The 121,896-nt window shown below is 41.5% G+C and overlaps 2 protein-coding genes and 1 non-coding gene across 9 annotated transcripts; 1 reads left to right on the top strand and 2 right to left on the bottom strand.

The window, feature by feature from the left end:
• Window positions 1-13,803: 13,803 nt before the first annotated feature.
• esm1 (endothelial cell-specific molecule 1) lies at window positions 13,804-16,238 on the bottom strand. The gene is made up of 3 exons (XM_029253049.1): window positions 15,542-16,238; window positions 14,256-14,411; window positions 13,804-13,974 (listed from the first exon to the last, which is right to left on the bottom strand). Exons 1-3 carry the CDS (start codon window positions 15,861-15,863, stop codon window positions 13,880-13,882), a joined length of 573 nt encoding a protein of 190 aa, XP_029108882.1. The 5' UTR covers window positions 15,864-16,238; the 3' UTR covers window positions 13,804-13,879.
• Window positions 16,239-21,170: 4,932 nt separating this feature from the next.
• On the bottom strand, window positions 21,171-21,242 carry trnae-uuc (transfer RNA glutamic acid (anticodon UUC)). Its single transcript has one exon. It is a non-coding gene; the product is annotated as a tRNA-Glu (tRNA).
• Window positions 21,243-21,735: 493 nt separating this feature from the next.
• On the top strand, window positions 21,736-94,176 carry LOC108934813 (probable E3 ubiquitin-protein ligase HERC1). 7 transcript variants are annotated; one of them, XM_029252599.1, is made up of 79 exons: window positions 21,736-21,813; window positions 32,529-33,474; window positions 33,825-33,920; window positions 35,007-35,189; window positions 36,102-36,413; window positions 36,638-36,734; window positions 36,953-37,096; window positions 37,206-37,333; window positions 37,986-38,130; window positions 38,473-38,644; window positions 39,801-39,935; window positions 41,002-41,167; window positions 43,018-43,143; window positions 43,742-43,951; window positions 44,277-44,429; window positions 48,391-48,523; window positions 49,291-49,482; window positions 50,637-50,843; window positions 51,243-51,416; window positions 51,552-51,666; window positions 51,899-52,025; window positions 52,318-52,474; window positions 53,416-53,713; window positions 54,013-54,097; window positions 55,672-55,720; window positions 55,966-56,201; window positions 56,908-57,105; window positions 57,471-57,591; window positions 58,487-58,727; window positions 59,389-59,555; window positions 59,680-59,841; window positions 59,941-60,038; window positions 60,317-60,415; window positions 60,755-60,922; window positions 61,654-61,893; window positions 61,994-62,077; window positions 63,385-63,604; window positions 64,122-64,425; window positions 64,920-65,680; window positions 65,999-66,212; window positions 66,818-66,972; window positions 67,592-67,675; window positions 68,433-68,637; window positions 69,151-69,278; window positions 70,137-70,345; window positions 71,242-71,510; window positions 72,181-72,233; window positions 72,371-72,568; window positions 72,657-72,831; window positions 73,118-73,367; window positions 74,021-74,234; window positions 75,350-75,600; window positions 76,025-76,152; window positions 76,317-76,441; window positions 76,870-77,085; window positions 77,253-77,380; window positions 77,475-77,674; window positions 78,396-78,510; window positions 78,715-78,846; window positions 81,220-81,321; window positions 82,403-82,576; window positions 82,812-83,096; window positions 83,637-83,702; window positions 84,175-84,300; window positions 84,926-85,064; window positions 85,426-85,607; window positions 86,251-86,406; window positions 86,671-86,793; window positions 86,878-86,980; window positions 87,348-87,517; window positions 87,982-88,120; window positions 89,346-89,515; window positions 89,620-89,789; window positions 90,098-90,263; window positions 90,433-90,509; window positions 90,676-90,928; window positions 91,075-91,227; window positions 91,496-91,801; window positions 92,675-94,176. In XM_029252599.1, the coding sequence occupies exons 2-79, from the start codon at window positions 32,563-32,565 to the stop codon at window positions 92,858-92,860; spliced, it is 14,310 nt and encodes a 4,769-aa protein (XP_029108432.1). In that variant the 5' UTR covers window positions 21,736-21,813; window positions 32,529-32,562; the 3' UTR covers window positions 92,861-94,176. The 7 variants fall into 7 exon arrangements, with proteins under 7 accessions (XP_029108432.1, XP_029108431.1, XP_029108433.1 ...); XM_029252598.1 differs by having other exon boundaries at window positions 52,300-52,459; XM_029252600.1 differs by having other exon boundaries at window positions 52,300-52,474; window positions 64,944-65,680.
• The last annotated feature ends 27,720 nt before the right edge of the window (window positions 94,177-121,896 follow it).

Below are 121,896 nucleotides of genomic sequence, written 5' to 3'. Positions count from 1 at the left end.
TAGAAAAAAAATCCTTCATTTTACGCCATTCCTGGAGTTTATGTAGTATGCACAAATCATGCAACGATGACTGTGCACATTAGCATATCTGACATGAAGAATATGGATATACTCATAGTGCAATATAATTAAAATAGTGCTTATTAGCTTATAGGTGCAGATTTGGAGCAGAGTAGAAATTTTCACCGAGGCAACAGGTTTCTAAAAAGCTCAGTGGAGTGTTTGTGAGCAAATGGTGAGGCAAGAACAAGTCTCTGTATTCCTGCCTTGTGTAAGCCCAAATACAATGTAGTATAATCAGTGTATATATTAGGTGTAGGCAAAGATGTAGTGTTTTTACAGGAAGGGACAAGTGGCAGACTGAACTTATGTTTACTGTGATTTCTACTTTATCAGGTATAGCGCCAGAATTCTTTTTATTCTGTAATGCTTCTTTGCATGATTTTTTTTTTCCTTGAAAGCACCATCATTATCCCAGTGCTCATGTGTGAGTTGCTAGCTACTAACACATTTGCACCCAATGTGTGAGCGCAGCGACAGCCAAGAATTTCATGATGAAATTTTTTTATTCTGGATACATAAGGGGGATTGCTGAGAGAGCTCTGAACAGCCTTCACATTCTGAAGGAACAATGTCCACTACTGCAGGGATTTCACAGCTTTGACTTTTAGGCACTCTTGCATGAAGGACAGAGGTCTGAGCAGATGGACCTCCCCAAACCACAGTTTTCATGATGCAGAAAGAAATACAGCAGTCCTGTGAGAATATGGAGCAGTAAATCACTCAGTTGCATTCTCTGGGGGGGAAGGTCAAGCTTGCGCAGCTACTCCCTTTGTGAAATTCAGGACTATTAGGATTGTAGAGGATTGGTCATGTCCTTCAAAATGCATGAGGAGTTTTAAGGTCTGGGATCACACAGCATAGACTAGCCTCAATTTGAAAAGAGCCATATTATTGCCATATAAAAATGAGGATCATCAGGTGAGCTAGCTGAGAAAAAAATCAATACCTCATTTTACAAGGTGATCTTAAGAAGCTGAATAAGAGTAAGACAGTACAAGCTTTCCTTTCCAGACAATACGGCTTTGAGATGTATCAGCAGTTTTGAACTTGTGGGTCTTAGGGCCGGATTTAAAGATTTCCAGAGTTGTTTTGATATTCTGGACTTTATTTTGAACTAGTCTCCGTGTTTAAATGACAAGGCAGGAATTTCGCATGTTTGGTAAAAAATGGTTGGAACTTCTGGTGCTCCAGAATGGCTAATTACCAATTAAATAAATTTAAAGTCTGTTTTACGATAATTCACACTGCCAGCAAATTTTCAGGAACAAATTACATTTGTTATGTGAGGGAAGACTGTATGTTTTCCTTCTCTATAAAATAGACAATTAAAAATCTTAGACTCTTGTGTAGACCCAATGTCACGCAAAACACAGGGAGCCGGGATGGCTGAACCCAAGTGCAGCATCGTTTGTCTGAAGTTGAGGGAAGAGGCAAGTTCTCAAAACCAGGGACAGGCAAAGGGCGAATAGGACAGGAACGAGGATCCATGGATGTGGTCGGAAAACGAAGCAAGGAGTGAAAAAACCAGAGATCGTGAACAGAGAATAGAGTAAGTGTGTGTGCGAAGTAACGCGAGGAAGGGCGGTTGTCCCAAACGAGATTCTGCAACGGTACGGGAGCTGAAGAGAGTCTTCATAGGGTGAGCAATTACTCAGGAGCTAGTGCAGAGTCAGGTGTTGTTGCTTGTGTTGTGGGCGTGGACGTGACACCCAGCTTGTCTCTTGGTGTGTACCAGCATCCTTCTTACCAGACAGAACTCTGCTTCACATGTGCTCTACGTTACGTTATAGCCGTCAATGACATTATATGGGAAACAAAAAACTTCCTAGTATAGAGCCGTCCAGCAGTGAGACAGACAATTTCTTGGGAAGGTTAAAGAAGACGCTTCACTAGGGATTCATGTGGGGAGGCAAATAGGACTTGTAATCCTGCATTGATGGCATCAAAGTAGGTTGAACACACCTTGGTGATGCTGATGACTCAGTTTTTAAGGCAATGCAGGCCTGGTCGGACGCTCCTCTCATGTCCAGCTCTACATCCAAGTCTGAGGCAATTACCACAGCTGTTCTCAGTCATGATTGCCCCAGGGTTCAAAACCTCTTGTCAAGGGCTGTTATTGAAACTGGCAAGAAGTTGTATAAGGTGGCACAGTATTCATGAGGTTGTTTGAGGACCCTGTCTGTCAAAAATATTTATCATATGCATTGCCCAACAGCAGCTGCAGACCCAAAGGATGTGATTTAAACAATCTTTGCCCTCTCCACAGATAAATGTTTCTGATAATGTATAAAGCATTTGGGCTAGTGGGAAAGTGTCTCATTGGGTTTGTGACATGGCCACTTGCAGGATTAGCTAGCTGTTGTGGGTGTTGATCAGCTAACAAGCTGAATTCTTAGCTTTTGCGTTTGCTCTGTCAACTTCAACTCTGGTTTGGGTTCACTTGCTATCAGTCAGGAGTCTGACAACATTCTGTTTGCCCTGCTCCTGCCCTACCCTTACACTTATCCACGCAAGTTCTCACAAGGGCGAGCATTTCTGCATATTTCACCGTGTTACCAAACAAATTTCTTTGTGTAATATCCAAATATCCAAGCACCTGATAAGCAAAATCTGTCATCGTACCAACTGCAACAACCTAAACAGTTAGTGCACGTTGGAATAACCGAAAAGCTGTCAATGCCGTGTTTCTGTGTAGAGCCTGTAAACGGAGAATGACCATGAGCTGTTAGTCTCTTTAAACCTGCATGAATCCCTAGCTAAGAAAAATCAATCTGCTCATAGCGTAATGATTGTGCATAACTGCATAACTCAGTACAAATCTGCTGCAAGTCCATGGGACTCAAGTGGCGGGTAACCAGAACATAACATTGCATCAGTTGCCCTTAAAGTGAATGAACAAGACACAGCCTGAAGCACTGTGTCTAATGCTAAGTTACATTCCAAGAGTGAACACACTTCTTGGACAAAATATATTATTGTCGTTATCAAATTGCTCATTTTTTACACAATAGTGCCTTCCAGTGGTAATGAGTAAAAGTACTTACATTGGGGTCTGCAACCAGTCCATGTGGGCATGTGACCTGTGGGTCTCAATCCCAGCCATCCATGACTGCACTTAAATTGAAATTATTCCTTAGATCCATTGCTTCAAGCAGTGAATCCATTGCATGAGGCGCTACTGTATATGGTTGGGAACAAATACACACAAGATAGGCAGGTTTAAGAAGTGGCATGGTGGCTCATCAGGTAGCACTGCTGTTTCACAGCACCTTGGTAGTGTGACAGGTCATGGGTTTGATCCCTGTTCAGTCTGTGTGGAGTTTGACTGTTGTCTCTGTGGGGTTCTTCTTGCTGTTTCTGATTTCTCCCACAGTCCCCATAGTGTGTGAGTGACAGAGAGAGTGTGTTCCACTGATGTATGGATGAGTAACCCAGTGTAAGTAGTGTATCCAGCAGTGTAAGTCACCATGGTGAATAAGGTGTGTGGGCTGATAAAGCTATGTAATATCCATTGTAAGTTGCTTCGGGAAAAAGTGTCTGCTAAATAAATAAATGTAAGAACCACAAATCAGGTCCCTTGAATTGAAAACATTTTCATGAACACCATGATTTTGTCTCAAAGGCCTTTGTTTTAGTCATTTGCTATATATTATTCTACATATTTTAAACTGGACATTCATATAAACATATCAGACAATCATATCAAAGATGGATCGGCATTGTGATGCAATATCAAAAAGTGGTAGATGCTTGCAAAACAGTACGGCAAGCATAATTTTTCAATATTGTCTCTACAGATCTCTATACAATTCTAATAAAAAAGAAAATGATACTGAGTCACAAACAAAATTTATATGTATGTAACAAAATAAATAACATATATAAAAATAACTATACATAATATACTATAATCCATGTTTCATTTTTTGTGTTAGAAATAACGTGTTTGTAGGCTCTAAAAAGTCTTTGTCAGAAAATGTATTCCTGCATTTACAGTTTTTCTAATTAGATTTTGTCAGTATCATATCTGGTGTCCTAGAGTTCTTGAGGTTTTTGATAGTCGATAATATTTTGATTTTATATAGTACTTCATTTTTAACAGTGAAGCTAGTTTTCCGAGGTACACATGTTTTGGGAATGTTTTATGAGCACCGGCAGAATAAGTGGAGTCTGTTGGCAGACTCCTCTACAACAGGGCCAATATTTAATATAAGCAGAACAGCAACCCAATACCAGTTCTGCACAGGCATCCAGGGTTTTACCATACTTTTCATAACATTCACCAGCTGTTGTTGGTTAGTGATGACAGCAGTGACTGACAGAACAATTCCCACCCATTACACACACAAGTGTCCTCTCTCACATTTGTGCGATGTGCTGAAACTGACAGGATTGCAAGACATTCACTGTATGTTTCCATTTGGGACTCCCATCTGCCAAGCTCACCTTAAAACATTTATATCTGACTCATATGTCGCAAATTCAGGGAAGGGTATGAGATCCGAACCAGGTGAGACGCGAAAGGTGAACAACGCTGAATATTTCTTGATGGGCTCGCATGTTGCTGTTATCAAAACCGTTATGCTTGCCATACAAAAGATCTGAGATTTACTCAAGAAAGTGGAGCGAAGACATGAGTAACCATCTGCTGCTACAAGCTGCTGTGCTTCCACAAACATATACAGATGAGGCATGGATGTCCGCTGATGAAACAAAGTGTACCGTACCATACTGTGTTTGGTAACCTAAGACCATTCCAAACAGCACCACTGGGAGGCACAAGTTACAACTGATTTTCTCAAGGTTTCCACAAAGAACAGCTTTTCATGACCTTTAAAAAGTCTCTCAAGAAAACGGAAAGAATGGTACTCATCAAGATATACATTTTCACATTTGTGTAATAAAGTGACACATAATATTTACATTTTTGTAATAGTTGTGAGGGGCAATTAATGGGAATATAGAAAAAAATTAGTAATAAGGGGAAATATAGAAAAGGGAAAGATATGCCCTTCATTGTTCACGCAGAAAACAACATAAATGATCAACTTGTAAGTTACCAGCTTTAGTCAGTCTAATGAACATACTTTATTAGTAATACAAGCAGAAGAGAAAAAAAAAAATAAATGGTTGAAATGATTTTCAGGGAAAGCCTTCCTTGATGTTCAGAGAAAACTGTGAAGACAGACAAAACAGAACAATTTCTGCAAATGAAGTTTGTGATATTGAATTAATGAAATTGTTGTACAAGGTGCATCATTAGTTATTACACACCTTTTCATGTGAACCAAAATGAGTGTGATCCTGAAATAAAATTAAAATATGGGAATATACTGAAGTTCAGACTGGGCAGTGAACCCAGTTACTCCAGGAATATTCCAGCCAGTACCTGAAAAATTTGAGCTGCAGTTCTGCCAAATTACTGTTTATTTAATATGATATCCAGCTACCCCTTTCCAATCTTTTCCTGTAATATTGCTAAAAGTTCCAAAAGCCCTTAGAACAGTGTGCTTAACTTAAACACAGCCATCCCCTTTCCCTAATGGCTTTGTTTTTTGGTATTCTTCACTGAAGATGGGTGTAATTTTTAAAACTACTATAATCAATGTATATACTGAAAATATCTCAACAAAATGCTTTCCACAGTCTTTGGGTAGTAAATTTCAATTCTGGCAAAGAAAAATTTTTACTTTAAAAAAAAAAAAAAAACATTTTTTGTGGCTTCTAATCGGTTCCTGCAACAGAGGAGATATCACAGCATTTAGATTTATGGTTAAATTTGCCTCCTGCTCAGCTCAGCACAAAAAAACATTTCCTGTTTCTTGATTATGACACCCCCTTCTGTGGGAATCTGTGTCTCCTGCAACAGTCTATATATCTTAGATGTCAAATGGGCCCTGGGTCAAACTTTCCGATTTAACTTCAAATTCCCAAATAATGCAACATTTTAAAAGAAAATATACTGTTGCACTAATATATCATTACTCTGTTTGTCTAAACTATGGGCATAGTGGAATATACTCATATACTACACTACAGGATATGTTTCCAGTATGTTACCGTGTGCACTAATGTTACTGTACACTATTTCTTAGCCAATTCAATTTTTAAACCAGCTGTCACTTTTGTAACTGTAAGATTTTTGAAAACTTTTTAACTGCAACATCTTTGAAATGTTCATAGGCCATAAAAATATTGGAGCATTGTGAAATTTTCTCCATTAAAAAAAAATAAGCGTGCACATTAAGAGAAAGAGGACCACTTGTAATAGGGACACGTGTGATGAATCCTGAATCTTTTTCTTTAAAAGATAGCTGTCGTGTGTGTGGCATTTTGGATGAGATTCTCATAAAATGGGATGAAGAGCACCTGGAAAATGCCGTCTGTGGCTCTGGAAAGAATGACAGGGGGCAATTTTGAAAAAAAGGGAAAGTTGGTGGGTTATTGTGTATTTTTAAATGATTGTGATGCATTTATTTGGTCTCAATTTCAAATTATCTGTAGTGTAATTTTGGGTTCTTCATTGCTGCTCAAGCCTTAGGCCTTTGGTTTGAGAGAAAAAATTGTATTCATTCCATTACTACAACAATGATCCAACAATGATTTTTTTCCCCTTTACTGTTTTTGTGGAAATTTGCTGTCTGCATGTTGGACTGTGGAGGTATGTGGTGGTACAGCGTATTTGGCTGGTGCCTCCTGTGTGGTGGGCCTGGGGTTTGAGCCCTGCTTGCGGTGCCTTGCGATGGACTGGCGTCCCGTCCTGGGTGTGTCCCCTTCCTCCTTGGCCCTGCACCCTGCATTGCCAGGTAAGGCTCTGGCTTTCCATGACCCCCTCCCAGGACAAGCAGCTCTTGACAATGGATGGATGTTGCACTGTGGTGGAGATGATGTATTGAGTTGTACCAATATCACATGCCTGGTTTTGTACAAAACTTTGTTAACTTTCCTTTTACATGGAAAGAGGATAAAGACTGAATGAGTGTTCTTATTTAACTCTAATGTCATAAGGGAGTTATGAGATACCTATATCTGAAACTGTTAAGGGAATGACTTTGAAATAGGTTAGAAATCCTTTATTTGGTTAATTGTAGGGTGGCTGGTGGCATTGTGGTTGGCGCGGCTTACCCTACAATTGCTCCACTACGTTTGCCCGGCTGTGTGCCTGGGTACCCATCTGTAGCCCTGTGATGGACTGGTGTTTTGTTTTCCTTCAACCCCTGTAGCATATCCAACTTAACATTCTAGTGCTGAACAATAGAAAAAGGTGCATTCTGTGCGGCAGAGAAAGCAAAACAAGAAGCAAATCTTGAATTATGCAGTTTTTCATTTATTTCCATGGAAAAAGACATTAAGCAGTACATTGTATCCTGTTGTTATCACCATCGGATAGCTTTTTTGGTTTTACGCAAGGTCAATACAAAGTAATATTTTTCCAGACGATGTTGTGAATGCATGTTTCCACAGATGTGAGGATGGGAATGCAAATAACACTTTTTGTGTAAAAATATTTTGAAATGCAGGAAACCCTGCTACTTTTAGTCACTCATAACTGTCTGCAAACAAAATACACAGGAAAACACATAGCTAATATATAATACAGGAGAAAATACTAGGAATCACAGACTTACTTAAATATTAATAAGTAAATATTGATTTTTTTTCCTGTATTTGAGTCAATAAAATTACAAAAATACATAATAGTAAAAGCAAACTGAAAAAAAATTATAAAAGTCTCTTTAAATCTTGAGTCTGCATTGTTTTTCCCTTATTTTATGATAGTGTCTGGTTAAATTTCCATTTTCTGTTATTTCTGTATTAAGAGAGATGGAACAAAAAACCCAGATTTTTATGACAGCCATAGATTAAAATACAGTTACACTCCAAGATACATTGAGCCAGGTTAGGTGAATTGGACTTTAATTCCCATGCTTGTGTTACAAGGCATTTCTTTGTGTTTACAATGACTAAATTTGGATTTTGTGTGCATCCTAACAACTTTGCAACACAACACATTTACTCTCATGTGTTTTTCTCCAAAGAAAAATGCAACTGATATCACACCACAAGTGTTTTTTTTGCTTTCAGCTGGCACCTTGATACAGGGTGACTTGTAGTCCTCGATAAATTGCACTGAACTCCCTATCATCATTTACTCATCTACACAACACAGCAATGTAACACACACTCCGGGCTATTTGGTCAGCAATTCTCCTGAAACTCATGTCTCATGGAGTATGGGAGGAAACCAGAGCGCCCAGAGGAAACCCAAGCTAACATGGGGAGAATTTCACACAGACTGCAAAGAGATCAAACCCATGTCAAGTCACACCACCCAGGCAGCGTGAGGCACCACCATGCTTAGTGGGTGTCAATCTCCTTAGTCATTGAAAAGAACTTAAATCAAAACTAAAAGAAAGCTAAACACATTTCTATTAGTTTCTGCACTGCTGATGTAACACATTCACAGATATGAAGTCTATACCACTGTGCATCCCATCAAACTTTCTTTTCATGATTCACTTTATCGTTCCATTTTTGGTTTTTGTTTTCCACTGAAGGTCAATATCATGTGTATTTAGGTTGTGTTTCTAAGTGCAGGTATTATAATAAGTAGGAAAGAGCCAAATGAGTGTAGATAAACTACCATACTGTATGACGTAGCAAATAATGAAGGGAAACTTATTGTGTTGTATTAAATAATGTGTGATGTATAACAGAGTCATGGATACAGACCTGCTGCTTTCGAAGCCCAGCCACTTTGTCCAGCACGATTGCTTTTACTGGCCACAATAACCGAGTCATCACATGTAAAATTGATGAGGAGCCGCCGGCCCATTCTGTGTTACATTCCACTAACTAACTTTTTGAGTCAAGAACCAACTCTCCGTCCTATTGAATTTGTAAGTAGGCAACCAACTCATAATACAACTGTAATTTATGGACGAGCTGTTGTGGTTTTTTTATCATTCCTTTTGCACAAAATGAGCATAACTTTAAAATGAGAAATAGTGAAGTCTTATCATTTGTTTGTTAACGTGTGTTTTTCACATATACATTCTCATTGTGATTTTGATGGAGTCATTTACAAAATGCCTTAAAATCCTTCTAGGCACGACAAAGAACCGGAACTTACATTTCAATGTCGAAATGTGTTAGTCTGATAATAACTAAAGAGGTTTTAGACCTGACGAGTGGACTTCACAAATACATTCATTAGTTTGGAATACCTATTAACCGTTTTCATGCAGCATCTGCTCACCCGGGAGTTCTGAGAGTCCGAAAAGTTTTGAGTGAATATATACCTTGGTCGCAAGTACCTTGATCGTGAAAGATTCCCTGCTGCTGTTTCAACCCAGTAGGCTCATTATAAATATGCATATTTGTAATTGTTGACATAACACATGAATTTTTTCAAGAAATTAAATGAGCCCCTTTGTGAATATGGCAGTAAGCCCAGTGCTTCAGATGTTTTTGCTTGGGATGAAGGCCAGTCAACCTTACACAAGGCTTTGCGTGCAAAAATGTGGCCTGTCAGTTCAAAGCATTTCTGGAATTACGTTTGAGCGAGTGGCGGCTCAGGGTGCCACCGAATTCCAGGCCTAATCAGTTCTCTTGCTTTTTTTTAATCCTTGAATTAGACTTCCGATTCATTGTTGTTTTAGCAACTGACCCAGACATCGCTTCATTTCCTAGAAGGTCAGTGCGTGTCAGTCGTTATTATCCATCTCGCTGTGTCGATAAACAACCTGTTGCAGTGGACCGACTGTAAATATCGCCGAGGGCCTTTTGCCGTAAATCAAGGTTATTTACTACTGTGTTCACGCACCTTTGTTTCTGGAGGGTGGTGCTGACGTGCCTAGGAGCCAGATAAAGAGCATTTCTCACCAATGCCTTCCTGTTATTTTCTAGCCCTTTGTTTAGTTGCAAAGACCCTGCAGCTCAGTTCTCAAGGGAATGATCAGAACAAGTAACTTGAACCTTAATAAGACCCACTGCACCAATCACCCTCACCCCCTCACCCCCCACTATTCCCCAACTGATCTGTCTTATTACACCTGTCTTGCTGGCTTTGAATTGTTGTTGCTCAGTGTCCATGCCTTGACCGGGTCAAGGCTGTCCGTTTTGCGTAGCAGTCAAGTGTTACACTTTGTTCCCTTAGCCTAGACTTTTATCCCAGGGCACTGCGGCGCTGTGCAATTGTTTTCAAGGAGGCTTTAAGAGAACTGTAGAGCCTCTGGTTCAGCAACAGCAGTTCTCTTTTTTTGGAAAATATGAAAATTTTTAAGGAATATTTTAAAGAAAATTGCACCCTATAATGTAAATGATTCTTATTGTATTTATTGTGAAAGCACTAGGCATGAACATGCTACTAAGTGGGAGGCAATGCTTATTTACATTTATTTGTGTTACGCGAAACATAGGGGCCTGGGACGGCTGGACCCAAGTGCAGCGTCGTTCGTCCGGAGACGAGGGATGAGGCGAGTTCTCGGTGTCAGGGACAGATGAAGGGTCGGTCGATCGGCGGTCAGGGTCAGAAAGAAGATCCATGGGCGAGGTCAGGGGACTTAGCCAAGGGTCGATTGAACGGCGAACAGGACAGGAACGAGGATCCATGGACGTGGTCGGGAAACAAACGAAGAGTCAGAAACCGGAGGATGCTGGTGAACGAAAAGTCACGAGAAAGGGCGGTTGTCCCTGACGAGATTCCGCAACAGTCTGGGCGTTGGAGTGTCTTTTAAAGGGTAGGTGCTGAACTGGAGTCAGGTGCTATCGGTTGAGTTGTGGGAGTGGACGTGACAATTTGATGTAAATAAGTGGCTTAAAACTATTTGCTTTTTTTTGTACTGGAGCAACTTAAGGTAAGGAACTTGCTTGAAGGTACTATAGCTAAGATTCAAACTTCTGACCTTTGGGTGCAAAGGGAGCAGCTCCATCCACTACCCAACCAGCTTTTAGAGTGAGGGGTTTGCTGCTTTCTGTGATTTCTTGTGTGTGATTAAAGTATTTTTCCTGCCATTCATGTCAATAGCAATCAAATCACAACTGAGATCAGAGGGCTGGGAATCTGTAGGTAGCCTGAGGTATGGATGTCACACTTGTGACTGATTGCCTACTACATATAGAATGGATTCACTAACTATGGAAAGTTATTGTTTTACAAATACACAGTTTAACAATTTTAAGTACTGTACTATTGTCACCATTGTGTCACTAATTTTAACTTGTTTTGTACTGGGAGAAATACTTTCCATGAATCATGCTATTGATTGCACACACACACATTGTCTGAAACCGCTCGCAGCAAACCGGAGCCTAACCCGGCAACACAGGGCACAAAGCTGGAGGGGGAAGGGACACACCCAGGATGGGACGCCAGCCCGTCGCAAGGCACCCCAAGCAGGACTCAAACCCCAGACCCACCGGCAAGCAGAACCTGGTCAAACCCACTGCACCACTGTTACAGATCAACACAGTGGCACAGTGAGTAACGCTGCTGTCTCACAGTGCCTGGATGGTGCAAGAGCGCATGGGTCTGATCCCAGATCAGTCTGTGTGTAGTTTGCATGTTGTCCCTGTGTCCGTGTGGGTTTCCTCCCACCATCCAAAGACATGCTGCCCAGGTTCCCCCACAGTGTGTGAGTGACAGAGAGAGTGTGTTCCACTGATGTATGTATGGATGAGTGACCCAGTGTAAGGAGTGTATCTAGCAGTGTAAGTCACCGCGGTGAATAAGGTGTGTGGGCTCATAACACAACATAGAGTTCATTGGAAGTCACTTTGGACAAAAGCATCAGACAAATAAATGTAATAATATAAGTTTGCTTGATCAACAATTTCATTGACTGATTTTCTTATTCATTATGAACATTTTCATTTTTGCCGATGTACCAATACTAGGGAATTTCAGTAATTATGACACGAAAGCAGGATATCTGAAAAAGCCCAAATCTTTTCTATACTTAAAGTTGACTGGGCGAAAAAAAAACACTGAATTGTGACATGAATGGGACACAAAGGAGGAAATAGAGGAAAGTCAAAAATAAAAAAAAAAAACTCATGAAGAGATAGCTAAAAATAAAATACTGTGTTTTAACAGGAAGGCGAGGTAGTGACCTTTCATATACCATGTTAAAAGAATCCCAAACAAAAGCAGCAAAAGTAGTACAATTTTGAAAAGTTCTGAAGTTATTTACATATGATTTTTTTAAAATTTATCGCTCTAGCCCTTTGTTTAGTTGCCAACCAACCAATATTAAAACAGAAGACTTGCAAATAAAATGATAAAATGTACATTGAAAAAATGACAAAACAATATTTTCAAAACATTTCCCATCGTATATTCAACAGACTAAAGACATAAAAGAGTCTTATTGAAACACTTTATTTAAAAAACCCTATTTCTCAGCTGACAAATTTTTAATTTGCTCTGACATTCCAGCATGGACAGTCTAAGAATGGAAAGGTTGTCCAAGGAATTAGTCCTCAATGAGGACTCTTTGTCTTGAGTCATTTAACTTTACTTCAGGAAAGAATTCAAATAATCCAAGCGGAAGTGAGCTGTCACTTGTTGCCGGGACCATCCTGTGCCGAAGTATGTCAGCTGACAAATTCCAGCTTTTTACAATCCTGTCCTATGCAGACACAACAACAACAGGAAGCATGGCCATTTTCACAGGTGTCAGGAAGCACGGGAAATAAACAAGTTGGACGCTGGAAAACAACAGTGCCCAGAAAAGTCTCTGAGGTAAAGGTGACAACAGCTATTTTTAACCCCAACGAAGCACTTGTGGAGTGGACACTAAAATGCATGTGATATTTTTACTACTAGATATATATAAAAAAAAAAAAAAAAAGAAACTGAAAAAACGATAATGGGACATAGAACACAAGGTGTAAAAGTTCTTTGGTAACAAACTGTTTATTTTTAAACATATATTACACACACACACATCGCACACACATCGTCTGAACCGCTTGTCCCATATTACATTTATTTCAAATAGTCATTGACCATGATGCCACAATGCCTTTCGAACAAGCAATCAAACACCATGTAATTCAGCATAGTGGGTAGGGACCACCACTTGCTAAACTGAAGGTCCCTGGGTCAAATCCCTTTCTTTCTGTAGTACCCTTGAACATGGTACATATCCTGAAATGGTACAGTAAAAGTACCCAGCTGTATAAATGGAAACATAATCGTAAGCAACATTGTAAGTCACCATGGACAAAAGTGGCAGCTAATAATAATTTTTTTCTGGGAAAAAAATGATGCCTTGAAATAAAATTTGCATACATGGATAATCATTTTTCCCATCCCTTGACATGGACCTTTTGCTCAGATTATACCCTCAAATTTTGATTGTAAGCACTTCTTTTTGGGAATGTTAATCAGGGTCGACAGATGTAGATCCATGGAATCAGTGTGATTAATAGATTGTCTAAGGGTAAAAAAAAATGGGGACACTTATATGGTGATGCAATCGATGATTTAAAAAAAGATAAAATTCAGTCCCAGTAACACGCCACCAAGAAAATAAAATATTTACGTAATACTTAAATATGCCTTTAAGTCCACAAAAAAACTTACATTAGATTTACAGTTTTTTTTGAATTACTGTTTTTCTTTTACAACTGTGTTTAAATAGTATGCAGGAGTGCAGTTTTTGAATACAACCTGAATATAACAGAGATGAACTTTCAAAGTATAAAACTCCATATAATGTATATGACATAACAAAATATATCTTTTGCATTATTTAATTCCCTACTTTGCTACATGTACAGAGTATAAACAACTTCAGATTAATGCATGTCAGCGAGGATTGAGCCGATTTGGAGCAGGAGACCTCTCTTTAAGCAAGTCCTCGCTCACACTGCTGGTGCTGTCCCCAGAACCCATCTCAGAGCCTGCAAGCAAAACAATCAAATTACTAAACGAAACTTGCGAGCAGCTCAGACAGATACTCTTAGATACTCTCAACTTGAAAAAAACTAATTGTTAAAACCACACGAGTGTGAAAGGAGGCAAAAGATACAGCGGTTTCTTTGACTTCTTAAAAGAACCGTTCTCAAAATTCAGAAGTTGGTTCTTTTTCGTTGTTTTACTGAAGATTTTCCCCCTCAGGTCTCTCACTCATTTCACAATAAAGTGTGGCTCATTTAAGGTAAAGGTAAACTTTCTGACTCACCTGGTTGGGGTTGACCTTTTACTTTGCTGGCTTGGTTTGTTAATTTTGCAAAAAAGTTGAACTTCAGGCACCTCCCTGTCACTCTGTCACAGACTCCTCCAGCTTTGCAGTTGCAGGTCTGGCGACATTCCACCCCATACTTTCCGTACGGACACTCTGCAGGGAAAAAGTGGACCAAGACACGGGTATTCTTATGAAATTATTCAAATTAAGAACAAATGACATTCGCTTTCATTTACTGCTGTTAAACAGGCGCATCTTTCACACGGACCAGTTAATGTCCTTTATGAGATTTATTTGATTTACGTTCAGTTTAGCTGAAAAAAAAAAAAAGAAACAGCATGTTAACCATCACTGAAAACAGAAATCAAGGTTTATTCTCTGGATAAGAAATAGACATACAAGAATTACTGTATTAAAGTCAACAGGTAGCACAGTGGTTATAACTGCTGTCTAACAATGTGAAGATTCCCACACTCTTACCACAGTACTCTTAAGAAACACACTTGTCCTGCATCGACAGAGTAAGAACACCTTAATATATAAACAGGTAAATAAGCGTAAGGTGTTTAAAGTAATATTTCCCAAAGAAACTCTTTATTTGCCCCTCAGTGTCAAGGCTTCGAGCAGATTGAACTGAATAACATATCTGATAAATACTAGGGAGAAATAAAGGCTGGATTTGCTCTGATCAGTTTTTCATTCATGGTTCATGTGTATAAGGTCAAGGGGGACCAGCTCATATGATGGCATTTCTAGGCACACCGAGTAAAAGAGGTAAAGTACTGCAACGCACAACGAAATGTTTAAAATGGCTCAGAATAATAATAAATATATATGCTTATGCTCGCCTTAAGAAATAAATGTAATTTCTGGAGCTAGTAGGCAGTGAACCGAGCCGCAGACGAATTCCCACCGCAAGGAAGGAGAGTTCAGTCCCAGTCTGTCCGCAATAACATTTCGCAAATATTAAACATTAATTAAACATTGATCATGAGTTCCAGTAACATTCATTGTTTGTAAAAGGATGATGAAACGTCGCGTGTACCAACACCTGCCTCTACTAGTTTGGACACAAAGTAAAGGGGAAAAAATGCAAAAGAGTATTTAAAGAAGAAAAAAAAAAAATTGGTGAATGATGAAATTTCCCGTAGAAGGAAAGTATTCGCGCATTCTTGAATTAACGGATCGTGTAGATGCGGCGCATGTAAGTGCGAACCCTGGTAATAATAATAATAATAATAATAATAACGATCACTGATGATGATGATGATGACGAAGAACACCTTTGCACACGCCGTACTCGTCCCCGTAGTCGTCCTCCTCCTTGTAGAACTCGCAGAAGAGGCCGGCGCCGCACTTGACGCCGTGCATCCCGGACACGGTGCGGTAGCAGTGCTCGCCCCTGGCCGCCGCGCACACCTGGCAGCAGCCGCAGTCGTCCAGCACGGTGCGCCCGCAGCGCGGAGCTCCGCACAGGGCCACGCTGCAGCTGGCCGGGCACGACGCCGGGTACTTGGCCCCGGGCGCCCAGCCCTGCGCGTTCCGCTGCAGCAGCGCCAGCGCGACGGTCGCGGTGACGAGAAGAAGCGCGGACGCGGTGCTCATGGTGCGCCGACCCGACTCGCGAGGAGGAGTAGTCAAGTCAGTCAGTGCGCGCGCGCTTCAATCAATCTCAGCAGCAGCAGCAGCAGCAGCAGCAGCAGCAGCAGCAGCCCGCTCGCGCTCGCATGCTGCTCCCCCCGCGCTTTTTAAACAAGTTTGTTCTTTGCCCCCCGGCCGGCGTAGGTCAGTTTCCTCAATCCGGTGTTGTTGTCCCGCTTGCCAGCCTGTCCCCGCCGCCGCCTTGTTTTAGAAATCCGGCGTGGAAGTGGGATTAGCGCCCAACTGCCATCCAGGAATTGAAATTTGTGCGAAGTGATGTCATCGCTTATGTTAAGGCTTGTTTGTGCGGTCCATGTGAGGGTGCTCCTGTCGCCCCCACCCCCCACCCCCCAGGGGCGTTCCTGGTTCCTCACTTGACCCCTTGCAGCGGAGGAAAAGTCCGAGCTCCCCCCAAAGCCCAAAGGGATACACTCTTAGCAATAGTTCAGCTTTAATTCATGTCTTTGGACCTGCCTGGTAACATAATTACGATTCACGCATAGACGACACATTAAGAAATACACACACACACATTTTCAGAACCGCTTGTCCCATATGGGGTCACGAGAGAACTGGAGCCTACCCGGCAACACAGGGCGTAAGGCTGGAGGGGGAGGGGACACACCCAGGACGGGACGCCAGTCCGTCGCAAGGCACCCCAAGCGGGACTCGAACCCCAGACCCACTGGAGAGCAGGACCGTGGTCCAACCCACTGCGCCACCACGCCCCCACATTAAGAAATAATTTACATCTATTTAGCAGACGCTTTTCTCCAAAGCCACTTCCAAGCAACTCCATGTAGTGTTACGAGCCCACACACCTTATCCACCAGGGTGACTTACACCGCTAGATACACTACTTACACTGGGTCGCTCATCCATACATCAGTGGAACACAGTCTGTGTCACAGTATGGCTTTGGGAGGAAACCAGAGCACCAGCAGGAAACCAATGCAGAGAACATACAAAACCCAACACAGACTGAGCAGGGGTGAAACCCATGTCCTCTTGCACCACCCAGGCGCTGCGAGATAGCAGCGCTACTCGATGTGCCACCGTGCTACCCAATAGTAACAATAATAACCAACTATTAATGAAATCGTGATAAAGCTGCTATATAGGGAATAAAAGCTCATCATGCTTTCTTTACTTCCTCAACACACGCTCATAACACGACATTAAGAGGATGATAGATATTCAAATTTTGATCTGTTGTTTTTTCAGCACTCTACTACTCCTTGTGGTGGGACAGCTGGTGGAACAGTGGTTAGAGTTACCATGTTTGGACCCAAAAGTTGCAGCTTTGAATCTCACCTCCAGCTCTTGTACCACTGAGCAAGGTACTAACTCTGAATGGCTCCAGTAAAATTACCCAGCTCTAAGTAACTTTGGAGGAAAACAACAGCTAAATGAATTAATGTAAATGTTGTCAGTGCTTATGCAGGTGTGAATAAAAGTAGCAAAGATGTTCATTTAAAGTAGATGCTATAGAAAGGGAAGAACTGTCTTACCAGGATAATGGATAAAAATATTGATTTTACAATGGTAGGTTGCAGTAATAACAGGTAACCAAATAAAGGCACGTTCCTGTGATGATAAAAAAAAATAAATAAATAAAAAAAACTTGTTATAAGTGTTTCATAAACATACTTAAATTTCTAAAATTGTGTAATGAGTTGCATATGCATGGTAAAATGTATCATAGAGGGGGCACATGTGCATAAAGATTAGCTTCTACATGCAAGAAAAGCAGTCACTTAGTTGAGATTTTTCCGTAAAGCAACTGCCAATGTTAAGCTACTTACACTTATTTATACTTTTAGAGAGCTGGAACCACTTAAGGTAAGTAAATTACTTAAACATAGTATAACTGGAGGCTGGATTCAAACCTGAACCCACAGGTTACAGCTTTGGAGAAAAGCATCTAACAGCTATTTACTCATTTACACAGTTGGCCACTTGTACTGGAACACCTTGGGCAAGCACCCAAGAGTGCTACAGACAGAACAGGGATATGAACTTACGACCTTCAGGTCCAAAGGCAGCAGCTCTAATGACTTAGCAGCTGAAAGCAAAGGAAGAAAGAAATCAGTTCAGATTAGAATCATCAGTAAGATTTTGTGGGTAGAAACCGTCTCATGGTGCCACCAGTGTCTATCACTCACCTGCGCGATGAAGAGTCACCACAGATGTGCTTTTTTGACTCATGACGTGAAAATGAAGAAGAGCTCCATGACAGACAGGTTGTAGTGTAGTGGCTAGAGCTGCTGCAACTGACCTCCAAAGGTCACAGAATTGATTTCCACTTGCAGTACTGTTGATCAAGGTGTTTCCCTAAATTGCTCATGTGAAATTACCCAGCTCTATAAATGGGTGAATAACTCTAATTATCTTAACATTTTAAGTCACTTTGGAGATAAACAACAGCCAAATAAATAGATGTACAGCGAGGCTGGTTAGATGTCATTCGTTTCTGATAAAGAACAGAATGGAAATGTGGCCACTGCATATTAGTACAATGGCTCATCATGTTAAAAAGTTCAACTTACAGATTTTGGAAGGAAAGTTATAAAGTATAATTTTTTATTTTTAACTGAATTTTCCTCACAGAACTCATTTTCTTGAAACTCGAGTACACACACACACACACACAGGCTGAAGCCTAGTGTTTTTTAAATATATCTATACACAGCTAATCGTGTGATATACATTGATTCATACCGTAGTAAGAAACTAACTGCACTTAAGAATCATGCGTCTGCATCCATCTCTCCTTCTGCTAATGTAATGAACACATTGTAGTTTCTGTGAGATGTACGTCACTTTGGAGAAAAGCGTCTGCTAAATGAATAAATGTAATTGTAATGAAAAGCACGGAGGTTATCGGTTCTGGCTCTGTTGTGGTGGAATGACCACCCCCTCTCACTCAGAACTGCTGAAACTCTGTCTACATTCAAGAAGGGTTTGAAAACTCACCTTTTCCGGATCCACTTCGCCCAAGATCTCTCCAGTTCCCGTACGGTGTAAATGTTCATGCACCGTAGCTTCATGAGCTTCACCAGATAAAGCCTTTAATCAGCCACTACTCCGGCATTGTATTTGCTTGCTTGTGTATATTAATATTATTATAAAAAAAAAATGGTAGGAGGGTATCAGGATTTGTCTATTCCGTGTTTCATGCACCTACTTGAACGATGACCCTCGGTGTAGCAAGTAGTAGGCAACAAACTAGGTTTACTTGAGTCACATGTCTGCAGCTGTGTCTCTTTCTCTTAATGTAATGCATAAATTGTACTTTTGCTGAGATGTACATCACTTTGGACAAAAGTGTCTGCTATATGAATGAATGTAAATGTAATGTATGTAATGTAGTCAAAGTAACTGCATTTATAAAACTGGCCGTTAGTTGGCAGTAGAGTGCAATAAAATACTGTCTAACGGGCCTCCTCCCAGCTTTGGTTTTCACTGTATTTACTCATTTACAACTATTTCACCATTTATACAGCTGAGTAATTTTTTACTGGAGCAATTTTAGATAAGTATCTTGCTAAAGGGTATCAAAGCTGGGAATTGACCCTATAACTTCTGGGACTAAATGCAGCAGCACTAAGTACTAAGCTACCAGCTACTCCATGGTGCTGGGGATAATGAACAAGATGAGGATCATTGCACAGGTTTCCAGCGTTAATCGTCAACATTCTGCATTGAATGCGGGCAGATGAAGAGAATGATTCTTTATTTTCAGTCATTACTTGAACTTTTTAAACTAGTTTTATTGCTTTTATGAACAGCACTGGATCACATCAACACTAGAGTACATTACTTTTGAGTATTATTTCAGAAGAGAGGTTTGATTTTTTTTTTTTTTAATTTATTCTTATTAACTGTTTATTGGGGGGGGTGCACAGTGGCGTAGTGGGTTGGATCAGGTCCTGCTCTCCAGTGGGTCTGGGGTTCAAGTCCTGCTTGGAGTGCCTTGCAATAGAGTGGCGTCCTGTCCTGGGTGTGTCCCCTCCCCCTCCAGCCTTATGCCCTGCGTTGCTGGGTTAGGCTCCGGTTCCCTATGACCCTGTATGGGACAAGCGGTTCAGAAAACGTGTGTGTGTTTATTATTAACTTTAAACTCCCTGGCACCAGGTAACAGAGTTGTAGCATTTCACTCTTACTCTTTTTTTCCCTTTGTAGAAACTGGACATTAAGAAAAAAAATTAGCAAAAATGTGAATATTCTGCAAAACTAAGTATCTGGGTACTATCGATGAAACACTACACACACACACACACATTGACTGAAACCACTTGTCTTAAGTGGGGTTGGGGCAAACCTGAGCCTAACCTAGCAGCACAGGGTGCAAGGCTGGAGGGGGAGGGGACACTCCCAGGACAGTACGCCAGTCTGTCACAAGGCACCCCAAGCGGGACACGAACCCCAGACTCGCCAGAGAGGAGGACCCAGCCAAGCCTGTGCCGCTGCACCCCCTCCGAAACACTATATATAAACACTATATTTATATTTCAATAGTTCACATAGCATGCCAATAGTGAATGTATTCAGTTACATCCAGTAATTTAATAAAGGTATTTTTTAAAAACAATATAAAGTCTCCTTGTAATGCACAGCCCTCAGCTAATAAACATACTTTGTTACAGAGCATTTCAGTTTTTCTAAGAAAAATATGACTTTCATGATTATAAATGCATTCAACCAGGATCTTTCAGTTATTTTTATTGCAGTCATTTCAGAATGTGAATTATAAAATAAAGAAACAGTCTTAACTCTTCAAAGCTGCAAGAGGCAAACTACTGACCATTTTTCTGCACTGGCTATATATTAGCTTGGATGGACAAAAGCCAGTGCAGAAAAATCAAATAAACTTTGTCTTCACAATAACAACCACATCACCCTACAAACCTTCAATTTTTTCAGTTATTTTCAACAGCCTTTATGATCAGGTCTATACATCAAATGCAAATAGTGATACAAATTTAGAAGTATACTACTCTTTGATCTTAGCCAAAGACCGACAAGGAAACACCCGACATTGGAAATTACGACTAATGCTCCGCTTTCATACACCTGATGCTTTTCACCAAATCAACTTAAATTGTTGAGATCCTTAGAATTACTTACACACTTACAGCTTGGTAATTTCGTGGAACAAGTACCTTTGCTTAGGGCAAGTTATGCACACAACCGCCAACGAGCAGATTCGAACCTGCAACCGTTGGGGGGGCAAAGGAAGCAGCCCCAGGAAAACCATCCTCAAGGTACTTCCCATACCGGGAGTCGAACCCGGGCCGCCTGGGTGAAAACCAGGAATCCTAACCGCTAGACCATATGGGACCTTGAACCCCCCGCCCATTCAAAGCGCAGTTCAACAGCATCACTCGACGGTCTCAGACAAACACAATTCTCCGAGACGGTTGGCCGCTGAACTGTGCGCAACACGTTCAGCAGCAAGGCATCATGGGAAATCCTCAGACCACCCCCCCCCCCTCCCATGGATCGACGCCAAGCTAATCTACTCACAGAAGACATACTCACTTTACGAATTTATTTCCTAAATGATGCATTTTTCCTTATATTAGTTAAAATTTCACATTAATATTGATCTGTACTTAAAATTAAAACTTCTTAAGAAGACTGAACCCACCTAGGATAATAAGTTGCTGGAACGTATACGTGCGCTAGAGAAGTCACTGGATAAGAATTATTAAGTGGCGGGCGAACGCACTCGGGTTTGGCGTTCGGTAATCCTCGCCGGGTCTCGAGGCCGTGTCGTGACGTAATCCTGCGTCACTGACGTGGCTCAGACGTACGGTACGTGAAGGGCTCCGTTGTTTTTCATGGCAACCGACGCACGAACCGCGGTGCGCGGCTTCCAGCGCAGCCAGAGTCCTACAGGCGCGTTTCAGTGAGTAGACAGCGCTACCCCTAGTGCCGGCCAACGCGTAAAATGGCTCCTCGCCGCGCTCACTCCGCGTAACACGGTGCAGGTTATTTACGATGTCGGGAAACCTGTGTTAGCAACTTGCTGTAGAGCTGAAGTAGCTCACTAGGCGGCCACCGAGTCAGTCAGTCAGTCAGTGTATCGTCGCGAGGGGCAGCAGCTCGCGCGGTGACATTACATCAGCGCTGGGTGGGAATAGCAAAGCAGCGGCAGCAGGTATGATCTGTTCCATATAATATGGACCATATTTCATTGATAGTTGTGGGTTTACAGCCGTCGTTCCGGAGCGGTACCAAAATGTGCGTAGCGTTGCTGTTCCTCGGTTGTTTTAGCGTGACGCACGGGAGGGAGAGCTGACACCTCGGCTCGGGTAGCTAAAACTCGTGAACCGCCGGATACTAGGCGCTCAGTTTCGTGCGGCGCGCGCTGAGGTGAAACGGAACTCGCGGCACGAGCTGTCAGATGTTCGGAGACCCGCCGCCGTCCCGCAGCGATCGATGTCGTGCGCGAAGCGAAGGGAGGAGGAGAAACTCGCGAAAGGCTGAAGTCACCGTCACCGTGGTGTGTCACACAGAAATGAAACGGGACACGTTTTGAAATGTATAAAAACAGTGCAAACACGTTGCACAGACACGACATGTGCAAGTTTGATCTAATTATAAATAGTACATTTCCATTTAGCGGCGCTATGTATGTGATGGTGTGCTCCATGCATGTGATCATATGAGTGAATGTATTATTTTTGTCTCATCGTTCTCATATGGAATTTAAGGGAGCCGCCCTAATGGTGAAGCAAGCTTCGTCCACACTGGTTAATAATTCTTCCTATTTCTGATTGTTGGTCCCCCACTGGCACTGGTTAAATGACACACTCGCTCTGTGCAGTAAATAAATGTGTGACAGTAATGTAAACTGACTCTTTAAGTGCCTTTCAGTTTCTGCATTTCGGGCTGAATGTAATTTTTAGTATGTTTATGAATTATTTAACCTTTTGAGCTTTTTTGGCGCGCTGGGGAGCAGCAGGTGGCGGAGTGGTTAACGCAGTCTCCTCCTTCATGGTGGTGCTTCCTGCAAAAAACACTCTCCGCTGTATAAATGGGCAAATCATGGTGCAGTTGATTGTTTAACGCTGTATGATGCCTTGCACAGCTGTATCCAATAAAGACTAAATAATAACAACAATAATAACAACATAATACTACATACTAATAAAACAAAATAATAATAATAATAATAATAATAATAATAATAATAATAGTGGCACGGTGGCACAGCGAGTAGCACTGCTGGCTCACGGGGCCTGGGTGGGGCGAAAGAACGTGGGTTCGATCTCCGCTCAGTCGGCCTGGAGTTTGCATGTTCTCCCTGTGTCTGCATGGGTTTACTTCAGGTGCTCTGGTTTCCTCCCACAGTCCAAAGACATGCTGTTCAGGTTCCCCCATAGTGTGTCAGTGACAGAGAGAGTGTGTTCCGCTGATGTATGGATGAGTGACCCGGTGTAAGTAGTGTATCTAGCAGTGTAAGTCACCGCGGTGAATAAGGTGTGTGGGCTAGTAACACAACATAGAGTTCATTGGAAGTTGCTTTGGAGAAAAGCATCTGCTAAGTAAATAAATGTAAATGTAGTAATAATAATAATGCACCTTTTGAAATACTGGACGGCAGTACTGGGCCGCAGCCGTATGGTGTTGATCTTGTGACGAAGGGACACATCCTGGGACGGGTGGAAGGTCATCAGTGCTGCCAGACTACTGTGCCTTGGGTGCTGAGCTCTTTGGCACACAGCACTCGTGTAGTGCTGTCGAACGGGTCTCGCATTTCGCTGCTGCTTTGGAGATAATTCCACATTTTCATACATTCTAAGCAGTTGTCTTTAGCAAATTCACAGCTCTCTTCATATGCCTTCTCGATCTGTCGGGTTTCTTGCATCTCTTGTAAATTGCCAAGTTATGTAAAGATGAGGGTGGCAGGTAGGAGAACGGTTACGGACAGAGGATCGTCATCAAACTTTAGTCAAAATGTTGCAATGGCTCTACTGTTGTATCTTGGAATAAGACAAATAAGTAAAATTTCTTTGGTACCTATACTGTAAACCACAAGATTTATTTTGGATAAAAGCATCTTATATATATAAAATTAATTTTCTGATGCAGGATGAATATGACTGTTGTTGGAAACTGGATACCACTCTGTAACAGGTTGAAAATAGACTTTAGGCATTGAAAAAATATAAAATTAATCTCTGGCCACAAATTTAAAACGTGTTCCTACCGTGAATTATGTCAAAAATGAATATTGCACAATTGCTCAGTATTACTTAGTTGCTCGACAACTGAGTAACTGTATTTTGTGCTTTCAACAAAAGAAATGCCTAATAACACAAAAGAATGAGTACTTGTCATTACCCATAAGACAAACTTTAAATCTTATTCTGGAGACTTGGATAGCATACGGGTTAAGAAATCGGTAAAGTACAGGAAAGGGATTACATCTATAAATCCTTGGATTTAAATAAATCAATACTTGTAGCCTCCTTGAAGCAAGATTTTTATTTTTTGGCAAATCAGCAATATTTTTGTCAGTCTAGTCACAGTTACACATACTAAATTAGAGTTGTGTTGCTAAAAATACTGCTTATTTATTATTAATGCTGAAGTAGACCATTGTTTGTTATTCAGTGCACAGTTATGACAGTGTCATCTTTTCTTACTTTTAAGCTGGTTAATAAGCACAGTATGAATATTTACACACTTTTCAGTGTTGAGACAGGGTGAACAGGTGAGTTGGGATTGTATTATTTATTTATTTTTTTTTTGTTTGTTATACCTTCAATGTTACCTAGTAAGAGTAGTGTTTTATGCCTTGCTGATTGCAATATGTAGGGAAGTCATTATACAGCAAGAGAAAATTGTGGCGCTCTAAAATCGCTTGATAGTTACTTGATAGTGATAAAGTCTTGATAGTTACTTCTTAGTATTTGCAAGTATTATTAGTAACATGTAACCCAAGTTGCATTTATCTTTGGATCTGCATATTGTAAATAATCTAGCTGAAGTGACAGGGTGCAGTGGGTTGTATTTATTTCATATCTGTACCTACAGGTTGGGTGTATGCGTGCAAACATTTTATATCTGTATATATGAATTTTATCTGCGTATGTATGCGTGTGTGTACATGTACAGATTTTATGTTAAATACGTATGTGTGTAAACACCTTGATATTTTTTTTATACAGATGAAACTGAATGAGCAGTGCAATAATAAATACCTAAGTGTGTGTTTCGTGTATGGGCTAATCCGGGAGGTAGGTACGCTTCTGCCAGGTCGTGTTTTGCAGTAACAGTGTCCGACTTGTGAAATGCAGCTATTGTGTAATCTCTCCCTCGATAAGCTGAGGTGGATCATGGGTGAAATTTTTCTTGCTTCACTTGGAGCCTCTGTTAAGAAATGCCCTTAAACCTTTAAAATGTCTTAATGTGTCAAATGGTTGATTCTGGATAGCAGAATACTGCTTTAATTGTCATTTATAACTTTGCAAGCTATGATCATCCAAAAACTTAATTTCTGAGGAGTGAACCTTTAAACGTTAGAATCCAAATAGCAAGTGTATGAAGCAGCATCTGAAGTTAGATATTTTTAAATAAGTAACATTACTTTTTGCATTCGTTTTCAGCAGGATATTAGATGTGCCTGGAATTAATTGTCTGTATGTGCTGGCCTTGACTGTTTTTCTAGCATGTATTGCGTAAAAGGTAAAATAGTTAAGTAAGGGCAATATAATCATTAAGAGGATAGAATCTCCATGACAACTGGCGTAGATGGCTGTGATAAATGTATTTGTTGTTTCATTGAATATTTTGTGTGTGTTTTGCTTTTAAGAAGGTTAACACAAGCTATCAACACACAATCATTACAAACAACCTGAAAAATTATTATGTTATATTTTTTGATTTAGCAGACACTTTTCTCCAAAGTGGTTTGCAGTGAGTACTATCTGGCTGATATCTTTTCACCCAAGCTGGTTTACACGGGTAGATACACTAGAGTATACTACCTACAGTTAATAAAAATACCTTTTTAACCAAGAAACATTTTACAGTTGGAAAAAATAAGAAAACAATGAGATGGTAATACGGTAGTGGAAATATAGCCGTTGAACATTCGACGTGGTTCCAGGAAGACAAAAATCAGTGAGTCCAAGCAATTTTTCTTTGAGCATTTGAACACAAAGTGAGCTTGGTCAATGGAAAGGCACCGAAGCATGCAAGTAAGGGCATACAATTTATTTTACTGTTCAAGAAGTGTCCCGAATGTGTAAGGTGTTTTGTCCATCAGGAGAAGCTCGCTGACCCCTAGGTCCCTGGCGTTCTGCATGTGCTACCTGGTCCTTTTTTCGTTGAGTTTCTGGGTAGGGTAGATATCAGCATTTAGCTGCAAGCTGAAGGTGAGTAAAGTCTGTTCTCCCACAGTTGAAATGTTCCTGTGACACCTTGAGTTCTGGGAGCAACACAGTGTTATTTGGGAAATGCTCGAGTGTACCTCTGAAGGACACCAAGCGCGGAATCAGGTCGGTAGGGCTGGACTCTGATAGAAGTGCAACAGGCAGGCCGACCCAAGGACCATGATAAGAGGTCAGCAGACAGGTAGGAGGATTGCTGTCTCAATCGATCACAAAGCGAGTTGTCGGTGAAGGACAAAGCAAGGCCGGTAACTAGCGATGACTGAGGATTGTACTGAGGAGGCTTTGAAAGACAACAAGAGGGTTGGTATTTGAGCCAGGCAAAGAGACATCAAGACTCCTTACTGACTGCACTCTATATAGAGCTCCGAATAATCTACACATGATAATTAGATACATCTCCTGTCCCCTTTGCAAGTGAAACTCCATTGCGGTGGCGCCGCTATGTCTGCCGCAGCACTGCTGGCAGGGTGTGCACCTTATAGGCGGTCTTTAATTTTTGCAAATGTCCATACTTTCGTTTGATTGAACAGATCCAGGGTGTTGCTTCCGGAAATGCCGGTGTAAAATATTAACACGAGGCAGTAGCTTGATCTGAAAAAATATCTTTGTCACTTGCTACAGAGAAGAAATATTAGTAGCTATTAAAATACCATATCTGTGTATCATCTCCCTCTCAGTTCCTCTGGCACAGCTGCGAAATAGCTAAAAATTTGAACGCTGCTATCCGTTTTGCTGGACGAAAATAAAAAATATCTTTCAGCTGTTAAAGGGGAACTGAAGCAGATGCAAATAATTAGCGTCTGAAGATGAAATAATTAGTGTGCTGTTTTATTGCTGTAGGCTAAAAAGAGTGTTTTTTTTTAATACATTACTGCTGTATGAAGAAAAAAGACGATTAGTTCGAGTTTACTGGTAACTCAGCTCTAATTTCATGAAAATTTATCCTGCCACTTTTCATAGTCCTCTTTGTTTACAGTGTGCCTGCCTGTTGTTTTTTCGTACAGCTTGGTTATATTTTAGCTGATGTGGAATGTATTAAGTGAATTGTTTCTGCTTACAGAACAACATCACAGGATGCCTTTGGCCGCCAGAAGAAGGGTAGTAAGAGTTAAGCTGAATGTGATGGTATGACGTGATCGCACGGGCAGCTGAGCAGTGCTGGAGCGGCACTATGACTATTTATTTATAAATGAACAGAGGTTGGCCTTCCCTTATGGTCTGTCTCAAGTCCATAGGGTTTCTTTACTGCCACCATCAGTTTCGTGTGTCTGTGAACTACAGTGGCATCTTTACCGGGAATCGCACTAAAAATGATCTGCCGTGTCATTTTAGTATTTTTAAAGCACGGGTTTAATAATTAGACAGCTCACGTTTTAAAAAACAGTTGGCGATTTTGTATTAAACTGCCTTGAAGCTGCATTTAAACAAAACATTGTGTTCCAGCAAATTTCAGTGCTGATAGCAGCTTTTTCCTCAAAGACTGTGCATTTGAGGAACTGCGCTACTCAGTTGGGCGTTTAATCACTTGAACCCAAGATTACGGAGTTATTCCAGCTGATTATCACGTCACAGTAGCTGAATGTACGAAGCCAGATGACCTAATTTGGCACCCGCCGGAGGCGGGGTTGGGTGGGGTAGGGAGGGGATGACTTCAGCAGGGCTTCTGGTATACGGCTCGCCGTGATGCTCATATCCCAGCGGACAGGCCTGGGGAGGTGACCCTTCTGCTTGCCACGAATCTGTCAGTGTCGTTTCAAAACAGAACTCTACACGCAGAGAGCATATGCGTGACAGGTGTGACACAAGTAGTTCATTGATAAAGAAGTACAGATAAATCCTGTGTGGAAATGCAGGTTGTCTCTTAGTGATCATTATTATTATTTGTAATAATAATTACTGCAACTTGTTAATGGATGGCTCCACCCAGAAATGGTACAGTGAAATGCCAGTAGATGTGCAGTTGGTAATGCCAGAGCGGTTTTGGATCTCGGGTGCAATCCCAACTCTTTGTGCGAAATTTGTGTCCTCGTCGCGTTCGCCTGGGTTTCTGCACACAGTCAAATGATATGCAAAGAAGAGGGCAATGCGGAACCACTTCCGTACCCTCCCTTACTTTGGAATCATGGGAAGTTAACTTTGTCTGAATGTCACCCTCTTTCACCTGCTTCATTTGTTTACTACTTCATTTCATGAGCAGCACTGTGGCAGAGTTATTAGCTCTTTTGTTTCACAGTGCCTGGGTGGTGCGAGAGGATGTGGGTTTTGATCCCCGCTCAGTCAGTGTGGAGTTTGCATATTCTCGTGTCTGCATGGGTTTCCTACGGGTGCTCCGGTTTCTTCCCACAGTCCAAAGACATGCTGTTCAGGTTCAGTCATAGCGTGTGAGTGACAGAGAGAGTGTGTTCCACGAAAAGTAAAGCACGGAGGTTCTCGGTTCTGGCTCCGTTGTGGTGGAATGACCCCCCCCAATCAGAACTGCAAAAACTCCTGTCTACATTCAAGAAGAGTCTGAAAACTCACCTTTTCCAGACTCACTTCGCCTAACATCTCTCCAACTCACATATGATGTAAATGTTCATGCACCGTAACTTCATGATCATCCCCAGATATGCCTTTACGCAGCCTTTACTCCGGCGTTTGATTGTGCACCTTATTTAAAAAGAAAAAAATATGTAGGAACTTGATCAGGGTTAGCCAGTCCTGTGTTTTATGCGCCTACTTGAGCAATGAACATCGGTACATCAAGTGGAAAGTAACAAACTAGGTCTACTTAAGAATCGCATGTCTGCAGCTATGTCTCTTTCTTCTGATGTAATGCACAAATTGTATTTTCGCCGAGATGTACGTCGCTTTGGAGGAAAGCATCTGCTAAATGAATAGATGTAAATGTGCTGTATCTAGCAGTGTAAGTCACCTTGTTGAATAAGGTGCGTGGGTTGATAACACTGCATAGAATTCGTTGGAAGTTGCTTTGGAGAAAAGCGTCTGCTAAATAAATAAATGTAATGTAATCTAGCTGTGTGTTTGGCTATCGAATTGAATCCACCTAAATCTATGTGGAATTTGCATGAGGTTTATCCCACAGTCCAAATAAGTGGTTGAGTTGAATTTTGCTAAATCTAAATTCCCCTTAGTACGTGCAACTGTGTGTGTGCTCCATTGCTATGTTTTATACAAAAAGTGAGGGAACGCTATCAGTGTGGATAGTTTACACTGTCATTTCTAAGGCTGTGAACCTCAGTGAAACCAAGGTCAGAGCCATTCACACGGAGAAAGTATGGAACAGTGGGCACGCCACTTAAAAGTTGACGTCCTTCGAATATCTCTGCATAAACAAGGCGAAAAATCATTACTAGCTCTAAAAGAACCCCTTAACAACAACCCCTATACCAGCTTCCAGGGAGCTGGAGGAATCTTCTGCCTCAGCTCATGTCGGTGTTCATGACTCCACATCAAGAGACACGTTGCGCAAAAATACGACGCGAGATTGTGTCATAAATGATAAAAAGCTTCTAATATTCGTCAAAAAGCACCTGGGTGTCTCTCAAGACTGTTGGAAGAATGTTCTGTGGACTGATTAGTTGAAAATAAAATGTTTTGAGTGATAAGGGCTCTGTTACCTTGTCACAGTGCTTTATGTTGATAATGTAGTCTCACAAAGCTCATAAAGTTAAGAAGGTGTCCTGGAGGCAGATGGCTGTTTTCGACACTGTTCTGAATGGGCTGAGTTTTTATAAAGGAAATCAGTTATTTGTGTACTCTTCAAACACAGAAATCAAATAATTTCCCGTCTGGACTACTGCAGCTCTGTCTTGTCTGGCCTTTCTGCTATCCTGTATCAGAATGCTGCTGCACGAGTTGTTTGACTTGCCAAAGCATCCCCATGAATCACCTCTACTCGTTTCTTTGCACTGGTTTCCAATAGCTTCCCGGATCAAATTTAAGACCCTGGTTATGGCCTACAAATGTATCAGTAGACTTGCTCCCAGCTATTTACAGGACTTGATCAACTGCTACAGCCCAACCAGACCGCTTCATCTACTTCTGCCCACTTGGTGGTCCCGTGCATGAAAGGTGGAGGTTCTCAGTTCTGGTTTCGTTGTGATGGAATGACCTCCCCCTCTCACTCAGAACTGCTGAATCTCTGTCCACATTTATGAAGGGTCTGAAAACTTGCCTCTTTCACTCATTTCACCCATGATCTCTCAAACTGATGTAAGGTGTAAATGTTCATGCATTTACATTACATTTACATTTATTCATTTAGCAGGCACTTTTGTCCAAAGCGACGTACATCTCAGCAAAAGTACAATTTATGCATTATGTTAAGAGAAAGAGACATAGCTGCAGACATGAAAGTCTCAAGCAAAACTAATTTGTTCCCTACCACTTGCTGTACCAAGGTTCATCGTTCAAGTAGGTGCATAAGACACAGGATAGACAAATCCTGATACCCTCCCACAATTTTTTTTTTTTTTTTTTTTTTTTTTAATATAAGATATGCAAATGAGCAGTACAATACCAGAGTAATGGCTGAATAAAGGTTGTATCTGGGGATGCTTCTGGAGTTAGGATGGTGAACAGTTACACCACAGATGATCTGAAGACATCTTGGGCAAAGTGGATCTGGAAAAGGTGGGTTTTCAGACCCTTCTTGAAAATAGACAGAGTTTCCGCAGTTCTGAGTGACAGGGGAGGGTCATTCCACCACAACGGACCCAGAACCGAGAACCTCCGAGCTTTGCCTTTCATGCACGGGACCACCAAGCGAACAGAAGTAGATGAGCGAAGGGGCCTGGTTGGGGCGTACCGGTTGATCAAGTCCTGTAAATAGCTGGGAGCAGTTCTATTGATGCATTTGTACACAGTAACCAGGGTTTTGAATTTGATACGGGCAGCCATAGGAAGCCAGTGTGGAGAGATGAGTAGAGGAGATACATGGGAGCGCTTTGGCAAATTAAACACAACTCGTGCAGCAGCACTTTGTAGAAGCTGCAGAGGTTTCATGGCGTTAGCAGGAAGGCCACACAGAAGAGAGTTGCAGTAGTCCAGACGGGAAGTCACCATGGCCTGGACAAGTAATTGGGCGGAGTCAGTAGTGAACTGTAACTTTATGTTCTTGCCCAGATAAGCCTTTACACAGCCGCTACTCTGGTATTGTACGTAAATGTTTGCGTACCTTCAGAAAAATACTTTTTGTAGGAACATGATCAGGATTAGTCTATTCTGAGTTTTATGCACCTACTAGTGCGATGAACATCGTCGCGTAAAGTGGAAAGAAACAAACTACCCGAAGAATCACATGCCTGCAACTATGTCTCTCTTTCTCCTAATGCAATTCAGAAATTGTATTTCTCTGAGATGTAAGTCACTTTGGAGAAAAGCATCTGCTAAATGAATAAATGTAAATATCTGGTATATAAAAGTATTTTTTTTTTTTAAGTTTGGAAGTGAAGTTTGTTACCCTGGGTCCTTGTGTTATCAAGAGTGGTGTTACAAATTTCCCAAGATAAAGGAATTTCCAGTTTTACGCAAATTTTCTCCGCCAGTCTATTTTCCGAAATGTCTGCTTCAGACCAAAAGTTGCCTGCATTTCCGCAACCAGCCACTAGTTGGCAGTAAAATGCACTCAGACAATAGGAGTGAAAGACTATTCATTTCACTTCCACATTGTTTACATTAAATTATTTAAATTTAAATGTTATTTCAATTAATTTGAAGTTAATAAAAGCCTTAGTTTTTTCCTCAAACCTCTGTCAGTGGTTCTTACTGAACTCATGAATAAATCAAGGGATGTTTGTGTTGGATAGCTTTTATTAGTGTTTTATTAGTTGTCACTTGGTGGTAGAATTGGATTTATAAGCAAATCGAATTACAAACTTTTGTGACTGCTGGTCCCTGTTGTATTTTTAAGGTGAGGAGTTAGTGTAGTTTCTTGTTTCTCTGTGAAGCCACTATGCTGTAGTAGTGGGCTCAGGATTCCATTATCAGGATTCGTCTATCCTGCGTTTTATGCACCTACTCGAGCGATGAACTTCGGTGCATCAAGTGGAAAGTAACAAACTAGGTCTACTTAATAATCACATCTGCAGCTATGTCTCTTTCTCCTAATATAATGCACAAATTGTATGTTCGCCGAGATGTATGTCGCTTTGGAGAAAAGCGTCTGCTAAATGAGTAAATGTAACTGTGGTGCTGTTTTTGTGTGTTCCCACAGCTAACCTTGCCCAGGTGCCCGATGATGATTAGAAATGGTGCCTTGCCAAACCCATGTGATGCTGAAGTGGCAGGAGCACCTGAACAGCTCCTGGGCAGCGGAGGACGGCGTCCGGGCAGCCACTCGCCTCGGTGCTGCCACTCTCTATGCTAAGCTCCTCCAGAACAAGGAGGTGGTGGGGCTCGCGCAGCCAGTGCAGGACCTCATTGGCCCAAGGCTTCCAGACTTCCAGTATGAGTCCAGCGCAGCGGAGGAGCGCGAGTGTTACCTCGCAGCTCTCCTGCACAGCCAGCGTTGCCTGGCCCAGCGTGCCCTGGCTCACGCGCCCTATGCCCTCTCCCTGCACCACAGGCTGGCTGTCCTCCGACGCGTGTACTATGCCCTGCACAGCAAATACCACGACCGCTTCCGTACTGCCCCGCCATCCCGTGGGGTGTCCGGCGCCGATGGCGGAGCCACCGAACCTGCCTCGGAGCCCTGGGTCCCAGGGCCGAAGACGAAGTCCGGCACGGACGTGCTCATCGAGATGGGTGTGAGGACAGGCCTTAGCCTGCTATTTGCCCTCCTGCAGCAGAACTGGCAGCGGGCTCGTCTGGAGCCCGGTCTGGAACTGTGCAGTGACGTGCTGGCCACTGCGGCGTCCGTGCTCTCCTCTCTCCCGCCGCTTTCGCTGGCCAACGAGAGCAAGATCCCCCCTGTCGGCCTGGACTGCCTGACACAGGTGTCCGATTTTTTGAAGAGGACGTCTGTGAGTGGCTCGGGGGCGGACCGGGTGGGCCGCAGGCTGGCTCTGGAGCTGCTACTGGGCTTGGCAGTGCAGAGAGGCTCTCTGCGCTTCCTGTTGGAGTGGATGGAAGTGGCACTGGCTGCCGCGGGATCGGACTCTGAGGGGGGGATCGGCCATCAAGTGATCCATCAGACCTTGGTGCAAATGAGGCAGTGTGCGGTACGTGTACGTCTTGCTTCATTCTTTGTTAAAATTTTATATCTGGCTCAGTAGGTCTACAGTTGATGTGAAGAAACTATTAAGAACATGAATTGTTTGTAACATTAATACTGCTATAAAAATAATACTATTGTACTGTCAGTTTTCTGTGCTGCCGGTGTGGATTTGCGCCCTCCCACTCTTTGCTGTTTCCACTGGGGTAATGATCCATGGGATTATTTAATTTAAGATGAAATATTTTATTTCAGACACATTCCTTCATATTTGTGTCACTGCCACACATTAAGATGCTTATAGGACTAATTGGAGCCTCAGCAGAAAGTGAGTGATAACGGAAACCCTTCCCTCAGGGCGTCCGTGGTGACTCCGTCAACACTCAGCAGCTGAAGAAGGATGTAGATGGACACTGCAGCCTTACACACGTGACGCTCTGTCTCTTTGAGGAGGTTTGTGGTTTCATGTGTTCTTTGGCCTTAGTGGGCATTTTCTAAACTCTTTTTTTTTTTTAAAACTTTTGCTTGGCTTGTAATAATCCTTTTCAAATTGTTAGTCTATAATAAGGAGATCATTCTGTTGCTGTCATAAAAATTCCTCACCACTGGAGAAGGTTGCGCTTTCATCTAAACCTTTCACTCTTGTGTGGAAGCTACCAGATTTTTACTGAGGTCGTGGCAGTAGCTTGGCCGTATGACGCTGGATCCAATCGTGTGTTTGTGAAATGCTCTACAGTGTAGGAGGTCTTTAGTGCATGTCACTCTTTGTGTCACTTTACTCCACATGATATGTCATTAGACTCACAGATGGGTGCATCTTAAGGTCATCTCCAAAGTTGTAAAACCAGAAATAAGTGTTTTTCAATCTTTTTATTGAAATTTTTAAATATGTGACCGTAAAGTGCAGTGGTACAGATCTTTTACAGTACGGTATGTGTTTTCGACAGCAATAAGAAGGCTTCTTTACTGTTGCCTACTGCTATTCCTACACTGTATTCATTGTGCTACCTTAGGGTACCTACAGCATCCTAAAAATGTACCCTGAACTAGTAACTTACTTATTTTTAAACCTGAAAAGTAAAGGATAAGTATGGAAAGTTCTTTATAGTGATGATTAGATAAGGAGAGTAAGATGAATATGATATGTAGTGGATGATGTCTCCACGCAGCATCGATGGCCCCTTCATCTATGTTAGATGTGTGTGCTGCTAGTGTCTTGTGCAACTTGTGGATTTGGAGTGTGACGCAAGTTTTGTTTCTCCTCTGCTTATTCATACCAAGTATCTGTAAAACTTGACCAAACTTAACCTAAGGCACTGATGGAAAGTTGAGTTGAATGCTTTCTGAGTTAATTATGTAATATGAGTACATGCTCATGGCATTCTCATTATTTCGTATTAAAAAAATAGTCCCACTGTATGTTGTTTTGCTGTAAGCTGTACTTTTTCAACCATGTTAGCGTTTTCAAGGGGCATGAGAGTATCTGCCAATGCGTTCTTACGTGACATGAATAAGAGGTACGGATGTGTCTCTCCACAGATATGTAACCTGGCATCCAACTGTCTGTGCTACTGTAGCACGGGCTCTTCCTCGTCCGGTGGGGAAACTGACACTGTCCTAGTATACGTGTGGGGCAGCAACAGCAGCCATCAGCTGGCTGAGGGCACGCTGGAGAAGATTTTGCAGCCCAAGCTGGCCCAGGGTTTTAATGATGCCCAAATGGTAAGTGTGACAGTGTGCATTTATACTTTTTCATCACTTGTCCTTACAAGTAAAGTTTGTTTCAACAAGAATATTAATTGACATTTCTTCCATTTTTCAGTGGAGATGCTGCATAACACAACAGAACAGAATTTTTCAGAGTTCTTGGTTATGTCGAGTTTAGAGTTTACTGATCACAAAAATATCACTAGTTCTTCTTGAGTCTCAGTTTGGTACTTTGCAGCCATTGCTGGATTCTAGAAGGCGTGAGAACATTTTAGAAAGGATCAGATGTTAAAAGGTACTGGAATTTTCGGTGCTCGGAATCTGGCGCCGAAATTTGCCGATTTCAAAAATGTGGAATATTTTTGTAAAAACTGACATGTAGTACGAATTAACACCGAAAGTATGCATAATATAACAAAACTAAATGGAAAATGCAAAAAAAATCTACCCAGTAAAATTTTCTTAAGTTGTGCAATTTTTTACATATTTTTGTTGTTGGTGATGTTAGAAGGGGGACGCGGTGGCGCAGTGGGTTTGGCCGGGTCCTGCTCTCTGGTGGGTCTGGGGTTCGAGTCCCGCTTGGAGTGCCTTGCGACGGACTGGCGTCCCGTCCTGTCCCCCCCCAGCCCTATGCCCTGTGCTGCCGGGTTAAGCTCTGGCTCCCCGCGACCCCGTATGGGACAAGCGGTTTCAGTCGATGTGTGAGATGTTAGAAACTCTTAATTTACAAATCCCAATTTCATGTTATTCCTAATTGGGGAAATATGTATGAATATGAATATTGCTCTGAATCTTCTGCAGATACGCTAAATTAGCAACTTGTTACTTAGAATCCATGAGTTTGTGTTGTACCAAAACATTTTAATCCCACTCTTGAGCAGGATTTTGTATTAGTGTGGCTGGCTGAGATTGCTGTCCTCTCCGCAGATCGAAGCAGGGCAGTACTGCACGTTCTCGGTGTCAGCCGACGGCTCGGTGAAGGCCTGTGGGAAGGGAAGCTACGGGCGCCTCGGACTTGGCGACTCCAATAACCAGTCCGTGCCTAAGAAACTGGTACTGGATCCACCCCGGAGCATGCGTAAGGTGTCCTCCTCCAAGGGCTCAGACGGCCACACGCTGGCTGTGACCGGCGAGGGCGAGGTGTTCAGCTGGGGGGATGGAGACTATGGCAAGCTGGGCCATGGAAACAGCGCCACTCAGAAATATCCCAAGATCATCCAAGGACCGCTGCTTGGCAAGGTGAGAATAAACACTGTCCTTTGTCATTTGGAACACCAAAAGTCTGTGTTTTGACTGTCGGGATAATCAGTTTCTTCATTGCACCTCTTCAAGGATGGATTTAAAAAAATACTTTTCAGATTTTGTCAGTTCTGAGGTGGCCCTATTCTTAAGACAAATTAATTAAATTTTTTTTTTATTATTATTTTATGCGGCGCTACAGACTGTTTTTCTTCGCCCGGCAGGTGGTGGTTTGTGTCTCGGCTGGATACAGACACAGTGCGGCCGTGACTAATGATGGCGAGCTGTATACCTGGGGAGAGGGGGACTTTGGCAGGCTTGGTATGTGCCTCTTAGTACACAGTCCATCAGATTTATATTAGATATGGGTCCACGAGCACAAGCAGCGTAATGGATTTATGAGGTGGTTGTGAACAAGTTTTCAACACTGCTAAACAGAGTGAAAGGCTGAAGTTACCACAATAGATAAGCTGCTTTCATAATTGTCTCACTAAAGTAAGTCACAGAGTGTGTTATTGATTTTTGCTGTTTTGCTGCAGGTCACAGTGACAGCCACAGTCGAAATGTCCCCACCTTGGTGAAGGACATCAGCGGTGTGGGCCAAGTGGCTTGTGGCAGCTCTCACACCATTGTTGTGTCTCAGGACGGGCGCACCGTGTGGTCTTTCGGAGGGGGAGACAATGGTACTTGCATGGTACTCGCGGGGAGGGTTATGACGAGGTTGAAATACGTGGCATTCTGACTTTGTGAGCGATATTTTTTTTTTTTTTTTCTTTCCCATTTGTGTGCCAGGTAAACTTGGCCATGGAGACACAAATCGTGTGTACAGGCCCAAGGTGATAGAGGGGCTGCATGGGTACATCGTCAGGAAAGTGTGTGCTGGAAGTCAGTCCTCTCTGGCTCTGACCTCTGCGGGCCAGGTGTGTACAGACCCGCATCCGGGGTGTGCGGTGATGTTGACGACGACGATCATGACGACTATTGTGCCTTTTTCTTTGCTTAGACAACATTTTTATACAATATGGATATTTTATTTGATTAATTACATTGCTTCAGAGTGACTGCTGAGTGCCTCACCATGGACTTGGCTTTACTTTCGTATTGAGATAATGTGTCCTCAGCCCCTCTGCAACCTGCTGCTCATATGATGAAAGTGATGAAAATAGAAATTTGTGAAAATGACTTTTATCGCTTAACTTTGACTAGAGTGTGTATTTTTTCTGGAGTACAGTGAATGCTGGAAACAATGACAGCATGTAGCATACTGGTTAGAGCTGTAGCCTTGCACTCAAAGGACCCGGGTTTGAATCCCACCTCCTACTGTAGTCCTCTTGTGTAAGATACTTACCCTGATTTGCTCCAGAAGAAATTACCTGGCTGTGCAAATGAGTAAATAACAATAAGTATCTAAACTTTTGTACATTGCTTTGGAGAAAAGCGTCAGCTAAAAGAATAAGTAAATATTAATATGCACAGTATAGGTTATAAATCTTAAGTCTTTTTTTCCCATCTTTCTTGATGATTAATGTTAGCTGATAGGTATTGATGTGTCTTACTACTGTTCTTGTCCAGGTGTTTGCATGGGGCTGTGGTTCCTGTCTGGGGTGGGGATCTTCTGAAACGACATTGCTGAGGCCCAGGATCATTGAGGAGCTTAGTGTGACCAAGATTATTGACATCTCCTGTGGGGACAGTCACTGCCTAGCCCTTACTCATGGTAAGGGAGCACTTTCCAGTTGGGTGCTGACTTTGACTCTTTTTGAATTATTTATGCTACAACAATGCAGAATTTAGTCTTAATTTCTTATTATTATTGTTGTTATTTACATTGTAGTTATTAATGTTCAGTACTTTCTAGGATTATAACAAGTATTACGTTATCTCCAGAGATGGCAACTTTTATGACATAGCCTGTGCTTTTAACCACTGTACCACCTGCTTTTTGGGAATTTATTCCAATTAAAACAGAGAAGTGAGTTAGTACTTGTACTATGACCTTGGGAGGCATTTGTATAATTCAATATTTGTATATATGCTCCTTTTTGTTCTTATGCTTTAGAAAATGAAGTGTATGCCTGGGGCAACAATGCCATGGGTCAATGTGGGCAGGGTCATACGTCAACACCAGTGAACAAACCCAAAAAGGTCATCGGTTTGGAGGGGGTGTCTATCCAACAGATCACCGCTGGAACCTCCCACAGTCTGGCCTGGACCGCGGTCCCCACTGATAGGTACCTTTACTACGAAGACATTTTTGTAGAAATTACATTTCTTTTTTTTTCTTCACAGCTTCTGGTTTCACTGATATAATTCATGAAGTACCTTGCTATATACAATACAAGTTATACTGTGCAAAATGCAGAAAATTTATATATGCAGATAAATAGTCTTCAATTTCCAAAGGAATCTGTAGCCTTTTAGTTCACTTTTATTCATTTAACTGATGCTTTTCTCCAAAGTGACTTGGTGTTAATCTACCTACAATTATTTACCCATTTATAAGCTGATTAATTTTACTCCAGCAATTTAGGGCAAGTACTTTGCTCAAGGGTATTTTAGCTGGAGGTGGGATTCAAACCTGCAAACTGTGGGTCCAAAGACAGTAGATCTAACCACTATGCTACCAGAGCCCTCATCTGTCTTTCAGCCAGTGCTGAGTCTCTTTAAATTTTTTACTCCTCCTCTACCCTGAGCTGCTGTACACAGGAGTAACACACCACACAGTGCGCTGTTCAGTCTGTCCAACCACACAGCTTGTGGCCGTATTGGGAGTAGAGAATAGAGACCTATGCAGAGTAATACATTTTGCAAAAGCCTTTGTGAGACAGTTTGTCCTTTTCCCTTGTTGTTGTTGTTGTTGTTGTTATTATTATTATTGTCTTACTTAATTTATGCTTTCATCCAAAGGAACCTGCAACATTTCACTCACTTTTCCAGCTTGTTTTTATCTGCGGCAGTTTAGGATAAGTACTCTGCTTAAGGGTACTACAGCAGGAGTGGGGACTGGGGTGAGATTTGCGGTCTTCGGGTTACGAGTCTATGTCTGTAGCTCTATTGCTACGTCACAGAACCGGTTCTTATTGGTTAGTGCCAGAAAGAACGTTAATTTTGTTCATCTGAAAATGTGTTCTTGTGCCGCATCGCTGCGTGCAAAGCAAAAATCAGCCTGTGTGTTCTACTCCATTCCAAAGCTTTTAAGCCTATGAATTTTCATCAGAACTCTCAGTCAATATCTGAGATGTTTTCTCGGTTCCTTTCCACTGAAAACCTCATTAGTGTATCAGCATTTCATCCACTCCTCGCGATTTATGTGCACTGCCTTTCAGACTGAAATGGAGCACTCAGGGTGCGTAAAATGGCCATTGATTAGCTTTTTGTGTTTTACAGGCAGCTTGTGGCTTGGCACAGGCCTTTCTGTGTGGATCTTGAGGAGAGCACGTTTGCTTATTTGCGGGGCTTCCTGGAGCAGTACTGCGATGGGATCAGCTCTGACACTCCTCCTGCCCCCTTCCCCTCTAAGAGGTAAGGCACCGCGGACATCCAGGTCTGCACGGTATAGTACATTATAGCTAATTGTTAGAGGTTGCTGACCCCTCCCTTGACAGTTGTACCACATTTCTCCAGCCTGACTTCAATGAAGTGAATTGAGTACCATGCTTTACTGGGCATGATGGTAAAATCCCTCACAGGATTTTAGGCTGTGAGCTTATGATCATAAATTGAACTCCTTAAACAGCATATTCAAAGTTCTGCCTAAGGCACATTTGTTAATGTTTCAAGTTAAAAACATCTTTATTGCTCTGAAACTGTCAGATATAAATTTTTTTTTTTTTTTCCCCTTTCCATCAATAGTTCCTACAGTATATTCAGTAATTAATATTCCCGATGTCAACAAAAACATTTGCATCTACTTTTTTGTCTTTACTTTTTGCACGTATTTACATGTAATGAGCATTTTCTCATGGTACTTTCTGTTCCGAAAGATGTCTTTCCCTCCAAGTGTTGACTGTCTTGCAAATAAAGCTGCTTCAGCAGTTGACTGTAAACACATCTGAGAGATTAGTAATGGAAAAACAGAGCAACCTTTTCTGCCCTCATGCAATGAAAAAAAGAGACTCGTTCATAACTGCTGTTATTAGATTATAGTTTCAAAATTTTGTTTAATGCAGGTAGCTGAAAATGAAAATTTTTTGCAACTGTTAAGCTGTCTGTATTTCTGAGCTGTACAGTGCAAGCCCAAAAATGTTAATCGCTAGCTTGAAAATGTGAAAAAAATTCTGAATTAGTGATGCCTCAAATGTAGAAATGTGTAAGTGAATGTAAATAACCTTGCCTTCAAACCAAGCTTTGCCTTTGACCAGCTAAATGATGGCTAATAATAATGGTGGCACTCCTGGGCTGTCCAAGTGGATGTGGGTTCGAGCCTTGTGCAGTCTGTAGAGTTTGAATGTTCCTCCCGTGTTTGTGGTGGTTTCCTTCCACAGTCCAAAGACATATTTGTGGGGAATAGGTGACTCCCCTTAATGTGTGTATATCCTTTCCGTACATTTTGCTGCTGGTTTGAAATCAAATCCCTTTGCCTTTTCAGGGAACACCATCAATTCTTACTCCTGTGCATGAAGCTACTGTCCATACATCTTTCCTTGGCCCACGCGGGGGGAACAGGGGCCACTGTGCTTGGGGCCCAGGGGAGGCCTCTACGAAACCTACTCTTCAGGCTTATTGACTCCAGCATACCTGATTCCATTCAACAGGTAGTGTAAAATGTACCTGTCTCCTCCAGAGGTCTCAAATGAATAGATTAGCAAAGTGGACTTAAATTTGACCATTTGTAAAGCTATATGGTACATTACAATAAAAAAAGAAAAAAATTACGGTTTTGCTGGCAGTGATCACAGTAGCAGTTTTGCATAAAATGTTTTATGCATTTGGAAATTGTAAAAGTCATTTTTTGGGTAAAAATGTTGTTTGTTAAATAAACAAACAAACAATTTTTGTTAAGACAATGAACATTATGGCAATGATTACTGCTGTCACAGCCCCAGACTGTCTTCCTGTGCCACTTATCAAAGATTGCATCGACAATGTTGGCTTGGATAAGTATGTGACCAGGTTAGATCTTTTAAAAGGTTATTGATATCCCTCTGCTTTCAAAGTTGGTCATTCCACGGGGACGGCACTTCTGGCGGTGTCTGATGCTCTCCAGTTGGCTAGAGCCGCCTCCCTCTCCTTGGTCCTTATCCTCCTTGATCTGTCTGCAGCGTTCGACATTGTCAACCACCGGATTCTACTGTCCTCTCTTAGTCTGCTTGGGATCAAAGGAGCGGCACTAAGATGGTTTGAGTCCTACCTATCTAACAGATCCTATCAAGTGGTCTGGCAGAGCTCACGTTCTTCTCCTCTACCTCTCTCAACCGGTGTCCCGCAGGGATCGGTACTGGGTGCTTTTCTCTTCTTGATCTGTACCTCCTGCCTCGGTCCAGTCATAGCCTCCCATGGGTTCTAATACCATTGCTACACTGATGATACTCAGCTCTTCCTCTCCATTCCACCTGGAACATCAGACATTTCTGCACGCATTGATGCCTGCCTGTCAGACATCTCTGCTTGGATGTCTGATCATCACCTCCAACTCAACCTCTCCAAAACAGAGATTCTTCACCTTCCGGCTCGCCTGTCCTCCTGTCACGATCTGTCGATCAAACTGGACAACTCACTCATTTTACCTACCTTCTCGGCTAAAAGTCTGGGAGTGACGATTGACTCAAGTCTATCTTTCTCTCAGCTTGTCGAAGCCACAACCTGGACCTGGAGATACATCCTGCATAATATCCGCAGGATCCATCCTTACCTCACAACTAACTCTGCCCATATACTTGTCCAGGCCATGGTGACATCCCGCCTGGACAACTGCAACTCTCTCTTGTGTGGCCTTCCTGCTACTGCCATCAAACCTCTGTAGCTTATACAGGATGCTGCTACAGGAGTTGTGTTTGACTTGCCAAAGCGTTCCCATGTATCTCCTCTATTCGTTTCTCTGCCCTGGCTTCCCATTGCTGCCCGAATCAAATTTAAGACCCTGGTTATTGCCTACAAATTCATCAGTAGAACTGCTTCTACTATTTACAAGAATCGATCAACCACTACACCCCAACCGGACCGCTTTGCTTGTCTACTTCTGCTCACTAGGTGGTCCCCCGCATGAAAGGTAAAGGGCGGAGGTTCTCAGTTCTGACTCCATTCTGGTGGAGGATAAGAATAATAATAAATGGAAGTGTAAATGTATTGGCCGGTGCCTTCAACAAAAGTCTCCCACATGACAGCCTCAGCTCCCTTTTTGATCCTTGTTGAGTGGTACAACAGAATACGAAAGAACGAATCTATCCAAACAGATCTCCATGTCCAGCCAACATATGGGCCCACTACAAAATCAGCGTGACACAGCATGATACCTTACTAACACCACAAATCGAACAAATAGATGCAAGACGTTTGACGAGATCCCGGACGAGCCCCCAGTAAGTTACAGTCCTATCACAGCCCCACATAGTTCTCTACGTGGCACTTTGTCAGTACTGTTCTTTTTTCTTTTTTACTGTTTCAGGCTGTGATGAGCACGTTGTCCATTGGGGCCTCGCTGCTGCTACCCCCTCTCAGGGAGAGGACTGAGCTCCTCCACTCTCTTCTACCTCAGGGCCCCGAGAGCTGGGAGAGCCTCTCTAAGGGCCAGGTAACCATACTTCAACTGTCCTGTCTGCATTTTGGCTGCACCAGGGATCTCATACCAAAGTAGAACAGCTGTGGTCCTTGAGGGACAGAGGCTTTGGTTTTAGAATGAGACTTTTTTTCAGTAGTCACAACTCCAGCACTGGATTTTCTGTTCAAGTTACAAGTTGCCTTAAAAGTTAACATGTGCCAAGAGCAAAACCCAGAATCTTGAATGAAACTCGAATTCTCCATCTATGCTGTACATGATTACCATACCATCATCCCATGTAGCTGGTCAGAGGCATGAGCCACGTGAGCGTAGTGCTTACGAATGAAGCTTTCTGTCCAACAGTATGGTACCAGTCAGAAGTTTTGCATACATCTACTGGTTCTTTCATATTTTACAGTTACTTAAGAGGTTTCCTTTGCAAATCAGCTGTTCCTCTGTAGCATTTCCCTCAGATGTAGGACACTTGTGGGTTGCTTTTCTTGAACTCTTCTGTCCAGTTTATCCCATACTAGTGAAATCAGACTTTTGACTGGTAATGATCATTTTTGATAGAGATACTTCTCAGTGGGGTCCTTAGACCTGCATACTGATGTGTTGCTGTGCGTTTCAGCGTTTGCAGTTGGACATGGTTTTGAACAGCCTCCAGGAGCAGTCGCATGTAGCATCTCTGCTGGGCTACAGCTCTCCAGGGGAGCTCACCAGCGGGATCCCGGTCGCAACCCCTGCTGATCATTCTTCAGGGAGTCCAGAAACTCACGACCAGCTGCACCTGGCTGAGGTCCTGCTCAAGACTCTGCTCCTGAGCATCGGCTTCTATACGGTTGGTCTTCCACATCACATGCATCTTTTTACAGATTTGCATATAATTATATAACTGTTCTGCTTCATTCTTGCTGGGTCTGGAGACCTGCAGTTCTGGCAAGTATTGAAAGAAAAACGTTTTAGTTAATTTCTTACATAGCAAAAATCAAGAATGCATTGTGGCCGTGTTGGAACTGGTCAGACTGCTTAATATGAGAGATTATCCAACTACCCAGATGACTTGATTTAATCTTCCTATTGATCTAGTTCAGCTTCCTGACCTGTACAGAACCGTTATTTGTAGCAGTGATTTTTAGTAATGTACTCTTCGGCTGTTGTCGCAGGAGCGTGCTTTCGGCGAGCTGGAGAAGAACAGCGATAAACAGCAGGCCAGCCGGGCGGAAGGCCAGACGGAGCCACCCTCACACTTCCACCACCTTCTGTCAGCCTTGCATAAACACCTTCTGGCTCACTGCTATATCCATAACAACACAGAGGTATGAACTTGGTAACTGATAGACTGTTAGTACATTTCATTTTTATAGCTACGCACATTTACTTTAAAATAGGTTACGCAACTCAAAATGGAAAAAACGACAAAAAACTCAGTTGCAGCATAACGGTTTTGCATTCAGTACGGCAGATAGCATAGTGGTTAGAGCAGCTGCCTTCAAATCCACAGGTCACAAGTTTGAATCCCCCCACCGCTGTAGTTTCCTTGAGCAATCTGCTTACATGGGAGAAGCTCTACCAGAGATGTGAGTTAAAGTCATTCCGGACAAGGTCCTCTGACAGTCATTCCCAGCACACGCTCATTAAATTTCTGGGCCTACCGGGTCTGTCCATCAGCTTTCCCCGCCATTTGATCCAACTCACCAGCAGATGGTGATCGGTTGACAACTCAGCACATGAGGATTTTTGGATGGTGTTTGGATCTTCACTCCAGACCTCTTCGCCTTGGGAGGCCCTACCAGAAGCATACTGTTCTAGGCGACATAGCTCTGGAGATCCCTAGATCACACAAGCCCTTCCGCCATGCCAAGGCCCCGATCCAGGAAGGGTGCTTACTCCAAATCGATCCAGTAAAATTAACCAGCTGTGTAAATGGGTAAATAATTGAAAGTTGCTCGGTGAAAAGTGTCAGCTAAATGAATAAACAAATGCACGTATGCTGGCTAGAAACCTTTTTTCCAAGAGACATTCATTGACCGGGAAATGAGATAACATGTCTTTCTAGGCCTTCTGCAGCGGTTTCCAGAGATATGGGGAAGTTAAGGGTTGTTTTGCCTTTTCTTCCGTTTTGTCCCATACAGGTGTAGTCCAGGTGTAGTGCCAGCTGTACTCACACTTTTCACTGGTGCTGTATTTTAGAAACAATTTAAGGGACTGCTTCTAAAAGCAATATAATTGCCTTGGTTGGTGTTAAGTGCATAAAGGGCATTTTTCCCAAAGGATTTAATCAGTCTCCTGTACCAGGTTTTCACAGAGTGTGTAGGGGCTTCAAATCCACAAGTTCTTTTCTCTGAGATTTTATGATGGGAGATGAGATACTTTGTTGTCATTGTATACAATGAAATGTGAGGCAGCCCTCAGAACAGCAGCAGCAGAGAGAACACTTGCAGATAAGTAAGTAAATAAATAATAAATAGGTAAATAAATAAACAAACAAGAATTAGACTGAAACTTATACAATGCTTTTAAAAAGAGTTTTCATGAATGCAGTACTTTTTACTCGTGTGCCGATAACTTTATGCAGACGTTCATTTCCTCCATCTCAGCGTTTTCCAGACACATTGCATTTATAATTTTAATTGCAGTCTTCTGAATGATATTTTCCTCAACATTCTTTTAAGTTGAAATGAGCAAACAAATTTATTGTCGTGTTCTGAAACAGCTTTTCCAGCATATTTCGTTTTTAAATTGGAGATAGATTTCATGTGGTGTTCTACATCTTCATTTGCATCCTATCTGTCACTTGTCTGGACAGCTTGTTTGATGTAATGGAAAAACTTTTCACAGTGATAATAATGGTCATGATTAATGTATGAGCCTTTTGGCTAAAGCAGTGAAATTACAAACCAAGTAAAGCAGTAAATAGTATTATAGTGTTTTAATGGGGTGTACAAAATAAGTAACTTGCCTTTTAATTATATTTGCGACGAGACTTATATCCCGTGGAAATCCAAGCATCGTGTTAGCAAATGTATGCTGCCAAAAAGGCTTTGAACAAAAATAATTCCCTAAGCTGTTAAGTGTTGTCATAAACCTCTAGTAGGAGGTGCTGTTTTTGCAGATATAGCTCTGTATGGGTTCAACTGAATTTCAGTACATCTTGCCTCCATCTCGGTGTAAATCAGAACACGATCTGCTGGAGGTCACGCTGGCAAAGGCAGAGGACAGAAAGAGACGCTCCCTACACTTCCAGACTGTAAGGCTTGTGTACGGTTCCAAGGACTTCCGTGCAGTGCCTTTCTTACAAACTGCTTGGAGAGTTTCTTTATGTCCGAGTGTGCGTATGCTGCATCGTGCCCTGGTAGTTTCATGAAACTGAATTTTGTTATACTTGTATAATGAAAGTGAAGGTAAATTGAATTGAACTGAACTAAATAATATCCAGCCTTACATTTCATTATATCATAGATCTTTATGGACAGTATGCCATCATTTGTCCATGGTTCATCTTGGAACAATTTAAATCCCATTGCTGGCATGAGCAGAACGCTATGGTAGTCCTTCCACAATGCGCTGGGAGAGGGTGTGGGACACATACAAAATCCTCGGTGTTCCATGTAGTCCTCCCATTCTGTACCTTTTGTTTTATAAAATCTGTTGCATTGATTCCCCCCCCCCGACATAAAGGTAGAAGTTATTATTTCAGCTTCAGGTTAATACAGAATTCAGTGCAATGCAAAATGTAGTCTGATGGATGACAATTTTTCTAATTCTGGCCATACCCTTGCTGTGAGATGCCATGGAAACTCAACCACTAATCATTACTGGAAGGGACATAAATTTTTCAGCAGAGATCTGCAGCCAATATAGCTGTGAATTTATGGAGCGTAGTTAATCCATCTACAAGAGATGGATTTATTTTTTACATTCTGCACATTAAGTAGATTGCAAGAAAGAATGAATTTTAATGAGCCCCATTGTGGCTTATTGTGTTTTACCGTGTGGCTTGGCCAACAGAGATGCTCTTTGTGAGTGTAGGTATGATGTTGCAGTGCAGAACGCAGTTGGACTCTGAGCTGTCGATCCTGGAAAGGATTTATGGAACTGGCGTTGACATTCTGGGTGACTTTGAACTGCTGTTCCCCCCCCCCCCCTTCCTCACTCAGGATGACCATTTGCAGTTCTTCACTGAGACGCAGGAAGCGCAGAAGAAGCAGCCATTGCAAAATATGGCAGGGAAATTAACAAAATAAGAAACAGGAGACAGTTAAGAGCTTATGTGAAGGCGTTAAATTTGCTTTAGACATTTGTCATATTTGGTAGTGATAACACAGTATCGTCTGTTTGAATTTAATTATTTAAATTGTATATAAATATGCAGTACTTATTATTTGCATAAATTATCCTAAAAAAAAAAAAAACAGAATAAATACTATCAAAAATCCTGTACTAAGAAAACCATTTGGCTATTTGTGTTTTATTGATAAGGCTGGTTTTGATTTGCATTATAATTTCCCAAACAAGTTGTGTTGTGTACTACTTTATGCTGCTTGTATTAACAGTTAAGAAAGGACATTTTAAATTCAGTATCTTGGGCTTCAACTTCTGCTGTTATTTTGTTTCTTCAGAGCTGCTTGCCCATGCTGACTGCCAAAGTTTTGGCCACTTTTACAAATACCCAACTTTGTATCTCATTAAATCATGGTGGTGTGTGGATGATGACATCCCGTGTGTTATAAATAAGTCTCAGTCAGCTCTGCACTACTTTTATTGCCTTGAACTTTTATTCCGGTTGGATAAACATACTTTAATGCTACTTTTACCGAGGTGGAGAGAGACAGTATCGAATTTCTGTGGTTTAGCTTTAGTCATTTTTCATGCATTCTTTTATTTTTTTATACAACAAGTTGAGTTTTATGTTTCAAATAGCCAAAATAAATTTTTTTCAGTCAGAAGGGTGATTGTGTAAGACACATACTACTTTTTTAATAGTGGTCCTTGTTTCACTTTGCGCTTGTCTTCCGCGCTGTTTCAATTTATAGGCTTTTTAAGTTATTGCAAATGGTTTTTAACAGATGACACATTTCCCCCCACTCCCTGAGAAGTTGCGAAACAGCACCACCACAGTAACACTATTCTTCCATTTTTCATAACTTCATACTTTCTGTGATTTACATAAGGTTTTCTCCTTTTCTGTTAACAGTAGCCACTTTTCCATTCATCTTAGTTTAATACTTGCATTTTTGTATTCCATGGGTAAAGTACTTATTATTATTCCTCTTTCAGGATGACAGGAGTGCGACTCTCCTCCACAAACACCTGTGTCTGCTGTTGCCGTACTCTGCTGAGACCTTCAGAAGGTCCACAATCCTGTTGGAAGAGAGCTCCCTAGATAAGCACGTTATCAAAAAGCTGCACAGTAAGCATAATAACTTTACTATAAAAAAATGAAGGGGTAACTCGGTAGCTTAGTAGCGTAGGAGAAAAAACTGACAATTATTATCTGTACATATTGACAGTAGTTCACACAGTTTCTCTTGTGCTGAATCCCTCCCTTTGTGTCCATTTTAGTTACGGCACCTGGGCCCCACGATGAGCCGTTCCCCTCCCTCATTCCTCCCAACACTCCTTAGCTGTTTTTAAGACTTTGCATTACTCAAGCTTTTTGTGTCCCGTTAAGTGATACCAGATACGGTACTAAAAGAGTCCTAGTGGTCTGAAGAAGTGACCCCTACTGTGTACTTATACTGCTCTCCCAAGAAGGACCCTGGAGGGATTTTCCTCACGCGTGTGCATTGTCTGTGCTCCTCATCACTCTTATTAAATTGCTATTCACCACACCCTTGTCTTCGATGGTTCAATTCCATATTATGAAGAAAAAGTACCACGATAGCATTCAAAACACTTTGGCTTGCTCGTCACGGACTACAAGGTACATCTGGACTTTGTGTGTGTGCGTATATATATATTATATATATATATACAGTATATATATATCTCAATATATGTGTCCGTGATGTGGCAGCTGACTTTGATCCTGAAAGCATCTTTCATATAGGGCATAGCTGAAAATCAGTGTTACACACATATTTTACACAGAAGAAGTTGTATGTCTGCTGTACTGTCTCTGCTAGTGATAACTGCATGTGCTGAGTATAATCTGTGTTTCCCCTTTTCCCCTCACAGTGGTGTTGTACAGCTCGGTGGCGGGGAGCCTGCTGTGCCAGGTGGTCTATTCCCTCCTGCTCTTACCCCTGCAGGTGGTTAAGCCACTGCTGCCCAACCTACTCTCCCTGCTGGAGCACCTCAATGAGCTCAACTGCTTCCTGCCGGACACCGTGATGCTAGAGGAGCTGGAGCTGGAAGGAACCTCCATAGGTGAGGAGTGTGAAAAGCAGCAATGAAGATCTGGCAGTTTGTATATAGTGATGGAGTGTTTTTTTTTTTTTTTTTTTTTAAGTTTTGTTTTATTTTAAAAATACATCTAGCGCCACCGCTTGAATCTATGAATCAATGGTCATATGTAGTGAAGATATCTAAAGTGTAAAAAAAGAAATCAGAGGGGCACTACACTTATCCCTGTTGTTTGGTCTCTTGGTATCTGGTTTTTCACATATCCAGTCAGAGAATATTTATATTAATACCACTTTATCATTAATCTGTTGCATTCTGCTTGGGCCCACAATATCTGGGCCAGTGCAGCTGTGAGACAGATACTCTGTGTCCTTTAATTTAATGATATATTTTTTAAATGTGTCATTTAGCTTTTCACTTCCTCAAGCCAGTCCATGTACACTATCATACTGTAACTTATAAAACTTATTTTATTTACACCAGAATGAGAGTCCTCCAAATAGCTCAGTCTGTAGACCCAGGGAATTCTGATACGATCATCAGCCGCAGCAGTGAGGGGGTGAAGATGAAAAAAATAGAAACTGCAGAATAACAAATCTTGAACCAATTTTTCTAGACAAAAATTAGTTAAATGTAAAATATAATTCTATTAATGTGTTTTTTCTTTATGATATTAGGCATCACTTACGGTAATTTTTGTGTAAACTTTGGATGGGGTTGAAATAAACTGGAACTTTAGAAATAACAAAAAGCTGTTTTATTTGGTTTTTCAATATTGTGTTGGTTTTCAAGAAGAAGGGATAAGTGTAGATATGTCTTTTTTAAACGATTTAGCACATAGAATTGATCATTTATAGAAGTAAAAAACAATGCAGACTGGTATATGTGTCAGTAATATTTAATCCAATGTAACATACAACTAAGAGAGACAACGAGAATATAATGTAGAGCAAAAGGTGTACGGCAACTTCTAATGGCCCATTTATGTATTAATTACCTATTTTAGTAACTGTAAGAATTTCTATCTGAATCAAGATGCTGTAAAATATTAATAATGAAGCCGTAGTATTAATTTTGGAAAAGTTTTTAATTTCAATTTTGTTAGTGTGAAAACCCTGTGTGTAACGACAGTGATGTTTTGCTGCTATGTATGGACTGTGTCTAAAATGTGATTTCAGAAACATCGGAGGGATCAGTGTTTGTGCGGGAGGCCGAGGACTGGGTGTGGCTGCTGGACTTGGAGAGAACAGTTGCGCTAGTGATCGGACGCTGCCTTGGAGGGATGTTACAAGGACCGGCTCCCTCTGTTCAGGAGAACTCTGCAGAGTTCTGGCTTCAGAACCCCCTGCTAAGGAACGGGCTGGAGATGGACTTTGAACAGCTAGGTACAAAAAAGCGGCCGTGTGTCATTTCCAGCACTAGAGAAGCGTTGATTCGGAAGTTTTTCCAGCATAATTTGTGAAAATATGATGAAAGACGTTTCATATGTGTCTTGTTAAAATGGAGATCTTACTTTTGTTTTATTCTGAATTGTCAGAAATGCTGCTTCTTTTACTGTTCAAAGCATGTTTTATTGTAAATAGTATTTTTTTTTTTTCTAATTTGAGGAACCTTCTCATTCCTTTTTAATGTGATGGAAGACCAGTTAGAAGCCTAAAGAAATAAGTAATGGTACATGTGAAGTTCTGTTGTAGCTTTATTGTGATTTTTTCTCAGAACAGATTCTACTTGTGCCTTTTTTTTTTTTTTTTTTTTTCTTCTAAATAAATAAATTATGTCTATAGATTCTACCATGAACTGGCTGACTGAGGCCATCCTGTTGGGTTGCACCGATGCCAGGCTGTGCAACCTGAACCTGAGCGAAGAGACTGGCAGGCTGGTTGAGCTGGCACTGGGCACCTCTAGGCAACCTGCCAGTGGGCTATGGAGGAGGATGAAGGAGTATGCTGTCAGCAGAGGTGAGACTTCAGTGTGTCCTGCCATGGATTTCAGTTGGTCTTTAATGTAGAGGGATGGATGGATGAATCCATCTAGCCATACATTGATCTTTGTCATACTTTCCTGCACATTTCTGTTTCCCCATCCTCTTTCAGACTGGGACACTGACGCTCCGGTTGGGGATTCCCTGCTGGAGACGGCCTGCCGCTGCAGCCTGGCGGCTCTCCTCAAACACACTGGTCTGCAGGATGAAGCCTATTGGCAGGACAAGTGGGTGATGCCTCAGTAATCTTTAAGTAATCAATAAAACATAGTAATGATCAGTTTTGACCACAGTTATTGAAGTCCGTTCTTGCGTTGAAGTTCTTCTTCCAAGCCGTTGTACCATTAAAAAAAGGACAATATGCATTGATATACAAAGGAAATTACATGGAATATTTAGTCTGTGCCTCCAGCCATATATGCAAGAACTGATTTCAGTGTAATATACCTTTTTATGAAGATATGAACCCTGCGAAATGCTGATCGAAATCTACCAGATGGTTTATAAGGTCCGAAGTACCCTGTTGTCATATAAGGACTCTCCAGGCACCTCTGCAAATACACAGACGCCATCTGCCACTAAGCCGGTAAATGTGGACTTTGTAGTCTTTTATATTCTCTGCATATAAATACAGCTATTTTGAAAGGTTTATTTGCGATGCACAATGCTGTTTTTAATAACTTACTGAATCATAAATGGACACTAATAGTGCTATAGTATGCTTTTGTGTAGTTTGGTGAAAATAATCCCTTGTTATTTCAACTGATGGATGTGATCGTAGTGTATTTATACCCAGGGAATGGATTTCTCTGCCCAGGTCAACATAAGCATGAGCATGTGTGATGCTTTTTGTACCTCAGACCTCCCTGCTTTTCCAGAGTCCAAGCGAGGAGAAGAAGGAGACTAGCGTCAGCGTCTCCGGCGAGAGGGCAGCGAAGGACGTGGAACTGAGCAGTGCAAGTACCGCTGCTGAGCATAACCATGATGAGGCCCTAGAGGAGGACACCCCCAGCATCAGCAGTATGTACCTTCCGGGTAAAAAGCACATCTCTTTTCCTAAATATGCCTCAATGACAAATGGTATGCTGTCATTCAGGTTGCATGGCTGCCTCTACCTGGATCTGCATAGCAAATCTCGGTTTCATTGCAGCTGTGTACAGTTGTCTTAAATTTATAAATTGGTTGTGCAGATGAGTGCACATCATAGACAAGCTTATTGAAGGGCAATAGAATTTTGGCTGGAGAACAAAAACAAATGTCACTCATTGTTACTTAATGGATAATGTTTATTCTTATGAGACGAGATTTTGACTCATCCCACTACAACATTTGTTGAATGTGACCTGCTGTCCTGTTGTGGTACAAGGTTGACACTGGTACTGAAAGGCTCATGTTTGGTCTCTTATCCACAGTGGCATTGCATGGGTGCCAAGTTTATGCTCCTTTGTACTGTTTCCTGGAGTAAATATTGTTTGGCTGTGAGAAATATGAATGAATGATGGAAGCCTTATTAATCCCTAGACTCCATAAGATGCTTTGTGATATGCTAATACTGATAGGTTAATAAGACAATTACCGTGTTTTCTATTATAAAGTCAGCACACATGAAATAACAGACATAGTGGATTAATTTCTGACTCTGTTTTACTCTGTTGTACTTATGAAGTACAATCTTTTTCTTAATTAGATAAGTTCATTTTAATGTCATTGATTTCGATCTTTTGAAAAGATGAAATAGATCCTTGTATCTGTAAAAATCTATTGAGTGAATGAGTCTTATTTGTAGGTTTTTACCGCAGTGCAGAATATACCCTTGGTTTCTGTGCTTTCATAAATAGCCTGAATGTCCTGCTTGTATCTCAGCTGGAATCCACACCCCCCCACCCCACCAAGGCCACCTTTGCTGTGCTGTGTAATGGAAGATCTTGTGTCATGGTTTGGGTCTCACCCATCTTCCAACCCTTCCTGTCCTCCAGAGGTGCTGCAGTGCTTCCTAGCCACACGTGAGGCCATGCAGCTTCAGCAGAACGAGACAGTGTACGAGTCCTCAGGAACAAGCACGCTCCCGAGCAGCACCGAGAGCCCTGGCACCCCAGAGAGAGAGCCTCCCCACCAGCACTGGGACCGGAGACGCGGCTCAGAAGAAGGGCTGTCCTTCCCCGCTGCCTGTCACCTGGTGGTGTCTCGCTGTGTCTTCCTGATCCTGGGAGTACGAGCTGCATGGCAGGAGCCAGACAAGCTTGAAGACTTGCAAATGGGAAGCACTGGGCTCAGGTGCGTTTTTGGCACTCCGTGCGGCTGCGAGAGATTGCTCCAGCTTATCCTGTGTTCTGTGTCTTCCTGCATATGACTTTCTGTGCCTCTATGTGTCACTTCTGTGACTGCAGCTCTGTGGGCCTCAGTACTTACACACGCGTGCGAGTGTGTCTGCACACGGACGCACAAGCTTTTGTGCATATACAGTTTTTATAAATGCATGTATAAGAACTGTATTCAGGTACAGCTCTTGTGATCAGTTTACCTAATACATTGCCTTCAGTTAATTCTAAAATGATATTTTTTTTTCTCATTAGGAGAACAGGCTCCATCAGTGAAATGCAGACGTTGCTCAGCCCAAAGGCAGTTCAAGCTGAAAGTACAGGCCAAGGGGAAAAAGAAGTAAGTAATTATTAGAACAAAACTTAGTGACAATTGGAACATACAGCCTTAATTGAAACAACAGCAGGTAATAGTGGTTAAAGCTGCTACGTCTCAATGTTTTGGCCTCCAACTTGTATCCTGGTTCTGCCGTTGTATCCTTAAGTAATGTACTTACTCTGAATTGCTCTCGGAAAAATACCCTAATGGGTAAATCATTACATGTATGTCTATTGTCTAACATCTAAAAAGAAAACAAGATTATCTAACATTGCAAATTTTTTTAGCAAAAGACGGCCAAAAAAATTTTTATTCCTGTTGCGAATATATAAACTAATAATAAATAATAACAAGACAAATTGAGAACACAAATGAAATTTGCAGTGGGAGTTTGATTCCTGATTATCTCGAGTATCATGGAGTAGTAAAGGAGTCTCCAATAGACAGTTTTAGCTTGTGAAATCTTTGTTGTATGCGTTGGAAATTTATGAAATATTGAACACCATGTGACGCCAGTGGTTTTGACGTAGAACTACGTCTTTCACCTCACTAGGTACGGGGGTGACTTAGGAATTGACCGTCACATAAAAATGCAACCCCCTCTCGCCGCTACTGCTCACAAATGAAAAGACACAGAGAGATAGTGCATATCCTGTTGGACAGAGGAAGGAACATTGCATCAAACGAGATATGAACGGCCGCTGCTGGTTCAGCCTGAGCAAGCTGGCAATGTTGTGACAATGTCCCACATTTGGCTTGTTATGGAGTTGCCGCGCGTTGCGCTACATGTCACCACATTTGAACCACATGTCATAGCATTGACGTCAACACCTCAGCTCGTAGCTAGAGAGCTGCGCTATCGGACACGTATTGTGCCGGCAGGAAAACCTTCATTTAGACCGAAATAGGGGGCCCGAAGGCGGATCATCGAATTAAAAATTTCAGCGATGCCCAAGAAACACGACGTAAAGTACTATTGTGGCCAGTGAGCTGCACTTGGGGAGCATACACAGCCTCGTTTCGTTTCTCGCACCACCCACACGTACTCCTATGTAAAGACATGCAGCATAGTAAAGCTATGCACCTGAAATGTTTTTTTTAAATGTTCATAGTGATTCTCATTATTTTCTCACAAATTATATTTTCACACATTATATTTTAGGTAATAGCTGAACAAAGGTCTGTTATTACCCTTATTGTGTACTGTGTACAGGAAACCTGACTTGTTAAGATGTGTTGTGATACCATGTATAGTTGTCTATGATCAAGTAAGAGTTTAGAATGTCATGTTAAAAGAAATGCAGCAAGGACCACATTACAATTTGTTAACATTGAATTTAGTGTTAATATACAGTTCACTCCATAATTATTGGCATCCGGATTAAACGGCAGTTTTCAGGGCAAGATTGTGCTTGTAAACCAGGGTATGGGTGTAATCTGCTTTAGTTCATTTGAGTCCTTATAAGAGATATATTAAAAAAAAACAAATAATGCTCTTTTTGACATAACTTTCTATATGTTATGATTTGGTTTTATTTAATGTATGAGATGTTTAATTTTCTAAATTTTCTAACGGTTTCTTGGTTTTTCTTTAGGTTCTAGACCAATCCAGAAATGTATCTGGATCCTTTAAGAACAAAATGGGTAAGGTTCAAATATTTCTTTAAATTTCTTACAAAATAAATAAGATTTTAAAAAATACATTTTATTTAACATAAAATTAATTTAATTTTTATTTTCAGCATTTATTTTATAAATATGAGGTGGTAATTGATGTTAAAATTATATTGTTCAAAGTCGATTTAACACGATCTTGAGTATGTCATAGTGTGCCGCATGAAGGATGTAAAAGTTTATTTTGGCTGACATTTCAACACGTGCCTTCACAGGCCTGCCGCTCTGCTCCCTCGGTATAATGAAAGATGCCTGGGAGCGGCTGCGCCAGTGCATCAGCCCCACCACCCCGCTCTGCCAGGGGGTCAGCTCCCCAGTGCTCAGCCAGGTCTTCCATTTCCTGTGCGGGAGCCTCCTCAAGACCTCCCCCCTGATGGAGCGTGAGGCGGTTAGCCATGCTGACCCCAAGGCCATCACTCAGGCTATGGCACAGCAGCTCCAAAGGGCAGAGGTATTTGCACTGTGAAAATGAACACTGGGTCATCTGGAAAGGGAGCAGTTGGGTATGAAGGGTTATGATACGCAGCATAGCTTTATCCTGGTGTCCCCCTTAATGAGTTAATTTTCTTCTATAACTGAACATAACATAACACATACTAGCTGGTACCTGGGACAGTGGTAAGAACTGCTGCCTTTGGACCCGAAGGTCACAGGTTTGATTCTCACCTCCCGCTGTACTACCCTTGAGCTAGGTACCTACTTTAAATTGCTCCAGTGAAATTGCCTAATTGTTTAAATGAGTAAATAATTATAAGTAGCTTAAAATCATGAGTCACTTTATGCAAAAGCATCGGCTAAATGAATAAACGTAAAAGTTAACTTTTCAGCTCATCTAATGGACCCTTAGCCAGTTTAGCTCCCTCTGCTGAATTCCTGTATGCTGCTCTGATTTGTTCTTAACTGCAGTACTATTATCTGCTCCTATGCTATCGGCCTCTGTCCTTATCTCATTAATACGTGATCTCGATTTAAGCATCCCACATTGGACTGCATTTCTATCTTATTTCGAATGATGGTTTCATTGGAAGCGGCTTAATAGAATGAATGAATGTCGGCAAGCTTATGTACATGACACGCCTTACAGTGGCAGTATGAGAAGTATAGCGTAGAAGAGCTAGGTGTGACTGAAAAGGCTAATATAGTATTGCTACCTGTAGGTGCGCCTGGAAGCCCTGTGCCAGATCTCCTCTTTCCTCTCTGAGATGGAGCATAAGAGCGGTAGCTCGACCACACCGCCACGTTTTCCCGGCCTCCTTCAGTCGGTTCAACTCCAGTTCCTCTCCGGTTGCTTCGGTCTGAGCACGCCCATGTCTGGCAGCCTGTCAGATGGAACTGAGAAAATGCATCATTATAGCGTAAGAAAGACCTCTGATGATCCTTATTGCAAACTTGATAACTAGGCTCAAGAGTTTATAGGAAAAGGTCTCGTCCTCTGTAGAATGGGGATATTCCTGTAATCCTGGGTGGGGGATGTGTGTAGTACTCTGTCCTTGTCTCTGAAAGAGAAATAACTGATCTCAACAGTAAGCTGAACTGTGCTTCACTCCATAGCTGGAACTGAACCTGTCTGGAGTCGATCTTCAGTACCGTAGTTGAATGGTCCTGCAATACACTGCAGTTTCATTAATAATAGTGGACAAGGGAAGAATAATGACTTTTTTCTATGTGAAAATTTTTATTGGCACACAACTTGCAGCTTGACACCCTCTTTTGTCCTAAGTCAGGTACACACTCCGCGCAGATGTCTGTCCGACAGCAACTTCAAGCTGCGGCACATACCCTCTACCAACAGGTGGTCCGACTGTTGCGTGAAAAGGTTATAATAGAGAAGGAGCAAACAGGTTTGTCACTGTAACTTAACAGTCCAGTACAGTGGAACCTCGGAACTTGAACGCTTCTGAACTCGAAGAATTCGGAACTCAAGCGAGTTGCTTGAGGAAAAAAATGTCTCAGAACTCGAACGAAATTTCGGAACTCGAACCGATGAACCTTCCAGGCTAAAACCTGTCGGACACGTGACGCGTCTTTTTTCCCATAAAACAAAGGGTGCGTACGATGCGTATGACTCGGTATGGGTCAGTCTTGCCTGAAAACTCGCAGAGTGAACATCTCTCTGAATTGTGCTGTGAATTTCCACGTGTTTTTTTTTTTTTTTTTTTTTTTTACATCTTATAATAAATAAGCCATCATGGGTCCTAAGAAGGTTACTAGTGAAAGCAGTCAGCTAAAAAGGAAAATAGAGAGAGCCACGATAGAGGTTAAAAAGGAAATAATTGAGAAACACGATAGAGGTGTTCGTGTGGTTGATCTGGCTGCACAGTATGGAATGCCTAAATCTACGATTTGCACTATGCTGAAAAATAAAGAGACCATCAAAGCAGCTGATCTTGCTAAAGGAGTGAAATCTATTACAAAGCAAAGACCACACTGTATTATGGTTTTAGCATCAGATATGTATGTATATAGGTTTAAACAGGCAATCATTTGGGAGTCTGGAATGGATTAATCCAATTTACATTATTTCTTACGGGAAAAATTGATTCAGAACTCGAACGCCCTTCTGGAACGAATTAATTTCGAGTTCCGAGGTTCCACTGTAGTTATATGGCAGTAGAAATCCCCTTAAATATCGTATTTAATTAGTAAAAAATACAAAAAAAAGAACTGACAGACACATCAGCATGAGCATTTCATCTTCTTACCATTAACACACCTCCTATACCCCTGATTTCCTAGGGTCCTACCAGTATTTACTTCTTGCAATGATATTTGCACTGAACTTCCACTACCAGCCTGAGGATCTGGAAGTTATTTTGAGGTGCGCTGTCCTTGAGATTTTGTCTTCGCTGACGGATAACACCTGCGTCCTGATGAACCAGCGATGGCTGGCTGCCTCTGTGTCCGGGCAAATGTTGCTGAGTGGTGCGGTTAAACTGGCAAGTGCCAGGTTACTACAGATTCTCGCTATTTCTGCCAGGTGAGAAGATTTGCAGCTCAAATGAAATACTGTTATTTTTTGTATTGTGTATAAGAAAAGAGAAAGAACATCTAATGGTTTTAATTAGCAACATCTTAGAATGTGCCAGTAGTTAATTCAACAGTGTTTGCATTGAGTTGTGTGTGTATACAGTGCTGCTTGAAAGTATGTGAACCTCTTATGTCCCTTAGTTTTACCACAAAATCATTATTTAATCAGAAACAGTCTTTCTCATCTGACATAACAGGTGTATAATGATCAGTTCCATATGTTGGTTTAGAGGAAATCGTATTTGTAGCAGAGAAACGGAAGTAATACAGGTACAAAAATAAATGAAGCCCAAGTTAACTTACCATCAGTAGACCCAAGTCTTTAAGTAGAATCAGGTGTGTAAATTTAATCATTAATTCATTTTCTAAGTTTATTTTAAGGCTTAATGTTTAGGTTTTATAAGTTTCATATTTTATACAAAAATAATGACCATCCTTATATGGTTCACATACTTTCAAGCAGCTCTGTATGCACACCTCAGTGTGTATGCACTGTATTTACATATGCAAGACATTGGTGTATATTGTATGTGTGTTTATATACTGTATACAGTGTACAGACTTTTAGTGTCTTGTATACAGCAAAATTAAATGTGTCCCATCCAACGCAGCTCCTGTGAGGACGCCCTGTCAATAGATGTGCTGCAGGCCCTGATGAATGTGATGTGCCAGCAGCTGCAAGGTCTCCTTCGCATGGTCCACCAGCACGAGGCGCTTGAACTCTGCGCTTTGGATGGTGTTGACCATGGTGCGGATGGCAAAAAGCCTAAGCAAGACAGTGAGTTAATAACATCCTAGAGATAATTTCTAAAGAACTGAATAATTATTTGTAAAGAATTGTGTTACAAGTTAAAAATTTTACATGGATTTTTTTTTTTTTTTTTTTTTTTTTTGCGCCTCAGAAATACAGACAGTGCGGAACAGTCGTGTTGTCGAGTCCCAGCTGGCCGACTTCCTGGTGTTCTTACGGCGCATTGTGCCTCTCAGGGGAACCAGGAGCATCTCTGTCTTCGTCAAGTGGATCGATCCACTCATGACCATCGTGTCTCCCAAATGCAACTCAGGTTATATGAGTGATGTCATTGCAAATCGTATAGGAAGATGAAATGCTCATGTGCGTATCGGTTTAACGTTTAATGTTGTATGTACTGTGTTTACATCAGGCTCCCCGCATTTCAGGAACCTAAGAACCAAACTGCTTGCCTTTCACATTTTAGAAGCTTTGCTGCCCAGCTGTTCAGATCCAACACAAGTGAAGCAGGTAACTCCTAGTTATCCTATTTTAATTAACTTTTTCATCAGTTATCAGACCTTGTGTTTTTGTAGCGGATTGATTGCTGCTGTTTTGCTATGTCTCCCCGATCCACCAGTATAATAGAGGTAGTATGGTCACAGCTGGTGTGAAATATTTCCGTTGCTTCCTGCTTACATGGGACTCAACAGTATGTAGGGAAGTTTTTTTTTTTTTTTTTCCCAGTTGCCACTAATGATGAATAGTTATAAATGTATATTTCATGTTTTATTTCTGTCCTCCTTTAGATTGTGGATCAGTTGTTTGGGCTTCTCTCAACATCTATGTGGGAAGAGCCTCCAGAAGTGAACAAAACACGGGAGAAAAGAGACGAGAACTCCATGATAGTATGTAGAGGAGCCTCTATGTGTACATAACTTTTATGTCGATATTGTGGTTGATAAATTGGGTTGGGACAGCTGGTAGTTTAGTGGTTAGAGCTACTGCCTTTGGATCCAAGGGTTGTGGGTTCGATCTCCAGCTGTAGTATCCTTGAGCAAGGTACTGTACTTGCCCTAAAATTGCTCCAGTAAAATTACCCCGCTGTATAAATGGGTAAATAATTGTAACCTTAACATTGTAAGTTGCTTTGGGAAAAAAATGTCAGCTAAGTGAACAAATGTAATGTAAATGAATGAAGTTACAGTCTGTTGATTGAGAGCTGTATTTTTTTGTCTCTTGCCCAGGGAACCAAAAGTGGGGATGAGTGTATTCCCATCGGAGACTTTTCGTTTGACCCATACAAGCTAACCTGCTGTTCTCTTGAGAGTGGCAATGTCCTTTCACATGGGTCTGGTGGGAAGGGCTATGGTTTAGCCACGACCTCGATAACATCGGGCTGTTTTACTTGGAAGGTGGGGATGGGAAATTATTAAATTAATTTATTTAAAAAAACATTCAGATGATCCTCGAGTTGATAAAAATCAACATGAATGAACCATTAAATACCGGACTGAAAAGGGAGCCTTTATTGTGCAAATGTTTAAGTTGGTCCATTGCATAGATCACTTATCCAGTACTACTCAGCATCGACATAGTAAAAATTCCATTAGTGTGTTTTTTCTGGCATGAGATAAAGCCATCCTGTCTTCAGTATTTAATTATACTAATGCAAATGGAAATTGCTTTTTTTTTTTTTTTAAATTTTGGTGAATAGGCCTTCTTTGAATCACAATGCAAGAGCAGCCTGTGCTTTATTACTTTTTTAAATTTTAAACTGGGGAAGCCTCCCATTCTTGCAAATGTGTATTTTATGTTGCTATTAAAGTAGATTTCTTCCAGTCTGTTCAACCAATTTGTAGAACTGTTTATCTGGGATTAAAAGTAAATAAATAAAACAGACCATTTCCTCTCCTTTAAGGGGCTCTACGAAAGTCAGACTTTAACCTTTGAAAATTATGCACTTTGGTTAAAATATAATGATGACAGATATTTACAAGAATCAGCAGGGATGAATGAAACAAAAATGTTTATAGTTTAAAACTGATTTACTCATGTGTAGTCCATGTGCCACTGGACATTTTCTTTCACTGTTCCTTAACAAATTTTGTTTTCTGTCCCTCCAAATCTCTTAATGTTCATGCAGTTCCACATCACCAAGGAGAACAAGGGCAATGAGGGCACCTGTATCGGGGTCTCTCGCTGGCCCATCCGGGACTTCAATCATCGCACTACCACTGACATGTGGCTGTACCGCGCCTACAGTGGCAGTTTGTACCACGGTGGTGAGCTGAGTCGCGTCCTTCCGTCCTTCACCCAGGGGGACACCATCACGTGCGTCCTGGACATGGAAGCCCGTACCATCTCCTTCGCAAAGAACAACAAAGTAAGGATAGGGCTGATACAATCAGCAGGACTTTTTTTTTTTTTAACCTCATCACAGTAAACATTCATTCACTGACAGATGCTCTGCTTTGGATTGACAGGAACCAAAGCTGGCATTTGAAGGTGTTGACGCTACCGAACTGTACCCATGTGTGCTTTTCTACAGCAGCAACCCTGGAGAGAAAGTAGGTTGTGGCTGATCATAACAACTTTTTGTGTTTTCATTATAAGCTAGTTTTATGAGGCCTTTTTTGATTAGCCAATATGTGACATGGGTATTATGGACCATGATCTGTTATGTTGCATTTATTCATTTACCATACACTTTTCTCCAAAGCGACTTACATTTAAGGTTCAAGTTTGAGGTGGGATGCTGTAGTGCTTAACCTGAATTTCTTAATTAAAATAAACTTAAGTAAAAACTGTAAAAATTCCCAAAGGAAACAATAAAAGTAATAATACAGAGACAATAGCAGTAATCATACTAGTATTGTAAGTAAAGAAGCCAGACTATGAAACATTGTTCAGATTGTTTCACTATGGTGTGTGAGACAGTGATTTATAATTTTATACACTGGGTTCTTGTGTCAAAAATTTGAGTTGTGAAGATAATTGGTGAAGATGTATTTTACAGTTTGTGTTTGATTCCATTTTCTTCAGTGTTCTATTTTCCTGAATTTTTCTGTTGAAGAGCGAAAATTACCTGCATTTTTGCATCCCAGCATTAGTTTTAATTATAATGTTTGAACAATTTTGAACAAATTTTGAAGTTAGTTTTTAAAAAAAAAGAAAAAAATCATAGAAGTGTTATGGGCATCATGTTGGGGGAGTGTATCCTGCCCTGAACACTGCCACCCTGCACTGGACAAGCAACTATTGGTAAAGGATGGGTGGAAGTAGTACAGAGTACTTTTTTTAAAATGTATTATAGCTTTGAGGTCTTTGAAGAATCTAGCCCATTAATCAGTGGGCAGATGTTCGTATTATTGAACCTTCACTGACTCTGACTTGATATTGGAGTTACGAACGAATAGATGTATGGACAGACTTTCGATTCAAACTGTCTTAGTAAGCTAAGGACCCTCTTTTGCACTTTGTCCTATTTAAATACTCTGACATTGCACATTTATTCTAAACTGTAAAAGCCAGTTAAACTTAACATTAAGGACTGAGGTGTTAAGGTATTTGCGGTTTTATAATGAACGCATGTTTTGTTTAATTGTTTAAGATGTGTATTGATACTTAAAATATATCTTTTTTTTTTCCTGTAAAAAAGCAGCGACTCGCTGGAAACTTAATACAAAGCATGATCTTTTGTACTTTATAACTTCATTTCTTTTCACGTATTTATTTCTTATTTTGGGTTTTGATTGTGTTCTAGGCATTAGGGGTCAAAATTGTGGCTCGAGGAGGGTACAGGGAGGTGGCATTGGAACAGTGGTGCAATATTAAAAAGAATAATGCAAGCCTCGTGTCTTTGCTGCACCCCAAGGTGGCACTGTGCGATCTGCAGATGCGAGGGATGCCCAGCGACCTCCTGCCTGGCGAGCCCCTGTGTAGCCCCCGCAATACAGTCATGCTGGAGGCCACCGTGCAGCTGCTGCGGCGCCTCTACCAATGTGACATCTGGGCTGCCCACGTTAACCAGTACATGCAGAGCCGGCTGGATCTCATCAGACCCCTTATCCAGGAAGGGGCCCTGGGCAGCACAGGTTAGCCTTATCACATATGCAGCACATGTGCATTTGTAGTGGTACACCAGTCTTTTGGACACTCGATGGAAACCCGATGGTTTCCATTGATCAATTTGATCAACAGCAGTTTGATCGTAGAATGAGCCAACATGTCTTCCCAGTTTTTCTGCATCAGTTCCCAGACACGGAACACCTAAGGGCTGCTTTTTCTTTGGTCAGTTCATTCCCTACCAGTATTGCCCAGGTGTTCTCACGCTTTACACTGTACTGTTTATTAAGGTCATTGTTAGTCCTTACTTATTGGAAGCTTCAAAATGTGTCTGTGATTCGTTTTGCAATATAAACATTCTCCATTCATTCGTATGCAAAGGAGTCTTTTAACTGGTTTGCCAAGTCACAGTCCTCAAGTCCATGCTTTTACCTCTAAATACTCTCTGAGAAGAAAGGATTCTGAAAAAAAGAAGACAGAGTAAAGAAATCTCAAAGTGGATGTTTTAAATGGCCTACTCTAATGACTTGTCTTTCTGTCACATAGTTGGGAACTTAAGTAAGGGAGGCCCGGAGGAGAAGGATAAAGTGCACGGGGAGCTGACAGGTGCCCCTGCACGATCTTGGGACGCAGCGTTGGGGCCGTCGGCTCTGTCGGAGTCACAGCTGGATGTCCTGTGCCGAGAAGTCTGGCCAGTCCTCGCTCTCCTTGGTGGGGTGGACAGTGGCCTCCGCGCCGGGGGATTGTGTGCGCACAAGCCCAGCGGCCGACGAGCCGTTTTGCTTGGGGTGCTGAAAGAAGGCAGTGCCCTGGCCAAGCTCCAGTGGGAGGAGGCCGACCTTACCATCAGGTACCACAGTGGGGAAGAAAGGTTTTACCTGTATGAGTACACTGTGTAAATCAGGCAGATGATGGTATCTCTGACTATGGGAAATTTATCAGATATACACATGATGGGTTTTTTATATTCCTGTGTAGACTTTTGTCTTTTTCTTAACCCTTTGTGAGCTTTCATGGCTTTACTGTGGTTTTAGACAGATGTGTGAACTGCAAATAGAGCTGTTGGTGCCGTGTATATTTAGACAAATAGTTCTTAATCATTTGCTACATTTTGACGTATTTCTGTATATATCAATTTCTATGTTTAATTCTCTCCGTTTTTAATTCTTTCATTTGCCATTTTTACATTCCATAACCATTTGAACCTTTTTTCCTGCTAAATTCACTTTTCTGTTTTTTCATTTCTACCTTTCTGTCTTTGTCTTTTTTGTTTGTTTTCTGTCATCCACCCTCTTGTCGTCCATCTCCATGTTGCATGTTCTGGTTCTCCTCCCACTAATCAAGCTTCCTGAATTCTTGGTCACCCAGCGACACCCCACTCTCCTCCCTGGAGCCTGCTGATGCGTCCCAGTTGGATGTTATGCGATTCAGAGGCCTGAAACCTTCTGTCTTGTTAGACCTGATCTTTCTGACGGGGATGCTGCAGGAACAGGAGGTGGAACGCCCCCGGTACCTGCTGCTCAGGGAGGGTCGCACGGAGGCAGGCCCTCAGCACGAACTGGAGCGCAGGCTCGACGAAGACATTGCTCGTGTTGTACTGGACGAGGATGAGAGGCCTGGTGGGCCGAGTGGCGGAACCCGGCCGGAGCCCCCTGACGGAGCAGATTCTTTTGCTGCAGCCAAGGACCTCCTGGGGGAAGATGAGGCCACTCTGCCCCCTGTGGGGGCTTCCCAGCAGGCCAGAGCAGACATCTTTGCCCTTGAACTGCGTGCCGTCCGTGTCTCCTACCTCTTACTGGGTGCCTTAAAGTCCCTATCAATGATGCTGAGCTGTGGGAAGTTTTCTGATATGCTCCTGCTCCCCAGGGCCGAACCAGCCTGTCACGGAAGTCCCAGCATGACCAAGGGCACTACAGGCTCGGTGGAGAGCGCCGAGTTGCGGCCAGTCCTCCACTTTGTCATTCGAAGCATGGTTAAGTGGGCTGTCCGGTCCTGCCCGATCAAACAGAAGGCGTCACTAGCTGACCTGGAGAGGGCTCAAGTTATGATCTTCAAAGGGATAGTTGGCAGACTACAGGAGGACCCTAGTGCTAAAGATCAAAAAGGTAAAGTCTATCAGCATTTTACTGTTTGTGTTTGATTCTTCATTTCCACAAGGTGTATTATAGCTACAATTTTTTTTTTTAATTATTAATTGCATTATTCATTAAAAAAAACAAACTTGCTCCCTATGAATTCTTTGTAGAGCTATTTGTGTCATGAATGCTGGCAGAAACATGGTATTGGACTAAGTGACTGTACCTTGACAATGGCGTATCTACACCCGTATTTTTCCATTCGTTGGTGAAATGCACTTTTGTGTGTCGCTTTGGAAAAAAGCATCTTCAGAAAAAAGCTAATGTTCTCTTTTGTTTCTCGCACAGAACCGGGACACAATTCCAACTCCCAGTCAGTCTCCAAATCATCAAGCACCATGTCTCTGTACAGCAACGGCTCTGAGGGGACAACCATATTTTGCCCGTCCAACGGGGAGTCCGCATCCTCCTCCAGTAATGACCTGGCTACCTCCCTGCTCTCTGCACTGCAGACTGACGGCCTGGAAAACTTCAACCCGTTCCTCCCCATCAATCTCCTGCAGTGAGTTCTCTCTGTGTGGAGGACAGAGCAAGTAGTCCATATAAGAAAACCAGATCCATCAGCCTACAGTGTTTCCTTTGGTAAACATATGGTTAATTGTGAGATTTTTAAGCTTAACCCATGTAACCGGGGAAAGGCAGTGTAACCGTTTCGTGTTTAGATCGAATTTACCTTTTTTACATATATACCTGACTAGCTACGCTTGCTGATGGACAAAACACCAGCCATAGCCACACAAGTGTCAGTTCGTAAACACATGTGGAGCAGCTTTCACTGACTGTCTGGGATGTTTTTGCTCCAGATCTTTGTCAGTCAGCAGCTCTGCTGAGAAGCAGACAGGTGAGCGAGTGCTGTGCACTAACCTCTGGGTCTTAGTCCTGCAAGCCTGCGTGTCTAACTGCAACCCTGCTTTCTGCTTTCCAAAGAACAGACGTAGAGACGAGAACAATTTGTTCCTTCAATTTCCAAATGGATAGGTGTTATTTTCTTTTATAGTTTTCAGTTTGTACAACATAAGTGAATTGTGAGAGTAAGTTCTGTCAGATGTGTCTCTGCGCTTTCGAAAGTAGAATCCAGACCTGCTTTTATGTCTTGGCTTTTTCTAGGCGGATGGTATTGGCACGATTCCCCACCTTGACCGGCTTGGTAAATAACCCAGTGTTGCATCCAGGCTTAAACTTGGCCAGCTCTATATCCTGTGAGGGTTTCTCAGAACCACATCCCATCTTCCTGGAGGCCACCGCTACCAGGAACCAAGGGGGTAAGGTGCTTGGCTGGAGGGACCCCTCGTGCTCCCATCGGTCTGAAAACATGAGTGTATTTCCGGGATGAGATTACTGGTTTACACTGCATGGGGCGCAAGTTTTTCCGCAGGCATTACCACAGCATGTTGGGTGCTTTAGTTTTGTTTTCCTTTGTGTGCTCTTCCCATGTGCAAAAGTTTTTTTTTTTTTTTTTTTTTTTTTTTTTCTCCCGAACTTTGTCTTTGACTTTTTGACACCCATTCGATTAACTTGGCCCCATCAGTAAATTGCTCGGTCAACTTTACGACAGAATGAAACTCGCCTCCCGTGGTTTAGTATTTTATGATTTCATCTCCTGTAATTACAATACAGTATAGATTTTCTTACATTTTTCTCGTTTCATCTGAAGCCAACATAATTCTATTTTTTCTTAGTAGATTAATGTACATTAATAACCATAAGAAAATACACCTACTGTATGTTTGATCCTGTTATGGCAATAAAAATGGTAATGATACTAGGAAACCTAATTGTTGTTCTCTTGTGTTTCCAAAGATCTGTTTTATGATTTTACTTGCGTGAATAAAGTAATGAAAAAAATTTATTTTAAGTATTATTTTCCCTTTAAAACTCCAGAGCATCCTCAGATGTTTGTCCCCGTACGGTTGCTTGAAATGGGCTTCTCTATGAGACACATCTACAAGGCCATGGAAGCAGCAGGTACTTCCAACACTGGATCTTATTCTTAGTAACAAATGTTAGATGTTACATATTGTTTTATCAGTTTCAGTTCTGGTGGTACAAAATATTCACAACTTGTCAATACAAGTTAAAGCTCCAAATAATTATACTTTTACGGTACTCATACTGTGATATAATAGTGTAAACAGCTGCTGCAGTTATTATTTTATTGGAGTAATTCACTGGATACTGTTGTTTACCAAATTAATAAGCCTTTTTTTTCCTTATTTTATTGTACAATTGAGGGAGTAAAAAAAAAGAGTTGCCACACATCCTAGTTTTTTCCGAAGTGTAGAAGTAGACAGAGGTTTTAGCAAAACACACGTGTTTGTTGAAGCAGAAATGTATCATGTGGAGACACAAAACACCAGAGGCTTAAACTTCAACAAATGAAGCAGTGTAATCACAGGGTATTGAAATTGCCAGGAGTTTTTCTGAGGCTTTTCAGTCATCTTTATCTCTCCCATATTCAACGGTGCACAAGGGAGCTGAGTTAATCTGGTCCCACATTACTCCTGTATTTGAGTGCGCTTTTACTATGAACTACACGACGATGCATAAACACGGTTGACGATCATTCCGCAAAAAACGTATTTTTGACAAAAGATAACTAAGATGATTACAAAAAACTGGGGAAATGCATATTTCCAAAGTTCAGAATTTGAACATATTTGACCAAGTTTACAAGGATCTGCTCATTCCTGCAGAGATCATTTCAAATTTTCTTCTCCCCCAGGGGTGACCGGGGAGGTGGACCCCCACACGATCGAAATTCTGGCCAGCTGGATGCTGGAGCATCCTCTGACAGATGAGCAGCAGGTGGATGAGGGCCCTCCCGCTGGAGGCACCAACAGCTTATCCCCTGAAGGGCCACAGACTGTGCAGTGCCCCGAGTCTCCGACCACCATTACCATGCCAGAGAGCAGTGAGCCCAATGAGAGGTGCAGCTCCCGGAGAGACACCCTAGAACCCCAACAGCATGAGTGACCAGCCCTGGTTCTGGTGCATTCCTACTTTACAAGTATTTAAAAATTCTTTTGGTAGCACGTAACCTCATCGGCTGTTTCAGGGTTCCACCGCTCCAGGACCAGGGTTAACAACTCATGACTTACAGATTTTAACTCCTCTTTTGGTATTATTGTAATATTGTCTTGGTTCACCATCAGCAGTGGTATTTCTTCTTTTAATTGGTTAGATTTTGTTATTTACATGCTTTCAAAGTACACAAATTGATTTTAATATAGGATAACACGGAAATGGAAAGGACAAGATCTTTTCTATGCGGTCATTCATATTTACAGTTAGAGATTGACTTAAGTACAATGCAAGAAATTTTCAAATTTTTATTATTGTTTTGCTTGTCCTTTATATAATGTTAAGTTTGCATGACATTTTAAGTTAATTTTGGGAAGGTGACAGATGTCTGAGCCGTTAAATGTGTTTTGCTGTTGCAGTCTGCTAGCTGGTCTAGATCTGGTGGAAAGGGAGAGCTTCTTGGACGTTCACTTGACCAGGAACAGGCCTCCGCCTGCCCGTCGCAATCGTGCAAGCTTCGGCCAGAGGTCCTCCTTCAGACGAGCTGGTATGTAAAGTGCAGAAATGCAATTAGCAGTTGTGATAGCCTGTTTATTAAAGAAGCTAATTTCTGTGGACTAATCAATGCTTAATAAGGACCAGATGTTTGTAGCCACCTTTCAGGAAGGGACATCTTTTCATAATTAGTATAGTTGAAAGACTGCTCTTCTTCCTTACAGTGTCTTAATTGGCAGAATGTCTTAGTAATTGAAGTGGCATGACAATGTATTGGCAGGACCAAAATGTTGGCAATAGTACTCAGATTAGTTATACATAAATAGCGAGGGGGCAGATAACTGGCATCCCTTCGAGGATACGCTTGCACTCGGTGCTTCCAGGATAGGCTTTGAACCACCTCAACCCTGATCAGCACAAGCGGTTATTGAAAATGAATGGATTTTTTTTTTTTTTTTGTTTGTTTTACTATTGGGAGGGCCAAATCTCCCCTTTCTTCTCACTATGATTAAGAGGATTTCAGATGAAGCCTGTAAAATACACTCCATGATGAAATAACTCAGAACATATCTGTGCTGTTCTATATATCTATTTCTATGTTCTATATATCTATACTTTTTTACCATTTGTGTAGTAACACTCAAAGAATTACTGAAACAACCAGTTGTGTATTATGTATATTATATATGTCTTTGGAGTTGGAAAATGGTGACAAAAACTGCCATTTCTCATTTTAAAAATGTTTCCATGCATCTAATATACCTGACACTTGTGACAGTGTGTTTTTTCATAAATATATGTATCGCACACTTAGCAAAACATCTTTATACAGTATTAATGTAATAATAAAGAAAGATTTGGGGCAAAGATTTGGGTCTATGTTTTTTGAGTCTCTTGTGTGCTCTTTCAGACTCACCGTCGCCCAGTCCTATCCCACCGCTCTTCAGACAAGACCCGGGGGTGCTGGACTGGCCGGAACAGGCAGAGACGCACCCTTTTGCAGCAGAGGAGGACTCTGAGCTTGGGTATATGGACGATACCTACCAGGAGGAGCCGTATGAAGAGCTTCTTACCCCTGAATTCATCAACTCTGAGAGGGATACACTCTGGATGGTGGAGGTGGTGGACTTCTCTGTGATAACTAAATGTAACCATGGAAGGATTTAAATACAGGTGGTCCCCGATTTACGATGGTTTCACTTACAACTGTTTTGACTTTACGATGGTGAGCTCGCAATAGATATTCAGTAGAAACCATATTTTGAATTTTGATTCTTTTCCTGAGCAAGAGATATGCGGCGCGGTACTCTCTCGTGATGCTGGGCAGTGATCCGCATCTCCCAGTCTGCCACACAGAGGTGTGTATTGGGTGTATTAAAGGCACACACACACATTTTCTGAACCGCTTGTCCCATACGGGGTCGCGGGAAACCTGAGCCTACCCGGCAACACAGGGCATAAGGCCGGAGGGGGAGGGGACACACCCAGGACGGGACGCCAGTCCATCGCAAGGCATCCCAAGTGGGACTCGAACCCCAGACCCACCGGAGAGAAGGACCCGGTCCAACCCACTGTGCCACCACACCCCTGTATTAAAGGCACTTTCAACTTAAAGTATTTTCAACTTATGATTTGTTTTGGGGAACGTAACCCCATTGTAAATTGGGGACCCACCTGTATTGAGCTATGAAAGAATGGCACTGGGGAAGTTGTACATTTTCTTTGCATTTAAACTGTGAACCTTTAAGAAACATGTTGAAAATTTCGAGAAAGCAATAGAGTTTTTTTTTTTTTTTTTTCTCCTTTTTCTTTTCTTCCCACAACAGTAGACTATATTTAGGAATAATATATCACCTTCATCATGTCTCGAACAGACATATCTTACTTAACGCAGCTTTATTTTCCATGTATTTTCTATCTCTGATCTTAAAACTGTAATATATGATACATAAGGTCAATAATGCTACTGGCAAACGGTCTCCTTGCCCAATATAAAGAATGTAAAATACCACCAGGGTGGCGAGGATCCCCCTGAGCCCCACGAGATGGTGGAGTGCGAGCTGTGTGGCACCCTGACGCTTCAGTTCAATCAACACATGAAGCGCCAGCATCCAGGCTGCGGGCGGAGTGCTGGGCGGCGAGGGTACCGCAGCAATGGTGCCTATGTGGATGGCTGGTTTGGTGGGGAGTGCGGTTCTGGCAGCCCCTACTACCTGCTGTGCAGCTCTTGCCGGGAGAAATACCTGGCCGCCAAGCTGGGGGAGCTCGGCTCCAAACCAGACAGGTGAGAGCTTGTGCTTACCTCGTGTCTGACCTTCGGCAAACCAACAACACCCCATGCTTCATAATTTCAAAGGTCTATATTTACACATAATTATCTGAGAAACACTTTATTTTCCTTCTACACGCTTATGCAGTTTTTAGTAATTTATGTGTACTAGACATATAAATATTTTATCTCTGGAAAAATTTGTTTGCTCAGTCATCCTGAGTATTTCAGGGCTCATGGCATTGTTTTATTTGAAGTTAATTTTTTTATATATGTTTGCTGTTTTACAACCTCTATGCCAGTGTAAAGAAGGAGTTATGCCACTATGGCAGTTCTTGTCTCTTGTTTAACTAATTTTGTCTCAGTGGCATTATTAACTGAACAACTAATGCTCCGCAGCTGTTAAATTCAATTAAAATATCTTTGAAAAGAGGGGGTGCGGTGGCGCAGTGGGTTGGACCGCAGTCCCGCTCTCCGGTGGGTCTGGGGTTCGAGTCCCGCTTGGGGTGCCTTGCGACGGACTGGCGTCCCGTCCTGGGTGTGTCCCCTGCCCCTCCGGCCTTACGCCCTCTGTTACCGGGTAGGCTCCGGTTCCCCCGTGACCCCGTATGGGATGAGCGGTTCTGAAAATGTGTGTGTGTGTGTGTGTGTATCTTTGAAAAACCTGAATCACTTGTATTTTTAGAATGAAAAGTCTGGCTTCCGGATTGATCGGAAGATTTGACAGCACTTCTGACGGTAGGCTTGGGATTATTATATTTCCTGGTTATTACTTTCATTTGTCTGAATGATGGATTGCTAATCAGTGGGAAACGGTGTATGACGTTAATGAAATAATTCTTTCATCGAAAGCATTCCTGTTTATGTGTGTGTAGATGATTGGGTCCTGGGAGAACAGGAGGAGTGTGATGCAGATAAGTTAACAGGGCTGGAGGAATTTGGGGTTCTCTTGAGGCCTCTGGGTCTGAGTGAGAAGAAGCTGATCCCAGACCCCATCCCATTCATGGAGCATGATCCTCTGGGGGCGCTGGTCACCAGCAACATCAACAACGACAAAGCCATCTTTTATAAAGGTAATCTAACCCTAAGCAATAACTGTTTGCTAAGAAATTTGATAGCTCCTCAAAGCAGCAAAGCCTCTCTCCTATGTCTTCACAACAGGGGTTCTTGTGACAGAATCAAAGGGTTCCCCAGCTCCCCTAAGTTTGGGGGAACAAGCTGCATCCCTGCGGGACCCTCAGGACCGGCTACAGGCCCTGAAGCGAGTGACCATCACTGCACAAATTTTGCTTGCCTATAGCATGGTGATGAATGCCCTCTCTCAGATCTCCACAAGGTGATTCTGTCTCGCCATGAGCTTCATTTCGTCCTCACAACTTGAGCAGTACCTCTCATACACATTCCAAAATTCTGCTTGTTGTGTTCATTGATGGCATTCAGCAAAAATTAGCTGAATTGTGGAATATGTGTAAACTCTGAATAAACCAGAGTTAAAGTTTAGTTATCATTATTACATGTACTGTAAATGAAAGCATAACACAAAACATGTACATAAATAACATTTCTGGTTAGGTGTTTTATGTTAATAGATGTCTGATTTTTATCTCCACATCTTTCTTCAGTGCCACTCTCTGCAGTCAGTCGTGTGGACTGGAGGCTCTTGGTCTGGCAGACATCCGGATCCTGGTGCGCCTGATGTGCCTGGCCGCTGCAGGGAGGGTCCACGCAACCACAGAGCTGATGAGCTCTGACCGCAGCTCGACAACAGAGCCCTCGGGCTCCGCCTTCCTTAGCTTCCTCAGCTCTGCCATCGGGTGCCTCGTGTCCAGTAGCCCTGCAGCCTACCGTGAGCTAGTGGACATCTGCACTCAGGTTTCAACTATTTATGTCTGATTAATATTGATTATAATAATGGCATGGTGGCACGGTGGGTACCGCTGATGCCTCACCACTCCTGAGTTCTGCTTTTGGATCTTGGTTCGAATCTGGCTCAGTCTGTGGAGTTCCCACGTTCTCCTCGTGTTTGTGTAGTTTCCTCCAGCTGCTCTTGTTTCTTCCCACCGTCCCAACTTATTTAAAAAAAAAAAAAAAAAAAAAAAAAAAAAGAAAAACCTCACAATCGGTGAATTCCATAACTGCTTACCTTGATTAGGGTTGCTGTGGTCTGTAGCTTATTCCACAACCAGCGGGTACAAGGCTGCAGGAGTCACACCCTGGACACCAGCCTTTCACAGGCTGTCCACACATGCACACACTCACTCACCCATCCACACACTGAGGGCAATTTAGAGCCATCAGTTTACCTCAACTTCTTGTTTTTGCGAACTCCACACAGACTGAGCTAATTTGAACCTTGTCTTGAAGTTGCTGTGAGGCGGCAATGGTACCTGCTGCACCCTTATGCTGACGTTAACGAAACAACAAAATTTAAATCAGGGCTCAAATAATTTAGGCTAACACAATGGAATATGTATGGCCAAGTGAAGGAAATGTGCATTTCGCTAAGTACCATATGGAATTTGTAGGATCTGATGGCAGCAGCCACAGGTACGAACATCGGGGCAATCAGCGACCCTCAACAGAGAGGCCGTTTAAGCTGCACATTCACATTGGCACCACGAGACTGCAGAGAGGCCACATCTCCCACCTTCCTGGTGACCCAAAGCCTTGTGTCCTTGCTGACGGAGAAGGGGATTCGTTACCGATACAGGTCTGAGAGAACCGACTCTGAGTCTAAAGGTGAGAAACGCTGGGACATAAATCCACTGTTGCATTGCACCACTGGGGTAGTATTTTTCATTATCTTGTTCTGCCGATAATTTGACAGTTCTGGTACGTGCATAAATTATGATGTGGCAGAATTTTAAGCACATTTGTTTCCATAAGTTATTTGTTGTTGTATATACACTGGCTCCTCATGTTACAAATGCTTCAGTCATAGATTTTCAAGGGTGCACAAATTTTTACCATGCATCCTTTTTTTATATTGTGTTTACTTGTCTGTTTTCAAAAATGTGTCTCTTTTTTTTACGCGGAGAGAGCGTCACCTGCGTTTCTAAGTAGTAATATTGGACTGGATTAATTGTGGATTAAAAATGTTCTCCACAATATTAAAAGCTCACGTGTGGTGTTTGTGATTAATAACAAGATGACAAGCCCTGTGCATATTTATGAGTCAAATCGGTCAACAATCAGAATTAAATAGGAATTTTAATGCTGCTTGAAGTTAAGAAAAATGTCAGGTTTTTTACAGCACGTTTTTATTTATTTTAGCTGTGTTCAAAATTTTTGCAGAATTTCTCAAACAGGTGGAGGTAGCACTTTTATTTTGCTTTTTATAATGAAGCAAACTGAAAGTGGCCAGATGCTGAGGAATATTGTAGATGTACAAGTGCTGTGATGGACTCTGATCCTGTCTGCAGTGACCCCTGCCTCGCATCCCCTGATTCCAGGATAGGCTCTGGGACATCATGACTTTGTGTAGGATGAGAAGATAAGGGAAATGGAATAAATCAATAAAACTCTTATAATGATGAATTTTGCATTCATTATAGCTTTACCTGACATTTTTGTTCTGTGTTCATAAATTTATAGATGTTTCTGTTATTAGCCTTTCTCTGATTGTAACGTGGTAGTTAGACTTATGAACAAACTGAGTTGCAAACGGGCTTCCTGTCCCGGTTGTTTGTACGTTGGGGACCTGTTATAATAGGTTTTATTTGCCCCAGGAAACAAAAAATGTAAAAATGGTTTTTGAGCTATTCCTCAGTGAAAATTGACCAGAGTGCTGACATTAAATTAGAAAATGTCTTACTTCTCATGGGTTTGCTATATTTTATGAATAATTCTTCCAGAGAGTGGTACAGGTCCTCCGCCCCCTCAGGCTGTGACTCGAGTGGGACCCCTGGAGCTGGCCAATGCACTTGCTGCTTGCTGTCTGTCAGCCAGGCTGACCAACAGTCACCGGCAGTGGGCTGCCCAGCAGTTGGTTCAGGCCCTGGCTGCCTCGGAGAGCGACAGCCCCATCCGGCCGCAGACCTACAGTGACATGGCTGGGGACCTGCGTAAATGTCCGGTGAAAAAGCTGGAAGGACACCAGAGCAGGGTAAACGGAGCACATATTAATAGATTTTTATAATGGAAAACCGTCTACCAAAATTTTACCACTTTCAGCGAGGTATAAACAAACAATAGATTAATGGCCAATGCAGTGGAACCTCAAATAATTGCAAGATGACTAATAGCCAAGCAGCAGAATCTGAATTTTGACAGTGCGACTGGACTTTCTGACTTGATAATAACAGCGCTCATTTCATCTCCCACTTGATTTGTGTACTGTTTTGTCAATTGTGGGTACATATTGAAACAACAGCAACAATAAATTATACATTTTTAATTGTCTGATCAGACAACATAACGTTGAAGTTTGCTTGTCTGACCACACATTCGACAAGTCTTGATGAAACAGACCAGTCTTAATATTGAGGGCTGCTGTACTTGTACTCAAATGCAGTTTGAAATGTGTTCAGGTGACGAGCTGCAGCTGGAGTAATGAACAAGGCCTACTGGTCACTGGAGCTCAGGATGGATCCATACGACTTTGGGATGTTTCCCGCACGACAGCAAAACTCCACAGTGCTCATACTAGTAGCATCAGGTGAGCAGTAGAGAGGAAGAGTGTTAGTAGTTATAACAGAATGAATTGGACAAGCAGTGATGGGTGGATGGACAGAGCCTTAGAGACCCCTTTTTTTTTTTTAAAAAAAAATCTGCTCAAATTATCAGATTTAATGACAGTTGATGGTAATCGGTTCCTTGCAGTGACCCTAAGCAGACTTCAGAGAGCATGGGAAACAGCCAGTGTGTGTCTCCAGTGGGCTGGAGTGCAAGAGGCACCTTTCTTGCTGCCTTCCAGAACAAGCTGATCAACCTTTGGGCTGTAAATGGTGAGCAGTGTATACACATATCAAATAGTATAGTCATGCTCCAGTCTTTCCAAGTGAGTTTTTTTAAAAAAAAAAAAAAAATTTTTCACTTGCACTGTGCTATTACAAAATACAGTATGTGCATACATGATTATGATAATAGGAAGAACAATGCTATGTGTAATATTGTATTTAGATGTTAAATTAAAAACAGTATCTGGTCTTTATATAATAATTAACAGTCTAAGCAGCACTGATTGTTGTGTTTTAAGTGTGTGGTATTACAGTGTTTTGCCAATCCTTAAGTTTAATGTTACCTTTCTCCAGAGTCCAACAGCAGACTCCTGGGAATAAACCTGCTGCACAAAGGTTACAAGTCTGTGTAAATAACCCCTGCGGCCTGTGTTCCATAATGCTTTAACACAAGTGTATTTCTTGTTGCGGTTAAGGTTCACAAGGTCACGTGGAGGTACAGCCGTCTTGGGTCACTGCTATGTCCTGGGTGCAGACGTCCACCCCCTACTCGGGCCACGGTGCAGCAGGCCAGGCCAGCGCTGCCGAGAGTCTGCTGGTGGGCCGACTGGATGGCTCTCTCTGCTGGCTGGAAGTCACCGAGGACTTCCAGGTGGAGCGCACTGAGCTCACGTGCTATCAGAGGAATGAATGTGAGTCTTTTTTTTTTTTTTTTTTTTTTAGGGTGAAATGGTCAAAAAGTTGCTTCTGCAAAACGAGAGATGTCCAAAAGAACAAAAAAAAAGCGACTTGATTTGACAGCATACTTTTCGATATGTTTCATCCCCTATGAGCCATACCTGTGTTTTCTGTTTTTCAGCTCCACAGTGCATTGCATGGCACAGTGTGGACAAGCCCTTTGCTGTGGGCTACCCTGATGGGAAGATCCTGCTGGGCACAGTGCAATGCTGTGAATCGGAGCAGCCCCTCATACTGACTGCCTTTCCTGTAGGAGATGTATTTTCCCTAACCACAACCTTCCTGTTTTGGTCACCATGATGAAGGTACTTATACCTCTCTCTGCAATGTCCTTCTCCTTCAGGATGGCGTGAGCAGCCTGAGGTGGGACCCCACCGGTCACTTGTTCTTGTCTACAAGCCGCTCAGAGGTAGTGAAGATCTGGGGCCGCATGGGGAGCACTTGGCTCACTCTCCACTCGCTCTTCCACACTGGCAGTGTCAACACTGCTGAGTGGTGCTCCCTCCCTGGGAGAGGCCCGGACCCCCGGCTTATGATGGCCGTGTGAGTACACTGTGTCTTTCCCAACATGGCAAAAGCTCGTTAAGGACAATTAAAGAAAAGCACTTTACCTGGGCAGAAAACTGTAATTTTTGCCTCTAACAAGTTCTGTAATTATTTGCAAATAGTCTGGATGTTTGTTTGGTTTTCTATGTAAGCACATACATACATACATATACTGTATATTACAGAGTATAATTTAAGTACATTGTCATTTAGAAACAGTAAAATTTATTGCACAGATTTGTAATGACCTAGCTATTTATGTACCTTGTACCATGTGATTACCGGGTGACGGTAATTTTCTAGCATTTTCAAATTTCAGTCCTCACATTAATAACATTGCAAAAGGTGTTTTCAGTGAAAATGAAGACTAAAGCAGATTTCGAAATAAATGTTATGGTATCTGTTCATTTAAATAAAATAAAGCATTTGTTTCCAGAACATCCATAGAATGTTACTTTGGAAAGAGATTTTTTTTTCTGCTATGGGATTTAGAAATTTATATGATCCGACTTTAAGTGTTTCCTTTTAGAGAATGAAAAAACTTGTATAAAGTGCAGAAGAAGCCTTTGTGTTGTATCCATTAAAACATTTCTACAAATACATATGAGATTGCGCTATAAGAAATGTGGAGTATATCGGTGATGTTATTTGGCTGTTGATTTTTTTCATATTTATATTTATTCATTTAGTTTTCCCCCCCCCCTCTGTTTTCCACTAGCGGATGTCAAAATGGACAAGTGTATGTGTGGACTTTACCACAAGGAGGCACCACAGTATCAATACCAAACTTATTGAGCACTTCTTCCAACCAGGAGAGGATCACTGATGTGAAGGTCATTTCTGTTACGACTCTCCATTGAACCCCTATCTGACATATCCATAACGTTGCGGTTTTGTAATAGCAAAGATGTCTTTTTTTTTAATGAAGATTGATTATTTAAGCACAAGTATTATATTATTCAGTATTCTTTCCAGAGCTAGCACACATAACTGACTGTATAAATACATGCTTATGTGAGATTTTTGTCTCCTATTAGCGTGGGGCTGCAAAGTGTGTCTTCAGACTGAATGGCCACATCACTGCAGTGAAGACTCTGTCTTTCAGTCCCAATGGGATGGCCCTCTTATCTGGGGGGATTGGTGGGCTTCTCAACATCTGGTCACTGCAAGTGAGTAAAGCTCATCCCATCGTTGCCTTTTCCCCCCCGAGAAGCCTTAGCTAAGTGTCCAGTTCTCACATCTCCCGTGGAATCAGATCACCCAAACGCGTGAGTTTGCTTGAGATTTCATTGGCTTGCGTGAAGCGCTGGGAGGAAAGATCTTTTTACTGCATCTACAGCAATGTTAGGTTGTGAGCAGCAAAAAAGAGACCTCAATCATCTCATCCATCCAGAGAATCATTGGCTACTCTGTTTCCTGAACCTCCTCTCCACAGATAGCTTGGGACCACGGAAACTATAAGGAGCCCCAACATAGGTTACTAGGAATTTACAGAACTGATTGAAGGAAAGTAAAATTTAGCTTTAGTTCAATTTATTGTGTGTATATAATGTAGTTGTAATAATTTTGGTTACCTTTTATACAGGAAGCTCAGGGATTTTAATCAATTGCAGAATTGGCACATACTTCAATTTTTACTCTTTTACACATGGGGGTGCTGGAGAACGCGTTAGACTGCTGTTAGACTGCCTTCTCACGGGTTCGCAGTCTACTGGATTCCTATGGTGTGCTACCATCTCTTCAGTTGAAACAATAAGTGGACTGAGTTTACAAACACTATAGATATTAAGTTACTAGAATAAATTTCTGGAAGCAGTGATTTGCATATATTTATATTTATCTGTGCATATTTTAATTTGTTTTTCTTTACATCCTTCTACTGTGTATAGGGTGTGTGTGTGTGTGTGTGTGTGTGTGTGTGTGTACATACACGACAAATTTTCCACTCATTATATTGTGACTGTGTTATTTATATTATTTTGAATGTAATGTTATTTAGCAAGAATTGGTGATATGCCAGTGGTCAAAATGTGTTGCAGATTTACTGCCTTACTTTAAGAGGAGGGAAACACTCCTTTGTTTCATTCAGCATGATTTTCAGCGTGATTTTTCTGTTATACTGTTCCGTATTTTAAAGTTGACATCAATAATTGGCTAAACTTTGACACAACTCATCTGTTTCATAGTTACATTCTACATAATTATATAGGCTAAAGCAAAGCATGCATTTTTACAGTAATTTATTCTGTCAAGTAATGACTGCTAAATAATTTCGTACAGTTTTTTTAACGAAATGTAGTTTCATGAAAACCTTTCCTAATATATTGTTATTAAACTGGATTTCGTGTTAGTTTTTTACATGTGGGTGCATAACTCCAGTACTGCCTCAAAGATCTATTGGATTTGTTGTTTTTCCTCTCAACTGGTATGTTGACAAGAATAACTAGATAGTGCGTCTCCTCGTCTGTTTTTTCAGGCATCTACTAGGAAATCATGCGAATGTGTTTTGAAATTGATTTCTGAAATTCTGTTTACATTACTAAGGGTTTGTCTGTTTTTATGAACAATTTTTCTGTTGCAGTGGCTGTATGGCCGATGCTTTTCTATGAATTATGAAAGTTATATGGTCAAAACAGGAAAGGACATTAATCAGGTGATGACTAGTGTCCTGAAAATTGAGGAGGAAGAGGTGCTTCAGTGGGGAGCATGTGGGGACAGCATTTAAAACCTTTTCACCATTATGAAATGGGGTTTTCAGTAGGTGCTCAGTGACATTTTCATAGCTGCTCACTAGTCTCAGTGCTCGCATGTGCTGCGGGGCGTTCGAGTTTCTCTTCTAGCTGAGCTCTAAATTACCCCGCCTTGATTGGTATTTTGATTGAACTGGGTTGCAAGACCACATTTATCTAAATGCCATGAGAACAATACTATTATTGTTCCGTTGCATTACGCCGAGCTAAATTTTACAAAAGCGTTGCCTATTTAAATGGTGGTGACGTCTTTTCCCTCTTTGCGTACGTGAGACTAATAGAGAAAAGAATTTGAAAGGGTGTAAACAATCTCAAAATACATTTACATATATATGTGTGTGTGTGTGTGTGTGTGTGTGTGTGTGTGTGTGTGTGTGTATTCACCATTACTGTAATCATTGCTCAGTGAACACTAATTCTGTTTCACATGACTTACGAAAGGTTTAACGTGACTTGAATTGCGATGCCTGCAGTAAAAATCCCGATCAGCACCTAGTAATTAAGAGCTCAGCTGGAACGTAAACCAGCACTCCCAGCAGCAGGCAAGACCCAAGGTTGTCTGCACTTGCTTTAATTTCACATTAAATCCGGCTGTTAGCTTTTCCAGGCACGGAATTCAAAGTAAGCCGCAAAGAAGTCAAAACCCAACGAGGTGGAATTTCAGAATTTGATTACCACACCGACTCTTTCTCTTTGGACAAAAAGCCAATGCCTTCTATCGTACTTGCATCTTCATTTTGCTTTTTGCATTATATGTACCTACGTGTGTGACCAGATGTCTCCCTTCAATAGGACGGATCAGTCCTGCAGACAGTGGTGACAGGTCTGGGATCTGTGGTCAGTACTGCATGGATACCAGATGTGGGTGTCGCTGCCTGTTCTGGTAGATCGAAGGTACGTCATAGTATGCTGTAAAATGTCAGTAACATGAGTCAATCAGTGTACAGTCTGTGGTCATGGTTATATGTGAAATAAAAAAAAAAAGGCTTAAAATTCCAGTGCTGCAGATTTTCATAAGTGTCACAAATATGATGATGAGTCATGGCTGGCACTGCTCACAGGTCTCGAATGCTAATGCAGCACTCGAAATTCAGTCTAATCCGTTCAGCAGCAGGCATTCTTCTTCCAGAGATGTCTTGATTTCTCAAATTTTTTAATTTCGACGGTTTTATTGTGTTAAATTGAAAGGCTGACGTTGTGAATTACTAGATAAAAAAACAATTTGAAAAACACTTTGAAATGACTTATTTTAGATTCAGCTTCTATTAATAGGGTATGGAGGCTATAATAAAGTGTGATTGTCATTAGTCCTAGAGCACTCACTTGGGCTTAATTCCATAAGTATATTCAAAAGTACAAGGAAAACGTTTCCCAGCACTGTAACTTGGCTGTCGGCTGTTACTGTTCCGTAAAACAAGAATAATTCTGCCCCCTAATCTCGTAATCAGTGGTATTTAGACAGGACCACCACACTCACTATCACACTATATTGCGTTTGGATCACTGTCCCGCTGTATTCGTTTGTTTATGAATATTCTGTTAGCCTAAAGTGGAGACGGATGTGATTGCACCATAACTGCTGTGCTATTTGTATATTATATTGCACTAACATAATTTAACATGGGAGCATTTCTCTGTGACGCATGACCAGTAGTTGTACTCAGCCTAAAGAGAGCCGCTGCTCTTGTAACATAATATCGCTGTAATGTGCTGTTTGATGAGTCATGTCGGGCACAGCTCTTCTCTGAGCAGTATCATTATTCTAATATATACAATGTTTCTGTGTTCTTATTTAGGTGATCTTCTCATGACATGAATATGTTTTCCTAGAGTACACAAATAACGGTTTATATTGATTGACAATTAGAGGCGTGCGTTTTGTTTCCTGGTATTACCGATTACTCCAAAACCATTTACTGTGGCTTGTGCTTTGATAATCGCTTGGAGTTAACCTGATTTGGTGCTTTGTACCCAGGATGTGTTGCTGATCCGCTGCTGCCCAGACTGGATTTCCCAGAACCATGTCCTTGCCTCCTGTCGCATGGTCCTCAGAACACAGGGGATTGTGGGACTGAACAGGGCCCCCTGCATGGCTGTCTTTTTAGAGAGACTACCGTCTCTCCTTCAGGAGCAGTTTAACTATGAGAAGGTGCGTATGGCTACTCATGACCCGCATTGTACCGAATACATACTATTGTAATTTAAATACAAATATAGTATCTTCCATTATCTGTCTGCCACATGTTCCTTATTTGTTACATTTATTTGGCAGATGCTTTTCTCCAAAGCCAATTCCAATGGATATTATGTAGTGTTCTCAGCCCACACACCTTATTCACAAAGGTTAATTGTAAACATTAATTGTAAGCATTTTTTGCTCCCAGGGTCATGTGAGTCGGGGTGACCAGCTGGTCCATAGTGCCTTCCTGCAGAGCCTGGCCTCCCTTACTGTGGGCCTGTCCCTGGACCAGCTGCTGTGCCGCCGGCCCACTCCCCCCCACCATATCACCGCCGACTCGGAGCAATGCCCCCCCGATTGGGGCTTCTTGTGCACCTTCTCCACAACTGTTAAGAGTGCTGAAGCTCTGGCCAGAGGAACCGTATTCCCAGAGTCCTTCACTGTTCCCGAGTTCCAGCAGACTGGGATGACCGAGACCCCCAGACCCCTGGTAAAGCAAATGATGGATGGATGGATGGATGGATGGATGAATGAAACTTTGCTAATCCCAGAGGGGAATTGTACTTGGTTGCAGCAACATACATACATTATAAAAAAAATAACTTCACTTACCAAAATTATTTAGGTGAGTAGATAAAATAAGTTTGCATATTTACACAAGAGAAGGCAGGGTCAAGTGAGGTGGTGTGAGGATGTTCACCATATGGAACAGAGAGGGAAGTCAGTTTCTTACAAATCGCACTCCTGTAGGTTTTTCTAAACATTAATTAGTGCCTGATTTCCTGCTGAAACATCTGGCAAGGTGGCTTTACTTCAATAATGAAATTAAGATGTGACGTAGAGCAAAAAAAAGAAAAACGGCGTATCCAGGGGCTCTCGAGGCCTCGAGTTGCCAGCAGGGGATCATAGGCTCAAAATGCTAATGAATGTTCAATGCTGTTAATAAAGGCAAAGATATATGGTTCTGCAGAATTTCTTGGAGTTTCATGTGGGTGATTTGGGCACCTAATGTAAGTCTTCTCTTTTCCAGGATAACGGTAAATGGAGCTTCATGATGGATGAACAACTCATGTCTTGGGCCACATCCAGACCTGAGGTAATGCATTTCTACGTGGCCTTGGCCACGGCATGTCATTCTATTTCAGAGATTCATCGCAGAGGCTATTCATTGCCTGGGGAACATTGAGTTTATTCAGAAATAATTAACAGAAGAAGCTCAGTCGCTATTAAATGCTGGCATTGTTTTGACATTAAAACTAGCTGCTGGTGCACTTCCAAATATTTTTCCAATGGGTAAAAAAATGCAGTGCTGCCAGTGTGGGACCTTTCCGGTACCTTATGACTCTAACCTTTATGTTAATATCCAGAGTGCTTTTTAACATTAGTGCATTTAACATGAACATCCTTGTTAGCTGACAGTTCCATTCTGATCATGATGTTTCTGAGCTCATTCCTGAACCTTTTAGCCATGAAACTGCTGAAAGACGAAATCTCGAAGCCAACTCGGTGACGCACACTGGTGCTCTTGTGTGCGAGTGTATAAGTGCGTGTGTGTGTCTGTGTTCCAGGACTGGCAGCAGGGGGGAAAGAGCGAAGTGTTCCTGTGGGGCAGCGGGCGGCACGGGCAGCTGGCAGACGTAGGGACCAGCGTGACTGTGCCCACCCTGGCGCAGTCCCTGTGCCAGACGCAGCAGGTGCGGTGGCGCTCCACACATCCCAGAATTCCACACCTCTTTTTCTCCCATTAAAAATCCAGCAATACATTAGCACTTGTTCACATGCTGATTTAAACTCGTTTAAATTTTACCATGACTAAGTGGTTTTTCAAACAATGCTGTCTTTACGAATGCAACATGAAATCCAAAAATACTGTTAGTATTACTCACTTGGTTTCTTGCATAATTTTGCATATTATATGTCATGCTGCTAAATAATTTGACTTTACAGCCCTCATATTAAGGCTTGTCATAGAACTTTAATGGAAAATATTTGCTTCTCCAAGTCACCCTCTTGCATGCAAATCCAGAATGCTGTGTTTCACCCACAAACACATCTACATTTATTAGCTGACGCTTTTCTTCAAACTGACTTAGTGTTAATCTACCTGCAAATATTTACCCATTTATACAGTTTGGTAATTTTACTGGAACAACTTGAGCAATGTACTTACCCTAAGGGTACTGCAGCTGGAGGTGGGGCTTAAAGTTGTGACCTTTGGGTCCAAAGGCAACAGCTCTAACCACTATGTTACGAGCTGAAAAAAACCAATTCAGTGATGTACGTTGTAACTGTGATTGTGTATGTAATCCCATGGTGTAGGTTGTCTGCGGGCAGAACTGCACGTTCCTGGTGCAAGCCAACGGGACTGTGATGGCTGTAGGAGAGGGCAGCTATGGGAGACTGGGCCAGGGCAACTCAGATGACCTATATACCCCCACTGTCATCTCTGCCTTGCAAGGTATAACAAGTGTAACAGTGGCAGATTCACTTGGCTGTGCAGCAAAATTTGTCTCCCACTTCAATTTCCATTTTTAGTCCATGTGCAGCGTTTTGCGTAGTACAGGTGCGAAGGTAAAAATAGCCATCCTTGGTCCCAAAGAGCAGCAGTCCTGCTGGTTTTAGAGCGTATATTTTAGTCTGCGTTTGATCCACACTTGAAACACCATCTAAGGCGGCATGATCTAAATAATTACTTCAATACAGTTTCTATGCGGTGAGGTGGAACAAAAACCAGCATAGCCTGTGGCTTTTTGAGAAGCGGCGAGTGTGTTGTCATTCTTAGTTGTCTCTGGGCACTGAACCCCTTTCACCTCTGACAGGCTATGTGGTGACACAGCTGGTGACCTCCTGCGGGTCAGATGGCCACTCACTGGCCCTTACTGAAACCGGGGAGGTGTTCAGCTGGGGGGATGGGGACTACGGGAAACTGGGCCATGGCAACACCGAGCGACAGAGAAGGCCCAAGCAAATAGAGGCATTGCAAGGAGAGGAGGTGGTGCAGGTAAGCATAAGCAAACCTGCTAGTGTGGAAAGAACACATGTACCTCTTTCTTTAAATTTATTCTAAAGCTATCATTTGAAAAAGATAAAAGAAAAAAAAATATATATATATACTTATTTATGTATAGATAGACATCTATCTGGAGTGAATTGGTTCACATCCACAGATGGCTATGTGAATGTTGGTCTTTATTCTCACCCATTCACCTAATTAGTCTTTTTTGTGGTTTACCATGTGTATATGTATACTGCTTTTTTTTCCTAAATGAATGAGGTGAAACTCAGTACAATGGCACCCGAAGTGCAGCACAAGGAGCTGCAGGTACAAGATTCACTTCCAAAAAATACCCAGATGAATGAGCTAAGGCTCTTCAGTAACTGAAACCTATACACGTGGTATATTTTATATACTTGGTGTGAATTTTACAATCCTGGTACAGTGTCATCTGAATTTCCTGTTGTGAGTGTAGAATAATAAGTGAGAACACAGCTTGTGGCAGAAGTAAAAGTTGTGCATACTTTGCCTGTGTCGTTGAAGATTGATTTTGTTAGCATCGCCTGGTTTATATGGAGAACTACTACTATCCAATCAGTGTTTTAATAATTAATTTTTTTTTTTTTCCTTAAAAACATTTTATTTCAAGCTCGCCTGTGGATTTAAGCATTCGGCGGTGGTCACTGCAGATGGGAAGCTTTTCACATTTGGGAGTGGAGATTATGGTCGTTTGGGTCAAAGGTCAACGTCTAACAAACTCCTCCCAGAAAGGGTAATGGCCTTGGAAGGCTACAGTGTAGGACAGGTAAGCGTGTGCATCTTTGATCCTGGATTGAATAGGTCTAATTCTTCTATCAGTTTTTATGGCTTAATAATTATTTCTCTGGTCGCAAATGTGTTTGTTGCACCTTTCCAGAGACTCCCTGTGGAGAAACAAATTCAGACATTAGCCGACTATGTGTTTACCCGAAGCCCCAGTAATTACTCTCATACACAGCGCTGTATCGAAACTCACAGCAGGATTTGGGGTTCAAGCGACCGCAAGTTATTATCCTCACTTTCTGCCCAGGTTTCCTGCGGCGTCAACCATACCCTAGTGCTGTCCTCAGACGGCATGACCATCTGGGCCTTCGGAGATGGGGATTATGGGAAACTTGGCACTGGTCCTTGCACTGTAAAATGCTATCCTCAGGTACTCTTTTTACTAATTCTCTTTAAAAAGATTTGGACCATAATATGAATGGTTTGACGTAAGTGTTCTGTTTATATTACGCAGAAAGTGGAGGGCATTTGCAACAAGGGCATAAAGAGAGTAGCTTGTGGCACTCAGTTTTCCGTTGCCCTGGCGATGGATGGACACGTTTACACTTTTGGGCAAGGTAGCTCGATCAAGCTTTTCTGAATTCTGTGTAGATTGTGTGTTAAACATGGGGGCAGCAGGGTGCATACTGGTTAAAGCTGCTGCCTTGCACTTGAAAGACACAGGTTAGGTGCCCAACTCCTGTGGCAGTAACAGAGAAAGGTGTTCACCTGAATTGCTCCAGTTAAAAAAAAAAAAGAAATAAATCCCTACATTATGACTGGGTAAATAAGTAGCTTAACATTGTAAGTTGCTTTGGAGAAAATTTTTTGCTGAATGAATAAATTTAAATTATTATGATATGATAGTGCAATTCTATGCTTATTCTCTTATGACCTTGAATTGGGCACATCAGTCCACCTCACTTGTTGTTCTTTGCCTCTTAGAGAGACTCATAGGACTCCCAGATTCAATGCTGAAGAACCACAACCGTCCTCAGGTGGTGCCCGCCCTGGAGGGTGTGTTTGTGGAGGACATTGCCGTGGGCTCCGAGCACGTCTTGGCCTTGTCCTCCACTGGAGACGTCTACGCGTGGGGCTGCAACTGCGAGGGACAGGTGGGGGAGAATATGCTGAGCATCTTTGGGTTTCCCTCTAGAAATCTTGTTTGCTCTTGGGTGGAAGACAATTTATCACCTGTTCACTGAGTAATGTTGTCAGCACAGATCGTTCTTTGAAAATATTGAGAACCATGAACCTCTGTCAGAATCTTTCACCTCTATGAGATTTTATTATTTTAAAGACTGCTTTCTAAATTTGCCCTAGTGACCGATTGCTCTGCTTTTAAAAAAAAAAAAAAAAAAAAGAGAAATCTGAATCTGTTTATTTCTTTGAACATGTTTTTATATGGAATTCCATGGGTTTAAATATGTTGAGTTTCACAAACACAGTGTTGGTGAATTATTGTGTGACAGGTACGGTATGAGTTCCCATTTCCGGTGCTGAAATCCAGTCTCTAAATAATCAGCAAATGTATGAGCTTTGCAATACCTTGCATTTACTGGAATATTCTCACTTTCAGCTTGGTCTGGGTCACTCAAGCCCTGTGAAGGAGCCCATGCTTGTCACTGCACTGCAGGGGAAGAATATTCGTCAGATTTCAGCAGGACGGTGCCACAGTGCAGCCTGGACCACCCCTTCTTCATCCTCTAAAGGCCCAGGTGCTGAACGTACACCAATAAGAAAACATCTCTTTTGAAACCATAAAATACTCAGAATACGTAAATAAATGATGAAAACACATCTAACATGATATTTATGGCTTCAGACAATAAATTGGGTAGCTGATAGCATATTTATTAGAGCTGCTGCTTTTGGATCTAAAGGTTGCTGGTTGAAATCTCACGTTCTACTAATACCCTTGAGCAAGTTATTTACCCTAAATTGCTCCAGTAAAATTGTCCATGTTATTAAAGGGTAAATAGTGTAGGTCACTTAACATTGCAGATTGCTTTGGAGAAAAGCATCAGCTGAATGAATAAATGTAAATATATAGGCAACATACATTATATCTATCGATGAATGGCAAAAAGAGAGGATTTCTCCAAAGGCACACCACAGTTGTGAGGGTGGTATAGAACGGCAGTGTGAATTAACTGTACAAAGTGAAAGCAAATTGGGATTACATTGAGACAGGATGGGTTGTAGCCCTCCAAAACCATACTGTGCGCTAAGGTCTAAGGTTTTGAAGAGCACTTTTAGGGTGAAACTTCAAATGCCCTCCAGCCCTGCAGCCGACCCAGATGATTTCTATCCTTACAAAGATTGATCCAGCTTGGCCAACTGTGACTGTATGAATGCATGCTTAGAATGTAATTTAAGGTTTTCTGTGGATACAGAGGACTTGCGCACTTGCGTCTTTTTTTTTTTTTTTTTTTTGCTTCAAGGACACCTGAGGGGCAGCACATGCTCATAGATTTCGGATAAATCATGTGTTACTTTTATTTTAATGGTTTCAGAGTAGTGGGACTTATTAAGATCCTGGAGAAGAGTGGTGCTTCTCACCCTGTCTGTTATAAAGCAGGACATGCAAAATATCTGCATGCACTTTGCATAAGACGTAGTTGGTTTATTTTAAAATGAGTTCACTGCCATTTTAACTTTCTTAATTACTTAAATTTAGTTTTAAATGTTTCAATTATATGTTGGTCGAGCATTAAGTGTTATTAATGCTGTTGTCAGAATAAAAATTACTTTAACAGGAATTCGATGTCCATTAACTCAGAAGATAAAGCACTGTGCTTGAAATGTACTGAAATGTACTTTCCTACTCAGTTACTACTCCCAAAGTGAAAACCGTAATTGATTTTAAGCCTTCATTAATACCTTCATTGATCACTTTGAGGTGATGGCACTTATTTTCTTGCCTTGATTCCTTTTATACAGGTGCTTCTTTAAGCCACCAGCTGGGTTTGCCTCAGTCTGTACCCCCCCAGTACAACGCTCTGAAAGACTGTAGTCCTGATGTCCTGAGCACACGCCTTAGAGTGCTCTACCACTTCTCTGATCTGATGTACAAGTCCTGGAGACTGTTCAACCTCAACCCCAGGAGCCAGGTAGAGAGCTTCTCCTGTGACAACTCAGTATTGTGCCGCACCATTCACAGATGTCTTCGCACATAATGTCGTTCTGATCTTGTCTCCTCCTGGGTACCTTGCAGGTGGCAGTCTCACGCTACAGCTTGGGGACATCTGCTGTCATACAGGGGCAGCTCAGAGGCCTCCTGTCCCCAAAAGTGAATACCCTGCCTCTGGTCAGGTCAATTGGAAGAACCATGACGCAGGGCAAGACCTACGGACCTCAGATTACTGTTAAGAGGATATCCACCAGGTATGGCATTTTTTGGGTATAAACTGATGTCAACATTGTGTATTCCGTGTCTATTGTCTTTTGCTCTTTCAACAACTGCCCACCAAGATTCGGAAGAAATATGGGGTCTCCAGAAGTCTTTATGAAAGTCTTTTCTGATCAGTGCTATGGCACATTTTGGAGGGACAGAGTGCTTTAAGGCTGTCTTAGCATTACAACAGTTTATCCATTTAGTGCAGTGTGACATAATCAGGAGTCATTCTTTAATCCTACAAATCTGTTATGAATATGAATGACTTGTTCTATTCCCCTGGCTTTTACTTTCGCAGGGGGCGCTCCAGTAAGCCCATCTTTGTGCAGATCGCCAGGCAGGTGGTGAACCTGAACCCAATGGAGCTCCGGTTGCCATCTCGCGCATGGAAGGTGAAACTGGTTGGGGAAGGGGCAGATGATGCAGGCGGGGTCTTTGATGACACCATTACAGAGATGTGCCAGGTAAGTGCCATCTTGTGAACGTTTTCTCAGCGTAATAAACTACAGCAACCACAATAATTAAAACCAAGTTTCAAGAACATGTCCAAATCAAATTGACAAAAAATATACATGTAATCTTAATGTGAACTTAAGTCATAAAAACATCTTACTTTTATGTCATTTTCTTCAGGAGTTGCAGACGGGGGTTGTGGATCTGCTCATTCACACCCCAAACCGGTCGGCTGATGTGGGCAGCAACACAGACAGGTACACCTTTTAATGAATACTCGTTACCAGGAACTTTTTGGGCTCAGTGGCATAAGTAAAGCATTAGTTTCTTAAGTGATAAATGTTTCTGAACTTTTAAATGAATTAATAACTGGCAAATGAGATTGGCCTGCATGTTAATAGCAGGTGTAATTGGCTTGCTCAGATTCCTGCTAAACCCAGCAGCGGTCTCAGAAGAACACATGGTCCAGTTCCGGTTTCTGGGGATATTGATGGCGGTGGCAATTCGCACCAAGAAGCCGTTAGACCTCCACCTGGCACCATGGGTGTGGAAGCAACTGTGCTCCATCCCTCTGAGTGCCCAGGACCTTGAGGAGGTGGACCTCCTCACCTACCGTTCCTTGCAAGGCATTCTCCATCTAGACAACAGTGGCATCACTGAGGAGAACTTCCCAGTGGTGAGGGTTCCATGCTAAATTTTGATCAGATTTTACAAATATAGTGCATGGCTATCTCACCGAAAGCATCAGTCTGTCATTCGGTGCTGTTCCAGTTCTAGGACCTTCTAGGGCAGTTCTCTAAGACCTTCCCTTTCCCTCCACAGATGATTCCTCTCGACTCCTTTACAGCACACAGTGCTGATGGGAGGCTGGTGTCAGTGGTCCCAGGGGGGCACAACATCCCTTTGACATTTGCCAACAGGACCGAGTATGTGGAGCGTGCTCTGGAATACAGGCTGCATGAAATGGATCGGCAGGTGAGCTGGAGTTGAATGAGCACCAGTCTGTAGTATCTGTAAGCGGAAGTAGTGTGTAACAGCCTAATAGCTTCGCTGAGTCACCTGAGCGATTTTAATAGTCTGGAATGAAGTTTAGTCAAGGCTGTGCGTTTGTAAAGGGCGGAAAACCATTATAGGTCTGGACACTAATTGTCATTAGACTCTCTAAGTGGTGTAGTAAACTAATAAGTGCCCTTATTTAAGTTCAGTGTGTGCTGACTGAGCTTTTTCGGTCCGCTGTGCCCAGGTGATGGCGGTGCGAGAGGGCATGTCTTCCATCATCCCCGTGCCCTTGCTTTCCCTCCTTACCGCCAAGCAGCTGGAGCAGCTGGTGTGCGGGCTACCCGAGGTGTCCGTGGAGATGCTAAAGAAGGTTGTACGCTACCGTGACATCACAGAGAACCACCAGCTGATTGGCTGGCTGTGGCAGAGCCTAGAAGAGTTCACCAATGAGGAGCGGGTGCTTTTCTTGCGCTTTGTCTCGGGTCGTTCCAGACTGCCATCTAACCCTGCAGACATCACTCAGAAGTTCCAGATAATCAAGGTCGATAGGGTAAGAGCTCAAGAGTTCAAAAGCTCAAATAAACTGCTCATGCATTCATTTAATTTTAAAATTTATGACAAACTGCAGTCTATACATCTTGTAGTGCACACAGAGGTGTTAAAATTCATAACAGACTGGTTCTCACATACATACAATACATTCTTACCTTGATTTATTAGCATAATGTGGTTCTGAGAATTGTTCTTAAATCTAGGTTATAAATGGACGTCTAAATTGACATCTGTATGGGAAGAATTATAATGCAATCCCAAGTCCAAAAATTCTCATCTTTCCTGTGTTTGCAAAATTATTACCTAATTAAATAAACATGGTCTCATTTAATTCAGTATTTAGCACTGTCATAACAAAACCTGAGAAGCTACTTCCGTTAAGGCTCGTCACCTGCCGTTGCTGAGTATTTTGTAAAGTTTATTTTGTAAGAGACCAATAACAAACAGAACGGAAGAAATACTGAAAGAAACTTTATTTATCCCAAGAACAACTGCGTGAGATGACACCAGCATACATACAACAAAGAAGTAATTATTAATAGTGAAATTAATAAACCCCATACATGTATGGTGCTAAATGTTTAAATCAAACAGATTAAAAGAGACAACAAATAAGATATATCTCATTTAGAGGAGGATTACATCCAGGCACATAGCTCATTCATCAAATATAAGGTACAGATTTCACTTAAATTCTTGTAAAGCAGCCTCTTGTGAAACCTGATTGAGATCTATTTTTAACAGTCATTTTTGAATTTAAAGCTGCTTTTAGGCATGAGCCAATTCTCCAAGTCTGTGGTCTATGGATTCTGTCAGAAGGAAAGGATGCCACATTTTGACTCATTCTAAATTTGAAATGCTTTCTTTGCAGCCCATCAATGGCCTTCCTACCGCCCAGACTTGCTTCTTCCAGTTGCGATTACCACCCTACACCAGCCAGGCAGTCCTAGCTGAGCGCCTGCGTTATTCTATTCACAACTGTCCCTCCATTGACATGGACAACTACATGCTGTCACGCAACACAGATCCCGTGGAAGGCTCTGACACAGAGTACTGAGAAAACATTAGCTCTCAGTGACTGAAATTACTTGAAAGCACAAGTATTTATTGCTGTTTTTTTAAATGTTTTTTTTTCTTCTTTCTTTCTAATGGTGCAATATTGCTTCCTCTGGACATTTGCAGCTGGTGACAGATGTAGATCCTAAACCAGCTTTATTGCTGAATACTAATGTCCTGTATTCTACCCAGTGTAGGTTTATCAATTACCATAACATTAAAAAAGTTTTTTTTTTTTTTTTCTCCTTCATTTGCAGTGTGTTCGCATGGAACTAAATAGTTCTTATTAAACTGTTTGTTAATGGAAAGGATGAATCATACTGTTTAGTGGAACATCATGAAATAAACTGCCTTATTGGCAAGATTCTGCATCTAAACACATGGGACGTTGGGATCAGTAAATAATATCGTAATCAATGATTTTGAGGGGTGTATATTGTGTGTGGGGGGGAAAAAAGCTAGCAAGAGTACATTCTGGTGGGAGTCGTAACTTCACAGGCAGCTTCATACTTTTTCTGGGTTACGCTTCTAAAGCTTTGTGTGCAACACTGTATTTGGTTTTTGGGGTACAATAGAAGGTGCTAAATAAGAATATCTGCTGCCGGTAGAAATTTCTTTTCCCAGTTAAGTATTTTTAGTGAGGACATTTGTCCAGAACATGCTATACCTTTGATGAATGTATACCCTCAAATGCCATGCACATGTCCATTCTGAGCTTTTTAATTTGCCAAAAATGGTACTACTTTGTCTTAAGTTAATATGCGTAATTTGCTACAATTGTGAACAGAGTAGTGTGCATATCATGCTTTCCCCTTTTTGAAATAAAAGGGTGCTGATGCTTTTTAAACAGGAGCAAAGCTGTCTGTATAGGTCGTTCTTGTGGAAAAACATAATTTGCTATATTTGTTTCTCTCAAAATATATAAATATATATAAAGGTTTACGAAACATTCTGGAGAAGCAACAAACCAACTTCTTCAGCAATAATGGTTGGTATTGTGAGACAGATTGCATAGCATTTTCATGAGTCATTGGCAGTGATGCTCACAAGCATTGATGTTTTGTCTCATTACAAGAACATGAAAACATGAAGATGCTACACTTGAACTTTTGGTTTTTCTGTTACTGAACTGCACTGGGAATTACACCACAAGCAGTACTGCAGATGGCATGGTTGTTATGTATGCACTTTAGACATTACGCCTTGTTTATTAACAAGTGATTGTCTAATAAACGGTTTTGGACAAAAATACTATATGCATATTAACAATGTGAAGAACGGTGTTATATTAAAATAAAAAAAATGTGTTTCAACAGGGAAGTTGTTGTTTTTTTTTCCCCTCAAAGTTTCAGTATTCCTGACCTTTTGTAGTTGGTAAAACTTGGTATTGCATTTTTATAATTACTTCACAGTGATGGGTCCACATTATGCATACGCATTCAATATTAGTTTTTAGCCTATATGCTTGACACCCTGCATTACTGTTGCTGAAATCTAAGAAATTCTGGGGAAAAAAAATACATTAGAAGGTGTGCCATGATATGTTGCTTTTTCCCTGGCAGCGAGTGAACAGTACCAAGCTTCGGAACAGAGTACAACTTTTACATTTATTATTTAGTTGACGCTTTTCTCCAAAGCGACTTAAAATGTTACTCTATTTACCCATTTATACAGCTGACTAATTGTACTGGAGCAGTTTTAGGGTAAGTACCAGTGAGTACAAATCATCAATCTTGGAGCTGAGATTAACATTGTAGCAAATGGCATTGTTTTCAATTTCCTGCTGAACATTAGCTGCAATGCATCATGGGCTATCCATGTTCTGGGATTTATACATGTGATAGTAGGTAGCGTAGTTGTAAGAGCTACCGCCTGTGGACTAGAGTTGCAGGCGCGAAGCTTGCCTCCAGCTGTAGTACCCCTGAGCAAGGTACAGTAAAAATTACCAAGTTGTGTAAAGAGGTAACTCACTCTTAGTCACTTTGGAGAAAAGTGTTATTTAAGTGATTAAATGTCTGTTAGTAAGCATCAGGGTAGTTGATTATTTATATATTCTTACCTTTTGGGTAAGAAAGTAGTGTGTCTTGAATTGTTCGAAAGCTTTCTGAAAGTCTGGTTAACCAAAGATACTGCAGGACGATTGTTTTTGAATTAGATACACGCCTATTCTATATGCAAAAGGTTGATTGAAAGGAAATTAGTTTGAGTTAATAAGTATTGTACAGTGGAACAGTAAGTAGCGCTGCTGTCTCTCAGTGCCTGGGTGGTGCGAGAGGACGTGGGTTCAATCCCTGCTCTGTCTGTGTGGAGTTTGCGTGTTCTCCCTCCGGGTGCTCTGGTTTCCTCCCACAGTCCAAAGACATGCTGTTCAAGTTCCCCACAGTGTGTGAGTGACAGAGAGAGTGTGTTCCACTGATGTATGGATGAGTAACCCAGTGTAAATAGTGTATCTAGCAGTGTAAGTCACCACGGTGAATCAAGTGTGTGAGCTGATAACACTACATAGAGTTCATTGGAAGTTGCTTTGGAGAAAAGCATCTGCTAAATGAATAAATGTAAGTACTAAAATGATTTTGTTTTAGAGCATGGCTTCTTACTCTGAGATCTGCAAATGGGATACAGGGAGAGGTGAAGTTGCAATTGATTCAATGAATAATTTGGGAAAGGATGGGAGGTTTAATCATGAAGTTCACTTTTAGGTGATGTGTGAGGGTGAAAAGGTTAAGAATTTCTGCTTTAGAGTCTGGAGCCAATATAGTCACACGATCGAACCTACTATACTAGTCTTATAGCGCTGTATGTATTGCACAATGTACTGAATAAAGAAATTCTATAGACATCTTTACCTTTGCGAGTGTTTTTACATTTATTAATTTAGCTGATGCTTCTCTCCAAAGCAACTTGCAATATTAATTTTCCTGTAGTTATTTACTCATTTACTGTATACAGCCAGTTAATTTTATTGGAGCAATTTAGGGTAAGTACCTTGCTCACGGGTACTACAGACAGAGCTGAGATTTCAGCCTGCAACCTTTGGGGTTAAAGACAGCAGCTCTAACCACTACACTACCAGCTGTCCCCTTTTTAAAGTAATGCGCTCTTGCAAGAATAACAGGACTATCTGTACAAGAATAGTTACAGCCGCTGCCTTCAAACTGTAAATAAATAACTGCGGAATAATTTAATTCCTGTCTAGTCAATAGCTTATTTGTAATTCGCTGCAAATATTTTTACCTGGTTCCCCATGGCCTCCTCACAGCAGGGCTCACAGTGTTTGACTGACAACCAGCAGACCATTTCTCCTGGAGGTTCAGCCTCCTGAATGCTATAGAAGCACTGGACCTTAAACCTAGTGAGGAATTCAATCTTCTTTTCAAGTGGCTTGATGGAGAGTCACTGCAGTACACCGAAAGGAATAGAGCAGTCAATGTCAGTCATCCCGCGTGGTATGAAGGTGTGGCAAAGGCTAGACAAGTACTATGGTATTTCAGAGACCGCTGAAGCATCACCATGAATGTTTGGGTTTCTTCTTTAATAGATCAACACTGCTTTCAATAAAATCCTTAAGTCAGGTCTTCGGTGGACAGGAAAATGTACCAGTTTGTAATAGTGCAGTCTGTAACTCTCCCGGTCCATGTATTTGTATTAGAACATCCTTTTACTGCCGTGCAGTAATTGGGCTACTGCATTTCGACAGTATATTGGTTGAGTGTATCACAGGAAATAGCAGAGGAGATGAGTGTAGGTGGGAGCTAAACCACTACTGCAGGGCTGAAGAGCTTACTGGCTGTCTGGATAAGATGAGTTTAAAGGGTTTTGGTTAATTTTGCTGGGATTTTCAGAAAGTCACCAAACACATGGGGATCTGAAACTTTAACTGCAAGAAATACACCTGCATTTGCATTATGCCAAAGTATGGACTAAACTTTTTTCTTTTTTACCCCTCTAGGGCCAAGGTCTTAAATTAATGACCTGTAGAACACTCAAAGGATTCCAATCCACAAGACCTGTAAGGACCGATTACTGTTCAAACCTTAATATCCACTTTGTCAGTGGATTAAATCACTGCCTTTCTAATGAGACAAGTTATTCCAGCCGAGGATTCAAATCACAGCGACAAAGAAAGCTTATATTAGTGTTATTTCCTTTGAGAAGGATGACCTTTTCAGTGGAAGTTATTCCTTCTCTTGAAAAGTTATTTAAGGATTTGGTGATCCCTGAAAAAGGTATTTGCATGAGTAAAATGGGTGTTTATGCATTTCAAAGGCATCACCTTGGCATTGTCTCCATTCTGTAAAAGAGAACAAATAATAAAAAACAACAGAACATTATATACTTAGAATGGATTGATGCTACATGATTCATACACAAAATTACACAAAACTGCACACTATTAAATCATTGTCAGTAAGCTCTTCCCCTGCTCTATGGAATGCCAGTGCAGATTTTAATTGAGAAATCTTTCATTGTTCCTTTTCCTAATTTTTACAGTCCCAAATGAATGGCACTTAACTGACTTAACTTTCAAGCTGCTAAATACGTATTTCCCCCCAAAAGCATTAATCTCTAACAAACCCACACTCGTCCAGATTTTCTGCCGTGGTAAACAAGACACTGTTTTTCTCATTGCCATGTCCTTCATAAAACACCTCTAGGTTTTTCATTATGGTAAATATAGCTAACGGGATGTTTTTTCAATTAAATAAAAATGTAGAGGCATCTGTTTGGCTGAAACAGCAACAAAGTTGAAACGTATCTCTAAAAAGATTAATACAGTTGTTTGTGGCACTTAGTAATTAATGGCATTAATGACATTCATTAGGAAAATCAACTTGGGAGCAAAAAATTAATAATGTTTATTTCCACTGCACTATCGGGCTTTAATCGAGTTTTCATTCTGTCAGCTTGTTCATTGCTGCTCATTCTGTTCCATGGGGACAAGCTGTGACTCATGAAATGAGCAAGGGGTTTTTTATAGACATCTGTCTTTCGAAATCCTTTCCTGAATACGGCAGTTCTGTAAAACCAACCATACCTTGATGCCTGCAGATAACTAGTAATACAATTCATTAAATTTAGCAAATCAGTGTAACTTAGATTTGCCCATCTTTATTTGTTCAGATACTGATTGTGTTCCTCAGATGTCCTCAAACTTCTACAAAGTATGTTTGTGTCTCACTTGACATGACTACACTTTAGAACTGCGGAGATGAGCAGGATCTGAAAGCTCTTGCGTGTTTGTTTCACTGTTTGTTTCGTGTTTTAATAAAACATTCTGTAAACACACCCTGTACCGCCTCCTGCCTTGGTCACTTCCCCGATGTGCGACATGTCACAATATTTCACACTGTTTAATTATTTCTGGCCCTTTTCCATGGTATCTAATGATGCAGAATGTAGAACATTTGTATATATTTATGTGAAACTTAATTTCACAGTTTTTTATCCCCCTTGCCAAAAATTCATAAAACTGGAAAGCCTTACCTTCTTTATTTACAGTTAGGTTTTCGATATTATGAATGTTTTAGTATTGATTTGCTCATAATTAATAAATATTGATTTGTTCATCGTACGCCTGTATGCAATGCGCATTCGTGAGCTTCACTACACAGAGGTCACTATTACTGGTTGGTCACAGACAGGGGTTTAAATGAAAAAATGGTCCCAAAGGTGCCGCCCTTGACTGCATATAGTCTTAATTGGGCATTGACTGGGATTCTGAAGTTACTACGATGTACTAGATGTAACGTTTTATTCATTTTATTTTAACATTGGTTTATTTTTCTCACCATAACCTTGACAGGGCGACCGTTTACTGCACATAGATGAACGGAGGGGTATTCGTTTCACTTCTGAATTTGTCTGCAATTTACTTTCCGCAGAAGAGTACATTTTCCGCTGACCTCATACGGCTGAGAGATATGATTTGTAATTTATAACAACGGGTCTGTTTTTGTCTGGAAGAGAACGTACGTCTCCAAAGACCTTTAATACCATATACCTTATCTTTGTGGCAAGCAGCTGTGAAAAAGGCTATTGTGGTCAGCAGAGAAGAATTTTTTTAGCGGAAGCTTATATACCCAAAATACATCTGAGCTGACCGACTGAATTAAATTAAAATCTTCCGCATCAACACATGACCGTATTTACAGAAATTATGTTACATATGATTCACGCGACATCTGTTTCTCTAGCAAGATCAAGCAGTTTGCAATTTTAATGCATTACCCAGCAATGACTAATTTCTCCTGAATAGGGCAGTGTGACTTTTATTTAGCGCAGACAAGAAGACAGCATGTAAAAGACCCTTATTGTCCTTTGCATTAGTCCTCAAGCAAAGTAATGAAAGATTACAGTGTGTTTAATTTGGGTCAAAAGCTGTAATTGTGTCTCTCAGCAGGGCCTGACTGCCAAGGACGTTACTGCATCGCTGCGATTCACAGGTTTTAAAATAATCTTAGTGCTGATGCGATTCTTTCTGAAAATCATGTGTTGCCATTTGAGACAAATGTTCAAAACTCTCATTTCAGCCTTTGTGCTGCGCCTGTCCGTCTGTAAATTGTGTTGGCAGATGTGACACACTCATAAGGCACATTTACATTTACATTTACATTTCATTTATTAATTTGGCAGACACTTTTCTCCAAAGCAACGCACATCTCGCAGAAAATACTATGATTGCGTTACGTCGAGATTTATACACACGACTTGAAACAATCTGAACATTTTGTGAATACCAGTAGCATTCTGCTTCCCTCTATTTATTCATGTTGAGTCATCTTTTAAGCACATCTGTCAAAATATAAATGCATTCAGTGTCTGAATAATTCTCAATGTCTCTAAGCGTTTCCTGCGTTCCAACGCTCATAGTGCTGTCCACGTTCATGTCATAATCAAAACACGCAAACAGGAAGTGAGCTCTGAACAGTCAGGCCATTTAGTGCTTCATTGATGCAATGAACATGTGTTCACTAAAATTATACATATACTCTAGATATACATACTGTATATACGCACATATACACTCACCGGCCACTTTATTAGGTAGACCTGTTCAACAGCTCGTTAACGCAAATATCCAATCAGCCAATCACATGGCAGCATCTCAATGCATTTAGGCATATAGACATGGTCAAGACAATCTGCTGAAGTTCAAACTGAGCATCAGAATGGGGAAAAAAGGTGAATTAAGTGACTTTGAACGTGGCATGGTTGTTGGTGTCAGACAGGCTGGTCTGAGTATTTCAGAAACTGTTGGTCTACTGGGATTTTCACGCACGACCATCTCTAGGGTTTACAAAGAATGGTCAGAAAAAGAGGAAATATCCAGTGAGCGGCAGTTATGTGGGCGAAAATGCCTTTTTGATGCTAGAGGTAAGAGGAGAATGGCCAGACTGGTTCGAGCTGGTAGAAAGGCAACAGTAATTCAAATAACCACTCGTTACAACTGAGGTATGCAGAAGAGCATCTCTGAATGCACAACACATCAAACCTTGAAGCAGATGAGCTTCAGCAGCAGAAGACCACACCAGGTGCCACTCCTGTCAGCTAAGAACAGGAAACTGAGGTTACAGTTCACACAGGCTCACCAAAATTGGACAATAGAAGATGGGAAAAACGTTGCCTGGTCTGATGAGTCTCGATTTCTGCTGTGAGATTCAGATGGTAGGGTCAGAATTTGGCTTAAACAACATGAAAGCATGGATCTATCCAGCTCCTTGTATCAACGGTTCAGGCTGGTGGTGGTGGTGTAATGGTATATGGGATATTTTCTTGGCACACTTTGGGCCCCTTAGTGCCAGCTGAGCATTGTTTAAATGCCACATCCTACCTGAGTATTCTTGCTGACCATGTCCATCCCTTTATGACCACCGTGTACCCATCTTCTGATGGCTAATTCCAGCAGGAATACCTAATAAAGTGGCTGGTGAGTGTATAAGAAATATATACATATACTGTATACACATTAGGGGCGTGGTGGTGCAATGGGTTGGACCGGGTTCTGCTCTCTAGTGGGTCTTGGGTTCAAGTTCCACTTGGGGTGCCTTGCGACAGACTGGCATCCTGTCCTGGGTGTGTCCCCTCCCCCTCCAGCCCTGGCTCCCCGCAACCCTGAATGGGACAAACAGTTCAGAAAGTGTGTGTGTATACACATTTATTATAAATGTGTGTGTGTGTGTGTGTGTGTAAATATACTATATAACGGCTTCATATTTCATATACACAAGACCAGTTTAATAAAGTCTCCATCTTTTGTCATTATCCTCTTCATGAGCAAAATTCACGTACTTAAAACATTGCCATGGCATGCATTTCAATTAACTAAATCTGAGGAAAGTCCAAAAATACATGATTTGTGACAGTCAGTGGTCTTTTATTTTTAGTATTTGAATGTCTGTCAAGTGACCTTGGGAACCAGCTGCATTATCTGCAGAGCGAGCAGTTATATGAAATATGTACAACTGTCAGCATCATTGTAGCTGTAAAAGCTGACTCCTTAACATCATAATATAAATAGCGCAATCCATCTATCGCAATACTTTCCTGCAAGTTTGGAAAGAACGATCTGAAATCGCTGGGAAGTTTTGCAAACATAGTTGCCTCTAGAAAACATCTAGAATAAGGAGGTGAAACACGGAAAGAACCGGCAGCTCTTTGTGGGGGTCTGGGGGGTGATCCCCTCACATAAGCTTTAAAAGTGTCTGAAATCCAGGCAGAGATAAGAACAGGGTGGCAGCAGCAGGGTGTCAGTCTTCATAACTGAGATCCTAAGCATTGGAAGCAAATTGTCACAAGAACATGAGCAGATGGAGGTCCCTGCAATTCCCTACACAGAATAGCATCAAGAGTATCAAACCTGGGAAATAATCTAGAGAAAAACGTAGGACCCAGAAACAGGGTTCACACGCTTTAGTCATATTGACATTGAGAAAATCAATGTAAACAACACTATTTCCATCTATACAATGAACAGCACACACACATTGTCTAAAACCACTTGTCCCAAGCGGGGGTCGCGGGGAGCCAAAGCCTAACCTGGCAGCACAGGGCGTAAAGCTGGAGGGGGAGGGGACACACCCAGGACGGGACGCCAGTCCATCGCAAGACACCCCAAGCAGGACTCAAACCCCAGACCCACCAGAGAGCAGGACCCAACCAAACCTGCTGCGCCACCACACCCCCTTGCAATGAATACTACTGGACCCAAATTAATGTGTCACCTGCCATCAGTGTTCTTATACTTTGTCTGTAGCCCTACATTTTATAAAACAAGGATTTTGATCTCAGACACTGCCAAGATGGTCTGGTCTCCACAAGATGGGTATGGTAGCTGAGACATTAATTTCAAACTTCATTCTAAAAGGTGATGGGTGTGGGGAGGTGGTACCTTTATATTTTTATGTAGAGCAACCAATGCACAGGAGATAGAAAAATCAGTCAAATCAACTTTGATTTCCCTCTTCTGTTGTGGAACGGAGAAGAAGAGAGCTGCTTCTTACACTGTGGAAATTGTCTTGGAGATCCAGTTGCAAAAAGAACCCCTCTCCTCCAACTTCTCCTAAACTCCATTCTCCAGACCTTGGCATCCCAACATTTTTGAGAGATGATTAAAAAAACAGTAATTTGGAAATTGTTCAATAATTAAAAAAACCTGTCCCCACCTAATTACTCCAACAGCCGCAACCTCTGTATGTTTTTACACATTTAATTAATGTTATATAATAAAGCGAATGCAGATGAGGTTCCCTCTTAGCATACAGCAAATTCCAAAATCATTTAATAGTCCAAAAATACTCCAGATATTGTCATGAAAACAGTACCATCAACATTCAAGAGGTGGCGATATTGTAACAATCTTTGCATGTTGTCACGTCCCCTAATGAGGTTTGACAAACATTACATGGAATATGTTACTTACACATATTTACATTGTGCTATATAGGCTGTATAATCACTTTATAATCAAATATATAGCCTGTCATGAGGTCCCCCATAGTGTGTGTGTGTCTGTGTGTGTGTGTGTGTGTGTGTGTGTGTGTGTGTGTGTTCCACTGATGAATGGATGAGTGACCCGGGGTAAGTAGTGTATCTAGCAGTGTAAGTTACCCTGGTGAATAAAGTGTGTGGGCTGGTAACACTACATAGAGTTCACTGGAAGTCGCTTTGGAGAAAAGCATCTGCTAAATAAATAAATTTAAATTTACAGTATACTTCTAGTGGTGTCTTCAAAGGTGTGACATGTGATGGTGACTTGATCTCTGAATTTATCGCTGTTACTGAAGGAAGCGGTGGAATACAGTAGCAGTGAGCAAACAGCAAAATGTCAGAAAACTGTTTATGCCGCACTTACAAATGCAGTTATATACCTACAAATGCAGTTTGTGAATGCCCGGTGACTTTATTGAAATGCAAATTCAACAGACCCTTGTTAATTAGGTAGGCATGAAGGCTCAGCCAGGCTTCTCTTTGAATTACGCACAAATCACAGTGGTAAGAAATTGTGAGGGCGGCTTTGTCACTTTGTCTTCTTATCTTTAGGACAGTTCTTGAGTACAGTGTGTAAGTTCTTATTGGAAAGATCTGGAAAGATTTCTCCCTCAAATCTTAGGGTTAGGGCACCTTTAAATATGAAAAAAAAAAATATATATATTTATTTATTGGGGGGTGCGGTGGCGCAGTGGGTTGGACCACAGTCTTGCTCTCCGGTGGGTCTGGGGTTCGAGTCCTGCTTGGGGTGCCTTGCGGTGGACTGGTGTCCTGTGCTGGGTGTGTCCCCTCCCCCTCCGGCCTTACGCCCTGTGTTACCGGGTTGGCTCCGGTTCCCCGTGACCCCGTATGGGACAAGCGGTTCTGAAAATGTGTGTGTGTGTGTGTGTGTGTGTGTGTGTATTTTTTTATTTATTTATTGAAATTTTTATACATGCAAAATGGCTGTAAATTCAGTAGTGGGCTTGGGTGGAATAAAAGAACTCTGGCCCACATATTTATGTTTAGTAGCCGATAATATTGTGGAGTTCCACAGCGTTTCTAACGTTTGTTTTAAATAACGTGCTATTTTTAACATACTGTTATGCCCACATTTTCATTTTAATAAGCTTATACAATGTTCAGATAGTACACTTCTAATGAATGCTAATACATGTCATTGAGAATGGAGTAGGCTAAATTATAGTAAGATAAAACCCATTTTGTGTCCCTGAATCGTTTTTAATGGCAAAATCTATCAGGATTCCATTACAAGAGAAAGGAATATCTATACAGTTTTCTGTGCATTGAGATTTTCATTGAGATCACAGATTGGACCCATCCTAACTCACACTTCTCCAGTATCACCCCAAGGTTCGATGTGGCTCTTATGCAAATTTTTTTTCTGACTGTGGTTTTTTTTTTTTTCCCAGCACCACAGATTGTTTGATGTTCTGAAGCACATACAGCTTCACCGTGCTGCCACTGCCAGCTGAGTGTTTCCATAACAAAACGATGCTGGAACGTGTAGATCTGCATTACATAAGCAATTCAAGAAAATCATGAAAAGGGTTGCATAATTTCATTATGCCATTCATATTTTTCCATTATTCTCATTTTCATTGAATGCATCATTTACCCTTTTCACTGCACTCAACTGTACCATAAAATACTGTACTTCCACAGTTATGAGACAGATTTTTTTTTTTCTTCTCTCAGTATATTTTCTAATTACTAGAAATGTAAATTCAGTACTGTGTCCTAAGAAGAGGGCATTGCTGTTGCAATATTAAATACCTGATACTAAAAATAATCCCGGGATTCAGACAGATTAAGTGAATAGAAACACTGAGTAAATACAGTTTTTTAAGATCTTTAAGCGCATCATGCACAAAGCAGGTCACACGCCTGATTCCTCTACGAACGGGATACGCGCTGGCTGCGCTCGTAATCATTGTCTGAAATTCGGATTTCCCTCTGACATGACGCCGAACGTTCTTGTAGCGCAATCAATAAATATGACCTCTGCGCAGTGTCCTTGAGAGAGCATCCTTCCTTCCTTCCTTTCTCTCCCTCTCTCCCCCCTTTCGAGAGCACGGGCTTTTAGAGTGTTGGGCCTGGTAGGCGGGAGAGGCGAGGAGAAGACCACCCCCTCCAGTCTTCTCCAATCAGCTCAAAGTAGTGCATTGCGGGGATTCAACCACACTGCCCGTCCGCACCTTGGTTTTCTGCAGAAAAGCAGTTTGGTTTCATAGAGGTGATACTGTGATCCTCAATAAAAGTCTGATATGAGGTCAGAGTAATTTCTGTGACGGACGCACTAATTTAAACGCAGCTCGTCGCTGCGGGTATGATGTCGAATGTTTATTTATTCTGCTCTTTATATTATTTTCTATTATTTTTATTATCAGTGTATTTTTACTAAACAAATAGTGTCAGAAATGAAAAGGAAGCGGAAGTTCAGTGCAAAAATGAAGCTGCACGGAAACAATGCCGGGAATCCATTTATTGTTCGCGCTTGTTCCTGTAAAATAAAAGGTTAAAATTCACTTGGGGAACTATACAAAAAAAAAAAAAAACAAATAAAGCAAAAAAAAAACTTCCATTATCTCTGGCTCGCTGAAGCAATATAATGCAAAAGCCTTGAAGTGCAGTATTGCATTTTCTTTGTTATTTCAGTGCTGAAATGATAAGCAGCATTAATGACAAGTCATTAATGAGTTTGTAAATGAATTTTATCAAAATATGTGACTAAAACGTATCTGCTGTTGGTAACATGTATGTAAAAATGACAGGTTACAGTATTTACAGTATTATTTTTATAAATGTGATAATGGAGCTAAGATATATATATATATATAAACACACACACACACACACACACACATTGTCTGAAACCACTTGTCCCAAGCGGGGTCACAGCAGGCCGGAGCCCAACCCGGCAACACAGGATGCAAGGCTGGAGCAGGGGGGGGGGACACACCCAGGATGGGATGCCAGTCCACCCCAAGTGGGACTTAAACCCCAGACCCACCGGAGAGCAGGACCCGGTCAAACCGGCTGCGCCACTATGCCCCCATATATATGTATATATTTGGATATAATCTTTCAGCCCAAAACTTGGTATGTTTATGAATGACAAAGTAAAGAGGAAAAAAAAGAGTTAATTATCTAATTACTGTGCACTGGTGATTAAAAATGACCTCAATGATTATAAGTGATGGTCTGCTTTGTCAGTGAAGGACTCTCCTGTGTTGACTGCGGTTCAAAACTTGTCTTTTTAGCCCTAATGCAATAAGTGCTGAAATATGTCACTTCAACTGTTCGCTCATTACAGCCCTTTTCTCTTTTATTTAATTTGTAGAGGCAGCCCAGTTGCAGTGGAGTGTGTGAGTGATGTTCAGTCTGCTGTTAAAAATGACCTTTTCCTCTTTTATTGCACTTGGAACAGGACAGTTTTGATACTCCAGTTAGAAGGGTCACTGCCTATGATGTATCTCCTGTGTGATGTGTGGAATGCACAGCTCCACTGGCTATTGAAGTGCAAATTCGGAGATCGATCACCCACAGTTCTTCTCAGTCGTTAAATGGCTATTCGAAGAAAACATTTATCGAAAGGGCTGCCTTGAGAATATGGAATTACGAGTTTTGTTCCGAACTCAGGGGTGGCACAGCGGGTTTGGCTAGGACTTGCTGTGTAGTGGGTCTAGGGTTTGAGTCCTGCTTGGGGTGCCTTGTGATGGACTGGCATCCTGTACGGGGTGTGTCTCCAGCCTTGAGCCCTGTGTTGCTGGGTTAGGCTCCAGCTCGCTGTGACCCCCGCTTGGGACAAGTGGCTTCAGCAAATTGGTGTGTGTGTGTGTGTGTGTGTGTGTGTGTGTGTGTGTGTGTGTGTGTGTGTGTGTGTGTGTGTGAGTTTCACTCCTCAGGGAACTAAGCTGATTGCATAATGGTCAATTACCTGTAATTCTGCAATAAGGAGCTTTCATCTACATGAAACCAAACAAAATGAAAATTTGGTACCATCTGCATAAAGGCTTCAGGTTTGGATCCCTTCTACTTCTGCAGTGTTTCTGAGCAAGGAATACACCTATATGCTGCGTGTACTGACAACAAAAGCAAGTGGTCTAGCTGTATAAATGGGTCATGTGACTAGCTTATATATAAAAGCCCAAAATTTAAGTGGTTTTTGACAAAGGTATTTGCTAAATATCTTCATTTATCAGTCATGAGAGAGATGTTGAATTAGGATGTTTTTCAATGTAGCCGCTGGTCAGCCAGTAAGTCGCGTTTTTCGTCAGAAATGTGTCGGTGCTCACAAAGCACTTGCCTCAGATTTTACTCAAAATAGAAAATGCATCAGAAAGTAGAATACTAAGGGTTACATTGCGAACACATGGTTTCTTTCTCTTTTCAAGTCTACGTACGCTTATGTAACTCTGACGTTCACAGAAGTCTGGGGTATAATTTTTTAATGTGTCTTTCAGGAGTTAATACAGTCTGCATAATAGTAACACTTGAGATGAGACTCTGAATATTTGATAATTTCAAGATTTAGGGGAAAAAAAAGCAGTGGAGTTAAAATGTATTTTGTGAATACAAAAAGGGTGCTATTTTTACAGCTTTAAAACTTGTAGGAGGAGGATCACAAAAATATAAATGAAGGGAAGTTAACTGAAATACAAGCAATTTTCTAAATTTGAAAGCATTGCCACATTAAAGTATACACACACACATTTTCTGAACCACTTGTCCCATATGGGGTCGCAGGGAACCGGAGCCTAACCCGGCAACTCAGGGCATAAGGCCCTGGACGCACCCAGGACGGGACGCCAGTCCGTCGCAAGGCACCCCAAGCGGGACTCGAACCCCAGACCCACTGGAGAGCAGGACCCGGTCCAACCCACTGCGCCACCACACCCCCGCGTTAAAGTATATTATCCTCTAAATACAGGAAATGTTACAATATCCTGTGCTCAGCTGTAAATTCACAATTCATTGCAAAATTGTTAAGGTTTTAAATTTAAACTATTCATGATTCTCATTGCTCTTTAAAGCATATTGTAGTGGTGTTTAAAGGGGAGCAGATGTCAACTACTGTAAATAGTTTGTGTTTAGTGTCTGCTCTTGTACATAGTCCTGTGTTCTTTTCTGATTGGTTGTCACGTTACTGATGCTCTGTTTGTCACTGGGGGATTCTGGGAGGGGGTTCAATGGGTGACCCCTAACCATTGTGGGGAGAAGGGGGGCTTAGGGTGACCTGGGGGAACTCTCAAATATTCAGCAGGCTGTCCTGTTCTGTTCTTTGTTAGACAGCTATGTGCTTATTGATGATGATGATGATGATGATGATGATGATGATGATGATGATGATGATGATGAAGAAGAAGAAGAAGAAGAAGAAGAAGAAGAAGAAGAAGAAGAAGAAGAAAGTGTTTACTGAAGAGCTGTTTTCCAGACCCCTGTCTTCAGTAGCTCCTTTGGGGGATGCTGTAATATCATCACATGTTGTGTCTCCACTTGAGTACTTTGTATAAATCTTATGCTTTTTGTTAGTAAAAATAAAATGTACTTAAACAGCTGCATATTTTACTACATTTTCTGGAGTATCCAGTTAAAATGCTGTCCTCTTCAAGACATCCCTGCAGAAAAAGAATAGTGCTGTCCTTCTAACACTACATCATATTGTTTCTCACAGTTTCACATGACTGCCTAAAAAACTGCAACTATGAAAATGAAACTGCTTTCCTTGCACATTTACAGTGAGGTAACTGTCTTGACACACCTTGAAAAAAAGCTCTTGTCCAATACTCAAGGTTTACATTTTTTTCTGCCGCTGAAATCTCAGAAGGCTGCAGTTCGGACTGCTGATCAGGACCCCACCTTATTGAAACACTTAAAAAACTTCACTGGATGCTACTAATTTCTTGATACTTTCACCAGTCAAGACCCATTAAATGTAAGGAAGCCGCATCATGTCCTGTTGTACCGAAATGTCTGGCCACATATTAATTTATGATACAGCACTTTTGTACACACACACATTGGTTGAAGCTAGTTTCCCAAGCAGGGTCACAGCAAGCCGGAGCCTAACCCAGCAGCGCAGGGCAAGGGGGGTTGGGGACCCACCCAGGATAGGATGCCAATCTGTCACAAGGCACCCCAAGGGGGACTCCAACCTCAGGCCCGCCAGCAAGCAGGACCCGGTCAAGCCTGCTGCGCCACCACATCCCCCACACTTCTGTTCAGTTATTCAATTTTGGATCACTTTGTTTAACCTGTATAGTAAAAGCGACATGGTGGATTGCAGAAGAATGGATTGTAGGGTGGCACGATGGCACAGCAAGTAGTGCTGATGTCTCATAGTACCTGAGTGGTGTGAGAGGACATGGGTTCCATCCCTGCTTGGTCTATGTGGAGTTTGAATGTTGTCTCTTTGGGTTTCCTCCCACACTCGACAGACATCCTCTTCAGTTCACCCATAGTGTGTGAGTGACAGAGAGAGTGTGTTCCACTGATATATGGATGAGTAACCCAGTGTAAATAGTGTATCTAGCAGTGTAAGTCACTGTGGTGAATAAGGTGTCTGGGCTCATAACACTACATAGAGTGATGATGTCACCTCGACTGGTGATGAAACATTGCAATCTAAATGCCAAGCTTGGCGAACTGCTGAATACCTCAATCAACAACCCGAGCTACGAAGACCACCAATCTTCTCGATAATTTCCACTACATAGAGTTCATTGGAAGCTTTGGAGAAAAGTGTGTGCTAAATAAATACATGTAAAATTACACCTGTGGATAAACAAGTATCGCCGGTCATAACTTTCTTTATTTTGTCCAAACGTGAATGCTTACGTGATATGCTCGTGATCATTTCGTTGCAACAAATACAACTATGGTACTCAAAGTTGTTCTAGATATCTTGATCTGGTGAAGGTGTTAAGAAACATCAGAGAGATCAGTTACAGAGGTAGTCTTGATATGCAGTATTGAGTATTTAAATATAATATCCCCATAGGGTCTCGAGGAAGATATGTTTGAGTAAAATATAAATAAAATGCACCGCAAGTCATGAGTCATCTTACATTAGAAACCTTTGCAATTCAGTGCACGATTCCAACTTACCATCTCTTCTCCTCCCAGCATTTTATAGTGTTGATGACTAAACAATAACAATGTATTTTAAATCTTTTTTATTGTAAGTCGTGTTCCAGGGTCTAAAAACAAAGTTTTTGTCGGTGTTAGCTGGCTTAGGTTTTAAAATGCTGTGTGGGTAGAGCTTGTCTGTTACTGGTGTCACGCTTCCAAAAAGCGCACTGACTTTTCAGTTTTTTCTTGACAGGCCTGTCCGCTGAAATGAATGCACTTCATTTATATCTAACTTTGGCATCTGCCTAGAATCTGTGAATTCCCCCTGCGAGGAGGGAGGTACTGCCCACATTTGGCCTAGGCTAAAAGATTTTGTCTGCCTAAAATATAAAACAGAATATTTCACACACACACACACACATACACATTTTCAGAACCACTTGTCCCATACGGGGTCACGGGGAACCGGAGCCTACCCGGCAACACAGGGCGTAAGGCCGGAGGGGGAGGGGACGCACCCAGGACGGGACGCCAGTCCACCGCAAGGCACCCCAAGCGGGACTTGAACCCCAGACCCACCGGAGAGCAGGACTGTGGTGCAACCCACTGCACCACCGCGCCCCCCCCAGAATATTTCACATTCTGAAAATTCTGCAGACAATAACTGCGTTCCATTGCAGCTGTGAATAGCGGAAAAGCTTCGCAACTCAGTGTTGTATGAAAGTGTGAAAACACAAGTAACGCAAGAGATTCACTCAGATTATTTTGTTATGTATCTTCTAAGAAATTACAAAAATACGTTGCGCTGACTGTGCCCTTTATGTTTTAGGGCCAGTACATTTTTAAGCATAGAAGCACAGATCATAAGGGCAGCATGAATGAAAAATGAGCCCCTCTTAGACATTATCTCATGTACTTAACCACTTTCTAAATCTTAACTGAAAATGATAGCCCAACATTATAAACAGGTAACTTCTGCATTGAATTTTCAGTTCCTGCCAAAATATTTTAAAATTTATTTGTTTTGACAATGAGGGGCAGCTAGCAGTATAGAGGTAAGAGCTGCTTCTTTTGAACCCAAATTTGCGGATTTGAGTCCCACGTCCAGCTGAAGTACCCTTGAGTAAGGTACTTACCCTAAATTGCTCCAGTAAAATTATCCAGTAGTATAAAGGTGTAAATAATTGCAGGGAATTTAACACTGCAAGTTGCTTTGGACAAAAAAAGCATCGGGTAAAAGAAGAAATATAACTGTGGTGAAAACAAACACAAATAAAGTATGAAAGTGAGGATGTGCACATGAGAATGCAAAACGATGCTTTTGTCAACTCAGCCCGAGTTCCCATCATACACAACTTGTATGCACAGCTGTTTGTGTGTTCATCTGCTCGGCCCTGTTACCGGTCTGAGCCAGCACTGCAGTCGGGTTGTCTGCGTGGAGATGCATCACCTTGGATTTGGAGCATTTAACAGTGAAAAAATCAGAAATCAAAGTGGTTCAAGTTTTTGATATCTATATCAGCCATTTTCCATATTTTGTATCTATGTAAGGATATGGAGCGGGGGGGGGGGGGGGGGGGGGGGGGTTGTTATTTTGATCTCAAACATGCACCAATTATTATTTTTAGATATTTTATGCATAACAGCCTTTAGTCTAAAGATATTTTGAATGCTTTCTTTGGTTAAGTTCATGTGAAAAACCCAATAGACACAATTTTAGTTGTGATTTCAGGAGTCAGAAGTATTAAACTGGTTGTGCATTTGAGCGAATGCTTGGTGTACTTTCCATATGTGCTCAGTACCCGCTGGAGGGCTTGCACCTGCCATCGAGTGGGGTTGTTCAGGGCCCCTGTTTGTGGCATATTGTATTAAGGGAAAGGTGGAGTGATGGCGGGTTTCAGGAGAACAGCCCATGCAGGGTGTAAAGGTTTGTGTTGTGCATGATTGACATCTGGGCATTTTCCAAGTTTACATTCATTTATTTAGCAGACACTTTCCTCCAAAACAACTTCAGATGAAATTAATGTAGTGTTATCAGCTCACACACTGGGTTTGGCCAGGTCCTCCGCTCCGGTGGATCTGGGGTTCGAATCCCACTTGGGGTGCCTTGTGATGGACTGGTGTCCCGTCCTGGGTGTGTCCCTTACGCCCTGGGTTAGGCTTTGGCTTGCCTCGGGACTAGCGGCTTCAGTCAATGTGTGTGTGGATTTCCATGTGTCTGGAGCACTGAGAAATCTCATTAATTATCCTTCAGTAATATAGAGACTTATTATGCAAATGTGTCGACAACCCATATCACCAGGTTATAAATGAGAAATTATATTCTTTTCACGGTTTTGTTTATTATAAAGTCACCTTCAAAGTACATACCTGTAAATCATTGGGGAAATACAGTTACTGGTTGAATGATGAATGTGGTTGAATATGATTACCTCTACCCACTTTTAAAACATTGATTTTGCTTTCTGACCCAAATGCATTCCAGAAAAATGCTTCTGTAGATTGAAGCTGTACTGATGTAAATCTGAAATGTAATTTAGAGCATAAACTTCTGCACCTGTGCTTTATACTAGTAGTTATCATGCCTAAAATAAGTTTAAAAAAAAAACAAAACTTTTTTGATATAGAATGATGAGCTTGTTTGTTTGAAAGTCGCCCACACACAACGTGCCTAGTTATTACCACTTAATAAGGTAAACCTCCCGATGGGGAAAGAAATGTCTTACCGTTCTCTTTTAAGGTACTGTGCAGTGTGCCTGACAGTCTCTCTCACACAACACCTTGGGCGATCTTCAAATCTGGTCTCAGTTGATCATGCCAGATGGAATGTCATAGGTCTGAAGCGGATTTTTCATACCACATAAATGAAAATCCAGACCTGTTAACGGTGAATGACATTAAGTGTTTAAAAATCCAACGCTGGGAGCTCAAATAACTGGGGATGAGTGTATTTTTCGTATTTAATGTACTGTATGCATAGCATGCTGTGATGTTTTGGGACATTTGTCCTTGTTCATGACTGCAACCTGAGCTTTCCAAGAACACCAGTGGCTGTGTCACAGACTTCTTGTGCAAAGCCTTCAGTGTGGATTCACATGTGAGGCACATGTGACGTGTTACAACAAACCCGGAATGGTGCTGCAGCAAGGATTATAGCACGTAACAGAAAGTATGATGCCAGGTCTTAGGTCACTGCATTTACTCTCTGTAAAGTTTAGACCAGATTTTAAGGTCTTAATTCGTACTTACAAGTCTTTGAAGGGTTTAACTTGTACTTATTTATCTGAACTTATTATTATGTACAACCTAGAATGAATTGAATTGAATTGAAATGAATTGAATTGAAGACTTTATGGTCATTGTACTGCTGTGCAATACCACAAATTACAGTGGCACTCCCTGAGTTCTTTATACAACAGTATAAAACACAAACACTTCATAAAACTTGAAAATTAAACAGTTTAAACAGATAATACTGTAAATAAATAAATAGATAATTCAGTATAATGAAATAAAAATCAGGCAGTGTTCAACTGTTTCAGAGCTCTGAAAGAGAAGAAGCTGTTTTCCTTCTTGTGGTGCGTGAGTGAATTGTCCTGTATCGCCTTGCAGAGGGGAGCAGTTTAAAGAGGTGGTGTGCAGGGTGAATGGAACCCCTCATAATTTTGGAGGCTCTGCTCTGACATCTGGACAGATATATGTCTTCGACTGCTGGTAGCTGTGTGCCAATGATGTTTTGAGCCGTCCTGATGACCCTTTGCAGAGCCTTCTGGTCTTCTCTTGTGCAGCTGGTGTACCACGCTGTAATGCAGTATGTCAGTACACTCTCCACTGTACATGGGTAGAAATTCCTGAGAAGATCTTGGGGCAGTCTCGCTCTCCTCAGTCTTCTCAAGAAATAAAGGTGGTGTTGTGCCAATGACAGTAGAGGGGTGTATGGCCCAAGAGGGGTCTTATGTAATGTTCACCCCAAGAATTTGAAACTGGGGACTCTCTCCATGGCCTCGCCATTTATGAGCACAGGACTGAGGTCAGTTCTCCTTTTCTTCCTGAAGCCCACCACAATCTCCTTTGTCTTCCTGGTGTTAAGAATGAGATTGTTGGCAGAGCACCATGCTGCCAGGTTTCGTCCCTCGTCCCTGTATGCAGTCTCATCATTGTTTGTAATAAAACCGATGACTGTCGAATCATCCGCAAGCTTCACAATGGTGTTTGTTGCGTGGGCAGGTAGATAGTGATGGGTAAAGAGTGCAAACAGGGCTAGGGTTAGGTTAGGGCTGGGGTTAGGTTAGGTAAGGGTTAAGATTACGTTAGGGTTATGTCAGGGTTGGGTTAGAGTAAGGTTAGGTTTAGGGTACCCTAGCTCTAACACTTACCCAAACCCTAGCTATAACCCTAACTCTAACCCTAACCCTAGCCCTAACTCTAACCTTAATCGTAACCCTAACCCTAACCTAACTCCAACCTTACATAATTGTAAACTAACCCTAACCCAAACCAAACTCTAATATAACCCTAACCTAACTGTAACCTAACCCTAACGTAACATTAAACCTAACCTAACTCTAACCTAACCCAAACCTAACACTTACAAAACACTAACCTAACCCTAACCTAACCCTAACCTAACCCTAAACCTAAAATAACTGTAACTCTAACCTAACCCTAACCTAACTGTAACATAATACTAATGTAGCCCAAACCCTAACCTAACTATAACCTAACTCTAATATAGCCCTAACCCAACTCTTACCCCACCCTGACCCTAATTCTATCCCTAACCCTACCTTAGAGTGAGGTCAGTATTAGGTTAGGGTTAGGATTACAGCAGGGTTAAGCCTGGAGCTAGGGTTATTTTAGGTTTAGGTTAGGTTACGATTGGCATTAGGGTTACGGTACGGTTAGGATTATGGTACAGTTATGTTAGGGTTGGGATTAAGTCAGAGTTAGGGTGATTTTAGGTTTAGGTTAATTTTACTGGAGAAACATAGGGTAAGTACCTTGCTCAAGGGTATTTTAGCAAGAGGTGGGGATCAAACCTCCAACCTTTGGATCCACAGACAGTAGCTGTAACCACAACAGCTGTACCAATACTTGCATCTAGGTGAAAAAATTACCATGAATTTAACCAGTGGAAAGTCATCCTGCTGCCCAGATCAGTAGGAAGAGACTCGCCTTCTTCATCAGCATTCCTAGCTGCATCGTAATACTAGAGTAGGTCCCGTAGGGCTATGCGATAAGAGTTCTGCTGGGTTTCTGAACTTGCAGACTTTACTTGGTGCTTGGGTTATATGATTGCCTTTCAGTGTTGCTTGGGAAAAGTTGTGTATGCGGTGACCTAGCAACGTAATGACCCAGCAAAAGTGGCATGAGGAACTCAGGGGAGTTTTCATTGTGAGCTTAGCGGTGGAAATCTCTGTATACATTTATTTAGATTTCTTCACAGACAAAGAGGAGACAATGTCAGAAGGCAAACCCAAAGCCACCTGTAGTATTATAGATGACCCAGCTTTAATCAGTTCATTTGTGGCCCCAACTAGTTCAGCTATACCCTAGGGAATGTTTGCTAGCCCTCTTGAAGGCCATAGCCTGCAAGAATGGATCCATCACAATCTGTTCAACAATTTCCTGTCTGTTCATGAACTATTGCAGCAGATAATTTGTAGTTAGACATGAGAATTTTGCCATATGCTGGCTAACGTGGAAAATGATGTGGAAATTGAGATTCTCACCATGTTGAGGATCTCCCACTTTAATATACCATCATCTCAGGTTGTCCAGGGTTCCTGATCAAAATAGACCTTTATGGTCATCTGAAGAGGAGCAAGGATGGTAACCCATTCACAATGATGCTTCATCTCAAAATCTGCTTTTGGTTGTCCTAGGTAGATAAGATGATCTTGCAGCCTGCTGGGCCACCAAGATGTTTTTCTAATGACAAACCCTGTCTCATTCTCTTTAGTGGGTGGTCCACTGCTTGTTGATGCTTGATTTCACAATACAACGACAACCCAACAAACAAATTTCAACAGAATTCAGCTGGTACTGCCTTTTAACAAGAAGAAAGGGTATCAGTATTCTGCATATTTTCAGCATGCATTTTCTTTTGGTTTTCCTACCGTACAGTACATTCAAGAAGTTTCAAGAAGTATTTTTCTTGAAATGTCCATTGACCTGAGGTCTTACCAAGAAACTAAAAAATCAATACTGTAGTCATATGAAAATGTGCTGGATGCTTATGTAAGATATATAGGGAACAGGACGTATGAAACAGGAATACCAGATGTTGAATATGCCAGAGGAAAACAATCATTATTTTACTAGTTGTGTGCTGTGTCAAGGGTCACTGACTTTGAGCACTTGAAGGGGATGTTGATTCTTGAAGATTTTTTTTTTTAAGTTTACTTGACAGGCTGTTCTCATACTTCATTATGCATTCTTGAGATAAGGTATTCTCTTTTGCAAATACCGGTGTCTTGACTAATGCATCTGTATCGATATCGAAGGTGGATTTCAAATGTGCATGCCAGATTTAGCATTTCATGAAGTTAGTATTGGGGGGTGCGGTGGTGCAGTGGGTTGGACCGCAGTCCTGCTCTCCGGTGGGTCTGGGGTTCGAGTCCCGCTTGGGGTGCCTTGGGATGGACTGGTGTCCCATCCTGGGTGTGTCCCCTCCCCCTCCGTCATTATGCCCTGTGTTGCCGGGTAGGCTCCAGTTCCCCGTAACCCCATATGGGACAAGTGGTTCTGAAAATGTGTGTGTGTGGTGAAGTTAGTATTACAGCTAAAACTGACAAATGCATGTCCTGAATCTGCTTTGACTGTCTATATGAACAATACATGCAGCTAATGTGTTGCCTCATGTGGGTTTTTTTTTTTTTTTTTTTTTGCATAAAGCATGGACTATACAGTATCACCTAAAAATTTGAATAAATTTGGTTATTTCTTCTGACTATGAGCCTTTTTCTTTCTACCTTAAGGCTAACACTTAATGGGCTTGCTGATGTCTGAAACGGAGTGTGTTCTGAAGAAATGAAAATAGGACATTCACTGGCTGTCAAAAAAAAAAAAAAACTGGCTGTCAGGGACCACTCAAATTGATGTGCCATGAACCCAGGTACAGAATTTATTCAGTACTTTCGAAGACAAACTGGTGAGATGTGGATCTGTGGGTACTCTGACGAAAAGCACAGGGAACAATGAAGCACCTGGATAGTACCAACACACAGGCTGGGAAGCTATCAGACACAAGATGAAGTAACGATTGGCAACTACAGTTATTTCTAAGCAAGGAGGTGTGCAGCCTCAGCCACAAACATGCAGCTTATTTGTTTGCACTAAAATGCATCATCACTAAGAGGTTAATTTCCATTGGCGCACCTTCCCCACGTTCAGCAAACTTCACCAGTTCACATAAAATGCTCATTGAAAAATTTACAGTATTTCGATTTATTTACATATACATTTACATTTATTTATTTAGCAGATGCTTTTGTCCAAAGCGACATACATCTCAGCAAAAGTACAATTTATGCATTATGTTAAGAGAAAGAGACATGGCTGCAGACATGTGACTCAAGTAAACCTAATTTGTTACCTACCATTTGCTGCACCGAGGTTCATCGTTCAAGTAGGCACATAATCTTTTTCAAATCATAATATTTCAAATCTAACTATAACAAAGAAATGAATTGAAAAGAATTAACGTTACTGTTTTCTTCTTCGTTTTTAGGTTATACTTTTCCAGTTTTCCTTCCTACTATGGATCTTATCATCTAGAAAGATGGAAACTGTTCTCCTCTGTTTTCTCTTATAAACATCTGCACATACCAAATACCCCATGACACTGAAGGAGATTAAATACATTCAATCAAATATCCAGTAAAGCAGAAAATGACCCCCAGTGCTTTTTTGCTTGGATTTGTCAGCTTAAATATTGTTTCATATAGTGTTTCTCATCGGTTTGCATCAAAATGAATCAAAACATGAGCCTTGAGTTCATGCTAAAGGTGTCTTAAAAGGAACTGGTCAAGCTCCATTTTGCATCTTAAGCAAATGAGAACAGTATTATTTCTCGAGCGTGTGCTTGGCTGAATTTCTGTATTGGTCATAATTATGCTGAGGAAGATTAAAAAAAGAAAAAAAAAACATTTTTCAACTGGGAGTAAACAATATCTTTTAAAACGTAATGCAAAAGAGTCCAGGAGTACCAAAAACTGATTACAACAGAGACAATTTAGTCAGAGTAGTGATTCATCTTTCTTAATAACCGACTTTCCCATTAACCTTCAGTCTCCGGCACTTTGTCATTTCAATATGAAAAACTATTTTGAAAAGATGAAACACTTCAGTTTCAATGGTAATTGGTGCCTAATTAATGCTGAAATATTTATTTTGAAATAATTTCACAAGTATAATGGCATTTAGATTGAGAAAAGGAAAGCTATAGTTCCCCTTGAGCATTTTTTTCTCTTTACAAATTAACCTATGTTATACGTTACTTTCAAACCATATTTAAACCCTTTTTAAAAATATAATTGAATTTTTAAATATATTTACAATGGTGATTTTTTTTCTGTCTCTTTTCTTTTTTTCAGCATTCCTTTTGGATGCTCAATGATTTAAGGGTATGTTTCATTCAAGAGTTAATTTTGTTAATCTTTGTATGGCATTTATATAGTGGGCAAAACATGGAACTTTCATATAATTTAAAAAAGTGCCAGACTGATGCAGCATTGCTGCTGAGACACTAATGAGCTCCTGTGGGAGGTGCTTTGTGTTGCGTTCAGAGAAAGTGTTTCAGGGCTTCACCGCCTGCCATTTATTGTACCTGTTATGTAGTAATTTTCCAAGATCAGTAGATTGGTCTTTTTATTAATAGTCTCACATTGTGAATAAATAACAATATGTTTAGAATCTGTAATTATTTACAGTCAATTGCATGCTAGTATTGCTGCTTTCATGAACTTCCTTGACCTCCCAGTACAGTTTATATTGCATTCAAAGTACACAAAAATCTGTGAAAATATCTGTAATACCTTAAACTTTACATCACATTATATCAAGAAATATTAAGTGAAAAATTTTCATAGGTGGCTTTCATGAAAAATTTCTCTTAAGGTGTTTTATTCTGTTATAAGAAATAGAGGAGGAGGTTGGGGTTACTGAACAGTTAAATTATGACAATAATTGATTTTGACATTTGGAAATCACTCTAACTGGACCTGCTGCATTTTGAAGGTGTTTGTCCATCACTGTGGCAGTCACGAAGCAAAGTGTTTGCCTCACTTACTCTTAAAGCTTTTTATAGTCCCTCAGTTTTTTTATGCTGTCTCAGCAACTCGAGTTCAGTGAACAGACTATTGCCCAGAAACAAAACCTGTATCTCATAGTGAAGCATTTTTTTGTTTATTTTTGCTTTTCTTATTTTGTATATAAATAAAGCCACTTGTGTTTAGCCAACTGTGGAGGGGACAGCTGGTAGTGTAGTGGTTAGAGCTGCTGCCTTTAGATCTGAAGGTTGCAGGTTTAATCCCCACGTCTAGCTGCAGTACCCTTGAGTGAGGTGCTTATAAATTGCTCCAGTAAAAAAAATTACCCAGCTGTGTAAACAGGCAAATAATTGTAACCCTCACACTGTAAGTCACTTCTGAGAAAACCATCAGATAAATGTGTTTTTGTGCCCACTTACAATTAATCACATAAATGAAACACTACCCTGCCTATATGCTTTAGGTAAATGAAGTAGATGTTCCTTGCATATGGTCTTTGCTTTGTATTTTTCCAAAGAGACGTAAGTTATTAAAGAGACATACTGTAAGTTACACATTATGAAACAAGTAATAGGGATCACAAAACAAGCAAGCAAAACCAGTGGCAAAGGTCATCACTAGATCCAAGGCAGCTGCACATATGTGAACTTTTGCAGTATTTCTGTTCACTTTTCTCTGCTTCCCATGATTTCATGTGAACCAGGTTTCTTTGTTTGTTCCTAATTCCGTCTTGTATGTGACTTGTTAACTGAGTCACTATTGTATTAAAGTGTGCGAATGAAATAAATAAATTAATTAAATTAAATAAATAAAGTATACACACACACTTTCAGAACCGCTTGTCCCATACAGGGTCGCGGGGAACCAGAGCCTAACTTGGCAACACAGGGCATAGGGCCGGAGGGGGACACACCCAGGATGGGACGCCAGTCTGCCACAAGGCACCCCAAGCAGGATTCAAACCCCAGATCCACCAGAAAGCAGGACTGTGGTCCAACCCACTGTGCCACCGCACCCCCCTAAATAAAGTATGCGAATTAAATAAATAAATGCATTCATTACCATTCATTCATATATGTATTTATACAAATGTCTCATACAGTCTCTCTTAATTCCTGTTAGCTAATGGGAATCATTGTTTTCCAACAAGTCAATTATTGCTCACTAATTAAGAAATAAGAGCATAGTTGGAACAAAACATTGTACACATCGATCCCCAAGGATCAGGACTACAAATAATCGTGCCTCATTTTCATTTCTGCAGAAGTTCTGCTCTATATGTGCCCAATATCATGGACACTTTTATTAGGCCACCTAGGGATCCACACACCACTGGTGCAGAAGTATTGTTCTACACATGCTACATACAAAATGTCCTTAATAGACTCCAGTCCCTCACACACAGAATTTCTGAATCACAGTATGCCTTTCTCATCAAAGCGGTCAACCATTCATTCTCTTTCTCCCTAAGGCCTATGTGGGAGAAATACAGAGAATAGGGTAAGCAGTTGTACATCCCACTCGTTTACTTCTCAATGGCATTTCATTTTATGAGCAGTGACTTTTTGTTTAAACGATTTATAGCTGTGGCCTATTCTATCACTCCCCAGCGTATGCATCACTGGAGAACTCATGAAAACATAGCGCTAATGAAAAGCTTTAACAAAATCTGTTTTTTTCATATTTTTTCAAATTCTAATCTTCCTAATCATTGTATGGGTTCTGTTTTTTTTTTTTCTTTGTTTCTAACATTATTTATATTTGTTAATTATATTGCTGTCCTTTCGTGGTTAAGATAAGTTAAAACCTCTAACACGCTGCACTAAAGTAAATGCACTACAGACAACCTTTCTTAACCTCCTTATTCCATCCAAGAGTGTAAATAATTAACAACAAGAGGCAGTGATATAGGACATATCCATCACAAGTGCACAATGCCTCCATAAAGCTCTTTCTTACAAGGAGCTTTGCGTTTTTTTTTAAATATTTTAAATGAAGATGTGGTTCTAACATGTTTTAACAATAATTCATTCATGACAATTCTAAAGAATTTGGGATGTCTGGACACCTTTCTGGAAGGTATTGGAAAGTGCTATGTGGTCATGGCTGTTATACAATATTTTTGTTGTGATTTTGAATGTTTCCTCTATACACATGGACATTTTTTGCAATTTCACTGTGTACTCCTAGTATGTAACTGTGACCCTGTTCTACTCATGAAACTCTTAAAAAAGCAATTATTCTCTCTTTTTATCAGGGCAGTCAAAAGAATCCACAACATGCAATAGAAAAAGTGAAGTGACAATACAGAAGGGGGGGTGTTGTGGTGCAGCAGGCTTGGCTGGGTCCTGCTCTCTGGTGGGTTTAGGGTTCAAGCCCTGCTTGGGCTGCTTTGCAACAGACAAGGATCCAATCCTGCGTACATCCTCCTCCCCTCCAGCCCTGCACCCTGTGCTGCCAGACTAGGCTCCAGCTTGCCACAGTCCCACTAGAGACAAGAAGTTTCAACCTCTGTGTGTATGCGTGCATTACTATTGACCCTTTTATTTACCACATATTATAACCTGTTATTAGTATGAAGTATTTTTATTATAAATGCACACATTGTTATATCACACAAATACACTGAAGTAAATGATAAAGTATTAATGTTGGTTCATTTTGCAGAATTCCATGGTTTTTTTCTGCCATTTCTTTAAAAAGA

The sequence above is a fragment of the Scleropages formosus genome, chromosome 6, assembly GCF_900964775.1.
Source record: "Scleropages formosus chromosome 6, fSclFor1.1, whole genome shotgun sequence".
Classification (NCBI taxonomy): Eukaryota; Metazoa; Chordata; class Actinopteri; order Osteoglossiformes; family Osteoglossidae; genus Scleropages; species Scleropages formosus.
Note: the sequence above shows the minus strand (reverse complement) of the source record. Positions and strands in the feature narration are given on the sequence as shown.

What these genes read in the sequence shown, in the direction of transcription:
- esm1 (XM_029253049.1), bottom strand. Translation starts at nt 15,863, where the DNA reads ATGAGCACCGCGTCCGCGCTTCTTCTCGTCACCGCGACCGTCGCGCTG. An exon ending in CGAGTACGGCGTGTGCAAAG is followed by an intron (nt 14,412 to 15,541) that starts GTGTTCTTCGTC and finishes TTTTCCCTGCAG; the next exon opens with AGTGTCCGTACGGAAAGTAT. An exon ending in AAAAGGTCAACCCCAACCAG is followed by an intron (nt 13,975 to 14,255) that starts GTGAGTCAGAAA and finishes TTTTGCTTGCAG; the next exon opens with GCTCTGAGATGGGTTCTGGG.
- LOC108934813 (XM_029252595.1), top strand. Translation starts at nt 32,563, where the DNA reads ATGGTGCCTTGCCAAACCCATGTGATGCTGAAGTGGCAGGAGCACCTG. An exon ending in CAAAAAGCCTAAGCAAGACA is followed by an intron (nt 59,556 to 59,679) that starts GTGAGTTAATAA and finishes TTTGCGCCTCAG; the next exon opens with AAATACAGACAGTGCGGAAC. An exon ending in CCCCGGCTTATGATGGCCGT is followed by an intron (nt 77,675 to 78,395) that starts GTGAGTACACTG and finishes GTTTTCCACTAG; the next exon opens with CGGATGTCAAAATGGACAAG.